General features: G+C 41.4%; 2 protein-coding genes across 2 annotated transcripts; both read left to right on the top strand.

The window, feature by feature from the left end:
* The first annotated feature begins 5,264 nt into the window (after nucleotides 1-5,264).
* On the top strand, nucleotides 5,265-60,072 carry LOC136362621 (deubiquitinase DESI2-like). Its single transcript, XM_066321328.1, has 5 exons — nucleotides 5,265-5,870; nucleotides 38,211-38,283; nucleotides 39,602-39,695; nucleotides 40,687-40,828; nucleotides 57,034-60,072. Exons 1-5 carry the CDS (start codon nucleotides 5,832-5,834, stop codon nucleotides 57,274-57,276), a joined length of 591 nt encoding a protein of 196 aa, XP_066177425.1. The 5' UTR covers nucleotides 5,265-5,831; the 3' UTR covers nucleotides 57,277-60,072.
* Nucleotides 60,073-61,883: 1,811 nt separating this feature from the next.
* COX16 (cytochrome c oxidase assembly factor COX16) lies at nucleotides 61,884-106,900 on the top strand. The gene is made up of 4 exons (XM_066321331.1): nucleotides 61,884-61,969; nucleotides 74,366-74,443; nucleotides 92,268-92,330; nucleotides 106,536-106,900. The coding sequence occupies exons 1-4, from the start codon at nucleotides 61,910-61,912 to the stop codon at nucleotides 106,650-106,652; spliced, it is 318 nt and encodes a 105-aa protein (XP_066177428.1). The 5' UTR covers nucleotides 61,884-61,909; the 3' UTR covers nucleotides 106,653-106,900.
* Nucleotides 106,901-131,822: the final 24,922 nt, after the last annotated feature.

Raw genomic sequence — 131,822 nt, forward strand, 5'->3', positions numbered from 1 at the left:
CAAGAGGGAGGCAGCTTAGATATATTCAGGGTTAAGCAGACTCTGGGTTTTTGGATGGCATCTTATGATACTGGTTCCTATCCGCTTTACAAGTGTGGCATTGCACCTCATTTCAATTCTCTTTGGCCCTGACTTTACAGCAGATTATGCTGTTTGGCTGAAGTCTGCTCACTTTGCTTTCCCATACCTTTGTGATGTGGGGTTAATGATGTAGCTTTTCTTTTGCCATTCACCTGTCACATCTCTTTAATTACCACTTTTCATTGAGTAGGTGCACTCTTCTCCTCTGTGTTTATGCAGTGTCCAGTGCATGGGTCCCTGCCCCCTGCCACAGCTTCTAAACATATTGTAATGTATTGCAAATAAATAATATGAAGATGTTGTTGTGAAAAAACCCTCTGAAACTAAGCCTGCTTTACTTCCCAGAAATAGAGCACAAATTACTGTGTTCTGTCCCTTTTAACTGCATCCATTGGCTCCTTTTGACCAATGATAGTTTGTGCTGTGAGTTTTTAATACCAGTAATAACAACTACTTCCCTAATCCTTAGCACAAGAATGAATGGGAATATTCAGCATTTTCATCCCATTTCCAGGTTGAAAGTCTCTGTGTACATTGCTTGGCTCCCAGTTGACAGAGTTGCTTTATGCAAGCAGTCCTGTGCTCCCCTGGCGCCTCTCCATGGCCCAGTAGCACCATTTCAGCCCAGCCTGGGGCCCTAAGTCCCTGCCCGTGTGGCATAGAGAGGATGCAGGTCTCCAGCTCTGCTCTGCTGCTCCAACCCATGGGCTGATGTCCTGGCTTAACCTTAGACGTGTCTTATTCTTATAAACTTGCCTGATGATCTGGACTCATGGCTGAATGTGGTGGCCATCTGCAGACCTGCTCTGCACACCTTTCTCATGGCCTGTGGGACAGAGACCTGGCAGAGACCCTGCCCTGTCAGTCATGTTAGGAGCTGACAGCCTTCATTGCTTCTGACAAAGAGCTTTATATTAAAAAGTTGTGAAGTGTAGCTGCAATGAGAAGGGAGGTGAAATGTATAATCAGTATTGACTTAATGAGGAATTCAATGCAAGTATTAACTTTGTTTCCCCTTTCTACTAACACACACCTAGCTTTGAGGTACATACCCCACAGTCTTGGATGAAATCTTTTAAATTATTGAAGTAATCCAGTTTGAGTGTTGTTCTTTCCCTTTGTGGTGCAATAAGAAGTTATCTATTTCACATGCTGCCTTACACAAGGAAAAAGCACATTGCTGGCATCCTGTGCTGATTTTCTCTCACTGTTTTTTCCCATAACCTGTACTCAGGTCTGACCACAATCAGTCAGTTCCTTGGTATATGCAAGTGCCTCAATTAGAAGTGAGATTAAAATCCTTAATCAAAATACCTCCTCTCATACTCCCAGAATAAAGTTACAGCTGCAGCACCTGTCCAGGTGATGATTTATTCCTGTAGATGGAAGGCAGGAATTGCAACCCCCTTTTCATTCTCCCATACCTTCCACCATTCTCAAGGATCTGAAAAATTACTATCTATAGTTTTTCAACAGCCATTTAATATTTTCTTTAAAAAGGATACTCTTGACTAATGTACTCAGAATGGGATAATAATGACGACTTGACATGCGTAGAAGCACTTTATACCATTCAAAATGACAACTTGTCAAAAAATATAATGGACAGCCAAGGGTGGTATGCCTGATGTGGAGAGAAGATCATTAAGTGTCTTGAAGTTGAAACTGGACAGCCCTGCTGTGGAACATGCTTGAAACCCCCATTGTCTGCTGGGTTGCTTCTGAGCCTTTGAAAGTGCGTGAGGATAGATTAAGGAAAGGTGTTAATTTAAGCTACAATTCCTGAATAGCAACACAAGTAGACAAACTAGAAGATAGACCATCACCTCTAATGCAGCCATTATTTCTCTGTTTCACTGCTGTTCTTTTGTTCTTGCCCCCAATGGAATGTTTCAGCTCTGTTTATTGTGCCCAGCAATGCCACTTTTGTGATTGGGACCTGGAGGAGGTGGCTGAAGTGCTTAGCTACTAACTGCTTTGCTTAATGTACCAGGTAATTCCTTAAGGTTGTACCTGATTCTTGTTTTTTAGTCCATATTGGTTAACAACCCTCATTTATTTTTAACCCTTCCCACCTCTTTCTTAATCAAAAAACAGACATATGGCCACACTGTCTCCTCTAGACACCAAGCCTTGAGGATGTACACGTATTCATACCATAATCGCAAGTAGGGAGGACCACAGATAATCTCAAATAAGTGAATCTCTTTAAAGGGAGTGCTAGGAATGTGGAGAGTCTGAGAAAGTTTGGGCTTGCAACAGGCTGCTTAAATATGAATTGAAGCTGCTGTCTAGCTTTAGGTGTATGTATGGGAAAAATGTGTGTTCTTTGTCCTAAATGCAGCATAAGTGCTTAAAAGAAGAATTCAAAACACAACCCAAAGCTCTAGTTCCAGCTGCTCTAACAAGTAGTAAGAAGAATCTCCCTTTCCTCTGTATTTGCAATTCATTTGCACTGTAATGTTTTCACAATGCAAGACACGGGCTCTGGTGCCTGTAGGCAGCGAGGCTATCTGTGGGATTGCAGTCATGCTCCTGAAATAGAGCAGTTCACTTTCTCAATTGGTATCAGCCTGAGCTGTTGATGAAACTCTTCAACACAGCCCAAAGCAAATCAAGCCTTGTGAAGAGTTTATGGGACTGTAAAACAACTCATATTAATGAGCTCTTTGAATTTGGACTGGTCCCTGCTATCTGGAGCTAGAATAGGTTCTCTAGAATAGAATGGGATAAGAAAAGGAATTTTCAAAGGCTCACTGAAGCACTGATGAGGCTAAGTCACAATGTGGAACAACTTCTTTCTGTGAAGGGGCAGAAAAGGGAGCCTGAAGCAATGACATTTGTAATGTAGCTCTCATAGTTTTTTCAAGATAGAGGGAGGGAATCCAGGTCTTAATGTGCAAGTGACATTTACTGTCTCTCCTACAGCAAAAGTCCTTTAAATAACAATTTGATCTCTTGAAGCAATATCATTAGTTTAAATACATGTTTTGGTTTTAATTGCCCCCCTCTTCTGTCTCTAAAGTTTAGAAGTGGAATTCTGGTCATCTTATTTTTTTCCCTAGGTGATTAATTTTGAAATGTTTACAGGACAAAACATCAAAGCTTGTGGCTGCCTATCACCTTTCCCAAATCCTAAGTATTATAGATGTCTGTCATTGGAATGTGTATCTGATTTAAGTCTCTAATTCATTTTAGTGAACTCTGAGCACAGCAGTCATTGGAATTAATTTAGCAAATAAGCATGTGGGTAAGTTGGGAAGACCTTGTAGTGCTGCTTTTCTTTTCCAGTTACATCAGTCTAATATCAGCTATTCCCTCTCCTTTCAAGTCTCCTTAAAACATCACTATCTCTGGAGCAGGACACATATCCAAAAGTGACACTCTCAGGGTATCTGTGACAGTTTAGCAGGAGCCTCTGGGTTTCAGTAGGCGGTTTGTCTCACAAGTTGGGGCATGAATGATGCAGCTTTAGCCTCTTGCAGAGGAAGATTTCCGTTGCTCCATAGCCTTTAAAATGACAGTGAGGCTCAGTCTCTCCTCTGAGGAGTATCTGGATTCTGAGATAGTAAGGAGGAGGAAGCACCTTTGCTCACCTGCACAAACTGCTCCTTTAGACCCAGACTGTTGAGATGGATGGTTAATGACACACTTTGAGTTGGTGGGTTGGAGAGCTAGGGATGGGGGTGCTGGTGAACTCCCTGTACCATGTGTGTGAAATATTCTGGTCCACCCATGGAATGACTAGTCCAGATGAAATTACTGCACTGGGATCCCTGCCACATTGAGTGGCATCACGCCCAAGCCTGAGCTGTGGCTTTGCACTTGCAAAATGCATACTAAGGCAAAGCAGTTGTGGATGTCCTTTGGCAATGTCTGGAGAAAAAAATTTTGTCTGACTTTGTTGGGCTGGCACTTAGGTATGCAGGACATGGACTCACTTCCTTTTCTTACTGCCTACCTTCACTAGAAATTCTCCTGCACACTGTTTAACAAGTCTTTTACAAGGCTGCAGCTCTATGATCTTGTCCTTGCATACCTGACAAAGGGAGGTGAGCCCTTCTCCGGACGGGATGGCTCCCGTGTGGCTGAAGACAGGGCTGAGGCATGCTGGGCTTTGCTGATGTAACGGGCTCCCTGCAATTTTCATTCAGATCTGGTTGGCTGTGAGCTGGCAGAGAGCCTCATCCCCAGATACGCCTCCAACTCAGATGAGGTCATCCCTGCCTTTTTTTTTTTTTTCCCCCTCCTGCTTCAGGAGTCTGTTGTGTATGAATGTTTAAGGTCTGAGTGCTAATTTCCACACCACTGCAAATCTCTGGGAGCAGGAACTCCCTTGTCGCTCTCCCAGCTGTGCTCTTTCCCAGCATCATCACAGACTGCTCTCCCTTTAAATAGAGAGGAGGAGCAAAAGGACCATGAATTTACCGCAGTGCATTTTATAATTGATTCTCACATCCAGGATAGAGAGGAGTGTTTGCTGGCAACACATCACAGAGCGTCACGGTCCTAACACGAGTGTAAAGTAGCTCCAGGAACAAACTCCAGACCCTGCTGCTGCCAGAAGTGAAACTACTCGCCCTGCCCAGTCGCTTGGTCTCTTCCCCGCCCTCCCACCGCGTACCATGCAGCGATGCATCCAGCCAGCAGAGGACGGGGTAGGTTCCCTAGGCTGTCAGTCAGTAGGAGCTGCCCGGTTCGGGACGAGCTGATCGCGAGAGAGCAGAGCACAGAGAGCCGAGGTGTCCAGCCCTGGCCCCCTACCCTGCCTGGAAGCATCTCGGGCTCGGCATCTTCCTCCCTCCAGCCCCAGCTCGGTTAATCCCGCGTCATCTCTCACGAAGAACTGCCTTCTAACTTCGGCGCCGACGCCAGGTCTGCCTGCACGCCGTGGGCAGGATGGGGGTTGCGGCATCCCCTCTCTGCCCCGGGGGCAGCCAGCCCCCTCCTCCTCTTCCTCCCACCGCCGAGCCCCGCGCTGGAATCCCTTTGGCACAGCGTCTTCACCATGTCCTGCCAGGGGCGGAGAACCCTCAACCGAGTGCCTAAGCGGGACCGAGCCCAGCACCGCGGACAGATCCCGGCTCCAGCACCGCGGATAGATCCCGGCTCCAGCACCGCGGACAGATCCCGGCTCCGGGTGGAACAACCCCAGCTCCGCGGACAGATCTCGGGGTGCCTCCGGGCCCCGCCGGCGGGAGGGAGGGAGCTCGGCGCCCACTCCAGCCCCGCTCCGTGCCTTGGTGCCCCGGGTTCCTGCGTACTGCTGGCAGCCCGCTGCGGTAGCGGCACTCAGCTCTGCCGAGAAATCTCCTCGCACGCGCTGCCACCCACCTTGCTGACGGTGCCAGAAGAGGGCTTGTGTTTGGGCTCAGAATCTGTCTTCTGTGGATCAGGATTTAAAAGCTTGGAAGGTGCCTGTTTACAGTGGTGTATGAGTCTACAGACCTCGAGGTGCACTACAGAGTTAGAAAGAAACCTTTGATCTGTCACGGCGTGGAGGGCTAAAATAAACTCTATACAACCAGCAAACCCAACCCAGGCCTTCCTGCCTCCCTGCAACAACTTTACACACACACACAACCGTGAGAATTCCCTCCTTTCCTCCTCCCTCCATGCTCCCTCCTTCAGCTACTGTAGGATGAGGCATTTTCTTCTATCTGGATCAGGGTAAAAGCCTACCCTGGGGGCATCAACATACATCTGGCAGGGACTGAAAGGTTTTAATCCAGCCTCTACTGCAATCAACAATGGCAAATGAACCAGTGATTCTGAATGTTTATGACATGGTGAGTATGAAATACTACTGACTGGGGGGCAGTGGGGCTGGGTGGGAGTTCATGCTTGGAGGGCAGGCACTGTACAAAGAGGAGCCAAGCACAGATCTCCAGAGAGGCTGATTCTCTCCCCCTCCCTCTCTTGCCTGGCCCAAACTCCTCATCCAAGCCTATAATTCTCTAATTCTGTCATGTCAGAGATGATGCTGGCCCAGCTTTTTTTTTTTTTTTTTAAATATTTAGCATATTGGGCCAGATTACAGGTATTGGATCAGATTTTCTGCAGGAGTTTTCAGGAGCAGCAATGGGTGAAGGCTTTTTAATTTCCGGTGCCCCACTTAAGGAAGAAAATGTGATCACCTCTGTCTGTGTTAGACATAATTGTCCTTTAATTTTGAGCAAACAAGCGTTATTAGGCTGCGGGCTGGGGATCAGGATTTCATCTAAGGAGGAGAAACATCTGTAGAGTTGCAGTAAGGACATAGTTTCTAATAATCTGGATCAATTCCTCATATGTGTAAGATCATAGTTAATAATTTTCTCTGAAGGTTAATTGCAACAATAAGAGTAAAAATTGTCTGGTGAAGTTTCAGTATGGAAAGAGGCATGGACACATGCTGCTCAGTAATATTTCCTGAAAGTCTACAGGGTAGCAAGTGGTTTTCCTTGACCTCTTCTTGCAAGGAGGGATGTGAGAGGGTGTCTTCTGTGCTAGCAAATCAAAAGGTCCAAATCTTGGCACAAACCCTCAAAGAGAAGGCGGCTTGGCACAGCCTATTTGCTTGCTGGTCTGACAGAAGCTTAGGAGAGACATGTTCACATGAGGAATGTTTTGATGATTATGTATTTCACCTTTGTTTTTTTATTGCCAACTAATGATTAAAAAAAAGTAATTTTCAGATCTTCCACAAATTTATTGAATGTTTCTGGGGAAAATACAACCTTACAAGGCCCAGGTGCAGACTGAGCTCTAAATATCCAGCTCCAGAACTTTTGGATTACACCATACATTTGCTTTTTATCCTCAGGCAGTGACAACTTTTATGAGGAAGCCCACAGAATAGTGTGGGTTTCCCTGTTGGGGAAATCCAGAGAACAGACACCAAAGAGATTAGAAGTGGGTTGCTGTAAAAGTCAAATGTCTTTTTATCACAAGATCAAGGAATCTTTTGTGAACTAAAACAGGTGGGTTGTTTTCTGAGGGAAGAGTGAGTGGTAAGGATTATTTAGGTAGGACTGTATCTGCATTGGGGAACAGTCCAAAAAGCACAAGGACTGAAGTTGCCTCTTCCAGAGGTAATATTGGTAAAATTGAGCAAGTTTGTGTAAGATCCTTCCAAAGACTTTGGTCTTGAGTGTTTATTGGTCAGTTGCTTATCAGCCTAAACTGTAAACTCTCCCAGGATGTTCTTTAACCAACAAATTTGGTAACCCAAATAGTTGTAGCTACCCTGATAACAAGAGACTCACATTGCAAATGCACATGCAAGAGTTTATCATTAATCTTTTGAGGAAAATAAAGGAGTTGTGTTGTCCTTTTATTATATCCACTGACTTCCTTGCATTTTTTTTTAGTTTGTTCTGCAGCAGACTATGGCCTATGCTTTCCTCTCTCAGCCACTGCTGATCCATCCCAAATAGTCAGTGTTTCACCACTGAGCTGAAGAGATCTAAATACTGGATAGATATGGTCTTTACCTTTTTATGTTTGCTTGATTGACATGAAAGATGAAGCTTTAAACAATTAAGACAGAAGGAGCTTGCTGTTCATGGTTGTTGTGTTCTCAGATGGATGCCTAGACATAGTGAACAGAGTTGAGGTCATCATATTACTTCAGACTGAGTAGTTTTTGCTGCTTAGCAAATCATGGAAGTGTTCCTGTGTAAGTACTAACTCCATGGGTTAATCAGTCTGTACATAGAAACCATTCTATTTTCATACAGCATCTGTTTGACTACCACTGAGTCACCTGTAGCTCAAGTCCTACATTATGACTATTGAGGCTACATACTTTTTCATTGCTGCTATGATTTTAACACCACGAAGCCTGGAATGTAGCCATGCAAAATCTGCACTTTGTTACACTGTGGTGGGGAATTGCGGGGGAACTGGAAAATGAGCACATTTGCTTGAATGACTGTTGGAAAACTAGCCTCAGTGGAAAAAAACCACCACCAACAAAAAAAGACAGCTGGGAACAACAATTAACTGGATGTAAAGCTCTGCTTTCCTGACAAAGAACATGACCCCCATATGGCAACTGGAAGCACTTACACTGCAGGAAAACTTATCCCTAGGGCAGAAGTTCAATTATGGGCTTTGTGCAGCTATGAAATACTCACTCTGTGTAGTCTTGTGTATTCGAAGATTATAGCCATTTATCCTTTTACCCATTGAATATGTAGCAAGCTTCTTTAGGAAAAAAAAAAGTGCTTCTATTTAATGAGGTGTTTTGCACAAATTGCTTAAGCAGGTAGATCTATTTGTAGGCTTGTTTTCTTCAGCATAAAATACTGGAGCAAAAATTACTGCGTATTCCAAGTATTTTGAATATTGTCTTCAAAAGCAACCTTTCTTCACCCCCAGCACACAGGGTGGTTATGTCATATCTCTTGCCAAAGAGCTTGCACACACCTGGACACTTGCAAAACAGAAAGGGCAGGTGGACTTTGCTGCTCAATTAGGACAGAGCAGATATTCAGGATATTGAACTCTGATTTAATGTGTAAATATGAACACAGAATAACAACATGGTTCATGGGTTTGATCATGATGAATCTCTTTCCCAGTCTGAATTCAACTCTTGCATGGACTTAATCTAAACCAGCTGCTGGTTGGAGACCTGCAGGAAATAACTAGATTTATAAAATCTATGACAGAATTTTTCTCATATTAGTCAGTTACGACTTTGCCTTCAGAGGGACAAATCAAATTCCCTTTCATAACTTGCAGCTCTCTTCCCTCCAGTCTACCTCAATAAGCTGTTTATCATGGAACAGCTCTTACTTAGATCGCAGGCACAGGGTTGAATTTATTTAGTCAGGATATTATCCTGTTGCCTCATCATTTTAAGTCTTTGTGGCTTACCTTGGAATAGTTTATTTCATCACTGTACATTAATAAATGTTGCCTACTCCAATCAGGCAGAAGAGTAACTGCAATTATTTCCTGGGTTTAAATCTTTAACAAGCTAAACATATTCCATTAAAAATAGTTTGCTTGGCAGAGATTCAGGTTTAGGGGCTCTCATATTTTCAGCTTATTCCATAGCACATTCATGCTATCATATTAGAGGCAAAAATATTCATTTTTTTGTCCTCCTTTTATTACAGCTGAGGTTGTCCTGAATTTCCCCTGTCTTTGCAGTTGATAACATACAAAACTGTTGTTTTGATCTACTGGCATTTTTGCTTACTCCTTCTTCTGGGGAAAATGAGCCCCTAAGATGTGCTGCAGAAGAGAATGAGAGCCCTGGTCAGCAGGGAGCCAGGGAGCAGTGATGTAGGGTCTGTTTGAATGAGAGGGGGGCTCTCTTACTCAGCCTTGTCCCACAGTTATTCCATTGATTCCACTGACATTACTTGTCATTCACTCTGGAGAGGGAAATAATGTTCAGGTCACTGTAGATGGACTGAAGTAAGAGAGATGCTTTGTGCCTCTGTCTTCAGTACATAAGGAGCCTTTGAATCTATTGTAGAAACAGCAACAGGATTGCAAGCAAAGCACTTCATTCTGTGAAGTGATTGTTTTAAAGCATTGACTAGATCATGGAGATAGATAGATAATGACCATGTCATTATCTCTGGAGGAAAGAATAAGATTAGTTACTCAGAAAAATGTGAACATGTTTGTGCCTATTGTAGGTGAAAGTCTCAGATGCTCTTAGCTCACTGAGTCAGAAGAGCGAAAAATCCTGGTGCAGGTGGTGGCCCCATCTCTCTGCTGCTTGTTAGCTGTTTGTGAGCTGCTGTGTGTGGAGAAGCACAGCATCAAATGAGTCTATTTGGTATTCCAGGAAGCCGCGTGGAGAGAAATGGGAATTTTTTGTCAAGTAAGTTGATAGCTGTGAAATATCTTGATGTGATGAGCTGAACAGTTGCTCTAAGTCAATAGTAGAACTTGTGGTCTTGAAAGATTAAGTAATGGACAGTCACTAGGATTTTTTCTTTTTTTTCCTCTTCCATATGTTGACCACACTGAATGTATTTAACAAATAGAGAGCAGAAAGCAAAATATAGCCTTTGGGAGATTTTAATTAAATTCTGTCAACTCCTTGGCATCTCCTAATATATATATATATATATATATATATATATATATATGAAATTAAATGCTTTGATTTGCCTTCAAATACTTGCAAGCTATTTCTGGCCAAAATTGTCAGTAAAATCTGAATCATTTCAGTTCTCCAAAACACACTGTTCATTCAAAAGTTTGCCATGTCCTTGGAAAGGGCATGGTAGGTGTAGCATATTCTTATTTGTTCTGTGATCAGTCATAAAACTCATAAGAATTCCCTCTTCTATGAATAAGAACTAGCTATAGAAAATCTGGGGTGTTTTAATCTTCTTCACAGGCTTGTTGTGGAGGTAAGCTCAAAGATAAATCCTAGAATTCCTGAAGGAAAAGGGAAAGATTTTGAGTTTAGCATGTTACTTTATCACTGGTGCTTTGTTTATCCATATTATTATTCATTCTTCTGTCTTCAAACCGTATCAAGCACAGAGTACAGGATAACAAAGCAAAATGGTGAGCTGACAGGGGCCTGGTGTCTGGAAATGGGTTCCCCACAGTGCTATAACCTATGCCACAGGAGTGCTAAATGCTCTTTTTTTCTAGGAGTAGTCAGACATAAAGCTGCTCAAAGGTGGTAATGTGAGGGATCAGGCAGCTCTCAGTTGCTTGTTTTATGTATCTTCCTGGAGCTTTGAGTTGGCTTTTTGTGCTGGTTTTTGGGTTGGTTTGGTTGGGTTTGTTTGTTTAGTAGGACTGTGTTTAGATTATTCAACTATGCATATGCTGCATAATAGGTTCAGCATTTATAGTCACTCTTGTGTCATACTATGATACTTTCTGTTATGGGCCCAAAAACTCTCTGGGAAGACTCTTGGTTAAAGATCCGAGAGCCTAAATAGACCAGTGCTGAGAATGAGAGAGGAGAGCAGAAAAGGCTGCTCTCACTGGATAACAGCAGAGTCCTGAGCCCAAGATATGAGAGGTGTGTCCAGACTGCTTTAGTTTTCTTGAATACAACAGTTGCCAGTGCAAATGCTCTTGGCATTTGCAATATTTTTTTTAAAAGGTGTTATGGCAAATTTGATGGCAGTACATTAGAGGTTTCAAATAAATCAGGCTGAGCAGCCTGGCAGTGTGTGCAGGTGAGGAAAACTAGGCTTTGTTTCTGCTTCTCTTTTCCTCCTAGACTGCATCAATTTCATTTGAGTGACAAGAGGCTGACCTCAGGTAGGGCAGTAGAGTGGGATTGCTCCCTTGCCCTGCTTGAATGCAGGAGCAGAGGGGCAAGAAAAGCAGTTTGGTTTGATGCTGAGCACTGTGTTGTAGTCAGTGCCTGCTTCAAGCCTGTAAGATGACGAAATGCAACCAGACATCCCTCCTCTCTTGTGTCTTTGGAGAGAGGAAATCAATTGGAGGAAGAAAAGATTTAAAAAACTATTACACTGAGCTGCAGCTGAGTCCTTTCCTTCAAGAAGAAGGAATCCAAACATGTCATCTGATTTGAATCAATTAAGAAGATAAAAAGTAAGTGGCATGGCCCAAGTTAATAAGTCCAGCAATGAAGTATGCCCATTTAGGCCTAAGTGAATTTTTGTTGTCTTAGCAACAGCCTGGAGATGTGTTATCCATCAGGAGAACAGTCTGTTTGGATGTTGTCAGGGTGACAAGCCTGCTACCTGTCCATGTTACTGCAGATCTTCTCCAGCACTGCAGCCCTGTCACTGGCTACTGTATGCTTATGCATGAGGTATCTAAGGAGCTGTCTCTTGACTGTACACAGGGCATTGCTCTCTCCAGCCACGGCGTTTATCCCATCAGCAAGCTCGCTGAACCAGTGCTCAGTTGCCCAGTGGACTGACTTGAACTGACTCATCCAAGGCAACATGGGAGTTGTCACTTCTGCTAGTCCTGCTTGCCTCAGGAAAACTGCTCCACAACATGCTTTCCTTTACATCAGCAAATGTAAGAAACCTAAGGAGAACCTAGGAAAGCTAAAAACAGTGTTAAAAAATGTGTGAACTCTGCTTCTGGAGCAAAGCCTCACAGATCCTATCATTAGCCCACAGTTCCCACATGAGTGCTCTTGAGTTGGTTCCTGCAGGTGACAGTTTGACCCTGTGTAGGGTTTCAGGTGTAAGCCCAGGAGCTCAGAGTAAGGTGAACTCTAACCCAGAGATAAGGAAGATCCAGAGTTACTTTTGCTGTTACTGGAAGCTGTTCTTTAACCCCGTCTATAGGCAAAGTTACAATCCCCTGGCCTGGCTCTGAGCAGCTCTGAGAGAAATGATTGTTTCCTCTTGAAACCATATGGAAGTTGGTTTCCAATGATTTTTCTCTGGTGCTTTTTGGGCTTTTCCCTTACAGAAAGGCAGACTCCTTTTAGAACATGACACTTCTGTCAGCAGGATTTAGCTTCTGGCTCACTAGCCTGTCAAAGTTCCTAATTTTACTTGGCTATTCCTTAAAACAAACAAATAAGCCCCCAAACCAAACAAACCCTTTTTACTATTGATGAAAGCTGATGTGTTGACAGTACTGGAGACTGTCATTCTCCTAAGAAATAAATTTATGCTAGCAGTAGCAAAGCAGACCCTTCTGGCTTTTGTACCTCATCCCTAGTGTATAGGTTGAGCTGCTCTGGTGTCATGGCTCAGCTGCTCGTCCAGCTCCCTACTCAGGCAGCCCACAGGGACTAAGTTATACATGCAGTGGGAGCTTCTGTAGGGAAGAGCTGAGCATTAGTGAGCTACTAAGTTGGAACAGCTGTCAGATCCATTTCTAAGCGTGGTGATCGGCAGGTATATAGTTGTGCATTAGTGCAATGAACTGAATTTAAATGGGTGTATAAGGGCTGAAAGCTATGTTAGTGACCTGAGTTGCCCTTATTTCTAATTCTCTGTTTCAGTCCCTCTTGTTCCTGTCATTATGCCAAGATGATGTAGCTGAAGCTGGGGAGGGAGGCAGAGAGCAATCAATACAAAAAAAAAATCTATATTTCCGCTGGGGAAGAAAAAAAACAAAATTCACAAGCTTAATGATTCTTTCTCTAACAAGTGGACTCAAACTGTTAGGAAAGAAAAAAAATAAAGTATTTGCTACCATTCTCAGTAAACACTGTATGTTTTTGAGAGTGAAAAATCCAGAGCAGAGAAAGCAGGTATCTCCTCACTTCAGAGCTTTATCAGCATGTGAATCTGTGAGACTTCTCATCTTAGAGGAAAATATGAAGCTGCATCCTAAGATTGGAAAATTGTTTTAATTGGCAACTTAATTTTTAAACTATTAATCTTAAGGTGTCTGGAAAAGCAATGATAAGCGAAGAAGAAAATCTGGGAGAAATAAATTATCTCTGATAGGTAGGAATGCTGATCTATGTAAGCAAGTGTCTGATGCTGGAAATGCTGAAAGCATTTCAGCCTGTTTAGTGCCTCCACTGTGTGTGTCAACACATGAGTTGAATGCCATGTGACTCCTGATAGATCCGCATCTCTGGGAAAGGGAGGACCTGGCACAGTGTAAGCTCTGTTGATTACATGGTTTGCTGAACCTTCAACCATGGATCTGTTACTTTGCTTTCCACATGTTCATACTTAAACACACAAGGAAGTATCAACGTATTAGCTGTTCTCTTCAATATCTGCTAGTGAGTGACTTATACTGGATCCTGATGCAAGAAAATAAGCTTCCTAGATGCTGATTGCTGCCTTGGGGTTTAGAGTGTATGAGGAGCCAAATGTAGCCTTCCAGAGTAAATTACAGGCTTTGCCATAGGTTAGCTTTCCCTAGGTAAACAGTGTTCTCCTAGACATCTGTTCTTGGCTCATCTGTGTGTCTTGTTCTGTTTGGGATTACTTGGAGCTGATGATTTTACAATTGCCCTGTATTTGTCATCTCCCCCAACTCTGGACTAGTCTGGTGAATGTGAGAACTGACAAAAAGAGAGAGCAAGAGGTTAACCATGGGATTAATCTGATAAATCATTACCTCTGTCATTAACCTCTATTCTTGGGCAGCACCTGGGGCAAGAGCCTCAGCTATCTGCTCTAGTTGTATAAGAAGAAGCCTAGGTTGTGGGTATTTTCAGGCAGGGCTTGGGTGCTTACTCAGCAAATCACTTATGTAGAAAACGAAAGGCTCTACTAGCCAACCATTGATATAAAAGGACATTTTAGGGTATTTGGCTGACCTCTGGATTTTTCTCAGGAAAGGTTGAGGTATTTTCCCTCATTGATCCTCCTTCATAGCTATCAACTTCGAAGAGATGTCTTGACTATTTTAGGGATTTGAGATGGCATGACATACCCAGATGTTCCATCATGTGTGTTGCTTATGTGTTGGGGCAGTAACAGTGCTAGTTCTGCATTTGGCTTTCTACCATTTAGTGTGCTGATGCATCTGGGGTGACAGAGACCAGATTAAAATCCCTGGGAGACTCACAATTGCCCCTTCACACAGCTCTGCCAGAGAAGCAGACAGCAGGAAACTCTGGATTTGCTTGTTCTTGGTCTGTTGTGTGAAAATATTTCTGTATTGTTTGAAATGCTCACTTAGCAGAAGAGTGAATACTTCAATGAATCCTAGCTGTTCCAGGAGGTTGTCCAGGCTGGAGCCAAGATATAATGCTAATCACACTTGTTTCTATGGCCCACTGAGCATGTATTTTATATGAAAGGAATCTATTCTCTGCTTTATTCAATTCTAAAACTGCTTCATCATAAAGGAATGAGAAAGCTGGACTCCAGATAGACTATGATAGGGTGACTGGGCTGCTTCTCTCTGAGGCATGTGGAGAGTCAAATCCCAAATTCTGGCAGGCTGAGGGTGTTAGAAAGTTGGTTTGTACCCTCCTGGACAAGTGTCTGGGCTCCTGGTTATTAGGTACAAGCAGAAAGCACTTGCTCCTCCTGGGAATTAAGAGGTCAGCCTTGCTCTTCCCTCCTCCGACTGGTTTGTTTTCAATCAGGGCATTTTTAGACAGATGTCAGGCTTTGTTGCACTGAGAGGATATTTTTTGCCGTTTCTTCCTTACCTATCTAGCTAGCCTGCAGATTCGGTTACTTGTGGAGCTTTTTTCCTGAGTCTATCTCAGCACCAAGAATTCAAGGGCTGTTATATCTTTAGAGCAGCCCTGTGCTGGAGACACTGTGGAAAGAGGGGAAGGCAGTGCTGAAGATTTCCAAATCGGTGGAGGCCAGAGCTAAAAATGCATGTCCCAAGCTGAAATCCACCCACCATCTGTCTCCAGCTCTAACATTCATTGTTCTTGATTGCAGTGCCATTTGCTGTACTTTAATTCACTCTAATTTTTATGGTTGCTCGTTATCCAAGACAGCTGGCTATCTTCTCTTTGGCAGTTCTTTGGGATGTGGAATAGACCTATTTTCTACTGCTGGAGCACTGTGCCTTTTGTGCTGGCTACTGCAAGAATACTGGGGGACAGGGTACTGAGAAATAGGTTGTACTGAATTGAAACAGAACAGATGAATTCTAGTGTAAGCCAAGAAGAAACAGGGGCAAATGAAATGGGTCCAGTTCAAGCTCAGGTGTTCTTGGGACCAGAAGAAAGGAAATACTATAAATCCTTTTTCTTCCCTTATGTGTCTCATAATATAAACAAGAGCTGTGACTTCTGAGGAAAAGCCTTTGAAAGGATGAAAAAAATGCAAACCACACGGATCCACAAAAATTTCAGTTGTTTTTTTATTGTCTGGGTCAAATTCTGCCTCCTTGCCTGGGCAGAATGCTGCTGGCAAGAGATGCTCTGCATCATGGTAGCCAGAGGCCTTGGCAAACAGGCAGGACACCCCTGGGAGGGCAAGGGAGGACAGACAGGAGTTCATCCCAGCACCGTGTTAATTGGATTGGTTATACTTCCCCCTGACTGCTGAGCGTGTGCTCTTCTGTCCCTTTTATTCAGGCAGAGCTAATAGGAAGGAACATGTCACCAGAGAGCTGAATTGGGAGGCAAAAGAGAATGGGCATGGGGAGATGGAGATTCCTTATACATCTCTTTTTCAGTTTTTAAATGCGCAGGATCAACTAAAACTTTTTTAACTTTTTCAACACTCCTTGAAGTACCCTCTCCACTCTTGAGAGAAAAGCAAGGAAGCGGGAAGCAAGCTGGAGTGAAAGTGACATCCTACCATCCAAGTCCATCTCTGCACTAAAGTGATGCTAGGAGGCTCTCACGTCCATCTGTGCCTTTTCAAGTGCTGTTTGTAATATTGCATGTTATTGAAATGCTTCAAGGATTCCTTTTGTAATATGTAATTACTCTGAGCTATGCAGTTCGGTGCCTACTGCAGCTGCTGTTCTGACTAATTTTAATGCAGTTAAAACCATTTGTGGATCAAAGAAATTTATGCAGATGAAATTTTAAAGCTAGTGTAAAGAACAATTTAATAGTCTCTAACACATCAGGTACTTAAAAATCCTGTACTTGGTACCTCTGAACTTGGATTTTACTTCTCGTACCCAGAGGACTTTGAAGCATATTTCAAACTGTCTGTTACCCCTCCTGAGATTTCAGAGGTGTCTCATTAAAGCTGATGTTCAAGCCTATTAAATACATGAACACAGCTTCTAATGATGCATCTCATTTAGGTGAGCTGACACCAGGAACTGGCAGGGATCATTGCTGCCCTGCTCTCCCAGTGCCTGGAATAGTGAAAGCCACCTGGAGAAGTGCAGGATATTACCTTCTGTGTTGGGAGATACAAGCAAAGTATCTTGAAAAGGCTGCTGACTTCCAGGGCACACTAACCTTGTCACCTTCTCACCCTACCTGTTCCCCTCCCTCCCTCCTGAAAAGTGCAGCCTCAGCTCCAGGAGATTGCAGATGGGAAGCATCTGTCCTTGAGCTCTCAGTCTCTCCAGCAGTTAATTATTAATCATCACAATATCCCTCGTATCAACCATCTGAGCTGCCCATGAAGCATGGAGAACTGTTTTATCAGTCAAGTCAGAAAGTTTTAGTGTTCTGCCACTCATTTTTGTAAAGCTGCTATTCTGTCCAAGAACTTCAGCACCAGAATTGATAGTTACCTCATCTGAGCCCACACCAGATGACCTGGTACTAGCAGGTGCAATAAATGTGAAAACTGGGAAATCTGAGAGAAAGTTAAGCTTCTTTCATGGGTCTGGCAACAGAACTGGTGCTGTACCATTGCATGTGATGGGAACTGTAATGCTGCTGCAGTTACAGGTATAGTGCCCATTATGGCACTGGGAACATACCTCAATATTTAGCTCCCTAAAAGATACCTGCTGGGCTATTCAATCCTGGGTGGCACAACTAATTTTCTGTGACTGCTGGTTGGCTGTTGTGCCTCTCTGGTATGCTGCTGCTTGCCATTGCTTAGAATTAGAGAGACACTTGAGGTTGTATGGAGTTCTAGGACTTAGCTTTGCTCTGATTCAGCTTCTGTGCTATTCTAAAAGAGAGACTGAGAAGAGACAGACCAAAGAGTAGGCATGAAAGAAGAAAATCACTGAACTTGTCTCAAGGCACTCCTTACTATTGGGAATATTCAGACATGAGAACGTGACACCCAGCTCCTTCTAGCTGGGACAATTCTGGTGGAAATGGAATGGCACTGGCACTTTATTTCTGGTTGAGGCAATATTACACTTTCCTGCCTCCATTTAAAATCCTACTGTGGGAAGCCTTGGGTATTGCAGGTAAGTGAACCCATTAAGACAGGATTATACATACGACTTAAATTGTGCTCTTTAGGATCCTTAGGACATGATTAGGTCCTCAAGCACCTCTGTGTTCCCCTCTGCCCTTCTTTCTATCCCAAAATGTCTTCATGCAGAGTGAAAGAAATTATAGTGGATCTGATGGGATACTTTTTTGTCTGAGTAAATTGATGGTAGACTATAAATAATTAGCACAGCAAGGATCAAACTCACTCTTCCTTCATTCTTTTCTAAAATACTATGTAGAATACCAATTCTTACTTACATGTAGTAATAGATAGAGATTTTTTTTTCCTTCTTTCAGTTCAAACATAACATTGTGTTCAACGACACCACAATGTTTTGTGGAAAGTACAAGTGCTTTGAACACGTGGAGATCACAAAGCTCTAAACAGATTGTGTCATGCTGCCAACAAAGCATGTTCTTGGTCTCTGGCCGAGAACAATCAAACCTTCATTTTGAGTAAAGCACTGGATGTTGAGAAAGGGAAATACCCAAGCTTTAGTCCTAGTTGCCATCTCAATCGCATTTCTGGCAAGCCATTTCAATCTCTTTGCCTTGAGTCATCTCACCTGCAAGATGCTTTATTTATGGGATGCTTGGATGTTTAAAACTCTGACTGCTTTTTGGCACCTGGGATGTAGCTGCCTGGGTGGACATGATTCCCATAGGAATGGGAGGCAGCAGCAGGGTTTCTGGGTGGTGGGCTGAGGGACAGCAGCCCTGCATCCTGTTCGCTGCCTCACTGTGTCTGGTGAGTAGATGTCCTCTTGCTGCATCCCTCCTGCTTGCCCTGGCAACTGTTCCTGGCCTTCCTGTCAATCAGGGGGTGGTGGTCCCAATCCCTTCTCACCGGAGCCTGCCTGGTGAGGGTGGGGATTTTCTGAGGCAGTCACCCACCACACCTGCTCCTGGCCTTGGCCTTTACTGCCCTTTGACCACAGACAGCAGATGAAGTATTTAGAGACAGCTGCTATTTCTGTCATTAGCATCCAGACTTCCTAGCAGAAAACTGCTGAAATCTGTGACAGCTGAAATCTGAGTCAGAGGAAGCTTTTTACTTCAGCATGTACAAAAGCACGGGGAGAGTGAAGTAAGGGGGAGGGAAAGACAGAGCTCAATTTGCTATTCATTTAGTTCTGTCAGGAGAGCCCAGGCAACTCAAGATGATGGCGTGCGAATTTCGAACACACAAGTTGCCGCGCGGTGGATGTTGTTCAGGGGATGGAAGACACAGAAGTGGGTAAGAAAACAATGCAGCATGAGAGGGCTGTGCTTCGTGACAGGAGACATGAGCTCTCCCTGAGCAGTTCTGTGCTCTGGACCTTGCTGATGGTACTTGACAATTTAAAGCAAATGTATCTCCATGCTGTGTTGCTGTTGCAGGGGCTGGAACAAGATACCCAAGGGATCTTCTTAGCCTTTTCTACTCCAGGGCATGAGCCTTTCTCAGCCTTCTCTAGTGTACTTGCCATTATTTCCCTGGAGAAGGAAAAGGCTGTTATTCCCAATCTGCAGCTGAGGCACTGGCTTGCAGAGAGGCTGACTTGTCTGATGGTAGGACATGAGGAATGGAATGAAGCTCATGAAGTGTCAAGGGAAGTTCAGAATGGACATTAGGAAAAAGGTTTTCACTGGGAGGGTGATCAGCCACTGGAGCAGGCTCCTCAGGGAAATGGTTACAGCACCAGCCTCACGTGGTTCAAGGAGCATCTGGACAATATTTTTAGTTGCTATAGTTTAGTTTTAGATAGTCCTGGGGGAAGCAAGGAGTTGGACTTAATGATCCTTATGGGTTTCCTCCAATCTGATTAGGTAATTTGTTGTGCAGTCCCTTGGGTTTTGATGTTGAGTTAGGATTCTGAGACTATTCTTACTCTTCTCCAGCTGTGGCTTTTTCTTTTTAAGGACTGTGATAGATATTTCAAAATGAAGCATTTTATTGAGGCTTCCCAGTTTACCTGTGCTCTCCTCTGATGGAGTTCAGATAGCTTCCAGCACTGAAGGGAACTGTAGGTCAGAAGCACTCTTCCAGCACTCAGTCTTTTCAAAACGAAAGTGCAGGCCCTCTGTTGTTATCTGATTTCCTGTTTGAAAGAAAACTGGGGTTTCATGTCATGCTGTGACAACAACAGAATCAGAGATGGTTCTTTCCAAACCAATTGATTTACAGAGCATCTCTGGTAATACAATTCAAGAGGCTTTCTGAAAAGGTGTCATAGAAAACAGGGGTAAATGAGCCAGGGCATGGACAATTAATGCCCCCCCCCCCTTTTCCCCATGACTCTGTATAAGCTTTGGACTGAGATAGGAGGAGGTAACGGAGAAACAGTCAGTCCCAGTTCTGCCCAGTGATTTGACAACAGGATTACATTCATGTTAATCCACCAAAATTTATCCCATGCTTTAGAAATAAAAACAATTGCTCTAGACAAGCCTGAAATCTTTATGCTGACCTGTTTATACAGGACATAAATTTATTTGATGGCAAATAAATTTGAAAATATTCTTGTTTAACTTGATACTTGACAAAATAAAATGCTACCTAGGATTTTGGGGGGGATAAGAACACTGGGGTTACAGGAGGTGATGTGGTTAAACACTGCATGCACATATGTGCTCTGGGGACAGCTTGACAGACTGCAGGCTTTTGGAAAGAACTAGTCTAGCAAAGGACCAAGGGGGGAGAAAGCATCTGCCAGTAAATAGATGGATAAAGATGTTCTGTGCTGCTCTTAAGGAGCACCAATCATCTTTATAACTTTGACAGGTGGCAGTGGGGCAGGAGGGGAGGAAGAGATTCAGAGAATTGTGTGGGTGGTGAAGAAATTAATCCTAATGAATTGGAAGAGCAAATCCACAGTGGGCAGAAAGCTTTGGATTTCTGCCCTGCTGGATATGAATAAATAGAAGAGAATCCCTTTTGCACGCAAGAGCTAATTGGGCAATTACAACGTAATTTCAAAACCTTTGTTTAAATTGTATTCTGACAATCAAAGTGTGAGGCAGTTTCTCTTCTACAGGTTCATAAGGCTTGCTCAGTCTTTCAGACAGGTGAAAGCTCATCTTTGAAACCCCTACCCTCCTTGTATTTCCAAGGTTTCCTTTCCATGTTTTTATTCTTATTCACAGAAACAACACACAAACATAAGAAAGGCCATACTGTTTCAGACCAAGGATCCATCTAATCCAATTTCATTATTCTTCCCTCAATGCCTGCTTGTGGCCACAGTTGGGAGAGGGAGCAGCACAAGCATATGACACTTCCTTCTAACACATTCATATGAATTTAGCCGTGGGGCTTCTCTGAGCTTGACCCCTGCTTCTTTGCTAGGCCTCTAAGGCTCTTTCTTCCATTCAGTTTTCCTGAGCAAATGTAACTTTCTGTATTAACAGCCCTTGCTGGTAGCTTGTAGATGTCTTATCTACTGGTGAAAAGCTAAATCCTTTTCTGATTTCCTCACTCTTCCTACTTCTACAAAAATAAAAGTGAGAGGTTCCAGCATGGGAATCTCACTAGTTTTATTTTGGTGGAAACAAGAAAACTCTGATGGAAAGATTGAATTTATTTTTTCCGCAAGAGTGGGTGTCAGGTTTGAGTTCTCCTTTTACAGCTTTGCTATCACTTGGCCCTAAAGACTTCTCTTCTGACCTGTTGGAGGAAGAATTGAAGAAATAAACGAAGAGGTTATTCTTCTGGTTTTTTTAGGTCTGTCTAGAAGTTAAAAGTGAAAATGTCTTCATCTGCTCTTGAAAGCAGAGGGTCCTGAGACAATTTGAGTGAGGAATGATCAGTAAGAGTGCTGTCTGCAGTGCTCTCTGCTGGACACTTGGGTTCTCCCACCCCTAATTTGCGTGTTCATGATGTCTAAATCTTTATTGTGACTCTGCACTTGAACTAAGATTTGAGTGCCACAATGCCAAGCAGTTCCACATGCTGAAGAAACAGAGCATCCGAATGCTTCCAAAATCTTGGCAATTCTTAAGGCTTTCAAACTCAAGACTGATTCCTGTTTACTTCAACTGTCTTCCAAAGGCTCACTTGTGAACATGAATCATGTTATTCTCCATCCCATCTCTCTTCTGAACCTAGCTGGCATTCTTTCTCTCATGAGTGTTTTTCTTTAGGACTGGCAGCAGCACAGCAATTCAGCACCAGGCTGGTCTTGCTCACATCCATTCTGTAGTGCCATCTGATCAAACAGATGAGGAGTATGTGCCTTGCTAGGACTGAGTTGGAAGGGAAAGCAAAGAAGGTATTTGCAAACACGGGTGCGCAAACTCCATGATATTAGTGTTCAAATGAGGTCGAAACCATGGCTACACAATTACACAAATTAGAAACTAAGCTCATGTCACAGTAGGTGGTCTTTTTTTACAAAGAGAGAGGAAAAAGGTGCATTGCTTGTTAGATTTTCTCTATCCAGTGCTGTTTTCACACTTGGTTACCTGGACATTGCTGCTGCAAGGTAGCAAACCAAGCTGTGTGTTTACTCTAGTTGTTCACCACATACAAATGTACTTTGTAGCATAAAGTAAGCTGAGAGTTAAAAAATTTGCATCTTCTGTAGTTTACTTGCTGAAGAACGCTGTCTTCTTAGCAAGCTAATTGTTGCCACAGAAAGCAAAGGGATTCCTAGGGATTCAGCAGCATGCTTGTGTAAGTCACCATGTTCTGGAAGAGGATGATTAGGAGAAAATTGTTCCTACAAGGGGTTTTGCCAAGGACCAGTCTGCCATCCTGCACCTTTGCAGGATACTGGGCTTGTTTCTAGGCTGGATTACTAAAATAGCATGTGTGAAAGGAGACTGATTGTTGGTATTGTACACAGTCTTGGGCATGTTTGCTTATTGCCAGCTGGCCACCTGATGGAAAGCAGAGGGTTAAAACACTGCTGTTCTCTAAGGCTTTGTTGTACACACACAGACTGTATTTACATTTGTATGTGTGGTGCAGGAGGAAATATGTCCTGTTTGCTTGTGAAGTTTTCTCAGTGTTCTCCTGTGGAAGGAGGTAATAGTCTCCTGCCTACAGTATGCTGGTGTTTGCCTTATCCTGCTGTTAATGATTCATTTGTGATATCAGCTATGAGCCTCAGCCATGAACTGGGATTCCATCATATTTCACAAAGACATTTTGTAAATAGGAGCCAGAAAAGAGTTCTGGCTCCAAAGAGATTACAAGCTACTTCTCATCTATCTCTGATAGGAAGCATGCAAAGAGAGATTGGTTTATGAACTCCATCTGGTGACACTTACCCCTCCTGAGATCTCCCAGTCATGCAAGCAGTCCTTTGGTCATGATGTCCAGTTTTATATTATTTTGGGGATTTTATCCCTTTGTGGTCTCTTCCAGTAAGAGAGGCTAAACAAGATTATTGTTGTGTTAAAGGGAAGCACAGTAAAATGAATTATATAAATGCTACTGAACTCGTACTTCATAGAGCAAATGGAACTTTCACATAAGATGAAATATATCAGACTGGGCTGCTGATCTTATTTGTTTGATGAATCTGTTTACCTCTTGCATGCATCTATCTAACTCAGGAGAAGGCAGATATATGGAGTGGGAACTGAATGGTCTCAGACCTATCCATTCATCACTTGCATGACTTTCATTGCTAGAGTGTCCTGATTACTTCCCTGCTATATAGGAATAGAAATCCTTATTTTCTCTTGGTTTACTGGATAATTAGCTTAATTTATGGCTTTATGAACATTTGTATTCCTTAGCTTGCATGAGTGAACTTACAGGAAAGCAACTCAAGGGAACAGAAATCTACATGTGCTGTACAACACCCTTAATCACTTATGCAAGTCACGTCTGTATGGAAGCTGAGACCAACTGAATGGGATTTTGCCCTTGTAGTGCACTATGGATCACTCTGGAAAGAGAGTGATGAATTTTTTAGGTTTCTGGTTCTCTGAGAAGAATTTCTGGGTCAGTATGGAAAATAAGTTGTGTATAGTGTCCTATTAAGGGCATGTGCTCTCATTTTAGATAGTAATCAAAATGGGAGTGTGCTTGGACTGTGCTTCTTCACTTCCAGAAATGAGTTGCAATCTGCTTTTGAGAAAGCTGACAATGGCCCACCTCCTAAGGCCAAATAAGGCTTTGTTTTTCTACAATAGATATCTGGGCATCTAGAAGCTTCTTAGAAGGGCCAGTCTAGGGAGACAGCTTAATCTGAGAGCAGAGGTGTTTGATATTAGAGGATGTTGTGAGCCAGGTGAGGCATCACAGTGCTTACCCCTGCTTCCTATATCAGCCTGGCCATAATTCAGGTTAAATGTCCACTCTGCATGCAGGTGAAATATTTGGCAGCTCTCTGAGGGATCTGGCAGACAAAACCATTTGCACTCCATAGTACAAATATACAACCCTTTCTTTTTTCACTGAAGCAAATAGGAACCAAGATGTAGTTGCAGTATCTAATGGATTTTTATAGAAATAAATACTAATGGGGGTGGTGAGGAGGAGACAGAGGGAGGAATATTCTCAGGGAAACTTGTTACATCAGGCAAATTCTCCTCTTTGGTCTTACTGAAGCATTTCCTTATCTTCCTTTTTCTCCTTCGATTCCTATCTTACTGGGTACATTTCAGAGGTGGACATACTGTAAGATGCAGGTCTGTGAATGAAGGTGTTGTCTGAATCTCTTGGGTCATTTCAGGTCTGTTTTTATATGTATGCAACATCCAGGAGACTAGCACAGAAGATTTGCTTTAATACAAATGTAGAATTACTATTGTGCCCAGAAGAAAGGAAATATTCAGGGCAGCTTGAATGCTAGTCCAACATGTGCTGTGCTGTTCATGAGGTGGGACTAAGGAGAAGAAAGAGAGGACAACTAGTGTTTTCTAAAGAAGCTTCACTGTCAGGTCTGTGCCTCTCCCTGTGCAATGGTGTGTGTGTGACCCTTGGGAGAAGCGAGCACAGAGGCTGTTCCTTTGAAGGGGCAAACACCTGCATTTTAATTTGAAGTGGTTTGCACACAAAACAGCATCTTCACTGTACCAAACGCTGATGACTCATTGCCAGGCATTGCTCCTAACAGCTACTTCTGTCTTTCAGCAAGGGATGCCTATTAAATGCTTTTGGAGCTGCACATCCAGTGCTGCTCATTAAATAGAGACAGAGGGAATTCTTGCTGGAAAAAAAAAATCACCAAAAAACAAACCTCCTGTAGCCCTCAGCCAAACCAAAGCAGAGCATGTTACATCAGAGTTATTAAGACACTCCCACAGCTTTTTAATTGGTTCCCAGCCACAGTGGCGTGCTGCACATATTAATCATTCTGTTGCATCTTCATATGGGGGGAGAAAAAGTATCCTTAAAATACTTTGTCAGCATCCAATAGGTAAATGCCAACAATAAGAAATGATTACTCATTTCCTAAGCTATTCATGTTTACTGTCTTTGGTCATTTGAAATAGTGCTACAATCACTCAGCATAGAAGCCCTTGGGTCATGTGTTATAAACAATTTTCTGTCTGAACTTCCCTGCTTGGTGTTTTTGTATCAGCTTTGTGCCTTGTAGACAACAACTATTCCAATAGCCCATTTTGGCATTGAGCTAGATTATACAGTTACCCCTCCTTGAGACAATTCCTTCTTAATGAAATGTTCCTTCTTTTGCTGTTTTATTTTTTTCCTTCTTCAGACCAGCAGAAGTGGGGTTTGAGGGAAGATGTTTTTGAATCTCCATGGCGCAGCAGCATTTCATCATTTCTATATTCAGGTTCCTTGCTTTCTGTTTTATCCCTTAAATTCTAATCTGCAGATATCACTGCAATGCGATTCTTCAGTAGTTGTGCTGGAAGAGCACAGCATACAATTATGGCAAAAATGCACACATATCCATTTACTGGTATGAAGTGCAGAGAGATGAGACACTGTATGACATTGGCACTGTATTTGAACAGTTTTATCCAAGACAGAACAAACACTGTAGGGTAAAAGGACAGGTTGCTAGCTGCAGGAATCTGTATTTCCCAGTATTTTTCTAAGCTAAGCTGGTTAGGCACCCTGCCAGCCAGGGAAGGGCCCTGGAACCTCTCCAGGAAAAAAAAATCTCAGCTCATACTGTGAAAGGGTTTCCCCCATCTATGCTGCAGAATAGATTCTCTTCTCAGAAGCTTGAAGACAAATATTGATTTTTTTTTTTTTTTTTTTTCTGTAAATAGCAAACTGATGTTAGTGGCACGCAGTCAATTTCTCTCATGGACACTATGAAGTATTTTGAATATGTGCCACCAAAGGCAGCATGGAGTATAGATTCCTTAGTGCAGAGAGGCCCTACCCTGCTCTTTTCTGATCTGCTGTTGGCTCACAAGACAGGCACAACTGGTTTTGGCAAGTGAATGGGAATGGGACAGAGTGAGAATTTACATGCCTATACAACATGTAATTTTGACTCTACACAGGCCTTGCACAGAGAGAAAATCTGGGGAATCTTATATTATTTTTTTGACTTTTTTGTAAGGATCCAGATTGATCTCTGGGTAGGTTTAACTCCTGGCTATGAAGTGCTAATGCTGCCCTTAGGAACTCCAGGGTGAGTCCTGCTTTGTGGACTTCCAGCAGCAAATAATCAGTGTTTGAAAGGAGAGCTGGGATCTTCATTTCTATTGGGAACCCTCTTTATCTGAGTGTGGAGCTCACACTGTGGTGGAATGGGAAGATCTCCCATTCAGATTGCTGATAAGGATGGTGTTAAATACTTTGGGGTTAATGGGAATTTGAAGAAGAATTTGGAGGATCACAGTTTTGAACGTGAATGTGGTATCATGCTGATGAAATCTCAGTTGTGACTGGTCTGTAGTAAATCTGTGGTGTGTCCATAGCAGAGAAGGGAATACCTCTCAAGTTCTTGTTTGGTATCCTGGAACTATCCTTCATCAGTTTGTCTGTGGATGTTCAAACATGCTTCCACCTCCTGTTTGAACCCAAGATTTTTTTCTCTCCCCTTTTTTTGGGCAATATTTCTTTTTTTTTTTTTTTTTTTTTTTTTTTCCTACCGAAGGTGTCAGCTTTGGTCTAGCAAATGTACTCTTGCCAGCCTACAGATTTCTTTGAAGTTTTTTCCTGTGTACCTAAGGTCTCTACACAACAGTTTGAAAACACTATGTTACTCTACTCTGCATTAATGGGATGGAACAAAAAGAACTTTATTCTATTGCCTGTGGTGCTCGTGGTCCTTTTGTGATATCATAAATGGACTTTTTATGCCTTTCTGACAGCTGTAGTTGCAATTACTTTGTTGTTACCTCAGTCTTCTCCAAGTAGTTATCTATGTAGAGACTTGGCAGGAGTCAGAAATTAGCCAGATTCTTATACTTTCTTGGTGTATTGAGAGTAGATGTGCCTGCCTTGTGCATCTAGGAGGCTGTTGCCCTTGGTCAAAGCATTAATAAATTAAATTTGATTTCAATGCAGATGTGGGTATTCCTTCCACTTGGTAATCATCTCTGACAAAAGAAAGTTGTAAGTGGCCTGCACGCAGCTGATCAAAATTTCCAAGGTCATATGTGTTACATGAGGGGCTTTATTGTTTGTCCATTGCATCCCATTCCTTCAGGCTGGTCACAGCCTAGAAATTTTGGAGATGACCCTTCCTTCCTCTGCCACCGACTAGATCTGGTTAGGAGAAAAGGCAGAATGATCTTGATAGGTAATCAAGGCTTATGATGTGAAATGAAGATTGAATATGTTTGTCTGGATCACCTGATAGGCGTGAGCCATTGTCAGAGGATAGTAGAAAACAAAACACCATTCAGGAAAAAGAGTGAGCTCCCCAGCCCACCAAGCCATGAAGCCTTGTCAACAGGATGAGCAGACAGACTTTTTTGTCATAGGTATTAATTTTCTCCCTCAAAGGCTCTGAAGGCTGTGAATTGGATCCTAATGAGTAATACTTCATTCCTGAAGTACTTATGAATGGCAACAGCATGGTGAAGGGTGTTCCAAACTATACTGTAGCTTGAAAGAGATTAGTGTTTTGGATGTTCTCATTAGAAACCCAAGAAGAGATCATAAGAAATCTGCCTCAGGTGGTCAGGCATGGACCTGGCATGGACCAGGTGTGCCTGGGTCAACCAAAAAGTAAATATTTGTGTTGACTCAGGCAGGAACATTCCAAAGGAGGGAAAGTTAACAAGGAAGAATCAGTGTCACATTGGCCTTTTGCTATCATGTGAAAGAAATTCAGGAACCTGAGCAGGGATCTAGACAAGCCTTTGGTAGAAAAGTCTTACCTGCTGGTTTATTTGGTGGCATCAATCTCCCACTCACTTCTCCTGGGCTGTTTACATGTGCATGCATCACTTTGATGGAGAAGGTATGGCTGGTGATTAGAGTGTTCATCTTGGATTTGAAAAACTGAAGTTCAAATTTCTGCTAATAGTCTGCCAAAGCAAAGACGAACTGTGCTTTTCAGCACTTCAGGGACATGCTACAGCTGCTTGTCAATCAGCTGTTCAGTGGGTGACTCAGGGTGCATGTTTCCTGCAGCCCAAGACTGTGAACAAAGCAGATGCTTTGGCCTAGGCAGGACTGATGCATCAACAGGAGTGCATTTGCAAAGGATGCACTAAATGTCTGTTTTCTCTCTGTAATGCTGGACATCAGGATGGGGTTAGCCTCTTCTTTGGACAGAAACACTGCCACAGGTCTACAGAAGACATCAAAAGATCCTTACTAAGGAGGACAAGGAGATACTAATGTTTCTTGGTCTGAGCAAGGCCACAGTATTCCTCCAGATCTGAAAAATCATTTAATAGCCTTATTTGTTATTACACTTCTCAGTTACATTCCTTCTGCAAGATGAAGAGTAGCAAGCCCTAAGGCCATATTGCTGACCCCACCAGATATGTTGGAGTCAATCTAGCTCCAGAGCCAAAGCATCTGCACCGTGCTTCAGACAGCTCCCGATGAATTCCTGTCCAAGCTGTTGGGTATTTATCTCCCTTGCATTATTTTTCAACTCATCTGAATCCTCTCTGATGGGGAGTCTACTTATTGACAGTTTGGACTGAGGGCTCACAATGCAGATAGGTGTGCAGCGTCTGAAATATGCTCAGCTGAGAATGTTAACAGCCTCCTTGACAAGCAGAGCAAAATATTTCAGACCATTCAATTCAATTCTTAGTGTGTCTTGGACAGGCACACTAAGGCTTTCTCAATATCTCACTTTGAGTCATACAAATGTTTTCTTGTTCTTTTTTTTGCAGCCAGGAAACTTCTAAGCACTTAGTCAAAGTCTCTCTTTTTAAACTGAGTATGTTGCTCCTACTTGAATCTTTTGTATCATTCTTAAGAAGCATTCTCCCATAATTCATGTCAGCCCTTCAAATGTTTGCAGATTTGTCATTTGCAGTCATTGCTTTGCCAAGCTATTAGCTCTCCTGAATTAATTCTTATATGTCAGTCTTGCCACTTCCCTGATTATTTTGTTGCTGTTCTTTTTCATTACCTCTCAATTTGTCATTGTGAATGCATCTAAGGCAAAGGTATTATCACTTCCTTAAGTTTCTAACACATGTGAGTTTCTCAGGCACATTCCATGAGTGAATATATTTCAGTGTAATCCTGCAAATGGATGTGCTTTTTTTTTGGCTTTATATGCTTGAGAAAAAGATTTTCATAAAAGTTGTCCCATTTTCATAAAAGTTGTCCCCCAAACTAAGGAGAAACAGCATGTAAAGGGGTGTGCAATAGCATGGATAATCCTTGTTCAGGGCTGCTTTTAGGATTACTGTGTGCGACAGGCTCTTGGCACTGGCACATGCTCCAGCAACTCCCCCTCAGTGACTTCTGTTTGATGTCCCCAGTCCCACCCTGGCTCACTGAGCTGACTCCTTCAGGCACAGTCAGTAATGAAGTTTAGGGAAACAGGCGGAGCTTGGAAAAGTGGCATATTGCTTCTTGTATGCTGTAAACAGTCTGATATAAATACCATGTTCTGTACACAGACAGCCGAGATGGGCCATTAGTGTCATGACTGGTGTGACAAACCCTTGGCCTGGTGGGCTGGCTTTGTGTGAATCTACAAACAAAAGAGACAGGGATGGTCATTCTGCAGAGACAGAAAATATTTATTTTAGCCAGCAAGTTTCCCTGTGTCTCCATTGGTAAGGCAGGTTCTCACTCAAGCGCTGAAACATGAGCTGGATGAGTGTTGGCTCTCCTCAACAAGAGAACTGTATTTAATGCAGAGCACACCAGGTCAGCTGCCTTCTGAATAGCAGCTTCGGATGTACATGCCTTGAGGCCAAGGATACACAGCAGTAAACCTGGAAACACTTCACAGATGTAGCTGCAGGAAGAAAGCTCTGCTCAAGACAACACCTGCCAGCAGTGTAACAGGGTAGAAAGTATAAACAGTAATGGAGAAAGCAGAAAATTGTAAGAAACTTCAAGTAATGCCAGTTTACTGAGCTAGAACTGTGCCTATCACTCATAGGATGAGTCTGTAAGTGGAAATGCTGGAGGTGCCCCATTATCACAGCTAAATCTTGTTTGTGACTTTCAATTAAAAATATTCTGAATACACACAAAAGTTAACTTCTGAAATGCTTACTGTTTCCTTTCCACAGCATGATTAATATTTTCTTCTGTCCTCGTATTCTTCCAGTAAAATTGCATTGTGTCACAACATTCAAGCATAAGTAGATTTCCAATCTCCCTGCAGCAGCATCAGTTTTTAATCCACACACAGTGTTTTGGAAGCCTCTTCATGCTTCTTGATTGTGAAGGTTTTATAGTTGGCTCATGCATCAGGCAATTCAGATGCATATTATAATAATGTCTGAAAAGCCACAGTAAACTATGAAGAAATTCTTTGTGAGAAGACAGCCAAGAAACGTATTTAGCCCAACCTGAGAGGAAAAGATCCTTTGCAGAGCAGAACTTGGCTGAAATAGAAGACCTGCTGGGACAGAGTTGGCTGCTGCAGTCCCACAGAGGCTTGGCCTCTAATTCCTCTCAAGGCTGCAACTGAGCATTTTGCCTTGGGTCTCCTCTCCTGGTATCTGTGGGTTTGCACAAGGGAATATGTTTAGCAGTATCAGTTTTAAGTATCAGGCTGTGGTTTCCCTGGAAATTCCTGTTCTATTAGAGTATAGTAACCTGAAGAGTGAAGAAGTATCTTTATCAGATGCTCCTTTCATTCAAAATGCAGCAGAGCAGAGGCAGTTGCATGCCAAAAGATGCTTGTTTTTTTTATTCTTTCTGTGACTCTGCTCCTCAGATGGCTGTTCTTCAGCCAGTTCTTCTGTTCTAATCTGAGTATGAAGTGGGATCCTTGTGTTACCCTGTATCCCTTCCTCACTGGAGCTACATAAAACTCTCTTGCTGCACTGAAGTGCAGATTCCTCAGTATTTGAGAATGCTCTCCTGAAAGAAAACCTGTATTTTCCTGAGCTTTAATCAGTTCTGCCAGTCTGGTTATTTGCAAACAGGCCAATGCCTACACTGTGGGAACAGTTTTTCTTGATACTTGAAAGTTATTGCCTCCTGCAACTGGAGGTTGTACCTATTTGCAGTAAGGTCTCCTTACTGCAGTATTTTGTTTCTTTAACACTGTCTGGAATTGTAGTTGAAAGTTAACATACCTGACTAAAGCAGGTGCTTTTGCCTGATTGGATTTGGAGTGGCCTGATGGGCTTTCCCACCCATGTCCATGACATGCAGATGGATAACTTTTGCCAACAGTGAAGAGGACCTGACATAGGAGATGATCCTCGAGCTGGGAATAACCATGTTCTGTGTGTGCTAGAGTGAGGATCCACCCAGGTAGTTTTTCCCAGGTGTGAAGTACCAAAGACAGGTCTGTGTCATCACCCCTCAATACTCTGTTAAGCTTTATTTAGCTGCTGTTCTGTCCACATGTATTTAAACCCTTTCCCACTTAATTTGTATTCAGAGTGTTATTAGGAAAATAGCATTTTAGACTTGATGAATATATGAGCTGTGGACCCCTGGAGAATGGAGTGTAATGGACATGGGTCACACTGAAATGAGCTTGGGTCTCACCCAATTGCAAAAGAAAGCTTGCTAATAGTAGTCATGCTGTACGATTTGACGTCATCCCACGTGATAGTGAGTTTTTATCACTAGAGCTCCAGGGCAGAAGGGGTGAACAGCAGAAGGACTGGGACATATTGCAGGACTGTGTGCATGCCTGGGGCCGTGGAACAGAAGTGAGCACTGCTGCAGTATGTCTGAAGAGCCCTGGGTCTTCAGGAAGCCCCCTGTCCTGCATGTCTGTAGTTGAAGTAAAGCTTCCTTCACCCCTGCAAGCATTACTTGGGGAATAATCTCTGATCTTTTATGTGCCCTTTCCTTCCGCCTCTGTGCACCTGGATCTTGATTTAGAAAGCTGTATTGAGAAAACAAACCCCTCTGAAGCTGCTGGCTGTATGCTGTAAACAGCTGGGATTTTACCCACTGGTTTCCTGAAATGCTGTTCTCTAGCTTTCCCTTCCAGTTTTATCTTCTGTGCTCTCAATTTCTGGACCAATGCATCTCAGGATATAATGCTGAGGTATTACTTTGATGTTCCCTAGCTGGTCTCCTGCATCAATCTGATGTTGCCTTTTAAAGACTGCCTTTTGTGTTGAGATTTAACATTGCAAAGCATTCTCTTGGAGTTTGAGATAGGACCAAGACGTGTATTTGTTAGTGCACACAGTCCTTTGTATGTGCACTGGCATACATGAGGCTGCTTAGGTAACTTGGCTTCAGGGGCAAGCAGTGCCCTGGGTGTCCTCCACTTGGATTTGTTGAGCCAAGGGTCTCTTCAGCAAGCCAGATCCCCAATCCTATAAAGAGGAGACATCACCCTAAAGGGCCAAGTACTGTGTGTGTCTTGGCCCTCAGAAGAAAAGGATTAAAATTAAGCTCAGGTGGGAGGGCTGACAGTCTCTAATGGGACCTGTGTTGACAGGAGTCCCTTAACTTGCTCCTTGATGCCTAGTAATGTTTAAATATCATTCTTTACTGTTTTTTCCCTTTCTCCTAGAAGCAAAACTCTGCCAGTGAACTCACAGGGAAAAGGAAGTAATCCTTCTGAATTACATGCAGATGGTGCTTTGAGAAGAGATATAGACAAGTTAGTTACTGTTTTATCATCTGCACCCATCCTTGGTAAAGGTGTGTCGTTCAAAGCAGTGTGTGGTCACACCTGGACATCAGAGCACCAGACGAGGGCAGAGCCAAGCTCTCTCCAGCCTGGTACCCTGGAGCAGACATTGCTCGTGTGTGATGCCTGGTGAAGAGTAGAGCTCTTGGCAAGGATCTATGATGCTGAGTACTCTGAGTTTGCAGCTATTTATTGAAATCAGATCTAATTAACAACTGGTGGATTTCTTTTCTGTATGTTTATACAGACATAAGGAAGGAAGGCTTAGCATCTGTTCAGTAGTGGATAGATCTGGTGGAGTGGAATATCCAGTCAATATTGGGGTGATAAATGGAATATTGCTCAGTGTGTTGGCTGCTCAGAGAAAGTATCAAGTGCTCAGAACATCTGAGATACTCATAGAAGAGGTCTTGTCTTCAGCATCTGGGGAGCTGTTTAGTTAAACTGCTCAGCACATTGATGCAGGGAAGATTTTGGTGACACATTATGGAAAGTAATGAAGTAGGTCTGAAGTAGGGAAGAGAGAGTTAGTGACAGACACTTCAATGTTAAAATAAAGTATTAGTTGATGGTGGAAGTTAGTGGTTACATGGATGGGCCTCTTCTATCTGGAAACTCATGTTTCTGGCATGAGTTCCTGGGAACTCCTGCTCTGAGAACTTCCAGGATGATAAAATCTGCCAGTACCACATCATCTGCTTCATTATAGACCTGAAAGATGCATATCAGTATAATGAAGCTTTTTAGTTTCTTTCTTTTCTGGAAAGTTAGGGCATGGTTCACTGTTTTGATAAGACTTCTACCTCTGTGTGAGGGGTAAATGAAGTGAATAACAGAAGAACTGACTCAAAGTGTCTCCCAGAATCTAAACTATCTCACTGGTTATTCTGATCTCTGAACCAAACAAACAGAAAATCAGGGAAAAGCTAAATAAAACGTGAAAATTTTCAAATTCTACTTCATCAGGGACCTTCATTAAAAGCTATTAACTGACACACACAAACTAAATGCAGAGGTTCCTCTCTGGGTTTGAATTTTGAGTTCTGGGCTATCTGCTGCTGTTATGAAGTGATTATAGCCTGGTTAGCCTTGCTCCCTGGTCTGTTATCATCTGAGCTGTTCTTGGTCTCTGTTGAAATTGGAAATGAGACAGACTGCTCCAAGTCCCTCTGTGTATGGTTTAGGGCACAATTTTCCAGGCAGCATGCAATGCAAGCATGAATCACAACTCCCTTTAAGATACAGCTGTATTCAGTTCTCTGGCTCTTTGCATCTGACTGAACAGGCTGCAGATTTTTGTTTTTAATCTAAGCAATAACTGATTTACTCCAGAGATGAGTATTTGCTGACTGTTGCTGTTGTTCTTAGGCTCAGAATTGCAAACGCTTGCAAAACAAGGCCAGCTTGTGCATGTGTGTACAAACCTGGTTTCAAATCTGGCTTGGATTCTCTTTTCCAGCTCAGCAAGTGACTGACATGTTCACTTCAGCATAGCTTCCTCCCGAGACAAGCTGAGGGCTGTGCCAAAGTGCTCTGAGGCGTTCACTGTGAGTTCAGTCACACACTGGAGGCAGATTCTACAGCACCCTGGAGACAGGGGTGACATGAGGACAGTACTGCCATGATTCAGAGCTGCCTGGCACTTTGGTCTTGCTAGTAGGTCATATCAATATTGTATCAATAGAACCAAGATACAAATCAGACTCTGCTTCAATAACACCCTTGTGTGATTGAAATTATTTGAAAGAAAGTACTAAATCAGGATAGCTTCTGTTCAGTTCAAATTCTGCACTCCAATCTATAGTAGCTCATTTAAAGGAATTAATACTGAAAAATACACCATTTAAATACAGAAATGTCTGTGTCATGGTCATAATCTTGCAACACCTGGCATCAGCCAGAGAAACACTTTTGCTCCTCTTTTCTATATATCTGGAGGAGCCGCCTCATCATTTGTGCTTTCAGAGCTGTCCTGAAGCCTGTCTCTGTGCTCCTGGAGTTGGGCAGGATGGGTTGAAGGGGCTGAAATTCTGTGCTGTGAGCAAGAGTGCTGGGGGACAGGGCAGGCTTGTGATCTGAGAGTGTTCTGCATATGGGAGGGTGCTCTGCATGTATGAGGTGGTCAAGTGTCAGAACATTAACTAGTCAATCAAGGAGAGGGTTTTTTCTTGCTTGTTTGCTTATTTGTTTTTTGGATCCAACATAACCTTTAACATGAAAGAAGAAAAAGCTATAGCTGCAAGTGGCTTTTGGTGTATCTTCCTTGTTTGAAACACAAAGCCTGATGCAGAGGAGGCTCTGAAGATAGCCCTGATTTTGATAACTGGCAAGATTATTTCTAATATAAAAAGTCTCCTTTCTCTTCCCATTAGTTACTTCTCTAAGCAAAGCAGCTGGCGTGACCTGGGCATGTTTTGGTTGTATTGTTGCTGTGAGACAATAGCTCAGCCTGAGGGAAGAAGACAACCTACTTACCATATCATCTGGGAGTTGTTTCAGTAGGACTTGAGAAACAAGTGCTTCTCTGAAGCTCACTGAGACTACCTGAGACTATCTGAGCAGTTAACCCGTGAGCGCCCCTTCAGTCAGTTTGCAGACAACACCAAGTTGGACAGGAATGTTGATCTGCGTGAGGGTAGGAAGGCTCTGCAGAGAGATCTGGACAGGCTGGATCAATGGGCTGTGGCAAACCATATGAGGTGCTGTAAGGTGAAATGCCAGGTCCTGCACATGGGTCACAGCAATCCCAGGCAGTGCTTTAAGCTGTGGGATGAGTAGCTGGAAAGCTGCCCAGCAGGAAAGGATCTGGGAGTGCAGCAGCTGAACATGATCCGGTGTGTGCCCAGGTGGCCAAGAAGGCCAGTGGCATCCTGGCCTGTGTCAGCAATGGTGTGGCCAGCAGGACCAGAGCAGTGATTGTCCCCCTGTACTGTACACTGGTGAGGTCCTTCAAATCTTTTATCCCATTTTGGGCCCCTCACTACAAGAAAGACATTGAGGGGCTGGAGTGGGTCCAGAGAAAGGCAAGAGAGCTGGTGAAGGGTCTGGAGCACAAGCCTGAGGAGCAGCTGAGGGAGCTGGGGAGTGTTTAGCCTGGAGAAAATGAGGCTCAGGGGAGACCTGATTGCTCTTTACAACCAGAGAACAGGAGGCTGTCGTGAGGGGAGGGTTGGTCTCTTCTCCCAGGCAACAAGTGACAGGATGGAAATTACCTCAAGTTGTGTAAAGGGAGGTTCAGAATAGGTATTAGGAAAAATATCCTCACAGAAAGGGTTGTTAAGCATTGGAACAGACTGTATAAGGAAGTGGTGGAATTACCATCCTTGGAAGCATTTTAAAAAACAAGGGGATATGACACTGAAGACATGGTTTGGTGGTGAACATGGTAATGGTGCTAGGTTGATGGCTGGATTTGATGATCTTAGAGGTCTTTCCAACCTTAAAGATTCTATGATTCTATAAAGTGTGGGAGATACAGGAACTGAACGGAGGGTTTTCTGTCCAGGGGAGACAGGCTTTTTTCCCATGGTGTCATGTGTGGCCTCCACCTCTATCTTCTCCCCAGTCAGAGTAGGAATATTCCTGCTGCAGATAACTAGGCAACAGAGAACTGTGGGGATGGGCAGCAGAAGGCAAGAGCACCTAAATACCAGGCATGGTGTTCAACCCGGGGTTCAATGCTAATGTGCTGTCCCAACTGGCAGAGGCTAAGAGCTACCTGGCCCTAAAACCAAGAGTTTGCATAATTCAAGTGAAGAAGTAAATGCAAGTTACACAAGGTCTGCAGAGAGTGGTGGGCAGAGGTGCAGCTGGGGTCAGGCAGTTTACTGCCCTCCTGCAACAACACATCATTTGTGATACAAAAAAATTCACAAAGAACAAGAAGCATTACAACCTTTTCTGTAGGGAAATGGAGCTGCTGTACTGCCAGAGGCAAGCATTTTTGGGGACATGGTTTGAGATACCAAGATTAGCCATATCTTATGTCAGGCTTGGGACTGTGGCTTTCATGTCAAAGCTACTGTGTTTTTTCACAGTAGCAGTGGTTCTGCAGAAAACATTTTCAGGTGATTTACAGAGCTACTGCAGTCATCATAAATACATAAGCAAGTAGTGCAAGCACAGTAGGTGGAGAATGCCAGACCTCTGGTTGCCTGACAGCAGAGGGGCTCTTACTCATACCATGGCAGCTCAGTGACACCAGACACAGGGAAGGTGCAGCTTATTCTGGTTCCACAAGAAGCTGCTACCAGACCCAGAAGAGAATTTTAGTTAAATGAACCTGTCATGTCCTTGCACAGGAACAAGTGAACAACACTCATTTTACTCACGGTGGTAGATTAAAAGCAGAATTTAGTTGCTCTGAGTTACTAGAAGATGTATCTTCATCGCACAGCAGCTGTAAGTGAACTGTAAATATACCAGGCATGGGCAGTTTCCTCAGTGCCTGAAAACATCGTTTCTGTAGCAGTGCAGCTCTGCAGCTGACCTAATAATGCCGAGCAGGGCTAATTATCTCCAATGCAGCATTGCCCTGGCATGGCTGTACAGCTTCCTGCTCCGGAATTAGCTTATCTGGGCCTTGTTTGGGTGTCTGCACTGTCCTTCACGGTGTGGTGGAAACAGGCCCTGCGCAGTGCTTGGCAGAGGACCATCACACGCATGCACTGGACTGCAGTGTTTCTCTGCTCTAAATGTAACAGGGGGATGCTGGCCTCCAGAGCAGTGGAGTTACTTAACAGCTCCTCTTGAAAGTTTCTCTGACCTATTGGGGCAACAAACATCCATCTCTATGATCTCTTTGCCTAAAACCAAACTCGTAATAAGTAGAGGTGCTGGGAGGCGATGTTACAAGGTATGTGGAAAATAATTGGGGATTCTCTTATGGAAGATTTTGAAGATCAAATAAGCAAGTGAATTGGTAAAACTGACTCAGTGTCAGGAATTAGGTGAGAAGACAGATAAATAACCACACATCCTGTAGCAGCTGGGTTTATGCAGTTTCAGGTCCAGTTGTATCTTAATACAGGTTAGCACCTTAGGCGAAAAGGGTTAGATGAGCATTTCTTGGAGAGCTAATCCAATCCATATGAATAAACACAGTGTCCACTTCTGTTGGTCTGTAAAGTCCCAGTTTGTCTGTCTCAAGATAATTTCAAAATCATTCGTCTCCTTAAGAGGAACTGGGGAGATAGGGGATATACCCTAGACCAAGATCATGTGTTTCTCTTCCACTAATGCTTCCCAATGTGGCATTTCTCTTACTGTAGTACTGGATAAACGAATACACCTCCACCTTGGGGATTGGGGTCTTCCACTCCGGCATCGAGATCTACGGCAGAGGTATGAAGCATTTCCCTTTTATTACCTGCAGAACATGGCGACCACTGTATGGCAAACCTGATAGAGAAAAGCACCCCAAACCTACAGCTTTTGACAAGGAATGTTTTGAGGAATAAAAACTGAAAAATGTAGCCTATTCTCTTTTCAGAGTCCACTGTGGAGTCCAGGAGGGACTTGTGCAGTTCTGTTATGAACCATGTAGTCCTTCGTATTCAGCCTGTTAATGCAGCCTGTATAGCTTGTGCAGGTGTGAGGCAGGATGGCAGATAGGAGGAGCAATGCTGGAAAGCCATTCTGTAGTGAAGGAGGGGGATAGAAAATGAGAGAAATGAGGGAGGGGGAAGAGAGGTGGATCAGAGGTTAAGGCCTGCAGATGTGTTTGTGCTAATTCCCTGTCAGGAAAAATTATTTTTCCAGTAATTCTTTATGAATGTATATGGTCTAGAAATCTTGGAATCTGGATCTCCAGATTTTGGAAACCGTTGATTTGAAACAGTAAAGTTGCAAAAAAAAGGCAAATGTCGTGTAACATTTCTGAAATTGTCTGGATGGGGTACAAGCTGATTAGACCAACCCATTTCAAAAGTCAAGGGATCTGGAAAACATCTGTAACGTGGGGAAGATGAACTAGCATCACAGACTTTGTTTCCTTTTTCAGCATTACATGGGAATGAATTGGCTACTCACTCATGGTATTTTTAGGCAGTGCCATGCAGTAGCCAGACCTCCTGTGGCGCTATTTCCATCTTGAGCACAGAGGCTTGTCACGGGCCCTTTGATACCATGGGGACCACAGGCTGTGTCTCACAGGCCATGCAAGGTGGCCTGTGTGACATGGAGAGACTCCCTAGCCTGACCTGTGTGCTGAGGCAGCAGAGTACAATCAGCCTGGCTTTCTGCGATGACTTCCCACTCACTGCCTGTAAATCCCTCTGGTAGATTTGATTTCTCCCTGCTCTAGAAACGGCTTCTTCCAGCTCAGTAGAACCACTGGCAGCCTCTCATAGTTTATCCAGATGCCTTCCATGCAGAATTTTCCACTGAAAGAAAGCCACCTTGATGGGGACAAAGACAGGCTCGGAGAGTGTTCCTGGTGCTGTGGGAAAGCAGTAGTGCTAGCATGGATGGAGGTTGTGAGGGCATCCTCAGTCCAAAAGGTAACAAGGCAGCGCAAACAGCTTTCAGAGTCTGGCTGAAAGAGATTTTGGCAATAGCCCAGCCTCTGGTGCTGATGTTGAGCCATGCAGACAGCTGCCATAGACTTTTTCCTGACATGGCGTTCATTCAATTACTCACAGTCTGTTTCTTTCCTTGTCAGAGTTTGCCTATGGAGGGCATCCCTACCCTTTCAGTGGGATTTTCGAGATCACACCTGGCAGTGCGGTAGAACTTGGCGAGACCTTTAAATTCAAGTAAGGGCCCTTTTCTACATCTTCCCCTCTGCCCTTGGTAGCCATTGGTATAGGGGGAGCAGAGAAGTCCTGACCTGTGGCTCCTCCTTTCACTCCCCTCATAAGTGCCCTCACTGCCATCCTTTACATGATGCTGATACAAAGGCAGCCCTGCAAGGGATTTTGGAGGTGGATAAAAGAGTGTGTACAGCAAACAGGGAACAGTGATGCACTGTGTTTGTCAGAGATTAAGAGCACACTTACAAATGAGTGTTTTGTTCTCTTTTCCCATTTTATTCATCTTCAGTGCCCCCAGCTTTTCCTGTTACACAGAAGAAATTCACAGGGGAAAAAAAATAAGCCTTCTCCTTTTATGAGTAGCCCCCATCTGTGGGTATTGCACAGAGTACCTGATATTGCTGCTCTGTTACAAGGCACAGACTGGCTGCTAGAGGAGTCTGAGAGGATGCTGCATTCTTGTGTTGTTCAAGATGCTCAGACTGTGGGACTGTGGGTCAAGGAAATGTCAGTGGGGGGGGGGCTTGACCTTGCCAGACCACCAGTTTATGTTGAGGGCTATTTTAGAGCAAGTGCTACTGAGTGAATATTGGGAGAAGCAGTAGGTGTCTGCATAAAGTTTTCAGTCTGCTCCTTCCTGGCCCAGGGGACCCTCCTGATTGTGGAAAAAACATCTCCTCTCTTGTAATAGAAATTTCTCTTCTGAGATGATGGGCAGAGTAGGAGCAGATGCCCAGAGCTGAGACTTCCATGGTGGTGAGCAAGAAGATCTCAGGGCTGTTGCCTGTGTGATAACTGGCTTTGTGGAAAAGCTGTGGATATTACTGTGCCATTCTGTTAGTGATAGTCTCTGACAGCCTCAGATATGCACGTCTATAACATTTTAAGCCTGTCTTTCTTGCCAATATCTGATAATTTCCTTCTCCCTTGGTTTGTATCACACTCTTCACTGTATCTTTCTGTTTTTCCTGTTGGATGTTTTGTTTTTAACTAGAGAATCCATTGCCTTGGGCACTACAGACTTCACAGAAGAGGACGTGGATAAGATTATGGAAGAGCTGGGCAAGGAATACAAAGGAAATGCGTACCACTTGATGCACAAGAACTGTAATCACTTTTCTTCTGCTCTGGCTGAGGTGGGCACAAATGAGGTTTATTTATTCTTTTTTTACTGCTTCAGTCCTGTAGTAATGTTCACAGAAAGGGACCTGGGGTCAGCACATCCTGCCAGGTCAGAGCCCATAGCCAAATACTCTCTCTTTGCCCTTAATATTTTTGGAAGCCCTTTGCTGTTGAAAGGGATGGGATCAGGAGGTAGAGATACGGCAGGTTTATCACATGTTTGGTCTAAACTGTGTGGGAAAATAGGAGTGCTTTAATTTGGTTCACTGAACAGGCACTGAGCAGGAATTGAAAGACAGACCTGGTTTGCATGCAAATGAGCATCATTTTTATAACAAACATAAATAACAGTGTATGATCTGCAAAGACATAAATGGTTTATTAGTGTTCTGGAAACAAATTTGTTCTATTCAGAGAGTGGGCATTCTTTTTCTTTATTTAATCTGCACTATCCAAACCTATTAAAAAAAGAATTGATTTTCTTATAGACATCTTCGATGCTTATTCACTTCCATGTTCTCAAAACCACTGTGAGTTTTGAGAATTATAAGAGAGCTGTTATTTCTGCTCAAAGACAACTGAAGCACAGAGAAACATGAATTTTATTCTATCTATCTGCTGATTTGGGGCATCATCCAAAGATGTAATTATTTTGGGGGGAAGTTGCCTTCCTCCTCAACTCCCAGATGAACTGGTTAAAGTGTGTTTCAATTAAGGTGCGAATATTCAGCATTTGTGTAAATCTGATTTCCAGATCTTAACGCAGTGTCCAAAAAAGATGGGAAAAGCACAAAATGGAAGTGATCTTCTATAAAAACTCTTTCTGTAATTCCCATACTTGCTTTATGGCAAACTCAAGGAGAGAATATAATTTGTTATGGTAGGGTAGGACTGCTGTAACAGTGAAACTTTAATTTCTCCCTCTGGAATCCTTATCCTAATTAATTATACATCTCTTGCCTTTCCTCATCATATGGGGCAAAGGTCCTATGCCAATAACCTCATTTGTCACAAGTGTTCATTCATCCCCAAACAAGCCCTTCATGGATCCCAAGTGAGATGTGTGGAAAAAGTACTGTATGATTTTGTAAGAAAATACCAAGTGAATCTGAGAACAAGCAGTTGATTTACAAGGGACCTGCTTAGGCTCTTAGGAACATCAATACTCTTTTGGTTCCATCCTTATTAGTTATATAAAGAGTCCTTTCTGCAAATGTTAGCAAATTAAAACCAACAGGAAGGAATTGAATTTGTACAAACAGAGAATGAAGTTCCAAGCAATACAGTGAGCAAACCAATGTCAGCCACACTACTAATTTGGAATCAAATATCAAATTACTAAAAGAGAAAATAGGAACTTTAAAATTTTTGAAGGAAACTCAGGAGAAAGTTGTGGAATTATTAGGAAAACATAAACAAAATCCTTTACCTGCAGCAGTGAAATAGTCACTGCTTACTATGTACTTTGAAAAGCAAAATGCCTGTCTTGTCTCTAAGCTCTAAAGTCAAAGCCATTCTTCCTTGATTCTACTGCTACACATCAGTGTATCCCTCACTGCCCCTTCCTTGTCCAGCTTTCCTCACACAAGTCAACTAAGAGATCTTACAGAAGAACTAGTAATGTATTTTAAATTTTGTTTTCAATATGCTTTCACTGAGCATCTTTTTAGGAGTGGAGTTTAGGGTTAAGCTTCCCTGCAAGAGCTTTCTTGGTGGATTCAGAGCACTCATTCATCACCCTGTAACCTGTCTGGATTGTAAAGCAAAAGCCTGAATGGCTGGTTCTGACACTTCTGCTCCCAGGAGCAGAATTTTCTCAAGATTTATGTCAGTTTAAATAAGCCCTTCATGGGCAAGCAGGATCTTTTGTTGCTGTTGCTCTTCACATATGCCTGTGTTTATCAACCCTCTCTAATGCATTACAAATGCAAACCTGGAGGAGCTGGACAGCCAGCCCAGGAGCAGAATGTCCTGGATGATCTCTAGCATGGGGATACAGAAAATGGGAGCTGAAATTCTTATAAACATAGCTGGTGGTATGACACTAGGCAAAAGTCCTAGCCATTCAATAAGCCTCAGTCAGCAACATGAGGAATACATGTGGCTGCCTTACAATAGGTAGCCCCATCCATTCTGGTAAGAACAGTGATTTTGGCAATTTGGAGCTGGGTGAGAAGTAGCGTAGCTTACCTTGGGATACTTCTGATCTTTTGGAGGAAGTCTGCTTGAAATCTATTGAGACAGAACTGAAAGTTTCTGTTCTCAACATCTGAATGCTTTCTTTACTTCCCAGCCTAAGTGATTTTTTTTCTCTTGCTCTTCTTGTAGTTCCCATTGAAACTAAACAAACTAAAAATCATTGCAATGGGAGGCTCCAATCCCTTCCATGTAGAGCTGCAAGATGCATCCTCATAGTGCACAGAACATGCTGGCTACATGACGACTGGCTCACAAGCCTGTGTAGTTATGTGTCACCATATAGCCATAAAACAGAAATTATATTTGTGCCCAAATCTCTTTAGTATTTGTATTGCTCTTTTCTTCAGACTCGTCATCTGCGAGGGAGTAATAGCAACAACAACAACAACAAGAGAAATATTTAGCACCTATTATAGCATACTCATGTTATGTGACAGTTAAAGACAGTAAACTCTGACAGTTAAAGACAGTAAACTTTATTTCTTTGGATAATTTTTCTTTGGAAAAACAAAGAACAAAGCACTGGAACTGGGGTTTCATTCCAGCCACAAAAAAACCCCACAAACAACAAACCAACAAACAAACCAGCAGCCAAGGATTTTGTGTGCAAATTCTTGATCTCACTGTTGCTGTAGCCCATCTGAAATGTGATGCTGTAGGTATCACAATGCTCTTTTACCCCAGAGAGGGCTTGGGATGGACCATCCTTTTTAGCATGGAAGAGGGAATGCCCAGCTCTGCTCCCAGCAGCCCTTAATGCTTCTCTGCATAAAGGCATAAACCATTCTCCATGTTAGGAAGATGGTTTTTCTGAGCCTCCTGGGTAATTCCAAGCAGGTCACATCCTGTGCTGTGCCAAAGTATCCACCTCCTTGCATACTGAGTTATTTGCTTCCTTCAAAAAGGGCTCTGAAATCTTTTGATGACAGCTCTCTCATCTGGTTTTTGGCTTGTCTTGCTCTGTTTCAGCATGCAAAACCAGAACTTTCTAGCCAAGTCGTGGTGTCTGAGTTAATGTGTGTTTACACAGACCTTCTGGCAGGCCTTGAGGTTTGGTTGTAGGCCCTGTGCTAGGGAGCTGTATTCAGGCACCCCAATTTCCTCAGCTGGATGTGGCCTTGCTAATTAGTATCCATACAGATGTTGTCCCTGTGGCAGGCCATGGGCGGGGGGATAATGCCATCTGGTCATATAGACTGAGGGTAAACGTAGCCATGTGTGCCGCTGGCTGGGGTCACAAATCTGCAGAGGGAAGGGGAAGGAGGTGTAAGATTGGCTCTCCCTCCTGGATCAGCTTCCTCAGGATCATGCTGTGAGACAACAGTCACATATCCAGTTGCCAGGAGTTGTAGAACAGGTTCCTCTTCCTCAAAAGGACTGCTGAAATCCCTTTATTTTCAGATTTTTTTTTTGTTTTATTTTCCTTTATCTGTGTGTTCTCAACAAATAGAACATCCATCCAGAAATCCTCTATCTACATCTGTTTAGGAAACGTTTTTTCTGTCAAATTCCCATTTAATATGACAATGTCTTGGGTCCTACCATGATAATTGGTAACAGTCTTGAAGAGTTACATGCAGGCTGACTGCTGATGGTTAGGGGTGTGTCTGGACCTGTGACACTGCCATTTGGCCATGCACCTTGAAAAGTCCCTGGACTACAGAAGTCCAGCACGGGCAGCTAAACTGTACTTAACCACTGGGCATGCCTTTGATCTACTATCTACCTCTGAAAAAACTCACGTTTCAGTACAATTGCAGCCTCATTGTCTGCTGCTGTGGTATTGAGCCTCTCCCTGAATCCACGCATGTCTTCTGAGTCTTCTGAACTTCCTGCCCACAGTGCTTGTAAGCTGCAAGGGGCTTTCTTTGTTACCCTTTCATTGCCACTTAGCTCTGAAGTTTCTTTATTCTCTACTGCACACTGTCAAGCATATTTAACTTGCTCAAGACTCAGTTCTCTCCCTGCTTTGCCAGTTCCCTATAGACTTTTAACAAGCAGCTATTGGAACAAAGAGGCATGGCTTGGTCTACTCACAAAGCAGCTTCTCTGGAAGGAAAACAAAGGATGCTGCAGTTTCGACTGCAGCAGTTCAGACTTCATCTCTAATGCCATTTTATGGCAGCTTTCTCAGTAAATGAACATGCTGCATGATGAGGAGTCTCTTCCTGTGGATTCTTCTTCACCAGGAACTTTGGGTTATTGAAGAAGTGAAGAACTACCAGAAAGCATAAGTGTCTTCACAGCATTTTAATTAGTTTTGAAGGAAGTTCTGATGTAAAGCAGGACAGAATTTCCTGATGGATAATCATAAGAAAGAAATCTGATGCACTCCTTGTGCATTTGCCCAGGAGTCAAAGTCCCTTTATACCCACCATTTTATACCCCTTTGCAGCCTTCTTTACCCTCACCATCTGTGTCAGTGTAGAAATGTGAGAGAACCTTGACTCTAGCAGTCAAAATCTAGTAATGGTTGTCTCAGCCACTTGATTCCTGCAAGATGATGTCATGATACCTGTATTTATAAACCTCTTAAGCAAATTGTTTGTGGGTTAAAATGAAGAGGTCCATCAACTGAGATTAGCAACTCTCCTGCAAGAAGCTTACTCCTTTCATGTTGCTTATGCTGCCAGCCCCCAAAATCAAGTAGTACCATACTCTCTGAAGAAACTGTCCAAGAGGAAGTGCAATCCTTTTGGAGGACTTATGCTTACAATTCATGCAAAGAAAAATCAATGAAGTCATCATCATCATATCCCAAACTTCCTGTCCTGTTCTGAGTTTATTTACCATTCTGTGCTTTAGTATTACAGTGGGGTTTCATTCTAATGAAGTTATGCACATGTGGGGAATTCAGTTAGGGCTATGTCAAGACTGGAAAAAGCCCTTCTGTTTGATCATCTGTTTTAAGTTACTTTGTTCCTAACAATCCTCTGCAATCCTCCCCAACGTATACTTACAGCAATACGTTCAAAGGGCCCTTCAAGTAATTGCAAAATATTTATGTTCTTTATGAGTTGTCCTGGCTGATGAAAAAGGCTACTTAAACTCTGTCAGATGGTAAAAAATACTGGCTTTTGAACATTAATAAAACATTTTAAAACAAACAAATAAAAAAGGCTAAAATAATTGTTTTTTTCCACAATGTGAACTGTTGAATTTCCTGATTTTTTTAGAACACAGAGATGTGAGATAGAAAAAGGACAGAAGTTACAAATTGCTCTAAAGAAGACGTAAAATCAGGGAAAAACAAACTCAAAGAAATTCCTATACTACAAGTCACCTGAGAGGACCTGAAGGTCTTAGGTCCTATCCTTGCTACTGGTCACAGCAGAAGCAGTGGTCACTGCAGCAGTGGGCCACAAGAAACTATGATGTGAGGTGTCAAGAATGACTGTCAGTTACACGCTTTGTCACCAAGTCTGTTCTTTGGGTATAAGGGTAGGAGCATGCAGACACAGGGAATTATGAAATTGCTGTCAGAAGGCTCTTTTCAGTGCAAGAGCATGGCTCATGATTTCCCTGCAAGCCTACAATAGAATTTGGACTTGTGGAAGGCAAATCTTGGGTGAGGCAAAAGCATACTTGGCACAGCTTGTACTTCCAAACATATGTAAAGGTGGAAGGTTGACTGACATGGATTGAGTTTGGGCATATAAGAATAGGAGCCCTTTGTATGGGTGTGCTGAGTGTATGATGTGCTGATGGATGGATATGCTGAGTATACAGTGCCTGAAGACAGCTTCTGCACAGGAGATAGCAGCAACTAGAGGATGAGGGGGAGGATGAAGGTTTACTGCTTTAAGGTTCTTCTCCAGTCTGGTGATATTCTTCAGTGTCGAATGTAAGGATCACACATGTCACTGGATCTCAAGGACTCTGAAAAAGCTCTTGCTTCTTAGCCCATTCACAAACAGAAGACAACTCATTTGACTTCTCACCAGCAATTTTCTATGCTTCTGAAGCTTTCTAAATAAGCTATGGAGCTGTGTTCTTACCAGAGTGACGACAGTTGCTACAACACGTCTCAGAAAAGGACAAACCGCCATGGGAAGGGAGAAAAACACCTCTGAATTAGCACCATAACTGGAAGATTAGTGAAATGACTCAAGGAAACCACTTCTTCTCCTTTCATTAATGTGATTACTGCCAAGCAACTCTCCCTGTTTAAGGAAACCCTCTAGCACCTTGTTATAGGACATACAGCACATCATTATCAAAGAAATGTGGCTTCTGAGCACCAGGGAAGGCAGCCCCTTTTAATCCCCAAGAGCTTTACCTAGTGGTGGGAAAGCAATGAAGTCAGTGGGTCTTATGGGGCCTTTTGATAACACATGAAGTTGATGCTCATTAAAATCAGAAAATGAATTGAGAGGCAGTGGTTTGATTTGCCTTAGAAACTGTTGATGCTAGAGCTTTACTTGAGGGTGGCAGTGGCAAAAGATTTTATTCTTGTATCACATCTTTCCTTCATCTTCTTGAAAAAGGAATGATCTCTTTTTGATTTGTACGAGTAATTTAGCTTAAGTCTGGAAAAAATCAAAACCCCCTGTATACCCTGAGAAACACCTGAATGGTCTGGTATGAATTCCCTCAGAGTTTATGAAAGCATAATCTCACTACATCACTGAGGGGTGATGGAGCACAGTAAAAAATCCCTATTTGCTTCCTAAATTGTCTTGTCTCTCTTATACCCAGAGAAATGTATTAAAAAAGATCAGGCCTAACTGCGACATTAGTGCCACATTTCATTGTTCTACAGAAGGCCTTCTAAGGTCATTTGGATTTCAGGAACTAACTTTTTGGGAAAACAGATTGGTATCCCATTATGCAGCTTCCTTTTGTAGCTACTGATCCTTTTCGCCATTTTACTGCTTTAAATAGTAAATATTTCCTTATTGCTCAGCATTTCTTGATCCAAATGATTAGATCTAAAGGACAGGGCTCATCTAGACAAAGGGTTAAAATTTGAACTAATTATTAGAGTTGAATCAGGATTTTTTGAGTAAACCAGGTATTCAAAAGCAGGGCCTTTTAGAAGGATCTGATCATTTTAATAAAACTATTGCTAAGACGTTTTGTGGGTTCAAACAGAACTTCAAGCTGATGAGACATTACTGATTCACAAGTAACTGAAAGGGAAGACTGCTGAGGTGCAGGAGAGCAAGTAGGACTAAGGCTTTATTTACCTTTTTGTCCTACATTTCAGGAAAAGTTCTCCTGAGTATCAGCCACAAGATGTTCTGAAGAAAGAAATCTCTCAGCCTCTCCTGTGAGAACTGTCCTACCTTAATTATTTACATAAACAGGGTAGATAATACATTTCAGCAGGAGAAGAGAGAGGCCTAAATTGGAATTTTTATCCTTGTTATTTTAGAAGCTCATTTTGAAGTTGTAGAATTTTCAGAAGTTTCTAGAAAGATAAAATTATTTTGGAGAGCTGGTGATCTTGTCCTTGCGCTGAAGTGGCCTTGGAAAATACATCTGGAGGTTAATAAAGTGAGCTCTTTGTTGACAAAGGAGGGAAAGAGAGTCTTCTAAGCATTTGAGGTGGCTGAGATCAGCCTTGGAAAATGTTTTAGCATCCTAGATAAAGCTGGATCCTAGAAGGCAGGGATTATGAACCCTGTCCCAGGTTCAGATAGTTTGCAGCTAGTCTTAGAGCTGCAGCACTACAATGCTCAGCTTGGGAAGTAAATAGCTTCCAGTCTCCTGAAGTCACCAGGACTCTCTCAAATCAGCCTAAAAGGATGGTCTCCAACAGGAAATACCCTGAAGATTAACAGATGGAGTTGCACAGCGGATCCTGATGGTTACTGAGGACTGCAGCAGGCATCTAATCTAGCCTACCCATAACTGATGTTGACACCATAGGGATGTTATTAAACCTGTGTGCCAGGTGGAAATGCTTGGTAAAGCCACACACCTGAATCTCCATGAGAGGAAGGGGATGATCCTGGTGCAATCAAGTTTGCTGGCAGGCAGATCACTAGGTCTAGGATGGTTGCTAGGGCTTCTTTACACCTCCTCTGTATTATTGGTAGAGATCTGTCCTATTGATAATAGCAGAGAGTGACATTGTCATTGCATATCAGTGTGATAGCAGGAAATATGAATCTCTTGTGACTGCAGTGCAGCAGAAGGTATCTCTGTGATTGGCTGTACAGCTTGGCCCGGTGTATACTTCCCTGATGATGTGGCTGTCCCAGTTGTCAATGTGGCTAGAGTTTTGGTGGAACAGAGGGATTGTATTTTACTTGTGGGGTGTGTGGAGATGGTAGTCAGTACATATTATTTTCTCTCTGAATATTCACCCATCGTTTTTCAGCCTCAGCAAAACTGACAGCACATAACAAACCTACATCAGAATCCTGCTTTCTTCAGAGAAGCTTGACTTTCAGCAAATTCTCTGAAATAAGGCAGGTTTGCTGAATCAAGGATCAAATGAGGGCACTTTTTTAATCATCAGTGAATAACAAGACTATTCAGGTCCATCCCCAGGGACATGTGACTTCTTATCCATCAAGTTATTAAAATCTAGGAAGCTCTCCTTAGCCTGAAAGCTATCACATGGAAAGGATTAAACACCAGAGAAAGAAGGTTCAGGTGGCATTTGAGTCACAGTCAAAACCAGCAAAAGCTTTTATAAACCAATCTTTAGCAAATCCTAAGTAGACAAATAATGCTGATGTCTTCCTTAGTCAACAATTGCTTTTCAGTTGCCTCTGTTGCAGAGGAGGTAGGTGTTTTGTTGAGTGAAAACCTATGTGCAATTCTGTTAATGGCAGGAGAGACAATGCTCCCAACAGACATAAAAGACAGAAGAAAATGAAGAAACAAACAAATAAGCCACAGGACATGAAAGAACATTAGGGAAGCTTTATTTCCTGGTGCCTGAGCCATCCTCAGTGAAGCTGATGGGAAGACTTGCCTCATTGCAGCAGCCTTTGAATGTTGTTAGCTCCATGGAGAACAGGCTGTGTTTGTTTTCTGTTTTTTAGCTGCCACATATGTTTAAAAGAAGCTTATTTATAAAGATGCCCTGCACCCATAAATTTGTTCTCATGGTTTCAGATGTAATTTTTTCATCTTGCTTCTGCCTGTATGCATGCATGCAGTTAATAAATTGCTGTATTGCATTCCTGATGTAGTGTCTCTGCAGCAGTAAAATAACATTTCTAGGTGTATGTTGTGTATAAGTTAAATTTATGAAGTCTTTGGGAATTCCTTAGAATGAAGGCTTCTATAAAAAATTTATTTTCCCCCCACTGTTAACCTCTCTAGCCTTGCCATCCTGAATAACCCAACAAAAGTTATTACTGGGATAACTTTTTATATGCACTTTTCAACTCTCAGTCCATCTTCTTTCCTCATTTATCTATTTGTGCAGGAGAATAATATGCATTGGCAGGTAATTTGAAACAGAAATCAACCCCCCTAAATGGCAAGATTTTAGCACATAATTTCAAATTTTTGAAAAAGGTCTGATTTCGTCACAATATATGTCTCTGCAGCTATTTTAGGTTTTCCCTATAATGTGAGCCATACAGAAAAAAAAGATTAAAAATGAAGATATTTTAAGAGGAAATTTAACATGAGAAAAATATCTCAAGCTCTCTGGGGCTGGTGTAAATGTGGTGATTTTATCCACCTATTTTATTTTATCTGCTTTTTGCATCTGTCTTACCAAACTGAAACCGCTGCTTCCTTATCTGTTATAAGTGAGCATGATACCTTGGAGCTAAGTTAGTTCACACTGTCTGGGGAGTTCATTCCTAGTCACACCCTCACAGAGCCTTTGGGTCTGTGTGTGCATTGCCTGAGAACAGTGCCTTCTTTCCATGATTGAAGATGGCAAAAAATACCCCTGTCCTTTTCACCACTGCCTGATGATAAATGAAAAGTGTGAGGAGTGTAATGAACTGTTTGAATATATTGAAAGGCTTTTAACACTGGAACCTTTTGCTTAGGCTCCTGCCAACGCTGTCATACAGAAGATCTTTCTCCATATTTCTGAGTTCCTCTATTCTCCCTCCTCATTGTATCTCCACCTGCAGCAACCTGCTTCTCACTAATGTTAAGAAACAAGGCTTGACACTGAAACACAAGATTTTTCTGGTTAGCTATGCAGGAAAAATAGACACTCTTAATGGTTTTCCCTCTATGCATATGGGTTGGCCTGGTCATGCTTAGCATGTCCACAACACTTGAAAGGATGACATGGTTAAGCAACAGCTGCTCTCAGCCACTGGTCTTGAAACAGCATCTGCTAGGAGAAAGCAATTCCTCTTCATGCCATCATGATAACAGGAATGAATTGGAGTTGTTAATTCATTTGGTGGGAAATTCTTTATTTTAAAGGCTGTTAACAAGCCCAGACTCAATTATACTCAGTTTTCCCCAAATGGTCATTCATTATGAGGCCACTTGTTACCTACCCTATCACCCTGCAGCTGTTGGCTGTACTTACAAGTGCTCATTACAAAGACCTTCATGCTCAAGAGGGCACTGTCATGCTCCAGTGTTGGTACATGACTAATCAGTATTGCCACTCAGAATTCAACTCTGAATGTGGTTCAACAGGATGTCACAATTGCAGCCACTGTGTCTCTCCACTGGTGGCCTGGCCAGTGAAGCTGACACAGTGCTATGAGTGCTGAGGTGCTATGAGCCAGCTGTTTCATTTGACCCAGAGCTACCTACCCCATCATCTGTGCACAGACTGCTGCAGAAAGGCAACTCTGCCCTTCTACCACACATCCACAGAGGTGACTAACATGCTTCCAACCAGCTTCACAAGGGGAGCAAGACAGTGGGTATTAGTCCCGTTCAATGCTTTCCTTTTTTCCTCACTCCTGGCTTGTCTCAGATAGAGGGTGCAGATGCTACCTCTACTTTACAACACCCATGGTCCTGGAGAAGACCTGTAGGAGCTGCAGTGCCCTGCCCATCGCAGAACAAAAAAGGATTGCATAGGGGAATGGGGGCATTTCAGGCAGTTCCTTAAAACAATTTAAAATTCCTTTGACTTGGCTGCTACCTTCCTGCCTTTGACTCAGGTTGCTACATCCCAGAACACAGCTTCATTACTGAGCTCATTTATTCTCATCTACAGTTTCTCAGCTATACCCTTTCCTCTGTAAGTCACAGCCCAATCCTGGCTCTGCTGAATGTGTGCTGCAGGCAGCTTCACAGCCCAGTGGCACTTCATCTAGTCTGTTGATTGCCATAGGCTACTTAAATTCCCCAGAGTAGAAACTGTAATTTTTACACAGTAAGTATACTATAAATCTGTTTCAAGCAATTGATCCTAGCATTCCAACTCCACCAAGGTGAGACTGTACCTTCAGATGTGCTGTGGAGGTGGTTATGTCCATTCTCTCTCAGAAATGCTATTTCCAGTGTACACCCTATGTGCAGCAGCTGATTGGGGTGCAGAGCTATAGATGTGTTCTTTATTGATGCACTCAAACTTCCTTAGCTCTGCCAGCACTGAGCAGTTATGCTGCCAGGTTAGTTTTTGTGAGGTGGTAAAAAGATGTCCCTGTGCATTGGGTTACTGGTTAATTCTGGATGTGACAAAGAACTACACAGATTGAATTGCTCTTTTCTCTTTCTACATACGTGTTTTGGCTGCTCTAGGATAGCCTGCAGGCCTTGCCTAGGCACATGTGCTGGTCTGTATCTAATGTCCTTATTCTGTAATTCTGATGAGGATAATTTATGCTGTATTGTGTAGGCCTTGTAGGAGCCATTCTATGCAAATACAGTAATGATTCCCCTGGAGTTCTAAAGCCTTTGCTCTTAAATTGCTCTGAGGTGTGTGTTAGACTTCTCAGGTGGCAATAAAACCCCTCTGCATTCTCTAAGAGACAGGGAGGGGAATTCTGTACAGTAGCTCCAATGGATACATATCCCATGTGGATGCCACCTCATCTTTAGCAAGTCTGCTAAGTGGAAGAAGCAGTGGGTGGTACAGCAGATCTTCAGTGCTGAACTCTCCAAGCCTCAGTTTGAAGACAAGAATTGAAATAATTGGCTTGTATTGTTTGAGCAAAGTTACGTTGCCTCTGTTCATCTTGATTTTCATGGATTGGAGCACCATATGGTGCCACTGAGAGGGCACACTTACAAAAAATATCCTCAGTGCCTTGAGTTATACGTCTATGCATGGCTTGAATTGCCCCAGTTGCATCATCCAGCGCAGCACAGAACCTATTACGTTTGAGAGCTTTCTCTTAGGATCTACAACTGATCAGCTCTTCTCTATATATTGAAAGGGGCTCGTCCTGTTAGATTATCTCAGATAATGTCTAGCATATGCCCATAGAACCAAAGCCTTCTCAAAAGGCAGCACATTGATAACATTGTCTTCTAGAAGGCAGGAGACTCAGCACCTTCCATTGTTGGATGGCATTTCAGCCCACATTGCTCAGCTGCTAGGCTGTTCCCCTGCCCACTGCAAAGCTTTGCAGGGAAGTGTTAAAGCCTTGCCCAGCCAGGACAGGAAGCTCCTGGAACACTAAGGGGAGAGGAGAAGGTGCAGGGAAGCGTGTACGTTTTAACTGGTGATGGTTTAGGGCAAAATTATACAGCTTAAGATGCTTGGAGGATATTTTCATATCCTGAATTAGTTGTTTCTTGATGAGTTGAAATCCTGGTGTGGATTTGACAGTTGCCTAGAAAAAGCACCCAAACCATCTGGTCCCATTTCTCCTGCCCATTTGGCTTCAGCCATGGATGGCTGAATGGCTCTTTCCACTTGACTCTGCAAGTGCCAGCTGGGTCACTCACAGTTCTTACACAGAGTCCCCAGAAGAAGCTGCAGCTATGTGAGACTTGGCTTTCTGTCAGCAGGTGCTGCTCAGTGGAAGCTGCAAGTATGTGCAGCTTTTGCCTAAGTGCCTGAAGGAAGACCTGGTCTCAGGCAATCAGAAGTTGTGCTTGCTGCAATTTCTGACCTGTAACAGTTCAGTATTTATTTACATGCCCTGTCAGAGTTAGTACATGACCTAGCTCAGAGAAATTCATCTCTTTCAACAGAGAAAACCCCACTTTTTGACAAGGAAGAAAAAAACCCATGTGGAATCTTGAACTCTAAAAACATCTGAAAAAAGGGTTCTGCTGATGGAAACAATGGGTGGTAACAGCATTCAGTGAATTTATTGTTCCAGTGAGTGATTTTCAGTGGAGAATGTCTCAGAAGAGCTGCAGTAGGTAGATTTTTTTCTGAGACTTCATATGAAGCTAGAAAACACCCACTTAATCTTACTTGTGCTGTTTTATTTAAACTCAATTGGCTTAATCCCATGGCAGCCAGGTTTATTTGATGTTTCCCCATCAGCTAAGCACTGCTGGATGCTCCAGCACAATATGCTTTATGGCAAGGAGTGAAAAACATAGAAGCAGACTGTAGTGTTGGTAGCATTCTCTGCCATTGCCCTTTTGCTCCTATTGAACATTGTGTTCTGCTGTGGAATAGTAATGAGGCTACACTGACAAGAGGTGATGTGACAAGCAAGACTGAGGTAAGGGAAATCACTCTGACTTCATCATTATCCTTGGGCTCCACAAACTGCCCTTTGTTGCTTGGTGGCCCAATGCCCACACACCTTCATCCTTTTTCTGGCTCTTCCTTGCCTTATTGATTCATTCTGGGTGAAGAAGCTCCTATAAAAAAAAGGCAAACATCTCAGCACTGCTTCCACATTGGGAAATGCTATTTCAGTTGCTAGGGAATCTGCTTAGAAAATAAACCCAACTCTTAAAAACAGTATTTCCATTTCAGGCCATCTTACCTTATGCTGTTCTGTTGTTTCAGCTAATTTTCCAAAGAACCATACCCTGGTTTAGTCGTTCTATCTATTAATATCTGGAAGGAAGTCTTTAATAAAACTTTAAACAGCTTGAGAACTAAACTCAAATGCATGCATACATCACAAGGAGCCTAAACTGAGTCATTTTCTATGGCAATATGTTGCCTAAGTTCCAGAAGAGGGAGAAAGAGGAATGCTACAAAATCTGAGGGAAATCATAGTGCAATTTGTGATTTTGGCTCAGGTCAAAGTAGCGTAGTGTAGGTCAAAATGTTTGAGTAGAACACATCAAATACAGTCTTAAACTTCAACAGTATTCTTGTGAAAATTGTCTAATATGTCTGGTGAGAAAATCAAATGGATCAGCAAATTTTCTATGAATGAGTCTCAAGCATATTTGGAGAAGTTATCCACTTATAGGCTCAGGCAATACCTTTAGCAATGGAAATCAGGGAATCCGGATGGAGATGAAAAATGGTTAATACAGTAATTGTCCCCAGATTAAAAGTTTCAAAAATACAGATTCATTTAGCTGTACCTAAGGTTAAGTGGAATGCAGCATTGGTAAGAACTGAAATAGAAGTCCTTGGAGTGTATTAGGTAAAGAACAGTCTATGCTTGCAAGTAATTTTAGCAGCTAAATGGCTCTGCTCATTCTCTGATACCTAATGATAATGTCTCCAATTTCACACATTGATTTTTAAACAATGCGTGTCAAAATAAAGTGAGTTCTGTAGTCAAATTAGCACAGTCACAGGTCTGTTGCCTTCTCCACACCTCATTGGACAGGCCACACTGTTGGAGCAAGCTAATTCCCTTATGCTCAAGGTGACTGTTGGAGTGGGGCTTGGAGCATTCTGCCCAGGCCATATGCAGGAGGGACCAGCTGCTCGTCAAACAGCTGTAACACAGCACAGCCCATCCTGCAGAAAAGGTTCCATTCTCCCCGGAAACATTACCTTGCCAATAAGAGACTTCTCACCAAATCATCTTCTTAGTGGACTCCAGACAAACACCCTTTGAGTTTTTGCAGTACTTAGTATTAAATTAAGTGTGGTTTTAGTCAGAAAGGGGGCGGAAGGAAGAGCAGAGGAATTTAGCATTGGCAAAATGGACAGTATGGACAACCCTGGAACCACTAATTCATGTAAGTTGTGGGACAAGGTCTGTGGGGTGGAGCTTCCTCTCTGTCTCTCCTGCTCCATGGGAAACAACACAGGGAGGGAAGGAGAATTCAGGTGTTATGACTCCTGAACCTGCTATGGACTTTAGGCTCTAGTATACTGGTGTAGGGCCCTGTACACAGGCAGTAAATTTACTAAAGACGGGCTCTTGGGGCATGCCTGCTGATCAGTTCCCCATGTCTCTTCTGTGCCTGGTAAGGGATATAGTAAAATGTAAAGGGAAAAGTACTTTATGTGGTCTAAGCCAGGTACAGCTATTAAAATCTGGCACCTGTATGTCTGTGTGGTTAAATGCTACAGGAGAAAGGGTCTGCAGTATAAATCAAGTTGTTTAATCATGCTGAATTTGATATGACCTTGGAAAACAGTATCTGTGCTAGCATAGTGTAATCCAAATCAGTGCCAGGAACATCAGGAACAGAGATACTTAAAACCTAGATTGGAGTGGTTTTTTTGTTGCTTTTCCCCCCATATTAGGAAATATTATGTGAGGAGAAATTAGGAAAAGGACCCCCAGATAGTGTAATTTGACTGAACCACTGTGTCAGCCCAAGGAAGAAAAGGAAGCAACAAGAACAGCTTCTCAGGCATTCCATCTACCTAGTCATACTCAGTTTCTGGGCTCTTCAAGGTCTGGCCAGCAACATCTTAAATATTTTTCCAGACTTTTTGAGCTACTTGCTAAAGGAATGTCATTGTCTTGGTTGACAAGCCCCAGCAGGCCTGTTCTTTTAACCATGGAGAACAGTCATCAAAGCCATTGAGGGGCATGAAATGTTTTTCCTGGTCTCTGTTATGATGCTGAGAAGGCCGACAGCTGGCGAGGGTCCATGTGCATGTTGGGCAGTGTGTGGATGTTGGCAGTTACAGCTGTTTCTGACTGCAGGAGATGCTCCTTTCTGTTCTGAGCAACAGGGAATTGGCCCTGTTGAGGTGGTGGTGTGGCTGGAGATGACATTGCCTCTACACTTTGTTTTGGCTTGTACTATTAACCATGCTCCTTTTTGCTTTACTCCACAGATATTATGTGGGAAAGAGATCCCCCGCTGGGTGAACCGCCTGGCCTACTTCAGCTCGTGCATCCCCTTCCTTCAGAGCTGCCTCCCCAAGGAATGGCTGACCCCAGCAGCCCTGCAGAGCCACATCAGCCTTGGCCTCCACAAGGAGGAACAAGGGGACACAACGGATGAGGAGTCCCCCTCCACCTCTGCAGCCCCCTCAGCCTCAGGCACATCACGAACCTGTAGACACACACGGGTCTAAAGTGCCCAGTTTGCCCCCAAATAACATCCCTGCTCTCTTGTTCTATTTACTTCTCATGCCCTTTCGCACACGTTGGTTTCTCTTTTCAACAGACAACACAGGGGAGGGAAGACCCTTTCTGCTTCAATCCCTTTTCCAAGGACTGCCACTACATGGCTTGGCAAAATGACTGTGAACCCCAACACAGAACTGAGGATTGTGGTGACTAAACTGTATTTTACTCCAGGAGCCTCCATGATCCTTGAGAACTGCTGACTCTCTCAGGCATGAGAGCATGTGTATGGGCAGAGTGCACATACTGTGATGTTCCTTCTCTGGAACTGTTTTATCTTTTTATCTCTCCCTCTACCCATTTAATCCCAGCAGTCTCTTCTCTATTTTGGCTGGGTTTTCCCTTCTCCAATGATAAATCACCTGCCTACAACCAGTGAAGGAACCAGAGCCAGAACTCAACCTTCTCATCTCTTAGACCAGCAACAAACTCCACCCTGATCCATCCCTTTTGTAATGATCAGGTTTCTAACTCATGTGAAGGACAAATGAAAGGTGCTCCTGTGTCTACAACCACCTGTTTTCAATACTCAGATTTAAGAGCTTGAATGACTGTCCTGCTCTTGACAATAATAACAACCTAGAAAATGAATGTGTTACTGTGGCTTTTCTTTGGGGTCAAAAAGAGCATGGGGCTGTGGTGATTAGCGGCAGCTACTAAGTAGATGCAGAGATGACTTGACCATATTGGTGCTTTTTTGGCACAGACCCCTCTCAGTTTTCCTAATCCTAGGCAGTGTTCCTGGTTTCCTTTTTTTCCCCAGATTTCCTGGGGAATCTCTCTCCTAGCTGACATTTGCTGGCTGTATTTGGGGAAATGACCTTCCTGAACACAAGGAAGAGGAGAGTGAATCTGTTTGGAAGGTCAGTATTTCCTTCAGATTTTCCTCCTGCATTCACAGACATAAAACATGGCTTCAGAGCCATCCTTCCCTGGCCTATTTTCGAGCCAACCCAAGAAGGTAAAAAACAAATGGTGAACCCAAAGAATGTCAACCTGTTTCTTTCTCCTCCCTTTTTGGAGGTGGAGGGGGAAACTTAGGGCCACATCTGGAAAGCACAGATGACCCTTCCAATGCATGGGCCACCATGGTGCCTTCTGCTGTGTGCATTGTTTCACTGGAATGAAAAATGGGCAAAGCTGGCTCACTGGCCTCTCCAAGCTGGGTCCCAACAAGAATCTGGTCCTTGGATATATTTATGCTAATTCTGACAGCTGATGAGAAAGCACAGAATGAGGAAAGGATAAGTACACTAACTCTTCCACTCAATTACCTCACTAGGAATTCTAGTCAGAAGGTGTAGGAAAGAATCAAAGGAGAAATCCAGGCTCCCTCTGTCCCTTGCAACTTCTCTTGGCTACACAAAGGAGGATGAAAAAGGAACAGGCAGTGTCTTGAGAGGGCGTTTCCATTTTAGAAATGGTGCTCTCAACAGCTACTGCCAAGTCAGGACTTCCACCCTGCACCCAGAGAGCGCTACAATCTCTTAAGATGGTAGTAGTTTTCTTTTTTTGGTCACAAACACATGCTAAGTCCAACCAGCTGTTTCTTTAGCTCAGGTATACAGGAGTGTGTGCTTTCAGGGCTGAAGGTCTCAGCTATGATGTACATCATGTCTGCACAGACAACATTTAAAGGTTTGTAATATGTGCATGCCCTTAGTGAAGCAGGAGGCTCTGGACAGACCCGCTGGGTGGAAATGTAACTCACAGGATGGCCTCACTCCACTGCCTCCTGAAGTGATGTGTGTTTAGGCAACAAAACCTGTTCAACATGCCTCTCATTTTCATCCTCTGTACAAACTGCTGCAAGTTCTGTACTGAATTAAAGTCATGTTCCTTATTAACCTTGGCTACCTATAGCCAGTACTGCATTGTGAACGATTCTGCAGTTCCTGGTAACCTGTCCAATACCAATCTTGATTAGCATGGCTTGTCCAGGGATGTTTAATAAGATTTCCATCATGATCTCCATGCCGCTGCCCAGAAACCATACTGCACAATGTACTGTTTCACTCTGTATTCCCCTGCAGTCGTGGACATTGCAGCCTAAACCATTGCAGCATTGCAAGCTTCATTTGTCTGAAGTTCCCAGGGTTTCTGCCAACAGCCAGCAGCACATTATGTGCAATGAATTTTAAAGGTCCTTCTCAGGGGGAAGTGAAAAGAGGCTTTCCCAGAGCATTTGCCTAGGCCAGGGAAACTGGAGTCAGAAACACCTCATTCCCTTTGTTGTGACAAAAGGCTGCCAGCCATCACCTTGTGTTTCTGCTCTGCACCTGACCTTCAGGTGAAGCATCGTGTATACGTCTAGGATATGGGTTCCAGAGGCACATTTCACACAGAATACACTCTCACAGTACTTCACAAAGTAAAAAATGCTTACTGGCTGTATGGTAACCTGGACAAGAAAACCACATTTAGCCTACTAGGGAACATAAATATGTGCTTGAAGTATTGGGAACAACATTTGGGGCAAACTGTGAATGTCATAAAATCCCCAGATGTTTGTTTACCCACTTTTATGTTTGTCTATCTGTTTATGACAGTAGGGGTCACATCAAGGAGGCATCAAATCTCTGCTGTAAATCAAACCCAGAATATATTCCTATCTTCCAAACTGTTTCTCCCTACCCCTCTCTGTTCAAGGTTACTGATCAACCAATAATGAAAAGAACAAAGTGACACTGTGGAAATAAAATATTTATTGATGATGGCTTTACCTCTGTAATTCAACAGGATTTTAGATTATTAAACATTAAGACATTTTAAGATCCTAATTTACTGTTCATCTCTGGCACAGCGTGTTTGTCTTAGGCATTTTTATGATCCTTCCAATTATTACAAAAATGTTATTATTATATAATTATATAATATTTGTATTTAGTTACACATTTACTTTCTCTTGCTGCTTTCTCTGCATAACGCTATGTGGAAAATTTTAAATACCAACAGCAGTTATCACTGAAAACAAAAGAACACCATGTGAATCTTAACAAGAGCACCCCATCGCAGTGGAACAAACTCCTAACCCTCCTTCTCCCAGCCAAGACTTTGGGTGTCCTTTTAAAAGCTGGGATGTGAGGCAACAATTCTACATGGGGGCATCAGCAGCTGTGGGTTATATCTCTAGAAGTGACCTAATAGTATTCAGGTGGGACAGTAAGATTGGAGGTGAGGTTAGCCTAACACTAGAATATTAGAGGTACAAAGCAAGCTCTTTCTAGGGAAGACATAAGAGGAGGGAAGTAATTTATAACCTCTTTTCTCAGCATGTCTTTATCTATAGTAGCAACTTCCTTAATTTCATTACATTATTCTTTCAGATTTCTTTTTCATCAGTTGCCTTCCTCTTCAGAAGTCTGTGATTTTGAGGCCTATTTTTCTCAAACTCTTTAGAAGGGACAGTTGTGCTTTCAGAGGCCCAGGGTGTCCTGGTTTCCCAGCACTGAGCCTGTGCTCTGTGAATTCATGCCAGGCTCAGCGCAGCATGGGGATGGACACAGACAGACCTGTTCTCTTGCTCTCACTGCTCCCAGCTGAGGGTTTGCATTTCTGGAATTCAGACCCATGTTGTCTTTGTGTTACTGAGGTACTCCAAAATAGTAATTTCCTGCTATGTTATTTTTTTATTCTTCAGTGCTCTTTCTTTCTCTCTAGACTGGTAACTCTCAGAACAAGTTAGCGGACATTGGATTGCAATAATATTGGCTTATCTTACTACATGTGTTTGATTTTATTCTCATTTTAGTTTGTATATATGTACTATCTTATTAAGATGATCAGAAAACTTTATTAAGTACCTCTACCACTTCCTTGATTAATGGAAAAGACCAAAGAAAGGGATCATAAATGTTCCATTTTCAAATGTTTTTAAATTACTCTTTGAGTTGAGGCAGCATGTGCCTCGTTCCACCTTGTCCCTGCCCTGCACGCCACCAGCGATGACTCGAATGAGAAAAGGCTGTGTAGCGACATACAAGTATGTGAAAGGGGACCTGACATTCTCCTGTCTCCACTCTGCGATTGCCACAGGCTACCAGGACAGGGCAGAGCCTCTGGTTACAATGCTATATAAAAACATTTCAGCCTGTGCCTGGAGAACGGGCGCTCTCGTCTGTAAGAGGTCAGCGCTCCCACACCGTGCGTGCGGCTGTAGCTGGGATGGCACAGCACGCTTGATTCCTAGCAGGTATGAAGAACTATTTGCTCTAAATATCAGCGTAAGGCTGTTCACTAGCACTGCTGAAGCCAACTTTGTTTTGAAGAGGGTTTTTTTTAGTTCATCTTGGTGAAAAGACACGGCTGGTGGCTGGGCCTGCTCACCCGTGCCCGCCAACGAGCTGTGAAGGAAAGCCGAGCGGGCCGTGTGCGCCCGTGTGTGGGGAACGCGAGTGTCGGGGCGATGTCAGGAGGGAAGGGCTGAGCCGGGGCCGGTGCCCAGCGCCGCCGCGGCTTCCCGGCCCCCAGCGGAACGCGGTGTCGGGGCGCGGTGCCCCGGAGGGCCGCGTCCCGCCGGAAACGCCGCGGCCGAGCCGGAGGCGGGAGGGCGGCGCCGGGCCCGTGTGGCGGGAGCGGGGCATGGAGAAGCTGCGGAGGCTGTGGAGGAGCCGCACGGTGGCCTTCGGGGTGCCCCTGCTGGTGAGCGGCGCCGGGAGGCCGCCGGCGGGGTCGGGGAGGGCGGGGACGGGGCGGAGGCGCGCTGGGTGGGCGCTCGGCTGTCCCCGCCTCGGCTGGGGCTGCGCCGGGGTGCCCGGGCTGTCCGGGGCCTTCCGCGGCGGGGACACGCTTATAGAGACACTGCTGGAGAGATTACTGACTGGCAGCGCAGGGAAATGGAGTTTGCTTGTTGTTTGTTTTTTTTTGTTTTGTTTTTTTGTGGTTTTTTTGTGGGTTTTTTTTCTTTTTCTTTTTTTTTTTTTCCCTGTGAAACACCACTTGTGTTTCTTGTCTTAATTTCTTCAGCTTTTCATTGGATTTTAAACTGCAAGTGGCGGTTTATCAGAATGTTGGTCTGATAATTTGTGCGTCTCAATAAGCGGAAAGATTTTGACTGAAGTGAGTTGATGGGTTATAGGTAGCGGCTGTGCTCAGAGCGGTGAGTGAGGCATGACTTTTTAGAATAGTTGAGCTTAGGAAAGATAAATAATGCCGAAGGATTGAAACAAAATTATAAGACCCTCTTTCACACATTACCTCTGTAGATAGTGCACATTAGGTTGCACTTCTCTGTCCTAAGTACCTGCATTCATTGGGGGAAATGAAAAAACTCAGATGCACTTAGGGATAAAAACTCAGGAAGGAAGACAAAAGCAGCACCAAGGCCAGCGTGGTTTCTGTTTGTGCAATTCATGTCTCCTTGTCCACCAATACAGTTGGTTTGCCGAAAGTAAACAAATTTCAAAGTGCCTAAAGAATAGGGCGAAGGATAATTCCAACACTATTAAAGCTGCTGGAGAAATCGGTGTCATCTTCTTCAAATATTCAGCAGCATGCCTTGGAAAAATGCAGTGGACCAAAGAAGGACATTGACACTTGTTAGAGTTAAAAAAAGTTTAATGCCGTTATTTTAAAGGGATATTACAGTTGTTCTAGAGTAAGGACTTTCATGGAAGTTATTAATGAAGTATCTTTTCTCGAAATATTGATGAAGGCTTTTGTAAGAAATGAAAACAGTTAAACCAAACAAGCCAACTAAACATTGTGATAATACCACAACTACATGAAATTACTTGCATCGGCAGCTCCACTCCCTGCTGTTGCACACCAACTCTGCCTACAACAGCTTTCTTGAGGTGATCAAGCACGGTGTTACTGCTCGTTAGGTATCCTGTTTGCATGTACATGCACCTGAGAGGCTGTCCAGAACTGTGCTGCTTTCATGCTTAGACCAAATTTATTTCATTTTCAGATTTTTGTGTATGAGTGCATATGACAATATTCTTCAGTTTAATAACACCTTGCTTAGATGTTAAAGGTTGGATGTAGTTTTAGTTTATGGTGCTTTTGTTTGTGTAATTTTTTGAAGCTTGCTGCTTTTCTTCCAGAATCAGGGAAGATCAGGCAGTTTAGTATTCTTCCGCTTAATTTTAATTCTGTGGAAGGCCTGGGGTAAATGCTATGTGAATAAATAATAGATACTTACAGGTTGTGACCTAGTGGAGGAAAAAAATCACCACTGCTTTTTAATAATAAGTAAATCAGATTAACTGGTGTAGTAGGTGAGGAGATTCAACTAATACATAAGATTCTGATCTTGATAAAACTTTCTGCATTATCTTCCTTGTGCGATTGCATTTCAGGGAAGTAGGGCAAAGATATGTTTCTTATCTTTTTAGTTCTCAAAAAGATTAAAAAGATACTATAAAATGTAGTTACCACATGCTTGCCAAATTAAAAGGTGTCTTTGGAGGTAAGGTAGGGGCTGTAGAAATAATGTGGGCTGTAATATTGTGAAAAAACAGAAATGTCATTACAAGATGGAGGAACTTGTCAAAAGTAGAGTAAAACATGAAACAGGATTCTTCCTGTGTGCTCAGTCCTCAGCTGGAGTAACTTTTTGGTTCTGTGCTGCCATTCTGGAGATGATGAAGATGGACTGTAGAGTCTAGAGGAAAGCAACATAAAAGGTAAAGCAAACATTCCTCTTTAAGGAATGCTTGAGGGAATTGACTTAGTTTATTTTAGAAAAGTTTGCAAAGGTCCGCACCTTGTACACTGAGAATGGGGATTGCCTTTCATCATTTGGGAAAGTATCCCCAAAATAAATGATCGAGTGTTAGGAAAATACTGCTCTTTTTTAGGAAAGAGCACTCTGATGCCTTACTAGGGTTTTTAAGATGAGCTTTAACAACCATCTGGCAGCACTGGCATAGATTGTCTCAGTTCTGCTTCAGTGCTGGAGCCAGGACTTCAGCATCCCAGGCCAGGCCTGTGGTTGTCCTTTTGGCTATCCCCAATGTTTTTGCAAGAGTTTTCCATAGGTCATAGAAGGAATTTTTAAGACTGGTTTCTTTGACTTTGTATTGCCTAATTTCATTCTGTTCCAATTACAACAGAGCTCTTTCCTCCAGACACAATATTATATAGAGAAATATTCTATTATATTTCTTTCCAGGGTTTCATGTCTCCCTGCCTTAAAATTATTCTCCCTTGTGAATACTTCAGAATGTTTCTGACTTGCTGCCCAAAGGCTTCCCAAGAAGTAAAAAAAAAAGGAAAACTCATGCAATTGTCAGTTACGCAGCTGTCTGTGGAGCTCTGAAGGCATCTCTGAAGCTGGATAGAATTGTGCTAAAAGATCAATTACAGCCAAAATGACAGTGAATCCAGGCAAAGAATCAGAAGCAGCTTGCCTTTGTAATTCTTTAAATTCTGATGAGTTTGTTGATAATACTGAAACCAAAGGTTTCTCTTAGATTATTATTACGTTCTGTACATGATTTTTTTTCTCTCTAGACTGATGCAGGACTATTCTTCAGTACTGGTTGACTTTTCATCAGTACCGTATTTCTTTTCCTGGTTAAAAAAAAAAAAATAAAAAAATCAAGTGGCTTTCATATCTTGCCTTTTTATACTGCATATTTGAATGAAAAATTCCTGTGCCCAAATTGCTAAGACTCCAAGAGTAAAGAGATCCTAATTCAAAGAAAGATGGATGTCTCATTACACTTCCCCCTAGATATATCTTCAAAGTATTTCTAACTTTTAGTGTAAACTATCTTGATAGTTTTTAATTTGTTCATTTGGTCTTGGGGCTGTTAGACTATTTCAGTGAAGAAGGAATTTTCTTGGTTGATCTTTAAACCTCATACTGACAACAGCTTTCAGAGTAAGATGTGTGAATCACAGTTTTCAGTCATACTTTCTCAGTAGCTGAAAGTGTTTCTTCCTGAGCACCAACGAAATTGTACCGGGTAGAACTTAAACCTGCAGGAGACCATGATTTGTGATTTTTGTCTGTAACTTTGTAAAACTTTGCAGATACAGTATCTCTGTGTGGATTTGGAATGGAATGTCTCAACAGCTTGAATGCAATCAAGTGAGTAGTCCCAAAGCATTTTTGGAGGTGGTAACATCTGTGTAGATGTTGGGATTGACTCCAGCAGCCTTACAGGTGTATGTAAAATTTGCTGTTGCAGTAGACAGCTGTGCCACCTCTGTGGTAACTTAAACATCTTCATCACCTGTATTGACATCTCTGTCTGCTATTTTGAGTGCCGGAATTCTTTCCTTATCACGTGAAGCTTAATTTACAAGTCTTCAGCATTCGTGGCTCTATTTTAAAAGGAGACCTTCTGCTGCTTTATATTCCACAACCAACTCTGCCTGACCAAAAGGGATGTGTCTGACAATATCATGTTGCTGCGTGGTGCTTCTGTAAGATCCTGATAGAGCAAGGCTCCTTGGTCTTGCAGCTGGTGCATCCAGCATCAAACCTTCCTTACGGGACACTGAACATAAAAGGTCACCTCTCTGCTACGCTTGGAATATTTGAAGTCTGCTGGAAGTTATTTTTTTTCTAACAGGTTTAAATGATGGCTCTATATCGTTAAGGAAACAGGTTTGGATTTCAAAATTTCAAAGTAGTTACAAATGTAAAACATGTTAGAAAGCCCCCTATTGTTTCATATGCTCACAGCACTTCCCAAGAATTGCCTTTGTGGTTGTGTCTCCATCTGATTCTAGGCAAGGATTTTTTAAACTCTGTAAGCTGCAAAATGAATGTATAGATGCAGTTCCAGTTCTGTCAGTATGTTACAAAGAAAATATTATGTTCTGAATATCTGAAGTGACATCCTAGCAGAAAGAAAATATAGTCTATGGTTCATTTGATGATTTTTATTGCACACCTAAAATAAGTATATCGCACTGTGTGTATGGTAATGCTGATTTTCAGATTTGCATTATGTTGCAACATTCGCCATATCTGTTCCTGTAGATTTTGACTTCCTTTCATTTTTCTGGGGTTTTGTGGGTTTTTCTCCTTCATCCTGCAATGACTGCTTTTACAAGTACTTTGATTCTCCTTCTGGATCTTGTCTTTGGTCTTTTATATGGTGTGCCTAGTCTTGCCAAAGGAGAAGGTACAGGTAACTTGGAGCAGTGAAAGAAAAATTTTTATTTATTCATTACTATGAAAAAATATGTTTCTAAAATTTATTTCCACTAGTGGCTGTTAGCACAGATTGTACTACAATGCCATCTACGCTGCTGCCCAGAACAGTGCAAGTTTTCTTGGATAAACACTTTGTCAAGGGATGCCAAGAGTGCATGTCATGTGCAGGACTAGAAAAAAGGTCAGATTAGAACAAATCGCTAACAATGCTGCAGCAATGTGGTCAGTGCTTCTAGGCACCATTAGAGAAGGTCATTGGCATCTCAGGCTCTCATTAATGAGCCAATTGTTTTGACAAACAGACCCCAAACAACTTTTTCAGACATCAGGACATGAAATTACATGTCCGTGGATTGGTTTTGTTCACTGGTGTGAAATCAGGGTCATCTGGGAGCAAGGAACTGATGCCCAGAAATGTTTTGCAGATATACAAAATGATATTTTGTTGTCCTGTGAGTTACTTAAAGTTAAAATTTACGGGGTTAACCCGTTAAATTTTCATAGATTCCTTTAAATTCAACATTTCTTGTTCATTTCTTAAAAAACCTGCTCAGTTTGGAGTCTTGGGGCATGCTAAATTCAAGGCATGGTTTTCCCCACAGATTCTGGAGGATCTGCTTGTAAAGGGATGATATGAACACTGGAAATATGGACAATTTTTCTTGGGAGTAATCACATTTCTGAGATCTTATTGTTGCTATCAGTGTCTATGAGTAGAATCTGTTAATACATTATCTTCTGATATTGTTTAAAAGAGGATTACTGCAATCAGCATTTTTCACTTTTAGATATGTCAGTGTTATTGCTAACATCTTTCACATAATTACCTTGAACAATTCATAATACTAGATTGCAGGACTTTTATTAATATCTATTACTTAATGTAACTTTACAATAAATTTGACATAAGCAGAATAATTGATTTAAATGTTAATACATTTTTGAGAGATGAATAGAAGTTAACATTCATCCATGAGAAGATAATTCTGACTTCTAGTACTTGTAGCTAAATTGTGATAAATTGCAAAAGTCACAGGTATTACATTTGTTGCCTAGAGGAGCAATAAATACAACACTGGTTTTAAAATTTAAGAGTTATTGCTCCCAATCAGTGAATACCAGAGTGTTGTTTTTATGCTTCAGACTCATATTATACATGTTCGGTCTCTAGGCCTGTGGTGAGATAGGTCTTCAATTTCTGCTTTGGATCTCCTGTTCATGTGTGTGTTTGAATCCACAGTGTGGAGCTGTTCCAGACAAAACCAGCCCTGGAGCTGTTGGAGCTCCTGGGGAAGCCAGAGTGCTCAGGCTGAATGGGCTTCTGTGGAGTCCAGTTGGTGCAGTCCGAATTAGCTGACTCCCATCATTCAGTTGATTGTTAGATCTTTTGAGTTTTCCTTTTGAATCATCACCTTAAATTTTTCATTTTCAGTCTTTGAGAACAGTTTTGCAGATATATGTGACAAGTAAATAGGCACTCTTTGGTGCTTCAGATTTTCCCTCTGTTTCATTTCAAAGCATAAAGGGTGCATTTGCATGGTTTCATGCTGTCAGAATGGACTAGTCTGCCACCCGGGGGGTCTGAGCTTGTCTGTTGAGCCTCAGAGCAGAAAGAGAAGTCCAGACTTGCCAGACTTGACTGTTTTCACTGTGTGTTTAGTCCTGCCCTAGGTCTTCCACTTCTTTAAGGGGTTCTGATGGTAAAAGTGTAAGATTAATGTTTATTTTACAGAACGTTTAAACTTCATTTCTTGTCCAGGATTAGCAATAGGGAAATAACACTTCTTGTGGTTTCTTTTTATATTCTTTCATGCAGGTTTCAGTTTATTGCAGTTTTGAGCAGGGCCTAACACATCACAAGAACACCAGCTTGCCACAAGATGTAAACATTTTCTCATTGTAGTTTACCTTGGTGAGATTTGAACCTGTGAGTTGTGGAAATGATCATTTCAGTAAGGAATTGAAATTTTGTTTTTTAGAAGCTTATGGAGAAAATGAAGATGGTGTTCAGTAACTGCATCTTGACCACCAGGGCGGACTTGAATTTTAAACAACTGCAGCGGCAGAGTGAAATTCCTTTGCTATCTGACCAGCCCAAGCAAAGTGTGTAATCTACAATGACAGTGTTGTGGCTGAAAATGCCCTTTTTTGCTCATGCTCACATTGAGGAACATACGGGTTTCTATCTCTTCTGCATTATTCTTAGGTTGGTTTCTATTATATGCCTTTTCTTTGATTTAAAACCTATTACGAATTGGACATTTTAACAAACAAAAATTTTGTTTTCTCTTTAGACATCGAATAGAGAGATCGAGATATTATGGACAGGGTTGTTTTTTTGATTTTTTTTTTTGTCCTCTGGCCTTTAGCCATTCATATTTGCAATCTTTAAAATCATTGCTTTGAACATTCTCTTATTGAGCCAATTAACCTGATACCTTGGGCCAAGTTTAATATTCTGCACATGTTCTACATGCTGTGCAAACTACACTCTGCTTTATCAGTCAGTAACAATTGGCTCCAGTTTATACCAGCTGCTGTTCCTGAATGCCAGCATGGTATCCATGTGGTCATCCACTGCTATATTTCATCCCTTTTTGAGTGTAATGCAGTTCAGCCTTTCTACAATGTGTGATTCTAGCATATGCAGTAAGTCAGAGCATTTGCTTACTTGATGTGCCTTTGAATGAAATAACTCCTGATGGATACATGTGGGTTTGGTTTCTGTTTTCCTTCAAAGGAGACCTCTGGTGTGAACTAAAAGTTATTTGCTTTTTTTGTTTTTAGGCAAGAAGTAAAGGTAGACCCTTTTTTGCTTCTGTTGAGGGTGAGGAGAGGATTTATTAAGTCTCTGAGAAGACTTTGCACTATTTTTCTCTCTTCTCTGCAGTTTCAGAGTTACAGCCAAGTGCAGGAATGGCAGTGGGGAATAAACTTTTGAGAGTCAGAGCTGGCAGAGGGGGGCGCTTCAGGTTAAGATGACTTGCCTGGTCTCTTCTGGGACTGGCAATTTGCCCTGCTACTTTATTTAGGGAAAAGAGACTTCAGTCTTCTGGACTGCCAAATTGCCATCTTTCACCAGTCTTGCACTGCACATCTGACAGTTCTTTAAAAAGGAACCCCCAAAACTGTCTTTGCTGTGATCACTGCAAACTAAACTAAAGTAATTCACTACTGCTCTGGTTTTGAAGCTCCTGATGAATAGCTGGAGAGTTCTGTAGCAGCAGTCTTGAAGAAAAGGTTAGAAAATTACCATGTTCTTTCTTTGTATACCTATCATAACATTTTCTACCACCACATGATCTGCATTGCCAGCACTAAACATTGTGATTTGGTTAATTTCGGGTTTTACGACTTGGTAATAATCTCTTTCACAACTGGTACTGTAGTAGGAATGGCGTTCTCTAACAACAGGGATGCCTATAACATGGCAAATTGCTGGTGCTGTCAGAGAAGCATTTTCTTATTTTTTTGTTAACCCAATCAAGTGAAGTTGGTTGCTTTAGATTATGCAGGAAGCTAAAAAAAGGGATCTGGTGTAAGTCCTAAATTCTGCTTTTATGAGCCCTCAGTGACCAGCCGCTGTAGCTGGTGACAAATACAAGTGTTTCCCATGCTAAGATGCAGTTCAGGGGATCAGTCTGGTGCCATCTATAACTGATTGCATAACATACTTCACAACGGAGACGTGAACAAATAGAATTTTTAAAAGAATGTTATTAAAGAGAATTTTATGTCATTTTTTTACATAAAATGTTTATTGAGGTTGCTGAGTGTATGTGACAGATGGTGCTCTTATGTCACATCCTATCTTTCATTTTGTTTTGGAACATGCAAGTCTTCCATGCATGCATAATTGCATTACAACATTGTAGGGGTTTTTTTGTGTACTCACTGAAACATAAAGGAATAATCCAACGTGGGATCTTTAATGGGGGTTGTGCTAGCAGTGCTGTTAAGCTGTTTGCTTTGGTGTTAAGTGCTGGCTAACTAGTGTGGTTAATGATCTTTGCCTCCCTGAGTTAAACTTCAGTTGTAAATGAAAAATTGAGAAGTTACTATTATCTCATCAATCTGCTGAGAGCACTCAAGTAAAGATGATGTTCACTACGTGATGTTTTTTTCTCTGTATTGTGAACCAAATAAAATGAATAGTTCCCTCACAAAGAATGCAGGTGTATATATAAACTTTCCAGCTGGAGTATCCTTCAGATGCCAGTGCCTTAATATTTTATCTTGTACATTAAGTATCTATATGATTCTAAAAGTGTAATGAAAAAATTATTATTTTTTATTATATGTGACATTACTTTTCCCCCTTCAGTTAACAGGAGAGTGAACTTGATCCTGACTTCATTAGAATGTTGCCAACCTGACTTATATTTATATGGTATCCTGAATAGCTTCTATTTTTGTTTTGTGCCTCGACTAGTGGATAGAACATACTGGACTTCACTGTTGCTTTTGAGTTACATTGGGCAAATTTGTCCATTGTAGTGCTTTTTTAAATGAAGAGTGTTTTGCAAAGAATGTAGAGATTATCTGTTTTACAGCTTGGGGAACTAGAAAAGTATGCGGGACATACAGAATATGCAAAGCCAACAAGCCAGTAATGGTGCTGAAAATTTTGAGTCTTATCCTGCATCTAATTATTTTGACTGGTGATTCTTGCTGGTTTACTTTGTCTGTAAATACAGCTAACTGAAATTAAGGTAGAAAGAGCATCTTCCCTCACAATGCAACAGAAGAGTTAAAGCCAAGACTAGTATTCCTACTCCATGCATTGTCAGTCACTGAGTCCCTTGCTACCTTTAATGGTATTACAGTGGCATAAATTCATTTATATGTTATTTTATTGGCTTTTGAGCACAGTTTTCAGGAAGGTAATTGACTGAATAGGTGTCCACTGCTGCTCTGGCCTGTGTAGATGAGTGCAATTCATGCTCAGGGCTGTCAGCTGACTGTGTTGACATGCTCTTGCTTGATTAAGTAAGTGCTGAATATGACTGATTCTGGTCTGGTTTTCCAGTGAAGTCAGACATCATCTTTGGTTCTTTAGAACATTGGTCAAGGGGTCTTGTGAATATATTATTTATATTCTTTGTGTGTACCCTGTACTTTGCAAAACTATTTAATCTTAGTCCTAACCTTCCAGCATTACACTGTGTAATATTTCAGCAGCATTTGCACTTTCTTACAGCATCAATGTGCTTTGTCTCTGATGGAGCTTAACTGATGTTTCATGGTAAGATAAATCAGCCATTGCAGGGTTGGAAATGTAAAGGCAACTGTACTGGTTGTGCCTGATAAGTTAAATGTGCCAACTTGCCAGGCCTGTTATGCTGCTTCTGCTGTATGAAGAGCACAAGTACATCACAATCAAGTGGGGTTTTCTCTCTTAATAGTACCAAGGTGTTGTGAGTAAAACTGCGGTGTCAGGCCAAAACCCGAATTCCAAAACAGGAAATGAGAGGGGTATGTGTGCATCAACTTCTTTACTGTGTGTAGCTGCAAATGTAAAATGCACTGTGTCATGGATGATTGCTGTCAAACAAGTGATAGGATGTGATGAGACAAAGTGAGTAGCACGTGACTTACTTCATGCAACAACTTCAGCTTGATTTTTCATAGTTGCGGTGTACATTACAGAGTTTTAAAGCTAAAGAATGTAATATTTCCTTTTTAGCTTGCAGCGTGGGTTTGTAAGCCAAAGTCTTCCAATTGTTCATATTGCATCTCATAACAGGATATACTCCATGCAAGTTTATTGTTGGGCAAATTAATTTTTAATTGATGTCACAAGTAATTGCTGCTTTCTGCCTGGTTTAATAACTGAACCATTTCTAGTGCAGTTGCTTTTGCCTTGCTGTAGACATTCTTTGGCAACATACTAATATGAAAAAAAGGCAATAAGCTCTGGTTTGTAACAGCCGTAAACTTCTCTATAGCATTTCAGATTTCTGTTTATTAGGACTTAAAGTTTATTAACACAGTGGCTGTAAATTAACATAATACTTGTTAGGAATTAAAGATCAGCTAATGAAAATTTATGCTGAGGCATCAACCATGTTAAAATTCAATTATAGTCTGATCCTTGAGATTCTCAGCGTTATGTGCTGCCATATCTTCATCTGACAAATCTTCTGATTTGATTGAATAAATCTTGAACAATGTTCAAGTTCTTTTTAACCATTTTGAACACTTTATTTTCTGCTTTCTGTTATTTTTTCTTACCAAAATACTGACACTGAGGAAAACTTGTCTTTAATTTATTTTTTTTTTTCTACTGAGTATCTTGATGATTCAATAGCTGCAAGATCGTCATTAATCCCTCGAAACCGTTATGGCACAAGTGTGATGCCACCTAGTTTTTGGTCAATCGTATTTCTTGTCACTGGACTTGGTACTGTATGATGATTTTCTGACTGGCTTTCTGAAACCAGTGGTCTGTGGCCTAGCAACTGGGTGTTCATATTGCAAAATTTGTGTCTATTTGTTTTTTATTATCAGCTAGATTTTAAGGCTTATTGAAAGGGCCAGAAAGAGGCTCTGGAGCCTTTAACTCCTGGCTAATGAAGTACTCTGTCCAAAGTAGAAGAAACCCATCAGTTCTGGGGTACCACTCTGTACCTTACCAGCATCTAAGTGTGTGTCTGGAGGTAGTGTTCGGGTGGTTGTGAGTAATTTTACCTGCTTGGTGGGAAATAATGCAGTCCTGCAACTTTGAGAATGAATAAGTGTAGAAGGCAGGTTTTTGTTTCTAATTTCTAATTCTTTGTAGCCACAGTGACATGAACTTTCACTTTCTGGAAAGAACATACACTTGACATCCTGCACAGCATAATTATAACAATTCTTGGTAGCAGGCCATTGCTCAAACCTAATATGTAGTAAGAAATCAGCCAGCAGTGTGTGGAAAACAGCAGTTCAGCAACAGCCTGTAATGAGGGAGTGTAACAGCAAAGTTGCATGAGGAAAGAGGGTGATGGTGGTGGGTTTTGTTAGGATTTTTTTTCTACCTTCACTCAGGTCTATAGAGCTTCCTCATGCTTTCACCTTCCTTAGATGTGCATCTCTAGATGTGAAGCCTTTTGGTCTCTTATGCATCTGCATTAACAGAGAACAGCAGACACTTTGAGATCAGAGCAGTAACTAGGGACCTGACTCTTACACAAAGTAGCTAGATTTCCAAGCTAATTTTCATGTCTCTTCTTTTTTCAAACAATACTTGATCTTTGGAGGGTCTATCCATTTTCTGATGGTAAAAATACATGGACGGTTTTGTGATATCACTCTGTCATAGGAAAGAATAATATAATGATTTCTTATGTAGATATGAAGCCCCCTCCATTTCTCCCTTTATTATTCTTAAGCTTCACAGGTGTGGAGGAAATTGCAGGATAACTAAGGAGTAATAAAAGGATAGGTGTGCTGGATATGATTTCTTAGCCTGGGTGATAATATGTTATTGAACTATAGCTACAGTCATGGTCTGTTCAGAAGCTTAATTAGATGTTACCCAGAGACATCAGAGTAAGTCAGTGTGGCATTGTTACTTCCCCATAGAGTTTGAAATTTATGAAAATAAAACCTGTGTCAGTGAGGTAAAGGTTCCTTTGCTGCCATTATGTCAGGAAACCACATGGGGATGGAAAAGAAGGGGTAAGAGGAGAGAAAGTCCCTGGAAAGTCTGAGTCATGTAGCAACTGTCTTTGTATGAAGGAGGAAATGTGTGAAATCCAGGCTTAGAGAGTGGAAGAAGGCACCTGTACCTATTTTCTTCAGCTCCTGGTGTTCCTGTTGGAAAAACAGAGTCCCTTGGTAATGAATTGGGTCAGTATGCACAGTATTTTTTGTAGGTGTGCAAAGTGTTCTTTTCCAGAACAGTCCTAACACATCTGTTTTCATTCTCTTTTCAGCTCTACCTCATTGGAGGATCTTTTGGACTCCGTGAATTTGCTCAGATAAGATATGATGCTCACAAACTACATGGCAAGGTGATTTAAACAGTTTGCTTTGTTTTTCATTTCCTTATGCCTACATGATGCTTTCTAAAGAATTGATAGGACAAACCAACTTTTTAGGGGATTTGCCTTTCACTGCTTGGCCCTGAGCTACAGCTGAATCTCATAGGCAGTAGGCAGAGTAGGTAGCAATAAAAAGGGCTGACATGATGATGAATCCTTTGCCATCCGTGAAAAAATCAACATAAATAATAGAAACATTTTGTTCCTTTGGTTGATTGTAAGTGGCAATTCTGAATCCTGAGAGAGAAGTGCAGCATGTCTAGAAGGAGGTTATTACAAGGGTACTGTTTCCAATTTAGACTAAGAAAACTGATATTTTAAAAGGTTCGGCTTTCAAACAATACTTGGCAGTGAGCATATAATGTTAGATGGATTCTGGGGCTTGGCTTTGCATTGACTGAGACAAGCAGGTACCTTTGACACTGTGCTTCATCCTGTTCTTTAAGCCTTGTGAAGGAAACAGGAGCTAGTCTCTACCAATTGTGTCAGAATATCCCGTATATAAGAAGCCTTTTTTAAGATGAACCTGAAACCTTCTGTCTGAGGAGGATAGCATGTTTGCTAGTGCTACTTATACCTCCAAGTGTAACACAACAAATTGCATATGAAATCATCTGAAAGTTCAGCAGAAAGTAATATTGGCTTGCTTTCTCTGGTTTAGTAACATGCAGGTCTGCTATTGCAATGCAGAGAGACTTTCTGGTCTCAGAGCTGCTGACTTGCAGGTTGCATAAAGCTGTTTTAAAGACTCTATGCCACTTTATAGAAAAAGTGCAGGACTCTGGATGCTGTGGCTTTCTACTGTGGTGAAATCTTTCAGATTCTGAGCTGTTGAGAGTTTTGAGACCCCTTTCTTTGTCTTAGGCACTTATGGACCATGTGAATTACTTTAATCATTCCTCATTGCTCTCTGTGTTGGATACCTGGCTGTGGCCTTCTATGCACCGTGTGGCCCACTGCTGCTCAGAACTGTATACAACAGAACCTGTAGACCAGGGAGGGTAATCTTGCAAACCTTTTCTCTAGTGCTGTCCTCTGGGGAGCTTTTTTTGTGTAATTTCTAGCCTTTTAGGACAAGTTGGAGCCTTTTAAGTTTTTCTCCAACCAGATGGAGGTAACAATGGGGCAAGAATTTGCCTGTTGTGTTTCTTTTAATTTTTGGGTCAGATTCCTACTCAGTGTATTGTATTTGACCCCCACAATCTGCACTGTAACAGCAACTCAGGGAAAAACACTGTTAATAGTTGTGCTAATTCAGATGTAGGAGACTCTTTGTCCCAGCATTTAGAATCAAGGGAAGCATTACTGAGTTAGTCAGTAGTACATGAAAGCTCTGAGTGGAAGCTACTTCACCCTGGAGTTCTTAAATTCCAAAAAGCTAAAAGAGGACTTCTGAGTTTTGCTCTAACCACTATTACTTAAGTCTGCAGCATCTCTTGTGTGTTTTATTTTCCTTCCAGTTTTATTCAAGTTTAGAGGACATTGAAGTAAAGAACAGTGCAGTATTGACTCAGAACTAGCAACACCAACTTTGGGCTTGTTTGTAGATGGAAAAATCAAAGCAATGTGTTCTGTTCATTTCTGTTTCTGTGTCCATAAAAATAGCGTTGAAAGCCATTCTCTAAATAAGACAGCAAAGGAGACCAGAATGTATTTTAATGGATAAAAAAAATTAGTTTAAAATGTACATGGAACTCAAGAAAAGAACATTAATATGAGTAATTTAAAAGTACTGTTAAAATCCTGATGCTTTTCTCTTATAATAAAGTTGGACTACTGTACTGTAAATCCTTATCAGAACTGGGACAGATGGACTTGTGCCCTTATTGGGGGGGTTGGACAGTTACATGCAAAATGCAATAAGCAATAAAAAAAATAAGATTTTTTTTGTTTGGCTTTTTTTTTGGTCTCTCCTTCAGAATAATAAAAATATTTAATTAAATAACTATTTCAATACAAGGAACTCAAAAGACTTTCAGAGCATTTAAGTGAATTAAGCTTCATAATCCTATTATCAAAAAAGGTAGGATTGTTATTTACATGTTATTGCTGAAAAATGGAGGTTGCACAAATCCTGAAGCAGGCTAGGATTCATAGCACCCAAGTGCCTGTCTGTTTTGATTATGTCTTAAGGATGTGCAAACTCCAGTGTGTCACCTTTTGTAAGCGTGATTCCTGAATTTGTTTTCTTGCTAATTCAGCTGCTAAAAAGACAAAACTTAAACAGTCCTTTTGTGGTAAATCTCTAATACATTTCAGATGCCAAACTATGATCCTTTGCCTTCAAAAGTACCTATTCTTTTCCTTTTTTACTCTTAACTTCACACTGTGCTTAGAGGCAAACCACACTAGTAAGCAACTTCTCAGTCAACAGTGATATTCAAAGGCAGTGCTGCAGTAGAACTGCTGCTGTGTAGTCTGTGTTTCCCTGACTGGGGGGCTAGCTGCTACTTTGGGTTCTTGTGACTTAATGAAAAAAGCTGCATTAGTAATAATGACGATGTTATTTATGTCAAACTGACTTTGGAAGACCATTCTCTGATAAAGGTAGTAAAATTCAAGAGAAAATGGTGGTTTGGACCTTTTAGGGAGTATGATTTGGTTGTGATGCATTGGGCTGGGGCTGGCATTAGGGCTGGGTGAGAGACAGAGCCTAGAGCTGAAGAGGGGCTATTAGTATCTAAAGAGCAGATAGTTCATCCATTTAGTTCATCTTTGAATATCAGGACCTCAGATATGCCCATCTCTTTCAAAAGAAGAAAAAAAAAAAACCAACTTTGGCTACACTTTTATCTTCTCAGGATACCTAAATCAGTCATATTGCCTCAGCACAATGAATGTCCTGCATTTAAAGGAAGCTTGCTGGAGCTCTTACTGATCTAATGCCTGTTTATGTTAGTCAGAATTCTCCTGATACTAATCAAGGATTTCTCCATTATCTATTGTTGCAGAAATGTCCATTAATGGAGAAATAATTAGGTTATGCAATTGTTCACTTTCTGGGAAGAATTTATGCAAATCAAAATTGGTTACAGAAAACCAGGTATGCTTATGGGAAAACCATGTGGAATTAACAGAGAAGAAATTAGTAGGTTTGTAGGCATTGTTCCAGATGCCTTTATTCATAAATGGAAGACTAGACCCTTTGTCTTTCTTCTTGTGTATGTACTGGAGACGTTTATTTATTTATATATTTTTTTACTGAAAATGTAATTCCTATTCTGTACTGCTGGCTAGTATCTACTGGAGAGAATTGCAGGGACGTGATGTATTAACTACCTGGAAAAGTTTGATTTCCCCCCATCAGCAAACCTTTTAGTATAAGAGAGGTTTTAAGCTCGAAATTGACTCTGTTGAAGAAGTGTCATTGCAAGGCAGGTTCTCAGACATTTTTGGGATGGGATAGGACTGAATGAGTTCCTCCAGAGTAAAGTGCAGCAGAAGCACTTCTAAAAAAGCTGGAATCTCTGTCCTATTTTGTTAGGAAACGAAATATAATCAGCCTTTGAAGTCTGCAGATATTTCCTGCTGTGAGTTATGTACAATAGTTTTACATACTTACCTATTTACAAACTGTAAAAATCCTGTTCACTTTTTCTTTGTCCTGTGCAAAGTGAGTGCACCTCAAAGTAGAATATGAAATAATACTAATGTTTTTTGTCTTAATGAGGTAGAAAATAGAGGCAGTAAAGAGTCCAGATGATAGAATTTCAATTTCTCCTCTATGAGTTTTACCCTTAAATCAGTTGTTGTGCGTTTAAATATGTATGGCTGTTGCATTGCATTCCAGGAGTTAAAACTCAGATAAAAATGAAAGTTCCTGACCTGTTCTTTCACCATTCTCTATGAGCAATAAACCTGTAAACCCAGAAAGAGTATTAAAGGAGTGGTAATGGTGGTGGGAAACATACTCAGTAAGTGCACTAGGAGTGCATAAAGCCTGCATTATGCAGACTGGAGATTGCCTTTAAAATTTCTTAGATAGTGTTTTTGACCAACTGACTGGCATGTAGTTATCAATGAGGCATTGCTTATTGACACCTGTAGAGTGTTAGTGTTGCCATTATGAATCTTCATTTATTGTGTATTTGCTTTATTTTAAGGTATTAGTTTGAGAAATTATGTAGCTGTGAGGATCCCAGCTTTCATTTTACAATCCTGGAACTTGAATTGAGAAAAAGAGCACATGTGGTGTGTAGAAGATTATTCTGGAAACCTTACTGTCCTTTGACAAGTGAAAGAGAAAAGAAAGTTCATATGATCACTTATGGCACTCTCCCTTTTCTGGTTTACAGCAATTCTCACAGTGGGGCTTGATAGTGACCTAAGTGTGTTGACTGTCTGGTTGGTTACACTCAGTATTACGGTTTAGAATATTGCTACTTGGACCCTAGTGCTGTTCTTTAACATGGTGTCTTTAATCTCATGAGTGGGTGTCAGGAGACCCACAGCAGCATGTAATTTAAATAACACCCACTGATCTCACTGGAAATTTTATATCCATCTTGTTCAGGTTCTCTCTTCAGTTACCTCCTGCACCACAGAATTCCTCTCTGCCTATCTCACTTCCTTAGTCTGTAGAATATAGGTAATTAATGCTGCTCTACTTTACACAGGAAATAGAAAAGTTAATTAATTCAAATAAAAGGAATTATTTAAATTCATATGAGTATTTAAGTATTTCCTCAGGTGAGATCTGTTACTTCGAGTGTTCTGGGTCAGGATGAAATAGCTAGGAAGAGATAGGAGCAGAGAACTGACTGGTTTCCATGAGACCTTTATGTCAAGCAAGAACACATCTGACATCTGCCTCAGAATGGGTGTAGGAAGTCAGTCCAGCATTTTCTCATTGTTTTAAGTGTATAGCCAAGAGGTGGTATCTGCCTATTAGAATGCTTTTGTGTTGCTGTCAAAACCTTGCTCTGTTCACACACGTACTGCAAAGAGTTTCACGCTGCTGAGTCGAGATGGTTGCAGCTCCAGCAGCAGAGTGTTTAAATGAGGTTCAGTGTCCACCCAAAAAGGGAATACATCTGCAAGTGACTGGACAAGGCCATGCCTTGTTGCTGGCTGGCACATTCATATTGCTGTCCTTATGTAAACTGCCTCAGGTATGTCTGTGGGGGTTGCACACATGGACATATTCTGGAGTAGTGCAGTAGAAATTCTCTGTTGGTTATTTTTAACCTTCCTTTTACCTGCCCATCTTTTTTATAAAGCCCATCTGGACAAGATTTCTGTGCTCCAGCTGAAGTTTGGATTGTTTCTTTAGTTTGTTTGTTTCAGAAAAAAAGCATTACAGAATAAAACATAATTTCAATGTTTAGTGTAATGTTAGTATGGTTTATGAATAATGTCATGTTTCTATATGTCACATCATTTTTTACTTTAAATGATATATTTCTTACGAGATGAAAATTTTAAAACAAAATCACTTAAAGCTTTGAATATATCTATAATGTTTAAAATTACACGAATTATATGATTTTTTTTTAAACTAAGATTTGTGGAATGTCAGCAGATTGTCCCCATCACTATACATACTGTGAGCTACTAGATGAAGCTGGTTTACTGCAAGCTGACTTGTTTATCTTCTGTGAGGACCTGCTTCTCTGTTAAAAAAACAGCATTTGAAAGGCTATCAAAGATATGAAGAATTTAACTGAAATAGCTTAGCAAGGTGAAAAGGCATGTTTTTAATTTTCTTCCACAAACTTTTCTATTGACTGAAAACTGCAAGACATACTTATTACAGTTCTTAGTGGATAAGCATCTGTGTTTGAAATCCTGTTACACCTTGGTGCTCCTCAAGATCTTCAGTCTGACCAAATCATCATGGACTTCACCATTTCAAGGAATAATGTGGATAGGCCAAATCATTGTGATTGGACTGGACTGACAAAGTCCCACGGTGTTCTAATGACAATTAATGGATTTAATGCTACTGCTGGCAGCCCTAGATTGTCCCCTGCACTCAATTACCTTGTGTGTTCTGCAGGCTTTCTGCTTTATTTTATTCCAAATGGATTTAGATGGATTAAGACTCATCCTCTAGGCTTCCTGGTGTGCAAATACCCCCTACCAATGTTGAGGTCAATTTAAATTACTGCTGTTAATACTCAAAAGACTTTCAATGGATTCTTTATATTATTAAAGATAGGGAAGTGAAATTTCAGTATCTGCTCAGCTAAATCTAAATGTATGTTTGTGGTGCTGTGCACTATGTCAGGGTTTCATCTTGTTCATTTTTTCCATTGTTTTAAATGATATGTTTGGTTTCAGAAAGGTATCCGGGTAGTCGATAAAGGAGGTTTGAGAGGAAATACCCCAACACGGGTTTCATTCAGTTTTAAAGAAGATCCTTGAGAAATATGTTGTCCTCTTTTGATGGATTGAAAAATAGAGGAATTGAGCTTGAGATTTTATTATTACCCCATTGCAGTGAGACAGTTACCTTCCTTAGTGTATGAATATGGTTATATTTTATTTGACCAGTGAATAACAGGTGAGAAAAACCTCTACCTGACTGCAAGGTGCAGACAATTTATGCTTTTGGATATATATACATATCTTTAAGTGGGATTTACTTTCTAAAAGAATGCCCATCTACAGCTGACTGGAGGAAGAGCCTCAACAGAGATTTTATTTTCAAGTCAAAAGTTTAGATTAATAAAATTAGGTGAGATGAAGCCCACCCTAGATTCTCCTTTGCTAGAGCTTCACTGGCAAATTAGCAGATAGATCGCTTGAAGGTAGAGGAACTCTTATTTAATCTGTTGTTTGTGCCTGAGGTATTCTTGTTTTCTGGTAGGTCTGATTCCATAGGAGTCTGTATTAAAATATCCTGCTTGATTTGAGTGTTAACAGAATCAGACTATCTTCAGCTGGTGTCTGCTTGAATATTTTGAATGGGAAAGGTATCCTTTCTAAACCCATCAGCCAAGGAATGTGGAATTATTTTCGTGTCTGTCACTGAACATGGCAGAATAATCAAGTCTACTCATCTAGCATTTATTTATTTATAGCTGCATCTTCCTGTGTTTAATTGGTTTCAGTGAGTTAATTACACAAGCACAGCATGGCAAGGAATTGATGTTGGTGATTATTGTTTCCTTCATTTTCTTTTCCTTAAGCAGGTCAGGTTGGCCTGGGTCTCAGGTCTAATGATGAACTGGCTAATTTCCTTGTGTAAGTAGATTTAGTTGATTTTTCAAAGGCTAAATGCATTACTGAGCTTGGCCCTAGGTCCTCCAAAAATTAAGAAAATAATACACTGAAATGTTGTTTGGTGCTGTAGAGAATGTGAGAGGCATACATTTAGGATTGCTTATAGGTGGGAAAAAAAAGTCTTTTTCAGTCAGTTACCTTTATATCATGGAGCATATTTTACTAAATTAAGCAGACCTTGCTTTCAGGCATGGCCTGCATAGTGGGAGGGAGGGGTTTGGAATTGTATATTCAGTCAGGCAGATTGGCTCCTTGTTGATGGCTAAGCAGGTACCCTTACAGTGACTTTGTTTCTCTTTGCAGGTGGAATTTGGAACTTGGTCAGTTTTTTTGACCATGGTTCAGAACTATCCAAGGCAGTAATTTCAGTCCTGCCATGTGGCACAAAAATGAAAGGGTAGCAAGAGCTTTTCATGTCCAGTATTGTGGTGGTACCAGATGTTCAGATGTTTTCTCTCTCATTTCATTTCAGTCCAGAAGGATTGTATGGAAATGAGCTCTCTATCCATGTTATTCTTGAAGATTTTGAGGTTCAGCTGCTAGTGTTTGGTTCATGTTTTTTGCACTGATTTCAGCAAAAGCTAATCCATTTTACTTGAGCTCAGATGACTTCTCTACATTGTCTGTGAAGAGCTGTCTCCTGAATTTGCTATGATACCAGACAGAGATGTATGTTTCCTTTTTTTCAGACATCCTTTCAGTTTGGCATATAAACCACCATTTTTCTGTAAAAGGCAAAAACAGTCAACTCTAGGATTCTGTAAGATTTTTCTTGCCACATTCTGAGGCTGACACTGTGTGTATACTTTTGAATGGTTTCCAGTGACTGGATCTGCCTAGACCCAGTGCTTATTGTCACCACAGACAGCTTACAGCACTGTAGGGACTTCAAGTTAGGATATTGCTTCACATTATTGAGCCTTTTGGTGCTGAAATACAATATACAGTGAAAGTATTAAGAGTTCTTTGTTTTAAACAGAAGCAATTTTTCCATTTTTTTACTTGATAGTCGTTCTGTTGTCAAGATTAGATTCGGATGAAGATAAGGTTATTAACTGGAGAAACTCATTCCAATGCTATTGCAAGTGGAACTAATTTTAAGACATAAAATGTTGATAGCTTTCAGATATTTACATTTTATATACTACCAAGAATTCTGTTTGGTTTATTTAAATCCTGTCACATTGCCAAAATTAATTGCTGGTATTTTTGCCTTGCAATTGAAGTGATTACAATTGTGTAACTTAGCTTCAGGCAGCTTTTAGCCAAAACATAATTTAATATCCAGCTGCTTTTCCCAACACCTCCTGCAAGCACCAGAAAACTTCTAGTGTTCCAGACCCATCTTGAGAAGCCAATAGCCATGAAGCCTTATTTGAAGCCAAATGGTGCTGTTGCAAACTTCAGCTGTATAGCCATCTAAACAAGCAGAGCCTAAACTTGTATCTAGAGTAAAACCAGGTAATGAAAGGGTGAGAATGCATTATCTGTCTCTTTTCAAGTACTTGTCACTGCGGAAAGCATTTATTGGTTTGCTTGTCATTCAATAGATGCTGCATTTCCCCAGAGTCAGCACTGAACCTCCTGTATGTTATGTCAGGCAGTGCTTAACTGCCTTTGTTTTTTTTTTTTTTTTGATGAGGCATAAAAATGGAACTTGGCCTTTAGAACCCTAGTGAGTTCTGAAATTAATGCTGTCGCTGGTAGAGCATCATGTCTTGCCTCTCTGGAGCACAGCTCTAGGAGGGTAGAAGTTGTCTGAGGTTGTATCTTGTCCCTATTCGAGTAGATGGGCAGCTCTGGGCATTCACACACTGTCCCTACAGTTCCCTCCATTCCTGCACCCTCAAAGGCTCTGTGTGCTGTCTGTACAGCCTACCGAGCCTGAGCGCTGGGATGATTCAGGGCAGGAGGCTAATTAGGTATTCCCAGAGGAACCTTTCTTTCTTCATTGATTACAGCGAGGCCGTAGGAATACAGGCTTTTTGGATACTGCTTAGAGAAGAGACAAGATTTGTCTTATTAATATCTAAAATGTATAAATTAAAATATTTTGCATTCAAAATTCCAGCTGATTTTAGCAGAATTGCTTTGTTAATGTTGGATGTTAAGCCCTTAAAAGGAAAACACTTTGCTGTTCATGTTTTAAACTTAATTACACCAGATTTTACCATTGTAACTTTCTCTAATATACTCATCAGAATGTCTGATCCTTTGACAGGTAAACATGTTATTTATTAAAAATAGTGGCAAAATATATTTCAAAAGAAAATAGTGTGTGATGTACAAGTGTGTTGTAAATTCTAGTAATTTCAAGTGTAAGCAATTTGGGAAATTAAAAGCTTTTTGTAAGTAGAAAGTATTAGAATATGATTGTGCCTCTTACTATAAAACTTCACTAGATGTCAGTGTGCAAAGTATTTTCCCTTAAATGCAATGCAAACTGTAGAATAAGAAGTGTTAGTTCCTTCAATACATGCAGATTTTAAGATGGCAGTTATTAAAATTTGGTGGTAATTTATTTGTAAAAATACATTTTCAGAGCACTGAAAATAATTTTGATATGTTCATACTGGATTCTAAAAGTTGTTTCTGTTCAAAAAGACATTAAGAAGTCAAATTTTGTTTCATTACTCAATAAATTTCTGTAAAAAACAGATATGTACTGTAAATCAAAATGATATTTTAGATAATAATTCAAACCATTTTAAAGGTTAAAAACTGCAGACTATTTTGTTTAGTTGTATATTCCTGATTATTTTCAGTGAGAAAAAATGTTAATGTGTATTTTCTTACTGTGGATTTCTGGAAACTGGAGTTGTTTGTATGCGGGTAGCAAGCATATTTTCACATGGCTCGAGATGGGGCTTGGGCATTAACTTACACACTTAGAGGAGGAGAAAAACCTCTGATTTTAACTCTGATTAGGGAAAGCATTCCTAATTTATTAGTGTGCTTGTGCATTGTTTTAACTGTGTTATGTTTTTATATTATGTTTGAAGGAGCAGACTCTCTCTGTTCCTACATGAGAAGGTTGATTGTTTGGAGTTTTTTGGGAGCTGGGTTTTTTTAAGCATTTCTGGTGTTATTTTATTGAAGCTTCAGTGCTTTTATTGAAGGCTTAGTCTCCTATGGGATAGACTTTTCCCTTTGAATGACTTCTTTTCTGTTTCTGAACTGACACACCAAGGAAAAAAATAGTGGTTTGGATATTGTACAGTGCCTTTGGTTTCACTTTGGTTCAAGTGAGCTGCTGCCAGGAACAGTTTACAGCTGAGCCTAGCGGAACAGCCAGTGAGCACCTGGACACAGGTATTCCTGCTGATGTACAGAACTAACAAGGACACCCTCTCCAATCCTCTTCTGTCTCATAGTACAGCACTGAAAAGATTCAGAGGAGATGAACACAGACTGCTTCCAAGCTGCCTTCAGCTGCCAATTCATGATTTCTCTCTTGAAGTTACTTGCTTTGAGCAGAAATTTAAGTGACCTTCATGTTTTTCAGAGCTACCACAAAGAAGTTGATTCTGGTCAAAGTTAGGATATGACTAAGGAAGCCATAAGGAAAAAAAAAAAAAGCCCTATAAACTATATTTACACTAGTTTTCCAGCTTGAACTTGCATGGTAGGTATGTAACCATTAAAAAGAATCTTCAAAAAAAATGACAAAAAAAATTGACTGCTGGAGTTGCATCCAAATTTGCATTTTGGATTGTTTCTAGGTGTTACATATATTCTATTTAGAGGCAAAAAGGGTGTTTTTTTTTTTTCCTAAATACTGGCATCACAAATTTACACCTTTTTTTTATACCAAAAGGAACATTCTTTGTACTGAATTTTACTGTGAAATTAAATTTATGCTAGCATACTCAGAGCCAAGGTTTACAAGGTTTAGTAATTTGGTATAAATCATATAAATAAATGTGCAACTGAAAATCAAACTGGATGTGAAAGCATACGAAAATTAATTAAATGATGAGTGCTTTCTTTTCAGAACTGAAAATTCTAGAATCTTTGTTAGTTTTGTTGACCTTATATGTGAGAAATCTAGATGTGCTTGAATGTTTGCTGAAGAATGAGATAGTTTGGCCATCATACTAGCCTTTAATTGCATTTTCCATGACATCATATGAAAAAGTCTGGTCCAGAGTTGGGGATTGTCTGTCTTTTTTGATCAATCTGGAAGCAAGAACAAGGTTTGGATTTTGAGAGATCACTGGTGCACTGTGTACTGTAACTCTGGGAAGTGCTGCTGTAACATTTTATATTGCTCCTTTGGAAATGTCTGCATTGTTTTTTGTCAGAGGCTGGATGAAATTGTTTGTTTGTTTGTTTAACTGTCTGTGTTCTATGCAGATCATAGGAGAAAATGAAAGGACGCAAAGCTAGGGTTTACATCTAACCTCAGCCGTCTCCCCACTGTTCATAAGTATTCCCATCCAGTCAATATCCTTGGATTGTATCCTATGCAGCGTAGGATCACAGAGTCATGGAGGAGTTTGGGTTGGGAGGGACCTTAAAGATCACCTAGTTTCAGCCCCCTTCCATGGGCAGGAGTGCCTTCCACTACACCAGGTTGCTCAAAGCTCCATCCAACCTGGCTTCAAGCAATTACAGGGATGTGGCATCCACAGCTTCTCTGGGAACCCCTTCCAGTGCCTCACCATCCACAGAGGGAAGAAAGTAGCCTTATGTAAGTGGGATTTTTTGATGTATTAAATATTTAGGTAATATAGTTGAAGGATTGTTGTGAATGAAGTTGCACAAAAGTGGTATGTTTTGCCTTGCCCTTTTCTGTTACCTAAGACTGTATGCCAAAGAGCTTGGCATGAGTACAACCCTTGTTGTACCTTACAACCTCTACAAGCTTTGTTCTTTTAATTTCTTAAGTAGAACAGCACTCAGCTTGGCTGTAGATTACACTGCATTTCCTGAGTCCTGGGATTTATCCTCTCCTGTCTACAGCTTCTCACTCTGCTCATAAACCACAACTTAGAATATTTATGACACAGACTTCTGTAGCAATTTATGGGAGACTTCTCAAGGAAGATTAAAGTTGACTGATCCACTCAAGATTGCTGATTTTCCATTTAGAGGAGTTAAGCATATGATAAATGTTTTCAAAGAAGATACACTATGGGAGAGCTAGAATTGGTGATTCTGGTTTACTCTTAAGTTTAAAAAATGGGTGGGGAGAACAAATTGAAAAATTTCATATGAACAGTCATTTTGTGGACTCTGTGTTGTGGATACTGCAGGAAAATTGTCCCCCATCTATTTATGCTGGGAGGGGCAGATGGAAAAATAAAAATCTGAATCCTAATTCATGTTCATTAAATTTAGGCCACTGTCTTCTCCCATTTCCAAAGCTGAAATCTTTTTCAGTGGGATATTATTTTGTGGAAGACAGGGTAGGAACAGAAACTCATGTTTAAGTAAAAATAGCAAACTAGTTTTAGAGTAGAAATATCTTCTACTGTTTTCTGGAAATGCTTGCGAGAGGGAAAGTTCTGTAAAACTTTGGCATACAAATATTTCGTCAGTACATGCCAGGACACAAGTATCCAATGTGCTGCACTGACTTATGTGAGAGGAGGCTGTTAAAAGCACAATCCTCTTTTCAGGACGTGGCTGCCTCCTGACAGTTTCCTTGTGTAGTAACTGAACCCATCATTTCAGAAGAGATAATATATTCAAGTCTTGGTTTGCTCTGAAGCCCATGGCCACAAACACTACATGCTCAAATAAATAGTAATGTTTATAGCATAGAAAGACTGCTTGTGAAGATGGGCTATTTGAGTTACAGATCCAGGCATACGTGTTCTGTGGACAATAGGGATGTTACCCTGAAAATGGGAATGTGAATCAACTTGGTGATCCTCTCTGAATGCTGAAGAGGAGCAACACTGCTATTCTGCTTTGTATTCCTGTGTGTCACAGAATCATAGAATTTGGTTGGAAGAGACTTTCAAAGATCTTTTAGTCCAGCAGTCCTGCAAGGAGCAGGGACATCTTCAAGTAGAAAATATTGCTTAGAGCCCCATCCAGCCTGACCTTAAATGTTCCCGGGGATGGGGCATTCACCATGGCTCTGGGCAACCTGGGCCAGTGTCTCATCATGCTCATTATAAAAAACCTCTTTCTTATACCTGGTCTAAATCTACCCTCTTTTATCTTAAAACCGTCAGCCCTTTTCCTGTTGCTACCCACTGCTAAAAAGTTAGTCTTTCTTGTAAGCCCCCCCTTACTGAAAGGCCACAATCAAGTTTCCTCAAAACTTTCTCTTCTCCAGAGTGAACAAACCTAGTGCTCTTAGCCTGTCCATATGTGGAGAGGTGTTCCATGCCTCTAAAGGGGTTAGTGATGGTGTTCTCTGACCTTCAAAAGGGGTGCGTGATGGTGTTCTTTGAGTTCCCTTGTGAAAGATCTATCCTTTCCTTATCCTGGAGCTGAAGTTAGTGATATTGACAAATTTCTCAGTCACTCTCTACCTGTATTATTTGTTTCTGAACCAAAATGAACTGTAGTCAATGAGTATCAATACAAAATTGCTATCTGGAGAATTTTCTAAGTAGCAGTACTTATAGGTTTATAAACTGTAAGAGAAATACTTGTGTCACAAACAGAAAATCCACTTTACTGAGATGAGTGTACGTTTTTCACAGGGCACTGCAGGAGTCCCTGGTTTGGCAGGGGCTGCAAGCACCAGTTATTCCTGCTTTGCTATGTAATCATGCCTCTTGTCTGCACCCCAAGATGCACCATCTTTAACTCCTAGAAATGCTGTCCAGGTTCTAATTGAAAAACTGAAATGCCAGCCTTAAAATGAGAAGTGTCAGCCTAATTTTAAAAAGGTTTTTAGTTACTTACAGCCTCAAGTAGCTGCCTACTAAGATTTCTAAGAATGTTTCTGTGCTTAACCTCTATTACTTTTAGCTGTTAGGAATCTTTTTAAAGTCTGTTTCTTTGGGAATCTTTTGAAGTTAAGTAAGGGTAAATCTGAAGGATTGGTGGGAGTGTGAAATGGGACAAAATTCTAATTTGAAACCTGGATTCTTAAACCTTTTCTGAGATTTTTCTGTGTTGCACTTGCCCTTGCCCTTTCAGTTGATGTAATATGAGATAAGCCTGTATAATGTAAAATAAAGAGAATGTTTTATTCATTTTTGCTGCAAGTGCTAAAAAGGGAAAAAAAGCCCACCCCAAAAAAGGAAAAGAAGCAAAGCCTTTAAAAATTGTATTTATAGTATTGGTTTCAAAGCCTTGCAGACAGCATCTCAGGAAGGTTGTCTAAATACTTGCATCGAGTATTTCAGTAGTCTTTCAGTAAAAATTTAATGTGAAGTTATGTTGTAATTATACATGCACACATCTTTGAATTCTACATTTAGAGACAAAGTTTGAATTTAAATGGATCTTAAAGGAGCAGCTGAGATTTTTGCTGGAAAAGAAGAGTCCTTTAGGGTAAAGGAATATCTTTTCTGTCCCTTCCTGCCTCCTAAATAGTGATGGAGAGGGCACTGTCAGGCTGTTAGGGCATTTGGGCTGCTTCTGCTGCCATCATCGTATTTACTAATACAGATTTGTATCCATAATTTAGCTGAAGATCTGTTTGCCAGTGCATAGCTGAATACTTCTAGCTCATTTGGCAGTATGTGTTGGCATAGCAGTCATCATGGAAGCAAAATGTATGTTTGTATTTGGATCCTGTGGCAGATGTGTAACACAGCAGAGCTACTGCTTTGGCATGGGCACTTTCCTGGCTCTGCCCCCATTTGAAGTGTTTCCTGGTTATGATCTGTGATTGTGGCTCATATTGATGTTTATCTGCCTTTTCAGAATGAAGATAACATCATTCTGTTTTCGGTTTTTTTGGTTGTTCTTGTGATGTTTCAAGATAGCACGGCACTGTACAAACACAGTGGAAACAAAACTTTATAATACACTTTTTCTCAACTTCCATATAGGTTCTTAAAACAATTTGGAACCCATCCATCTCATTTGGTAGCTGAAAAGCTGGTGTTTGCAGTCAAGGCATTAGACAGTCACCTGCACTGAGCTGCTGTGCAGCCTCAAGTATGTTTAAATTACTCTGTGTGAGTAAGTATGTATGTAGGGAACAAAAAAGATAAAGAGAAGAGGAAATACTTTGTTGCTCTTTTTCTTTTACTTTTTTTTTTTGGTGGAACTTGGGGCAAAAGAATGGGTTTTGCAGAGTGAGCTAAAGATTTGTAGTTTGCCCAAAAAACAAGGTTTAAGTAGTCTTTTTGGGTAGGTTAATTTGCCAAATAAAATTTCTGCTTCCTAAGAAGCAGCACTCGCTGTTCATTTAGCATTTACAGGGTATTTTTAAAAAGAAATTTCAACTAAGCTGCTTAATTTCTGTGTTTTTTGTTAATATTAAAGCTACAGCTTCAAACTGGAATGCTGTGTCTCAGTTTTAGCTGTCTTTGTGCAGGCAGAGGAGAGTGAAGGTAGGAGAAAGTCTGAAGGCAGAAAGGGCTGGAAAGAAGAAGCAGCAGTAGCTTAGCTGATTATTTGCCTTTGCCTTATACAAATGTGGCCATGCAAACACCACACATTAAACAAACACACTAAAAATTGATAATATAAAGCTTGATAATGGGTATATTGAATTGTTTTTGTAAGTTAAATTCTGGCTGTAGTTAATTAGGTAAAAATGACGTTTCAACAATAGTACTTTGCCTTATTATTAAATGAAGGGAAAACGTAGGGTGAAATAAAACTGTTGCTGTCTTACTTACTGGAGCTTTTATTTCCCCTTGTCTGTATGTGTATTGTGAGAACACAAAGCATAACAAATAGTGTTTGCATTTAGTTCTGAATACAGTGAGGTCCATGATCACTCTTCTCTCTGTGAAAGCAATCTTCAAAGCCTGTCTGGCTGCCCAAAGACTTTGCATTTCTGCGCATGTGATGGATGGGTTCGTTGTTCTAATGAAGAATGGCTGTTGTTGGAGGTCGTGGTCACAGGAGAGACACAATCCATCTTTAATGAGGGGCAGTTCTACAGAGCCCTTGAATGCCAAGACAGAGATAGAGCATTTCATTTTTTATTTGATGTAGAGGGCCAGTGCAGAGACACTATCTTGTTTAACAATTTTTTTTAATTACCAAGAAGGTGGGAGCTGTATCCAGTACAGACATTAACCATTTTAGATATTTTGGCTTAGGTCCCAAGTGCAAATATGTGGTTACAAATATGTGTATTTCTATAGCCAGATCACTGATGGGATGGGGAAGTCAAACCTCTGGCCATGCACAGGTGGTGTTAGACTTGCCTGTCTGAGCATCCATCCTTAGAAACTGAGGTCTCACAGGCTGCATGCTAACTAGCAGACAGTGTCTGTAATCAAGGGGAACATTATGGCTTAGGGAAATTCTCCAGAGCAATTCCCATCAATACACGTAGTAGATATGTGTTTTAAGTACCTCTGATGAGTAGGAACTCATGTCAGGGGAGAATCTGAAGGTGGATCTTCTCTTTGGCCAGGCAAATTCCGTTACGTGTATGTCCTCCTTTTTGTTTTCTAGACTACTTGTAGATGGTTGATGTTGGTTGTGATGAGGGTTACTGAGCCCTTTTCATTCAGACCAAGAAGAAGCAAGTTAGGAGTAACAACTTTTCTTCACTGAATTAGTTGTAGTTGTACTAGTATATGAGGGATGTAGAACTACACAAGAATTACCAGTCTCCTTACACATCTATTTTTAAGCTCTAAAAATGAGATTGTTCTCTCATGGTGGATTTGTTTGATATTTTAATCAGGTTGCCTAAAGACTGTGTCTGAATACTGTGTATGTGGCTGTTTGAGAAGAAGGTAAAATGCTTTCTTTAAGCGTGAAGAGTGCTAATTATTTTTTTCCTCTTAGCTTCTGCTCTTAGACCTGTGGGAGACAGATGTTATTTAGCAAAGGGAGGGATGAACATCGCTTTTTCTGGGCTCAGAAGTTATAATGTGAAATTGTCTGCTGTGGTTCATTGACGTGTCTGTTCTTAGATTTGTTCTTTCAGTAAGCATCTCTGAAAGGTGGCAGGAAACACCAGCACTGTCAGTACAGAATCAAAACTAGGAAAGTGCTGTGTGCTCACCAGAAAATTGGAAATTCAGCTCATGCTTAGACTTTGAAAACCAGGATATATTGTATACTTGCTCACTGAACTCAACATTCAGGAGTATAATATCATACACAGTCCCAGTTTTATCTTTCTTGTGCTAATTTTATTTATTTAAGCTTTGTTTAGTTTAACAGTTTTAAACGAAACAAGTACAGATTTAGGTATCTAAAGTAATGCAAGTGCAGGGCTGTAGTTAAAAATGTGTTTTCCTCTGGAGTTCAGTAATTTGGCAGATGACCTGTTTCTTTTCAGCCCAATTCTTGTGCTGTGTTCATCATCCTGGTATTGGAACAAATGGCACACAAACTCTTTTAGAGGAGTGGAGGTTTTGTATGTACCAATATTCAGCTTATTTGAGGTTAAGATTTCTTTTAGAAAATATTCTTTAAAGCAAACATTTTTGCTGTATTTTTGTTTGTTTTTCAGGTTGATCCAGCTTTGAAAGAAAAATTAAAAAAGAGCACTGTGACACTGGAATCTGAATATGAGGTAAAATAAATTTGTTGCCTGGGGCCCATAACCTTGACTGCCCTTGATTACCCTGGCTGCTGGTGGGTCGTATCTGTCCCTAACTAAAATTAGATCAACCATCTGCCTTTGACTCACTGATGTCCAATAAAAACAAGGTTTTATGTAAAGAAAGGTTTTTGAACACATAGTGCTTCTTTCTGAACACAGCTTTACTTTGATTTCCAGGCGTCAAGTACAGTGGTACAAATAAATCCAGTATTTCTGTGGTTAACCTAGTTTATAAATGTAGAGCTGATGTTGGCCTTAGAGGAAGTGTATGTGAATGTGAGTGAGCACTTCTACTGCATGAGTTTAGATCTTTAGACCAAATTACAGAACAATGTGCAGGATGTACTTTGTTATTTCCTGCTTCTGTAATTTATGTGTATCTTTGAAGCAACTGCCATTCCTTTTACATGGTTTCAGAAAATTTTGTGGAAAATAGTTCACTCTTCCATCAACATTGCATTTTCTTCAAATATTACTGAGCTCTAAAATGTCTGTTTTAACCACTTCAGTATCCAGAGTCTCATAAATTTTCAGGCCTTCAAAAAGCCATGTTAGAAAAACTGGAAAAAGCCTCCTTGTGACCAAGAACAAAGGATAAAGCCGTTTTAGATTATTCCTAACGTTTTAAAATTATTTGAATCAAATGTCCAACTAACACTTCATCTATCTCTGTGGCCTGTATACTGAGAAGAGATTTTTGTTTTCTTCCCATACCACATTTCTGTCACAAGCCTTTGAGGATCTTGATTGCACTCACTGCTCTCACACTTAGGTGTCCAAATGGCCGTACATGATCTTGATAATAAAATTTTACTATTCTATTACTCTTTTGTGATTTGTCTGAAATAAAAATAAAATCTACCTTTTGTATTTTCACAGGCCTAATTTCACAAAATATTTTCTAGTTTTTACCATTATTGCAAATAGTTTTGGGCTCTTCCCCACTATAAAGGATTGTGATTTCTGGTGCAGGGAATTACAAGATAGAAAGTTCCAATGGAGACTCAAAACTTACAAATCCATTAAGTTCTGATTGCCTCTGGGATTACTGTCTCTCAGTTTCCATTCAATATACTGTAAGACTGCTCTGATTTATTTATGTTGAAGAGAAAGTAAAAAGAACCACAAGCAGTAAAAAGAACCACATCTCAAACTCAATGCCTAACCTCAAAAGCAACAGATCTGTATTCAGATATACCTTACTTTTTCTTCAGAAGATGAGTAAATCGGTTAAGAATAACATTTAAATAACCATAATTCCATTATATTTATGGATAAATCAATGCTAATAAAATACATCTGGCATAATAATATATTACAAGCCATCTTGGGTAATTAGACTCTTTTCTGATGGACAGGAATGACAGAAGCAATCTTATTTTTTTCTTAATCTAAACTGTAGAGAGTTCCCAGACTGAAATTCTTCCAGAGTAGTTGCTTGGGTGTGATAGAGGGCAGATCAGTTCAATGAAACAAATGGATTTGCATAATGAAAATATATTTGGATTATTGTTTTGAAATGTAATATCAATATATACTTTACTATGGGCACCAACTTGCAAGCACATATTAATTTCTTGCTTCAGTGAAACTCATGAAACTACCAGCAGTCATGCACATACTCTGCAGGCTCCACACTAAGTGTGTTACAATTTTAAGTCACTGTTAACCTCTGTATTCTAATGACAAAATCTAACCAATCATCCAGTTACAGATGACATTTAAGAGTGTAGTTATCTGTGGACCCCATCTTTTCCAGACTGGAGGGGTTTGGGTGGATGTTTTTCTCCTTTATTTTTTTTTTTTGACTTGTCCAAGATACAGCTCTTAGGAACGCCTTCTAATTCAATATATAGGTCACATTGAAGGATTACTGGTAGCTGTTACTAAGTATGGTGTGATAAGAGATCAAGGGCAGTTAAAAAAGTTGCCATTTTGATATGTAAAGCCTTATTTTACAATATTATTAGCTTTATATCTGCAGCTGCTACTGGGGATACCAAGCCAGCTCTTTGGAAGCGTGGTTGCCTGATATATGCAAATGTCCTTTGGCCTTCCCCAAGAGTTTTAAAAATATCTTACTCTCCTTACAGAAATGTACATATTGAATACATACTGAATTCTTCTAGAATGTTGTAATTGCTTCTATAAGCATGCATATATGCCATTATGGGCATATTGCAAAAAATACAGACGTTTCCAAAATTTCAAACATGTTGAGGTCTGCCTTTTGGCTCTGATGTGGTGATGTAAAAAGTTATAATCACAGATCTAATTTATTTTGAGGAAATTACCATAAAGACATTTCTTACCTTCTATTTTACTTAATTATATTTTCTCAAACTATAAAAAGTTTACTTCGTACAGGAATGTTTCTGGTCAGGATACTATTTTGAGGAAGGAAGAATTTACATGTGTAATTCGTACTGCATTTCTTGTATCTCAGACCTGTTAATAATGGCATTTATCTTGTGCCTTGGGACATGCCAGAGGAGCAAGCCACCTTTGCGTGCACTCTCCATTGTTTATGCATTCCTCTCACACATTTTTGTGTCCTCATATGACCAATTAGGCCCTGCTGCTCCCCTTTGCCTAATAAATCACAGCTCTGTCCACTAGTGATGCTGGTGCTAATTGAATGTAGTTCTGCTGCTGAGCTGGGCCTTGTAGAACACACTGGAAAAAATGTCAAGTGTTTGACCTGTGACAAAAGCCTAGAGTATTTTATTTGAAGGGACAAAATACTGTTTGAAAAAGGAAGAAAAAAACTGATTAATATGATGAATGAAAACCATTCTTGTGGTTGTTTAACAGTCACAGTACATTCCTCTTCATGTGTTTAATGCAGTCTCAAAATAGTATTCCTTATTCAAGCACTTGGTTTCTGTACTTCTGCGAAATTATTGGTGTAATAAACACTAAAAAATCTGGCCTCAGTTACATCAGACCCTAAAATATAGAATTGTTGTCAAGGGTTTTTATAGCAAATAAAGCTTCCTTTAGAATTTACTAACATTTTGCCATGGAAAAAATAATTTAAGTTTGAATTAAATATGTGATATTCAGTGAGAATCAATAGCAATTGAAAGGAGAGGAAAAAATATCCCAACAAAAAAAGTGAAGGATTGCTATGGAAACAGTAAATGACTTAGTTATAAAGCAGGGAAGACTGATAAAAGATGCTAAGGGCATCAGAGCTGTCTGATAAGTAATCTGACAAGGAGAGGGGTAAAAGGATGGTGTTGCAGTAAACCAAGAATAAAATAATGAGGATGTAAAATAATAAGTAACCATGTTGGCAAAGTAGCAACATTCAAAAACATATCTGTATTTTTTTAGAGAAAAAAGTCCTTTGTATTTGAATCAGATGTGCTTCCAAACCAATTATTAATCAAAAGAGATGTTATTTAATACCTACTAGACTCTGATGGTTTATAGCCACTCAAAGAATGGGCTTGGAAGAAGTGGCTGCTTAAAATTTCAGTCTGGGAATGATGGTTCTCTGGGAGTCATCACTGGGCAGGAAGGTGATAGTATTAAAAGAGTCCTGTAAGATTTGGGACATATAGGCAATACTGGGTACTTTTTTCTGTGATATGAAAGAAATGTGAAATCATTACTAATGTGCAAGTGATACAAAAATATTGCAATGGTAAAATATGGCAAGGCAAGGGCAGAGAGGTGTTCATGTTACTTGCTAAGATGGGCCTATTAAAAGTATCTTTTATAGTAGCCAAAGTTATTTATTTAAAAACCTGAAAATGCAGGCCAGAGTGGACTGCATTCTGAAAAGCAGCAACTCTGCAAAAGGTTTAGGAGGCAGTGAATAAATAATTCAGCTTGATCATCTCGTGTGATCTTGTGGCACAAAAGGTAATTCAGTGTATGAATATAACCAGGAATGGTAGATGTAGGAACAGGTGATTTTACTTCTGAGTGTGGCACTGATGAAGCTGGGACTGAAATTCTGGTTCTCCTTTTGGTGTCTGGGTTCTGAACAGGATTTTAAGAACATATTAGGTTGCAGAATAGGCTGGTTGTACTAACCTAGGGCTCTAAAAAATTCCTTAAAAGAAACTTAAAGATTTAAATAATATTAAAGGTACTGAGAAGAATGATGCTTTCATAAAAATACTTTCATAGGAAGAAAATGATTGCGATTGAACGATTTTTATTGCAGAAAATATAGTAAAATTAGAAGTAAGATCTGTTCTTAGTAGCTGGGAACATCATTTGAACACAACAGCAAGAAAAATGGGTCTTTTGTGTTTCAGAATATCAAAACTGTAAAATTTTACAAAATTTTCCTTCAGCTGGTTGCAGGGATGTCTAATTGATGTAATAGGCTGGTCTGCAAATGGTCAGACTAGAGAATGCTGCATCCTTGACTTAAAGAGTATTGAGCAGGTTTTGTTCCTTATAATTTGATAAATCTCAAAAAGTCAACATTAGCTCTGTACAGAAGTTTTTTAATTTTTCGTCCTGATAATTACAGCAAAAGACTCATAATTGTAGTATTAAAATGTATATTGAGGACAGTTCAAAAATTAAAAGTAGATACATGGAGAGGTGTTTTAGGAATACAACCTATATATTTACTGTCTTAAAAGAAGAATTTGAAGAAGCTCTTCTGAATAAGACTCAGGCCGCTTATTTGATGTAACTTCAGAGATTGTGGCGCCAGCAGAATGGATAAAACTTTTTTTTCAGGGAGTGTCAGTGTAGTAAACCACAGTAATTGCATTCAAGTGTGTGTACATCAAGAATGCTCTAGAAAGAAATTCCTGGATGCCATTCCTGGAAGTCATTGAAATCTGCAAGTATCTTGTGCTGTCATTATCAGTACTAGAGGATTACTGATTTTGTTGCTGTTTAAGAATTAACTGATTACTGTACTGAATTGATTTGATTCAATGTCTGTGAAGATACTGGTGGCTAAATGCCTTGTGCTGTTCGAGAGCTGACACAGATGTTGGGAAAATATCCCTCCTTAGTGCCTGTTATTACAATAAATAGGTTGAGATAAATAAAGAGGTTGAGATACTTTTCTCCTCCCTTTAATCACTCTGTTACTTTCATGTGCTCTTCTTTCTTGGTGCATTGTCCAGCCTAGTCATTAGATTCCAACTGCCCTCCAGGTTGTGTCTGCGACAAACTCAGTTTCTTGCATTTCAGTTTATTCACATGTGAAATGTTCTTTTAAGTTTTTATTTCATTCTGAGTCTTCAACACAGTGTTTTGTAGAGAAGTACAAAGTCACGTTATTTTATCATCAATAGAAACTGCCGTGGGAAAGGATTTTAGTTCAAATGGTTTGTGTTAGGGCATTTTATTCTGAATGGATGTACAGTCCATAGCCAACCTATACTTTTGACCTTTTCTTGACATATCAGTTGTTTCCTGTACTGTAGTTCAATGTGTTCAAACTATAAACTGTGTTCATAGTTTTTCATAGAGAAACACAAGAAGGTGGATTTTGGTGATGGGTATGGCACAGGAAGAACTGTGGTGGAAAGGCCTCTTGCAGGAAGAAAGACAGCCTCCAGAGTAAAGTTCATAGGGTATCACTTTTTACTGATGTTATTTCTGGAATGCATCTCTGTTTAATTGTACTGTAAATTCTTTCCTGGTCATCTCTTAGCACAGGATTTTTCCTTAACTGAGAGCTGTTTCTTTCATACATGTTGCATTTGCACTTTCCTTATCCAATAAGAAAACACTGGTGTCTCATAGATGAAAACAAGGTGAGTGATTACCAGTCAGACAGCAAAACATGGTTGGGACTGTTAGAAATAATCTCTTCTCATCACCCTTTCTCCTCTCTCCAAATTCATGGCCACATGAATTGACTCTTACTATGCTAGAGCCAACACTGAGTGTTGACTCAGTCACAAAAAAACCCCAAAAGTTTGAATAGGGCAAGTTGTATGCACACATCATGGCTGAATTCTTTCATTTATTATGTTAAGGAATGCTGCTAGTTTCTGCCAGGCAGCCAGTGTGGGGAACTTGTGCACCTGGCTAGGTGAAAGTGTTAAGCACTTCTGCCTTGCTAATGGGCCCCCAGTGAGGAATTCTTGGATCTTTGGTAGAAAATATCTCTGTAGTAACTTCAGTGTAGTGTGTGGGTATTTAGCTGCACAGCTGAAGCTGTGTATGTTTCTCTCATTGTCTCCTTCTGAAGATGATAGAGCAAAACAGGTAATTTTGAAGGAATTCTTGTTTCAGCAACCAGGCAAAGAGGCGTTTTGCAAGCAAATCTCCCTTTTTGTTTTTCTTAGACTTTCTTCTCTGGTTTTGGCCAATTTCAAAAACACTATCTGGAATATTTTGTGATCACCGTTGTACTTCCAGATGATGTCCACATGACAATTAAGTCTAAATGTGAAATGCTTAAAAAAATTAATTTGCAATTCTTGCATGTTCTCTGCTTCTCAAATTGTTGTTACCCATCATTATTTAATGTTCAAACTATATTATAAAAATATACTCTGCTTTAGCAAGTTACTGTTAGAGAATGGGTTACTGCTTGTCCTAACATGCTTACTGATCAAATAGAAAAATTATATGCAAGATTCTGGTGGAGGCAGATCATGGAGTTTGCACACTTCTTAGCTAAATAGTCAAATTTCTAAAAATTGAATGGAGAGGTTCCCAAGTGTAACCCCTGACTTCATTGTGTGTCTGGTAAAACTTGATATTTGCCCTGGAATAGCTGGGAGGCATGACTGAAGTTCAAAGGCCTGAGGGAAATGGTGTTCATATTTCAGTACGTAATAATCCATCTTGTTTGTAGCATCTTTTCCTCAAGTCATTGGAGAGCCAGTGTCCCCCTGTGCTGTCTGACATAACTATTCTTTAAGCACAATGCAGTTCAAAACCAGAATACCTTCAAGCTATAGAAAGACCCCGGACCTTGCCTTCAAAACTTCATGCTTGTAAAAATTTAAAAAGATGCCTTGATCCTTCTAAGACAGAAATCTTTCTGATTTGAGGACCTGTTGGTTCTGATAGAATAGAGTCATTCACATATGATTTGCGAACTGTACACTCAGCAGTATTGCTGAGAAGTAGCTTTACCGTTACTGGCAGTACAGTGTGGGAATAACACTCCTATTACTGTCCTCATCAAGTGGAAAGGGGATGTTAGCCACAGAGAAGAAACAGGAGGATCTTTTTCCCTATGAGAAATTGCCCAACAGCACAAATCAAACAACAGGTATTGATGTTACTGAAAAACTATTTATGGCTGAAAGGTTTGAAATTGCCCTGCTAATACTTAGCCCAAATCATAGTTTCTCAACAGAGAAAAGCATTCTATTTCAGCATATAAATTGATAGGCAAGTTCTGGAAGAGAGATGAGTGGAAAATCAGCAGGGAAGAGGAAAAGCAGGAGTCTTAATCTACACTAACTGTGTGAATGTTGCCTGAACCAACTGAGACCAGGGTAGAGGGGGAGCATGTGAGAGGCAGGAGATTGAGCCCACCAATTCAAAAGGGTCAACGGTCTTGGTAAGGACTGCTGATTTGAAGGAGTGCAGTTACTTTAAAGTAGTTACTTAATGGCCTGGATTTAAGTTTAATTTGACACTGTTGTTGTAAACCACCTCTAGTTGTTTCTTATGCCCACAAACTTCTGTTAGTAGTTTCATGGTGGTAACTGATCATTTCTTGTTTAGTCCTTTGCTGTGGCATTCAATGCAGCTTTTCCCTCTCACATAAGAAACTTTGTTTTTCATATCTTTTCAGAAGGAAAAACATCGTGTGTGACTCATGGGTCTCGTATTTTTTTATCCTGGTACACCTCATCCTTTTTTTATTAAGAGTATCTTTTAATCTTTATTAGAAGGACAGATTGTGACAGATATTATATACAGAAGGTAAAAAAATTGTCCACACTTCCAAGTATTTGTAATCTTAGGAAGTTATTTGAAATAAACCATTTCTGTGGTGTCAGGAGGGCTTCCTGGGCTCCAGATAGGGATGTGCTGTAGAAATCTGTATGCTCTTCTTAGCAGCAAGAAAACTGTCAGTTTTTACTCTTACTGGTCTCCTGCACTGTTGAAGATCACACATCCCCTTCAGTCAAGTTCACCTTAATTTAGTTGAAAAAGACGCTGCAAACATCGCAAAAGTCTGCCCCTGGCTGCTCCTATTTTAAAGACTTGTGCTGCAGTAACTAGGACATCCCTTTACAAAATTTAGTATGATACAAACTTAGCAAGACCAAGCAGTCAGATTTGGAAAATTCCTCAGTCCTGTTGACTTGGCTAAGTCTCCCAAGTAGTGAATTTAGGGATAAATCTTAGTAAGCAGCACCTCTCTTTCTGGGGCAGAATAACCATAGCTTTGATAAAACTTTTCTATAAGAGGCAAATTAAAACCATCCTAAATGTACTTAATTGCTTAATTATAAGTGGAATTTGCTGAATTTGGGATGTTTGTTCAGTAGCAGTTGTATTACTGCACTTATGTTATTATTTATGTTGGGCATTTCTGAGTTTCATTTTGCTTAGGAAAAGAAGATACACTGAAAGTAAATTACTCTTGCACACATTCTCTTGACTTTATCATAAAGCTTGTGAATCTTTTGGACTGAGAAGTCCGTCTTGGGTGATCTGCAGGTGTAATGTATAAATGCTAATGGATTCTCCTCTGAGATTTATTGTGGTTTTTAAGAGATTCTGAATTTTAAGAAGGAAAACTGCTTGTAAATTAGGAGGAAATCGTGGCAAGGCCTAATTCCTGATGGAAGTCTGTCTCATGTTCTTTTCTCTTATGTTAAAACATCAAGGTTGTTTAATCTTGTAGTTTAAACTTAGTGATGTAATTGTTTAGTTTACTGAGCGCTTTGCATCACTATAACACCTTCACTATGGCAGTACTCTGTGAACATTAATTAAACTCTGTGACACCTCTGAGGTGGAGGCAAGTTCTCTTTGCATGGGGAAAAGGTTGCACAGAGAAACTGGTGGTGCAGTTTCTCAATACACATCTTCTGTGACATAGTCACTCAAAGATGTTTCTCTTCTCTCTCCACCCAATGTTTCCTTCAGCTAGTTCAAGTGTTTGCATAGTCCTTTGCTTATATAGGATTTGTTCATAAGCAGTATGAATTTATTTTTCTAAACCATTTTTTTTTTGCTGGTGGGAGCACAGCCCTATATTGTTGAATTGGCGTAATTAAAAGAAAATAACACATGGGGAAAGAGTCTCTTAAACCAGTTCACTGTAGGTTAACTAATTGTGCCATAGATGAATGCTATTGGATACCACTGAATTAAGCAATAAAGCCTTTATTGGTTTTTGCCAGTCTTCAGCAAAGCCAAAAGGAGAAGCACTTCTCTGGATGCTTACATGCCAGTCTCTCTTCTCCTCTCCCATAATTCTTCCCTTAATGAACAAAAAACAATCTTATTCTGGCCATAGTTTGCTGCTTGCAAACTTGCTTGTTTACTAATATTATAAAAAACAAACATTCTTTAATTGGAAAAAAAATACTTCTTTCTAAACTGAGGATTCAATCACTAATCATGGGCTATTAAATCCCAGATTATTAAATCACTAATTGCAGATATTAAATTATGTCACTTCCTAGGCAAAGTAACACTCAGTTATATTAAGAAAATGAGATGTCAAAAAGATGGCTCTGGGAAAGAGTTATTAAAAAACCATATCAGTGCTATGATGAAGTTAAGATTTTCAGTCATGCACAAGACAGCAGATTCCGTCCTAGCTGTAATTCTGTACCTCTTTGTCTATATATCATCATAGAGCTCCTCAATATACCTTTTGTCTCTTCAAGCTTTTTTAACACCTTTAAAAAAACAGACTGTTCAATTGGTTTAATCATTTCACTGCCTTTTACAGCCATGAGGATATTTTTCCCTGGCTCATCTTTTGTCTGCAAATGGGTTTGCGTGCTATAATGATGGGAAGTAATTGTCTCTCTGTATCAGAGCTATTTCTTTCTGTGCTGTTCAGCACAGAATTTATTTCATCAGGATGTAAAGTAAACAGTATTCTCTTATCCCTCCTTTCACACGTGAGAAACAGAGACTAAAGCCAAACATTTTTTGCAAGTGGCCACCTTGAATTCACTCAGCCTGAACACTAATAGCTCTAAATGAGTTTCTGCAGACTTCAGTTTGTGTGTCGTGGCATGAAGACTATCCTGCAAGAGTAGAAGTCAAACTCTTTTTTAGAATTTTATTTTACTTTAATGCTGACAGAATCTTATAACTTCTAGCTGAGCCAGGCATTTGAAGCAGCAATTAAGAAGTGAAGATCTTTTAATGTCCTTTTTGGTAATTTTGCACAAGTCAAGCTGTTTAACAAGTCTTAAAAGTCCAGTGTGGAAAACCGTTGAACATATTTTTCTTTTTCACTGTGCCTGTCTGAATAACTGCATTTTTTCCTTGAATTTACAGCTTCTGTCAGTCCTGTACTCTTAAGAGGCAGTTTAGCTGATTTAGGGAGTGAATCAGTAGATTTAATGGACTATACTGATCTTACTTTAAACAGCTAATTTTCAATATCCTTTGGGCTATTTGAGACAAGCAGGAAAAGTGCTGCTGATCTGATCTGATTACATTTTATTGTAGTCTCCAGTGACTGAGTGTTTAGTACATTTGAATTGGGGAAAAGAAGTCTTGGTTTTTAGCCTTCCAGTTCATATGAATTTCAGTTTAGTAAAAGCTGGAAATAGTTTAACATGTGATGTGATATCTTCATAAAGTTAGGTAGGCAGAGTCCAAGGGGCTAAAATGAAATGAAAAAAAGAAAAAAAAAAGAAAAAAATAAAAAAAAGAAGTAAAAAAGAAAAAAAAAAAAAAAGAAATTAAGAAGACCTAGCCAGACAGAATGAAAGACATTGAGTTCAGCTTCATCTGAGAGCAGAACTAGCTGCTTGTCAGAATTCTCACTGCACAGCTCAGGCAGTCTGAAGGAGCTGTGTAACTTTGTAGCTTGTGCTGCACCTAATTAAGAGTACTGTCAATCTGGTCTTATTCTTTTCACTAAGATGAATTTAAAATGTAGCTACGTGAATGTCTTTAGCCTTCATCTAATGTAGCTATTTATTCTGCTATGATGCTGTTGTAAGAATTTTCGTGTCAGTGACCAAGCAAAAAGGGTAGGGGTATACTCAGTTGTGTGAGAGGTGCTGTCCTGGTTTAACCCCCGCAGCTGAGCCCCACCCAGCCACTCACTCACTCCTCCATGATGGGACAGGGGAGAGATTCAGAAGGGTAAAAGTGAGGAAACTCATAGGTTGAGATAAAGACAGTTTAACAGCTAAAGCATAAGGTGCTGGTGTAAGCAAAACAAAACAAGGAATTCATTTACCAATTCCCATGGGCAGCAGGTGGTCAGCCATTCCCAGGAGAGCAGGGCTCCATCACATCTAAAGGTTGCTCTGAAACACAAACACCATCTTTCTGAATCTCTCCATTCCTTCTTCTCTCCCCAGCTTTCCATGCTGAGCATGGAGCCAAATGGTGTGGGATATCCGTGTGGTCAGCTGGGGTCACCTGCCCCAGCTGTGTCCCCTCCTGTGCACCCTCAGCTCGCTGGCAGGTGGGGTGGAGTGAGAAGCAGAGAATTAGAAGCAGAGACAGCCTTGATACTGTGTGAACTGCTCAGCAGTAATGAAAACGTCCCTGTTACTAACACTGTTTTCTATGCAAATCCAAAACATATCCCTGTACTTGCTACTATAAAAACATTTAACTCTACCCCATCCAGAACCAGCACAGATATACATGAACAGAACTATTCAGTAGGGATGCATTGCAGAACAGATTTTCACATCCCCTTTCTGTGGCAATACTCCTTCTTAATTTTATCCACATTCAACAGGAGTGCTCTTTTATTCCAAAATTGGATAGCATCTGTTCAGAAAGTTGGAATGTTGAATCATTCTGCCTTCTGATGACAGATAACTGTCCCATACACTAAATTTTTGCAGATGCTGTCCCATGGTGGTAAGGAAGGTGCTTTCTTCTTATATTGTAGTAAGATACTACAAAGTGTTTATACATGACACAAAATGTTGGTGATCTCTAAAAATATAAAGATAATAAAAATACAGTGTTCCTATGTATGCATTAGAACCTTTATTTCTTTATATTTTAATTGATCAATAGATCTTATTTGTCATCTCAGGCAATGCCATTCACTGCACATAACCCTTGGTTGTTTTATTCTGTCAGTGCATCCCAGTGTGTTTTCTAGATACCTTTATGATTTCTCGTGGAAACTGCCAAGATACTTTCTAGTACTGGTTTGTTTGGATACTATAGTTTTGAAATGCTTCCTGTTTTTGACAAAGCTTCTCTCTGTAAAGCCTGTCTGAAGTTTCAGGGACAAAGTAATATGAACTTTTGGTAAAGATCGTCGGTACGCATGTGTCCTTTAATAGACTTCTTTATATAGCCTATCTTTAGATACCACAAGTTTTGTTGTACTTATTTTAGAAGTTGATTAATGTTCAGGCTTCGGGAGACAAACACCTTTGGAATAATTGAGATCCTCACAGGTGTGTGATACCTTTGTGTTGAATTAAATCAGCATGCATCCCTTCTATTAAAGCACAAGGTTATTTTAAGTGTAGTTTCCTTGATGCTTCCATTAGAATCAGATGTTAAATTCTGAATTTGCAATCAGAGGGGATAGTTACTGTTGTGTGGGATGATGAGTACCTTTCCTCCTCTCTCCTTCCATGTCAGCTCAGATCCCTTCTGGTTGAAATGAAGTACCAGCTAAGCATAAGATGTATAAAGTAGTAAAGACAATTCTTCAGAAAGACTTATGCCAACTCTACTGTACAAAAAGTTCAGTTGCCCCTGCCTTGTGAAAGTCTGCTGTGTTTGTGCATGTGCTCTCATATATCTTCTGTAGAGTGTTGCCTAATTTCTTTTGATATCTGACTAAACTCATTGCAATTTCCTAAATTGTAGAAGTGTCAGGAAACTTTTATATAACATGAACTAATATCAGCAGGTCTATTCTGTAATAGTTCTTGGATTTTTCTGCAACTATTATTCAAGTCCCTGGGTGTTTGCCATTTATTTGAGTGATTGATAGTAGACAATTTAGGCCACAGGCTCAGGGCAGGATTGAGTATTTTCTGGTGTATTTTTTACAGCATTTGCTGAGATGAGGCCTTGATCATAGACCAGGTTTAAGTTCCACTGCAGTACATATCATTCATTACTGGAATGCAGTTTCTCCCTGTTTAGTAGCGTCTAGGACAGTGCTGATTCTGGCAGTGGTGCAGGCCCTCTCCTCAGTCTCCCCATCATGCCAAATGTGCTGTTCCACAGCGGGCATGTGAGACTCGAGGTCTGTGTCCTGGGAAGGGACAGCTATGCCTCTACCAATAGGACTGTGAAGATGCAATACGTGTTTGTGTTCTTTGGCTGCAGCACATGGAAGGTGAGGTAATAAGGGCACCTGTTCTTCATTTTTGTTGCCTCTAAGTCATTGGTAGTTCTGAGGGGGGATGGTAGGAATAGGCAAGAAGGTAATTAAATCTAGTTTTTCAATACCTGACAGTTCACTCAGTTAGCATATCTCATGTATGACTTAGGAAGAGGCCCGTCTGTGGTGGCTGGGAGCCATGGGAAACTAGTTAGCAGAAAGCATACCTCTCTCAAGTTAAAACCGCATGGGTTAGAGGGGTTTGCACCGTTGCTGTCTCTCTTTGTGCTCGATGATTGATCTTTTCCATCATGCTTTGTATTTTTTGCTAACAGGATACTTCAGCTCACTAATTACTAATCCTTCTGTTTGAGCTATACCAATGCTTATCACTCCTGCTACTTAAGTGCTTGGCAGACTTGCAGATCTGGAAAACAAGGTGAGAGGAGAAAAAGTGAACAAAAGGTATCTTCACTCTTGCTCAGATACTGCAGTGCTCCCTGTCCTTAAATGTTACTTACCTGCTGACAAGCAGATGCAGTAATGCATATCTTAGTCATTTATGTAGCTATTTGGATAACTACTAGGGTTTTTTCCTTCTTGTTGAACTTCCCATGCAGGATAGATGAAAGTTCATCAACCCAACGGTGGTACTCAGTTTCTTGTGAAAAAAGAAATCAAATTGGAATCATATGTACTTTAAATCATGGATCCATCAAGGTGACCCTGTTATTTTTGCTGTTTGTCTGCAGAAGCTGGAAAAATCTAACTTGGATAACTGGGAGAACATCAGAGGACCCAGTCCATGGGAAGATTCCAGGACGATTCAGAAACAACGGCGGGAGGCTCTCCGTCTCAAGACAGAGTGACTGAGCAAGCCCCCTCTGGTGCCTGTGAAAAAAAAAGTCTCAGGCTGGACTGTCTTATTTTTTAATCTAGTGTCAGGAACAGACATGGGAGCATTTACAGTGAACAATTCAGCTGGTGTATATATAAGTAACAGTGAGAGCAGTCCAAAAGGCACTGAATTATATGAAGCTCTTTGTTTGCATCCATTTGTGTACAGTACCACAGGCTGTATATGTGAATTTTCAATTAAAAAAAGCTGATTATCCTACTGAGAATATCCCATTGTTTTTCAGTCTCTAACATTCAAAACTCCTTCAGCAAGGAATAACATTTCAGGAGTCGCTTGTCAGTACCAGAAGTTGTCATCCTAATGAGAACAACAGTGCTGTCATCTAGATGTGTGTGACCAGATAAGTGCTGCTTCAGGGAGCCCCTGCATGACTTCAGGCTCTTTAGCTTGGAAGGGACTCCACAGGCATATGAGCTGTTCAGAACAATGAGTCCAATTTTGGCTAAATAATACTCTAGTGTTTCATTTCCAGGGACTGCATAAAGGCATGTACTGAGTGTCAGCTGATAATTGGTCAATAGCATTTGTTCAGCTGTGGTTAAATTTCTGTGATTAGTTTATCAATACTTTCATGCAGGCTGGACCTCTGCACTGGAACCTCTCAGTTTAAATTGGAAGAACTCTTCCACACAAAGAGCTGTGCTGCTTCTCTGTGAGTAAATACTGTAGCAGAATCTTCTTGAACCACTACAAAGTGGTAAAGCTCATCTTGCATGTATTATTACATGTATATTTGTGCATGTGCGTACAAATGTTTTATGTTCCAATCAATTCTTTTGAAATGCTTGTCTTTTTAGATTTGTCTTTGTGTGCTAAATATTTGTTGTTCGAGGACATTGTGTTAACATTCAGGACCCTACTGCCGAGAGAATTCAATGCAGAAGCATCTACTCAGTTTTTCAAATGAAATTACACTTTTCATAAGGTGTTGCAACAGACTTGTGAAACTCCTCATCAGAGGAATGGAGCAGTAGAGCGCACATTAACTGCAGATTCTTGTTTCAAAACTCTTGGTGACACTTATATGTAAATCCTCTTGGAACTGTCTTTGGAAAAGGTGTGGCCTTACTCCCCACTGCAGGATGTGTCAAATGTAATCTGAATGTCTTTTTGGACACTTTTTTTTGGAGTAGCCCCCTTGCCCTGATGTAAAATCCTCTCTCAGCACTTAATTTTCTTTAGACTGTCAGTGGTGAGGCCCAGTCTTTCGCTCAGGAGGAAGAATTAACACTGTTTTTTAGGGAGTTATAAAGGAATTCATAAAGCATCCGTGAAATATCTTAAGCATGTTTTGTGCATGTTTTCTTCTGATAAAGTTGTGAAAACCATCAGAAATTGGTGGATGAAATCTGGAACAAAGTTAGAGCTGTGTATTTGTGTATATCCCTGTTCAATATCATTGATATCTCTGCTTCTAAATCAAAGTATGAACAAATTAAACCACCCAGGAGAGGAATAAGAGGAACAGTGCAAGAGTAGGTAATAATAAAGGCTATAGGGAAACCAGTGAAAAACTAGAATACAGAGGCATTAAGTTGTGCTAGACCTAGATAAGGAGGAAATTGGTTTGTTTTGTCATTAGGCAAATAAAAAAAATACAAATAAGGAGTAATTAATACTGCATAACTTGTTAAGCACTTTTTCAACTCTTAAGTTGAAGTCCAGGTGCAGTTCCACTGACTGCAAGATTGATCATTCAAAGGACATCAGAGCTTTGGCTACACTGACAGTGTTCTCTTAGTTAGGACTCTTGCTGCATCACTGCTAATGTTACAGTGAGAGCCGGACTATTGGAAATCTTTGCATTCCCCACTGGTGTGGACTCTGCAAATTCACTGCCTTTTTGAGAGGATGCACATCTTCCTTTTCCCTGCTTTGATTGAAGGAGATGGGAAGCTGCCTTGCTTTGCATACGGAGAGGCGTGCTCAGCTCCTAGGTTGGCGCGATGGCTCTCAATATGGACCAGCGCTGCTCCTGAAATAAACACTTGGCTTTCTAAGAACAGCATGTGTAGGAGAAGCAGCCCCTTCCCCCAGGGGAAGAAGCAAAGATATTTCTCTTGCATGAAGCCCTTAAGCTTATCAGTTTTCTTATGAACGAAACACTCACTGAAATATCCTGTGTATTTTTAGTAATTTGATATTCTGCAAAGATTTTTTTGGGAACGGTCATCTTATTTCAGCAGGTTTGGAATGTAGTTGTAAATAATTACTTATTTGGAGCAATTTCTTATGTCCTAACTTAGGACCCAATCTCAGTTGATCGTTTGCTGTTGTGGGGTCCCCCTGCCTTTCCCTTTTTCTTAGGCACTAAATCCTGTCATTTCTGAGGGCATATTTGTAACTGCCTTTGAAGTCACCTCTCTGGAAAGTAATGGATTTATCTTAGCATCTCTGAGAAAAAATGATATGCAGTTGGAAAACTTTCCAACTTGCCCTTCTCTTCACCTTCCATTTTAGAAGACAGCCTATATCTATTGATTGTCCACTAAAATAAAAACCCACCATGTTTTTTAATGCTGACTTATTTTAATTATTTTTTTAATGTTGACTCATTTATGAATTATGAAAAAGCCCCGAACCAACACAAGCTGGTACAGAAGCTGTACTTTTCCATGTTATATACTTCCATAAAATGGGAATAGCCATTTCAGCAATTCATCTTTATTGCCATGCACTTGAACAATGGCTTATATTTTATGCTGTGCTTTTCTTACCCATTGATATGGAAGTAATACTTTTGAAAGGCGTGTTGAGAGCCAATTAAGTCTCTTAAGTTGTCATGCAACCTAGAGTAGAAGGCACTCCAGAAATGCGGAGAATTATATTTCATAACAATAGCAGAAGAGGCAAACTTCAATTAGTTCAGAATTTATGCTCAGTTTGCCTGCTTATTTGAACTATCCATTTGAAAGCCAGTTAGTGCACTTCTAGTTATCTCTAAGGCTCCTGAAGACAACTTGGTTCAGCTCCCAAAACAAAATTTTAAACATCTGTGAGTGGAGGGGGTCAGAAATAATTAAGTACAGTTGTCAGCCTGAGAGACTGATTGACATTTTTGCATCTTCTCTGGTAACTGGCATACACAGATCAGAGGAGAATGAAAACAAGGCTTTAGTGAGAAGTGTTCAGTATTACAAGGGTAAACAAGAGGACTGAAGAAGCCAGATCTTCTAATCAGTGTTGCTGAAATTAGAAATAAAAGAAGCAAGCCTGGCTAGATGTCTGTGTGTATGTGGGCTGAAAAATCAGTTTCAAAATCCCTGTTCTGACAGTAAAGGAGATGTTTGGCTCTCAAAGAAACTGTAGCAAGGTTGGTCTTTGGGATCTTCCATAACAAGAAAAGCAGCAGGACATAGAATTGGAAGAAATCTGGGGCACCTGTCTCCAGGGACAGGGAGAGGTCAGCATAGCACCACAGATATGTGGGTATCTGCCTGGATGGTTCCCATTGGCAGCTGTCTGCAGCTCAAAATGCTGCCCAGACCTCTGTGTGAGATCTGCCCTGTGGATCCTGCTTATTGAGAGTTATTTTCCCACAGCACCTTGAATGTGCAGATGCATGGGTGACCCAAAATGCCCAATATCTCAGTTCAGCTGTAACAGATGAAGGAGAGCCTTAGTAAAAGCTGTAGCTGCTGTGGTGCAAAAAAAGCTTTCAAAATTACTGAATAGCGCAGCAGTTGAATTTCGAAGTTGCTAAATACATCTGGAGGAGCAGTTGGGTGTTACAAACTTACATAATCAAATGCAGAGAGCAATATTGCTCATAATGATCTTCCAAGGTGTTGAAAAGGGTCCAGTACCCAATAAGATAGGTCATGGTGTAATAAGACATGAGTGATGGGAGTTGTAGATCAGAATATAGAATGCAGAAACTTCTGAAAAGCAACTTAAGTCTATCCCCATCATTAGCTGGTGACCAGTCCCAAAAAGCAGAGGAGGAAATCCATTTCTTCACAAAGAAGCAGCAATTTGGAGAAATTTGAAGGTCCGTGTTCATTGGATGTTGTACATGGACACCTTGTGTTTCGCTGTGCTTGCCTGTGTATAGGTGAAACTCAAAGCAGTGGTTTTCACCGTGTGAAATAACTACACAGACCCTTGTACTTCTTGATGATCTTGCATTTGCTCTGATTTGCTATGTTTGCATTTCCAGCTTGAATCCAGGGCAGTTTCATTTTATATTCTGTATTTTCCAGAGGCACTTATTTCTGCAAGAAATGGGAAAGCCTAATATTATCCTTTGCTACTAACTATGTCCACTTGAAAAAAAGATTTTAAAATAAATAAAGAAAGAAGGGCATGATTTAAAGCCTTAGGAAAGCAGAATAACTATTTTTACATGAAGATGGTCAAAGAATTTTCCTTAAAGCTTTTATGGTTAGAAGGGCTGCTTACTGCCAGTGTTTTCAGTGGAAAACCACCTTTCATCCTTCAGTGGATAAGGTTCATGAAGAAATTTCCACTCTTATTTTAGACTAGCTAAGTAGAAGCCTTTAATTGAAGGAAGGTAATTGCTTAGTGTTAAGCCTTCATTTCTTACCAGGGCTTGCAACCAGACTCAGCCAACACACAAATAGTCTTTGGACTTAGAAACAAAAGCTCCATACAGATATTTTTCTTAAAACTTGTACTCTCCTCAGGAACCAAAAGCAGTCTTTCATACCACGGGAATCAGAGTGACCACATTTTCTTGTTAAACACGTGTTTTAACTGCATGTGTAACTGTCTTGCTTAACACAGGCAAACAAAGTTTCACCCTCAATGTTTCAATGCTGCTTGGGACACGTTACAATCAAATGCAGCCAAAGCAGCAGGTGGTAGTGCTGCAGAAAGAACATGTGAAATATGCTTATACATGGTAAATGTGAATAGTAAATGTGTCATAGTCACAGATTCCTTGAGAAAGGAAAAAAAAACCCAACACATAAAAAAAAGTCCCCCAGAAATAAGGCCATGTTATACATTGCCTGTGCCTCTGTAGAAGAAATTCATGCCCTTTCACCTGGCATATTTGGAGCCTAGACTGATGGGCCTCAGCTGGTGGAAAAAATGACAATAGCTTTTTAGCATGTCTGTTTCAAGGTAGTTGATGAGATCCTTGATGTTCAGTACCAACTCCATTGTGTGTGTTCAGTATCACATCCATTATGGTATCACCCTCAAGGAGGCCTGGTGGCTCCCAGGATGATCCCTTGAGGACCAGGGGCAACCCATCTCTCTGCCTGACAGATCCATCCTCTCTCCTCTTTCTGTCCTGTCTTCCAGTGTTCCTCCCAAAAGGTAACAAGTCATTCTCTAAGCGGCTCTTTTCTAATGGAACTGGCTGTAAAATGTCACCCTCTTTTTTTAGAGTTCACTGTCTACCATGAACTGAAGAATAGTTGTTTCTAAATGAATTTGAATTTAAAGCTCAATGCAAGCTCAGAACACAGACAAGTATTATATCTCTGTAAGGATGGCACCCAGCATACACTGAGATCTCTTTTTATCTTCAGATACACAATGCTGTGCTCTCTATTTTATGTACAAAGGAAATTAAATGTACTTTTTTTCTTTAAAAGATGAGATCTTCATCTATCTCCAGCTGTCAATTCCTAATAATGTTGCCCGGAGAAGTGTTATCTGTGATTTAGTGGCTTTAGTGGACTATCTTTTGTTCAACAGAGAGCAGCAGAATAAAATTTCAGCTTAATATAGCTCTTTTCTTACTCCTTTGGAATAAACACAGGAAAAGAGGAGAGCAAGAGCAAAGAATCTTGGGTCTCAGACTCAATTTTCTTCTGCTTTTTAGTAGATAGGGCATTTTAAGAAAGGAAAGGAAGGAAAGTAGAAAAAAAAAGGCAGAAAGCAAAAATGCTTAGGGACAAAAATAGTAATAGAAAACAATATTTTTTTCTGACTGGTCCCTCTGGATAGAATAGAAAGGAAAATTATTTTTGTCTCAGGAAAAACATCTGAGCTCAAAAAATACTCAGGTCCAAATGAAAAGTCAGGTATAGTATTTTGCAAGTTGGTAGTTCTAGAAATACTTTTATTTGGGTGAAGTACAATTTGTTTTATTATTTTGTTTTTCATGTTTTTCCATTCTTGATTTTTCTTTATCAGGTACCTTAACTCTGGAAATGAGAAACCAGATTGATTTTAAAATTATAGTTTTTCCTTAAAAGATTGGCAGCACAAAATGCTTCAACAGTTTTCAAAACTTTTCACAGAAAGTGTTCTCAATAAGAGTAAATCCATCAAAAATAGGTCTTGCTCAATGAACAGATTGCAAAATGTCAGTCAACCAGATTAAAAAAAAAATTGTAAAATATCTTCTTTTAGGGTTCACCAGTCAGTTCCTCTTTTAGTTGGTGAGTGTTGATGCTCTTTACTGATGAGGATGTCACTACAAACCTCTGGCTGGGCATGCCAGCCTTCTCCCCGGACCAGATGTGCACACCCGCCTTCAGAAAGTGGCACTCTTGCAATTTAACAGAGCACTTCACTGCTCAGTAACTCATAAGAAAAGACCTACTCCAAATTGCATTCAATATCCTGCTATGGCAGGTTACGACAATGTAAGTTTTACACCAACTGATGAAGTTTCCTCAAAGACTAGTTCTTTTTCACCCCTGCTTTTGTTAATTCCACAGCCTAAATTTATTTGTTTTGTTCCTGTTAAATTATGTCACTTTTAGATACTCAAACAGCATGTTCATATCTCATGATATATTAAGAAGAAAGCCAAGTTTTTTCCCATTGTAAAAAAAAAAAAAAAGACATCACTGCTGCTTACATGTTTGGTTCAGGTTTTCCATAATTCTAACTTACATGTCTAGGAACAAATTGGCACTCAAAGATGGAAATACTTCAGTCCTACTCATGTTCATGTGTATTTGAAGTGTCTACAGTCCATACAGTTGAGGACACAGGTGAGACACTCATGTCTCACCATTACTTGGTTATCCACCCTGCCACCACGATGCTCTTTTGCCTTGCAAACATCCCAACTCAGATGCAACTAAAGATGTGATTAAAGATAAACACGTATTTTCAGCACAAAAATCTGAGATTCCACATTCCCTATAACAGGCCTTTTGGGCTGAGTGCTCCCTGTGAAATACAAACATCCAAATTGTCAGTACTGGAATCATAGCAAAAATTGTAGGCTTTGTTTTTATTAGTCCTTAAACCAAGATGAACTTGAATACAGTTCGATCAAAATTTTAAGTCTACCCTAGCCCTGATACAGGTTTTTTTGGGAAGATTTAAAAAGAGTTATGATAGACAATGTTTTGCAACTTGGCTTAGAGAAGTCATTGCAGAGAAACAGCTAGGAATATTCACAATATGTTTCTGTTAATGTAAAACTTCCTATATTTTAAATAATCAGAAATTGAAATGTCTTAAATATTTCTTTGAATGTTTGAATTGTAGTGTGTCTTCCAGGACCAGTGTAGAACATGTCCATTTTTAAGTGGGCTAAAGTTTCTGACTTTGCAAGAAAAAGCTGGATATGGAAACTTGTACTTTGTATGGACAGACCCAGTTGGCTGGGCAGTGATTTGGAATATGAATAGGAGAAGGAGACCTTTATTTCCTATCTTTCATCTATTCAAGAAGATTTCTTACCCCTGTAATGAATTATTCACAACAGAAATTAAAAATTGAGCAGTCTTTGTCCCTTGAAGCTACACAGGGTTGTGCAGTGTTACCTGACAGGTCCATTTTTCTCACACATACTGCTCATGATCTTAAAAGTTCTGTCACTGGTGTGCACTCTCCACTCCATAAGCCACATACTCCATACAGTCTTTATTTCCCTTTCTGTGTGTTCAGGTAGGTAACAAGAAACTAGGAGGAGAACAGGTGTTAGATCTGTGCTCTCTGCCTGGAGATGCTGTGATCTAGGAACTGCTGCAGCAGCCAAAGAAGGTGTCTCTGTGCCTTGTACTTTTGCCCTTGAACAAGTTTCTTTTGCCCTTGGAGGATTCATGACTCTGCTTTTTTGCATAAGGGATATAGAAGAAGATCTGAAATTTGGAAAATACATAATACCTTAAAGTCTCTTATGGGTTGTCGTATGATTGTAAAGCTGTTTGTAGAGGGCCTGCACTATGTATCAAATATATGTGTAGATAGAAACACACATATTTAGGCCTTCCCAAAGAATGTATTTTCCTCTCTGTACACATACAGTGCAGAGCTGGAGAATACAATGCCCTGCCAAGCTGGGGGCTACCACTGACTTGTGGTAGCTTCATAGAGAAGTCAAGTGTCTATGCAAACATTTACATTGTCACATGCAGTGATCATCTCATTCATGGGTAGATGTCTGCCAGGGTGGGTGTTGAACGGTGCTCTGCTGCTTCCCCCCTTCCACTGATCTTGGAAAGCACTTGAGTGATGAGTTTTGATCACTTTGCCTTTATAAGTCTTGTTTTGGGTGAGATGGATCGCAAGAAGTCTCCTTGTTTGGCTTTCATGGATGTTAAGACCAAATTTTGGGATGAGTGCTTGCAAAACCAGCAAAGGCCTGTGTACCTCTGCAAGTGCTTTTGGCCTGTCTCCCTTGACCCTCTGGTAACAGGATTACTAGCTCTGAAAGAGTTTGAAAACTTGGGCAGCTCTGACATGGCCATTTAAAAAAAAAAAATTCTTATTTCTCTTGGAAATTTTATATGTTTCTTGATAGCTTTAAAAAAAAGATTCTCTCAGTAAATTCTTATTACAATGATCAATAAATATCTTAGTGTGTCACACTGGTGTTTAGATAGAAAATGCAATCCCAGCATTGCCTAGTACAGGGGCAAGGTATGTAAGGTACCTTTCTGATAAAATCTAGAAAATCATGGCATGGACAAGGGTAAGTCATATTATAGGCTGGACTGAATGCAATCCTATCTGCTGGATGAAATAAGATAAGGAAATATATCTTTCCTACTTCAAAAGTAAAGTTTTTCTTATACCATCCTTCAGCCAAAGCTCATGTTGTATGGGCAGTAAGGTCAGAGGATCCACAGCCTCATCTAAGTCATCAGGGAGCAATAAAAAAACCAAAACGTTTTGCTATTAAAGATAACCTAGTGTACAGCAGAGGCACAGAGTGTCAGCAAACTGGCCCAGTGAGACTACTTTATTGATGCTGCTTCAGGTTTCCTGTAACATGCAAACCAGCATTATTATTACAGTAGATAACTGCAACAGACCTTTCAGGATTATGTGTTAAGAGGAGCAAGTCAAATACCATCTGCTTAACATGATAAATTCTAAGTATTATTCCAGAGAGGTTTGCCTGTATCTCTTCTGCAGGGGACAAAGAGGCAGCTGTAAGCCACTTTTGTCCTCAGCCCCCTCCCCATCATAATTTCTTAACCTTTTGGCTAAGATCAGTTGTGGTATCACTTGGAGTCTTGGCTTGTACTGTCTTTGGGGACTCCACCTGGCCTGGCAGCAAGCTGGGCTCAGTAACCTCCTAACTTTTACCCATCTGTAACTGCTATCATTCCTGCTCTTTAAGAGACCTGGCAGCTTTTAGAAGTCAAGTCCCATTTAACATGCCTTGCAACTACAGCTGAAATGCATTGCCCTGAATTACTTCTGTTTCAAAAGGCAGGTGGGTCTCCATATTCTGGAGTGCGAGAAATTGTAGTGTAGCTTGATTCCCTCTGTTGAAAGCCACTAAAAACATTTATCTTTAACAGCAGGTTCTTTACTTTTTAAAGATTGCTTTAATGCTTTAAGGATATATAACCCCAACATTTTTGGAAGATAACCACAGGTAAGTCCTTTGAGAGCTTTTCACCCTTGCATGAATGGGGTTCTGGGGCCAGGCCAAAAAAACATCTCTGATGTAGGAAGACCTTAAAATACTGTGATAATATGTTTGTATCTGTCTAGGTTTATAAACTTGCTAAATCCAGAACTAAGTATCCACAAGGAGCACAGTAATTGCTAGGCAGGCTTAGTGCCTGAAAACCTTATCTAATCCTGGCTTTTATACCCAGTTCTATTAACTTGATCTGGGTGGTTTGTTTTGTTTTGTGTTTTTCCCCAACTCACTTGTGGGACCAGAAATAATATATTTTATCTCTAGAAGAGACCATAAAATGATATAGTGGAACCTTGTGTGTAACTCAATTAAAGGCATTTCACTCCAGCGTTCCTACATCAAACACACTGACTACAGGATATCTTCCAGTCTTTGTGTCAGCAGAGATCACTTAAAAACTCCACCTTTGTCTCTGCAGCTGTCCTTTGTAGAGAAGGTACATGTAGGATGCTGTGAATTTGCCTTTCACCTAGGGAGGGGTGGCCACGTGCCCTCCAAAGCCACTTTCTGGGGCAGCACCAGCCATCTCTTTGCTAGAGAGGGATGTAGGGGATTTCTGCTGCAAAGACCTCTGCTGCAGCCCCTCTGACTATTTTTTTTAGGAAGGCTGCAATATCTTCCAGAGTGTTAGTCTCTCAGCTGATTTTGTCTCAAAGATCTGTCTGGTCTAATGACACAAATTGTGGGAGGCCAGGTTTTGTTCACTGTCTCTTGCTGCTATTTTTGGGATGTGATTTTTCTATTTTGGTTGGCTGGGTGTGGAGGGAGTGTTGCTATGCTTTAGGGAACACTGCAATTAGATTCACTCAAAACAGTCATGATTAATAATTGCGACTGGTTTGTTACTAAAAAAGGAAAAGGTAGAAACAAATAACAAGCCACGGTTAATTTGAAGGCAATCTCTGTCTCTTTGAAGAGCTTTGAGCAGACCTAGGAGCACTTGGGCTCTCCTTAGGGGATAGGAAGCCCTCATTCCTGTACGTGAGCCTTGCTTCAGTGTAAGTAATTCAACGAGCTCTATAATGGAAGAGCCTCATTTACCAGTCGGTGAGTCCCAGATAACTGCAGCATCTGGGCAAATCTTAGCTGTGCTCCGAATAATTAGCGGAAGTATTTGAATCAATAATGGCAGGCAAGCCAATGAAACAGCTTTCCCAAAACAAATCGGCTGACAAATAAACACTGAAGATTTTCAGTCCAAGTGAAATCTGTTTACCGGGATAACTTCTTTCTTCTGCGAGTACATGGCCTCAGGCCTGCGATGTGGAGTAGGAGCTGTTACTACCTGAAATCGCACTTCATTATCCCATAGAAGCTGAACAGAGAAGTGTCACTGGCCTGCGGTCCGCTTGCCCTTCCTGATGTCGAGGCCGGGGGCAATCTCCTGTCAGGAGCTAGGGCTGGGCTGGGCAAGCTGCTGCCTTGCACTGCTGGCTTGGTGCAGAGCCTTGGCAGGATGGGGTAAGCGATGGAGGCAGAACAGTGACCCTGTGCGCTGGGAGGGCACTGCCGGCCGCTCGGTGGTGGGGGAACACGGCATTTCTGTAGAAATGGAATATACCATGCAGGAAGGGCCTGGCAGCATTGCTGTCAGCCTCACAGATGCTACAGCTCGCTGCCTGGGTCCTGGCAGCACGCAGACAGGCAGGCTGTTCAGGGGGCGGCGGTGCAGGCTGTGCTGTTCTCGTGGCAGCAGCCCCGCAGAACGTCTTTGGAGCTTTTTGAAACTCTCTTAGTTTTTATTTATATACGTACACACACGTATTATATAGTCAGTTCACTTTTGACTTTGTTTCATAGGAGCTGAAAAACTGTTTCAATTGGTTTAGGCATATGTGATAATTCTTTAAATAAAGTCATCTCTTAAAGTAATGAATTCTTATATCGTGTAGTAGAAGCAAAAGGTAATCTCTCTGCTTCATGTTTCTGTAGAGAGAATTTTAGTTTCTGATTTTACTAAGGAACTTGCTTCTGTGTTCCCAAAGGAGTGATTCTTTAACCCTTAATACAAATTCTATACTTAAATGATCTCTTGATCAATAACTACAACCTAAAGTGCTTGTGCTGAATTTGTACATATAGATAACTTCACTATGAAGTTGCTATACGAGGCCTATGTGCTGCTACAAAATGTCCACCTCAAAAAAGCTTTTCTTATGTGCAAGAGTAAATGTCTGATTTTAAGACAACCAGAAATTTGGGGACAACAAAAAATACTTTCAGTCGTCCTTTTCTTCTGTGACATTTTGAAAATTTTGGAGTGTGTATTTAAACAAGTACCTTTGAATATTCCTGTGCTTTTGTCTGTACAAACCAGAGACATAAAGACATTTTCTTTTGAAATGACAAAATAAAGCCAATCTCAGTCTCTGGGTTGTTGGATACTGATAGTGATCCTGAGTAGAAATGTTTGTATTTTCTTAATACAGAAGTATTTAATAAAATCTGTCACTTGAGGGGAAAATTTTCCCTTTAACAACTGAGGTCTTGTACCAGACTAATGTGTCCCGCTTTTAGATAAAAACAACCGTGTTACTGGGTATTCTTTCTTTTTGATCTTCTGTTGTTGAGATTTATCACCTGCCATTTATAGCATTTGCAGCTTGCAATTAAAGCTTCTATTTTAAATACCTAATGCATAAGCAGGAATTACCATAACTTAGTATTTTGATATTCTTTGAAACCACAGGAGGAGGAAAAAAAAACAACCAAAAAAACCCACACACCCCAAAAAAACCCCAAACCCCACATGTTTCTGATGCCACATATGTCACATAAAAGCATTTAAAGCTAGATGAAGTTTATAGTGACCTAATGTTATATGAATAAACTGTAATTTTATTCAATTCTTTCCCATCCTTTAGAAGATTCCCCCTACAAAAAGTCTGTCTGATATCATCCATAGGCTGATTTTTAATTTTTTTCCCCCAAAGAATTGCAAGTGAGTGCATTGAACATTTGAGCAAGGGAAGTTTAATGTTTGTATAGTTAACTCTGTTTTCTTAAACCCTCTTGGTTTTAAATGCTCAGCTGGCTTTGTGACAGACTGGGCATTCATCTCTAGTCTGGAATGAATCTTGGAGCACCTGATCTATGCATCCATGTGCCCTATTCCCTCAGGAAGAACAACTTACCCAGCCTGTGAACTAGCCCTCAGGGCTTCCTAGGGGTGTCAGGCAGCTGCCAAGACTTCTGTGGTGCCCAGATACAGGGAGTAGCTGTGTTCTGGGGGAGTATCTGGCTGCTGCACCTGTGATGAGCCTGGGCTCTGTGTGTCTGCTGTATCCTCAGCCTTATGGCAAGGAAGGGGCTGTGAGGACCTCAGAGAGTAGCAGAAGTGGACAACAGCGAGGGCAGTTTGGATACTACTGGGCTAGAGTACCCTTTATTCATGCTGAAGGGCTGGAAGATTGAAGGTTGGGCAGGAGAAAGGTTTTCTCCCCTTTAGAGGGAAAGTGCTAACTAATGGTCATCCAAACAACTTGACTGGACTCCTAAGCCTTGGTTGATAATGTTGCGTAAAAGAAGGAGATAATGAAAATAAAGCAAAGGTCTTGTTCCCCCACGTGCCTTTCAGATTAAATCACTGTTTGTGGCTAACAGGAAAGCTGGAAATTTTGTTCCACCAGTGGACGGGGGTGTAGAATGAAAGCCCATATATATTTTTAGCATTCCTTCTAATCATGTCACCTTTTGAAATGAAAGCATCAGTGCATTAGAGTGGAGAAAGTGGGGAGAGGACATCTCCTACTAAGGGAAATGTCAAGCTCAGAGTGGATTGACTGAGTCACACATTGACTGAGTGATATTTGTGCAGGCCAGGACAGACCCATCTCCTCCCTGCTGCACGCTTCCTCCCCCTTTCAGCTCCTCAGATTTACGTGGCTTCCTCCTTCGTGCATCTCTGCTGGTTATCTCCTCACGCATATCTTTCTAGGTGATTCTGCCCTCCAAACTGTATCCAGCTGGAATAAAACCCAGGATATGGAACATGCTTTGGGATGTTCACCCAGTTTCCTGCCCAAAGGTCAGCAGTCCTGGCAAGGTGATGTTACATGCCTTAATGGAGGCCTCTTAGCAATGCCTTTTTCTTTTATTTTTCTCTTTTGCCTATGAAAAAATAATATCTAACACAAGGAAGAGAAGAGGGTATCTGCTCAGCTATGAATGTTTACTTGCTGTTCACCTCTGAAATGCCAATGAGCATTTGTGCTGTCTAGTTTGAACAGACTATTGGCCTTGGAGAAATTACCGATGTTGCCCTTGAATGAAATTGTTCCTTACTTTTTAAGGAGGTAGAAAAAGTCTGTCAGTGTCTCCATTTGTAATTAGACACATGATGTCTTTGCTCTGCCACATCCAGGAAAAGGAAGTAATTCCTTCTTATTCCTAACCTTTGCCTAGCCTTCATACACTGGTAAGAAGACAAAAGCTAATTCACACTACCCAGAACAACAATCCTCTGCAGTGGATAAATTCCTTGGTGCTGTTAGCAGGCAGCTCAAGTGGTTAGAGGTCTCTTGTAGCTGTTCACTCTCTGCCCCCTGACTCAGCTTTGGCAGGCAAACGGGGACACCAGCTGTGAGAATTAGAGGAGTGGTTGACACTAGCTTTTAGTACATTATTCAGTGCTGGGTATTCATCTCTGCAAGATAAAGAAGCATGAGGGATACAAGTGCTTGAGGAGGACAGCTGTCACATGCCCAGGCCATTCACTGCACTTCTCTGTGCTTTGGTGAAGGTGTCATCTGTGGCTCAGGTGACCTTCCTTACTGAACAATGTGGATGTGCAATTAGTGCTGTTATCCCTTAAGCAGGCCCTGTTGTCACAGAGCTTCGTCCTGTAGGTGCCCAAAAGTGCCAGGAAATCCTCATCTCTTCTCCCTTTCTCCTTCCTCTTCCCTTGTGTACTGTATTAAATCCCTTCTCCACTGTACTAGCAACAGAAATGTGTTGTTTCTGCAGTGTGCCAAGTCTTTGGTCTCATGTCTACACTTTCTCCTGCTGCATGGCAGCCACCCATAAGATTAATTAAGCCACAGTGCTGGCATTCTCCTCCTTGTATATTTTCACTTGATATCAGGCTTCATGACTTGACTGAAGGTAGAAATGTAACTTCATACTAAGTGTATGGAGATGCCACGAGTCCAGCAAGCAGGCACTGGTGAAGGGAGCCAGGCTGGGCTGGGAGGCAGCATAGTCCCTCAGTCTCTGTGCTGCCCCTGGAGCTGCTGCTGGAGCCATGGTAGGAGGTGGGAAGGCTTTAGGACTACCCGCTACAGTGTATGAATGGGACTGGATAGCCTTTCTCAGCCTACATCTGTCTCCCCACCTCCCTTCTTCCAGTAAAAGTGGGTTATTTTCACCCAGAGTTGCTCTCTTGGTGACTTGGGTTCATGGTACAAATTTGGGACATGGCTTCGTCATCCACTTGTGTGCACATCGGTTTGGTACCTTGCTAAAGCACCCCCAGTGTCACCCAAGCAAGGCCTCTCTGGCTCCCCAGTGAGTTTTGGCTGAGTTAGGGAGGCAGCCCTGTGTACACATAAGCATTTGCTTTAGGGACTCACCCATCACTTAAAGTGGAATTACATGCCTAACCTTCTAAATTGCTCTAGCCTTTGCTGAAGTATATAATTAAGAATTATGCACTCGAAGATAACTATTTGTAGGGTTGGGGCTTGCTGTCCTGCCTCCATTTCCCTAAAAAGTTTCCCTAAAAACACAGGCATGTTACTTGTGTTCTTGTCGTCTTCTGCCTGGGCGATGTTTCCAGCTGCTGCTGTCAGAGTCTTACGGAGACAGGGCATACAGACCCACAGGAACACTTCATTGTTCTGGGAAGCCATCTCAGAATATGGAAGTATTTCAGACGTTAAAATATAGCTGAAGAAACTTGTTTAAATGATGTGCAGGACAAAATCCCAGCTGTCCTCCAACTCAAAGTCTTTATTCAAGGATTCTTTCCCTCTGTAGGTGGGTTGGGAGGGAACTGGCGTGCATGGTTGTCCTCAGCCAAGTTACTGGCAGGGCTGTGTTCCAGAACTGCCACCTGGCCAAGGACTCTGTGGTGTTTAGCAAGCTCAGCTTTGCAGACCAAAGCCCTCGTGCGCCTCCCCTGCCAGTGGTTTCTCCCAATTCTGTCAGTATCCCAGGGGACAGCACTGGGACAGGGCAAGCGCTCCTCCCTTGTGGTTAAACTAGCACTGAAGACTCTGAACAAAGACTGCTGACTGGGCACTGTGACCACAGCCTCCTCCTAGAGACACCCATCTACAGAATGAGCCCAGGAAGACCATTTTGCTTGGGTACCCAGACAGCAGGAAGCAAAGAGCTCCAGAGTAACAATGGGTCTGAACCAGTAACAGTCACAGGCAATGCCCTATATCCATCAGCTCCTACATGCTGCTGTCTCCCAACAGTGATTTTCAGATGGAGAGGTTCCCTAGTCCCTCTGTGATTTTGGTGAGCTTTGGGTATGGCAGGACAGCAGTCAGAGGAAAGCTGTATTGCCTCCTCAGGAAAGGAGTGTACTTTGGTGATGCCCACTGCTGTCCTTCTTTGTCACTCCTCTCACCTTTCTCATTGGATCTGCATGACCTGTATTGGTAAAGATGGAGAATGCAGATTAAGGAGCTAAAACCCATCTAGGGTTTATGTGATTTTTAAATACAAGAGGCAGTTTGGGGGGGGATAGTTTTTCCTTATCCTCTAATCATTTGCAGTGCTTTTCCAGGGCCGATTTGCCACAGCTCAGAAATGGTCTGCTTTTGTGTTGTTGTTTGTTTGTTTGTTGGTTGGTTTGGGTTTTAAAACCCTTTAATTATATTTGCTTGCTCTCTGCTTTTTTTCTCCCTCGCCCAGACTGGACCTGATGCTTCGTGGTGCCTCTTGCACCACTGTCTTCCCCTTTTGGGCTCCTCAAGGTCTTGTTGCAGGTGGGATGTGGTAGTAGGCAAGGACTACTGTGTGGTTCCTCTGGGCAGCTCTTCCTCTGCCCACATTGCAGGGGCAGAAAGATGTGCAACCACCTGAGCAGAGCTGAAAGAGATATCTTCCTGTGCATGTGCTGTGCAAACAAATAGCAGGGGTTGTCAGAAGTCCTCTCTTCTGATATTGGCATTGTAACAAAAGCTTGGAACAGTGCTACACCTCCTCCAGGCTGCCTTCTTACACGAGCCACACTATGTAAACACATTGAGTAATCCCTGCCTCAGGCTCAAAACTTTCTGCTTGAAAAAGTGTAGATCAGTTAAAAATATAATAATTTTAACATGTTAAGTTACCAAAAGCTAGGTGTGTTCCAGAATTCATTGTACTACAGGGGGTTGCTCCCATAACTCAACATTTGGGACCTGACTCCATCCAGTTCTTGCTTTCAAATGTCACTTGCAGATGCTTCCAAGTTTAAAATTCTGTAGTCCCCTAGGAGCTTTCCCCTAGACAACTCCAGTGATGGTGACTTCCCTTTATCTGCAGAAACATATTCCCCAGAGGTATTTGGATGCTGCCTTCTCCATGGTGGCATGGCCGTGGCTAATGAAATCTTTGCTGTGCTACTTGAGACATTTTCATTTCCATGGTGGAAGGATTGATTCTGGGTGGTTTGTGTGGTTTTATGAAGATTTTTCTTTTACTTTTGGACTGCATCATGGCTGGGATGTATCCTTGTTTCTGCAGCAACAAGCTGTTTACAGTTTATTTTCTCTGTACTAAAGTGCTAACCAGCTTGGACAATAATTAAATGGTGTAATCTACAGTATGTCTGGTATCTAAGGAGAACCAAACCATATATCTAAAAATATGTCTTTGGAGCAGGCACTCACTACAGCCTAAATTGGAAGGAAAAATCCTGGCCCACAAAATGAGCGCTGTGTTCAGTGCCATTGGACTAATCTGGTTCTCAAAGTAAATCTAGAAATGTGGTTTCTACTATTAAAAGAGGATTACCTGCCCACATGGAATAATTCCCACTTTTATTTTTTCAGTACAGAGATCCCAGTGACAAACTTTGTGTTGCTTCATTGTTATTTTCTGTCCTGTGCACTCAATTCAGTGTTCCACAGCTTTTAGCAGTACTGTTTGAACACTGCTTCATCCCACATCTCCTTCCTGCATAACTCCTCTGTGAAATAAGCCAGGGAAAGGCAGGTTTGTGTCTTTGAATGAGAAGCAGCTCTTTCCAAATTCCTGCCCATCACACAGCTGTTCAGCAGCCATTCAAGTGTTGTTTTTTTCCAGAGGCGCCTCCTTGTCTCTGATCTGATAGCAAATGTCTCCTTTCATGTCCTACATCAAGGCTGCTACTTTGGCCTCCTATTCCATTTGCTCCTCTTTTTTTAATGCCGTGCCAAACATATTAATGTCAGGCAGAGCTCTCCTGGATCCCTCGGCATAATTCCAAATGCGAAGCCCTCCCTTTGCCCCCGCAGCCAGGCGAAGGCCGGCTCCTCCAGGCCGCGCTGTGGGCTGTCGTGGCGGCCTGTTTATCGCTCCGGGCCATGGCAGGGCTGGGTGCCTTCGGGCCCCGCTGGCTCTGCAGCACCCATCTCTGGGTGCAGCCTGCTGCCCCGGGCCCGTGCCCGGCCGCAGAGGGGCCCGGCGGCAGGCCTGTGGTGGGGCAGGGCCGTGCTGCCGCCGCCGTGCCGTCACACGCCTCCTGCCGCCCAGCTCCTCTGGGGGCCGCGCTCCCGGCTTCGTGAGTGCCGCTGCCTCCGCTTCACCTGCTCAGCCTCATCCTCGGGCTCAACACACCGCAAACCCTCCGAAAATCAAGAGCACGCTGACAGATAGTGGGGGAAGGGGCAAGATATTTGACAAGTGATTATGGTTAAGGATTTTCTTCCTATTTATCCGGGTGTAGCTGCGTGCAAGCCAGCTGGAATGCACACTACGTGCCCTGGTGAAACTGAGTTTTGCTGCCTTGCTCCATTGCAGCGCAGAGGGGGCAGCTCCTCCTCACCCACACTTGTGGTGCACAGGAGGGTTGATCCAAGGCGGGTGATGCCCTGGCACACACGGGCGGTGCCCAGATTGTTCAGGCAGGGGAGGATCCGGTCACTGCTTTACTGACAGCCCCCCTGGGCAGCCAGAGCACTGCGCAGTGTGACAGCTCTTGCTGGCTCCGGCTTAGCTGCTGATGAGTCACCTTGAGTGCCTGACTTCTTGATAAATCCTGGGGAAAACAGGGCACTTAAATGTCAGCCAATGGGGAGAATGTTCAGCTGGGATAAGTTAAACCAGCTCTGCAGTTGACAGGGACGCTTGGCCACCAACCACCCACCTGCAGACATGGCTGGTTCTGTAGCACTCACCTGCCATCAATCTGCTGGGAGGAGGCTGGGCAGGTGGGCCACAAGTTTTAAGGAAAGCCTGAGATGCTGCTATGGTTTTCACTCTCTTGAGGCAACAGAGTTTGTCTTATTTTTGAGGCCAGGTAGGTAAAGAGGCTTTGTCTTACTCTCCTCAGGAATGCAGACAAAGGTAAAATGAGAAAATGCCTCTGTTTCTGCCTAATGTATGGTTCTTTCCAGGTTCTTAGTTGTCTTTTAGTCACTTTGAAAGCTGATAGGAATTATTGACTCATTTACCCTCCTTAGTGCTTGACTGTTTCTTTATTTGGAAACTGGAGTCTTGAGATACAAAGAAAAAGCAAAGCTCATCTAGTGGACTGGAACAAAAATGCACTTTAGAGTACCTAAAATCTGTCAGGTGGCTTTGTGTTTCCATGGGCTGTGTTGAAATACCAAGTCCTGAGAAGCAAGGGGAGGGACCGTGACCCGCTTCTGTGCTGTGGAGAAGACTCTGGCCTCCTGGTCTTCTAGAGGGAGGCTTTCTTGCTACTGCCCTTGTGTGCTTTTCCTCAGCTTCCCTGAACTTGCATCTCTGGGGAATGGCAGCTTCTGCTAGCAGAAAAGGAGGAAAGTTGCAGCAGCACTTCTGCCTCTGCCCAGGTAGCTCTTGCCCTTTAGCGTTGATGTCCTGTGGTGCAGGAGACAGACCTAACCCTTCATTCCCTTTCCTTCTGCAAAATTAGCTTTGCACAAGCTTCCCTCAGAGCTGTAGCTCTCATTTTAGGTCTTTAAAGTGGGCTTGATGGTCAGTCATAAGAGCACTGTGGGAAAGCTCAGTAAAGAATATGGTTGACTCTTTAATGCTAGGAGAAGTGAGAGCCACCTTTTCCAGAAGCTGTGCTCAACACTGAGAAGTTTCAGATGACTCACCTGCTGGAAAGAAAAAAAAAAAAAAAAAAAAAAAAAAAAAAAAAAAAAAAAAAAGTAAAGAAATTCCTAATTCTGGACACTTCTTGACCTACTTCCAAGCCATGTTCTTTCCCCACCACCACCCACTGTGAGAGCACAAGCTTTGCAAGGAATATTGTTGTGTGACTGTTAATGGTTAAATGCAATTTTGTTTATTGAATGTTTTGGAAAACATAAAACCGGCTAAGTGCACAGGCAGACTGTTGCATCCAAAATGATTTACTGCTATGCCTTTTATAGCTCTTGATTACATCAGGTTGCTGCATCAATATCTTGTCTGTACAGTCCAGCCTGGTGGGGCAGCAAGGCAAAGAATATTGTTGCTGGGTAGTTTTCCAGGTGGTATGGCAATTTCCTGGGGGATGTAGGGCAGATCACCCAAAGCTGGGAAGCAATTTAAGCTCATGCATGTTTAGATGCTTGTCCAGCCCATATACCTAAAATAAAAATGCAGTGTTTTAATGAAATATTTGGGCTGTTTTGCTTTGGATTGCTTGGCTGTACTTGAGCAAAAGCCTTGCCTGGGTATTTCACTACATCTCTCTTTGTCCAGGTTGCAGTCTAGAAGTACAAAAAGCTGTCCATAGCAAGGGAGGAGTGAAGGCTGTGAACCCAGGTTTGCACTTTGGATGCCTCTACAATGTGAAGCTGTTTGAATCTAGTTGAGAGCTAGGCACCAGTAGCAATGCCTTTCCCCAGTCTGGGATTCACAGGCTTTCTCTCCTTCAAAGTATCAGTAGGGTAGGATCCAGAACTTAGTGCCCAGTGCCATGTCATTGCTGTCTTTGCACCTGCAAGTCCCATGGTCCTTGTAGAAAACTGTCCTCCTCACTGCCCAACAACTGAGGAAGAAAGGGAGAGGATTTGACTTTGAGGATCCAGGAAGAGATTCCCAGTGTTTTGATATCTCTTGCAAGGCCAGATCTGAATCCAAAGGTGATTTTCCTTTTCTTGTATTAGAAAATATCCCCCTGCTCTGTTGTGGTCCACTCCCTTCAGCAAACAAGCCAGCTTTTCCTATAGGTTGCAGCAGGCAGCAGAGTAAAGGTGACTAAGGTGGTGTGCTCAGTGTATTACCTCCACAGTGCCCCAGAGCAGCTGGGCCAGGAGGGAAAAGGGAGAGAAAGGGTCTCAGTGCACTAAAAGAGCTTTCTTCACACTGGACAGAAAAAGTGGGGCTGAAAAAGCAAATACTACAGCAGTTCTCTTGGTGAAAGAGGCAGTAGTTGTGACCCTAAGCCCCAGACAATACAGAATGGGGAAGGCTTTGAGAGGACAAGGAGACTCCCTGGTGAAAACCATTTTCATCAAGAGTTCAATTTCCTACTGTAGCCAGAGCTTGTGCCTGATGAGTGTACATCTTAAAATCAGATACACTTCATACTCCTGTTCTTTGGCTGTGCACTAGACACAAGGAGTGATGGCAGGAAATTGAACACAGGACTGCATGTCTGCAGCTGTGGGGAATGTGATGGCATTAGCAACCCAACCAAAGTATCTTTCTGGTGGCTCCAGAACTCACAGAAATACAGTACAGAGCCTCAGATCCAATTTCCTGCTCCCCTTTATCCTGGGTGTACATGTAAGTCAGAGTGACCTCCTGTCATTATCAAGAGATTCATGATATTAAAACAAGAGGCAAGGAAAAACCACAGCAGAAAGTAAAATTAATGTGTTGCAGACTTTGAAGTACTTCCCCTTTCATCCTAGCCCATAAAACTTTGATTTAGTTTTGTATCCTGTCTCAAGGGTTTCTCTCTGTCCCAGTGCTCTGATCTGATCAGTCTGGTTTGGACACTGGTGAAAACCAAGCAGTACCTGTACTTGCATGTGCTAACCTGGCCCATGCCACCCTTCCCTTCTGGACTGGGTCAAGGCAAGTGCCCTGAGGGGCTGTCACTTCATTCATGCTGGCTAACACCACTGCATGCCAGGAAAGCAGGTTTATTATTGCTGCCCCAGGTTTGTGCCCCTTCCCTTCCAGATTTATTAAACAACAAACTGTCAGAGGGTAATGCCAGGGAGGATGGTGACTGTGTGCCAGGCTGGTGTGTCAAGGAGAAGGACCTGCAGCACACAAGGGCAATGTAGGCTGTGTCAGGAAGTCTTCATGCATGTTGCACTCTTCTTGTTGAGAGGATCAGGCAGTGCTAGTGGGACTGCAGTAATTTCCAGTCCAGTTCAAGGTCAGGAGCAAACTAACAACCTCTTTGTCCGTGATCTTGTCTTTTACTAGCAGGCATCAACTAAGCAGTTGTTATTAAAGGTCTGTTGTGTACCATGAGGAGATTGTTGGCTGTGACATTCTGATGCGAGTACAAATTTCAGTCTGCTTCTGTGAATTCCCCTTGGAAGGTGTTGGATGCAGTATGCTTTGCTTTCTGCCCTTCACCATTCTGCACTGCTTTTCCTGGCTCTTCAGCAGCTCTCACAGAGTGGTGTGGATTGTACTTCTCACAGTGAAAAAGTTCCAGCTGATTTCCATAGGATCAGGATTTGGCTTGATCTCATATGTACTCTACTCCAGGGACTGGAAGCTCCCTGCACCACCCTCCATGCACTGCAATAGCACCAAGATGGTTGGAACCTTGTTGCACTTTTCCCTGTAAACACAGAGGGTGACAGAGAGGTCTCGCATTGGCAGCTGTGGATGTGGCTGGATTATGTGCAGATCCTTCAGCTGTACAAAGTTCATGAGTTTGTGTTTCCTGAATTGGTCTTACCAGACATGGGGACCCTTGACCTAGCCAAGAGCAGTGAATGCTCAGACAATTCAGACAGTGCCTGGAGGCTGAGTCTGGATGTTTAATACTGCACAGCTGGAGCACCTGGGCTCAGAGCTCTGCCCTCACTGCTGCTGAGAGGTGCAAGAGCCAGAGGAAATGTGAATGTGTCTTATTTACTGTGTGCTGTTGAGAAATCTGTGAAGGAAACTTCCCCTGCTCAGTATCTCAAGCACCCCGAGACATTTCTGTAGCAAGGACTGGCACTCATCTGCCTGTTTCCATGAAAGGAAAACAGTGACCTGGTTTGGACAGCTTTGTCTCATCCTTCCCCAGTGGTACCCAGGGTAAGGGGGAAGACTTGGTAGCTGAGAATGAACCCACAGCTGCAATTGCATTCAGAAGGTGGTTTCACATCCCCACCTTCTGTGATGAAAACCTCTGCCATAAAATTAATCGGTGATTTCACACTTCCTGATATACTATGAAAATGATTAGACACAGTAGCAGCTGGGGAAGTGATGGGACTCATTGAGGCTTTGCTCCTTCTAATAACATCATCTTTTCTCTTATTTTTTCCCTTTTCTGAACACACATTCATTGTTCATGAAAACTGACAAAGGACTTAAAACTGCGATATACATACCAAACAAGTCCAACAAGGGAGCTGCTCTTGCAGCCTGCCCATACCACATGGCGACAGCTCTGGCTCAGCAAGGCAGTAAAGAACTGTAAAGCCACCAATAAAGAAATGAGGAGGAAGCTGTCCATGCAGGGGCTAGATAAAAAGTGTTTTCTGGTTTTTGCCTTTCTGAAGGCATGATGCAATAAGCGTTGTCTCATGGCTCCATTGCATGCTTTTGTCACTGCTTGCTGTAACAGGGATGGGGTTAAAATCCTTATAGCATGTGAACTGGAGGCTATGCTCTTAACCTCCCTTGGGAGCACAGTGGGTCTGTCACTGACCCAAGTCAGGGAGCTGCTGCCAGGCTTCTGAGGGTAGTAGGTGACAGGTGGCAGCCTGGATCCATGGGATAGTGTTGGGCAGAGGGGAGATGCCAAGGGGAAGATGCTCTCCCAGCCAGTGGAAAGGAGGGGAGTATTGGTCTTTTGCCCAGGGCTGGCTGTGGCAGCTGATGGCTTTTCTTTCCCTGGTTCCCCAGCAGCAGTCACACTGCTGTCTGTGCCCTGTAGGACATGGAGCCATCCCTACACTCTCCTTCTCAAGAAAGTACTTGAGGGGACCCTAGAAAGATGTTAAATAGAATACCATAGGAATATAGCCATATAGAGTGAGTGAGGGCTCAGTCCATTTCTAGATACAGCTGAAACCAGTGAGATGATGGCAGTAGGGTCAGCAGCTGAAAGGGGAGTGGGGAGTACGGTGGCTCATAGCAGAACCAAATGAAAGGGAATCTAAGCACTGCAGGGTTTACTGGTCTTGCAATGTAAGCAAAATCACATGATGCTGGGGAAGAAGCTTGGTAATACTGCCACTCCTGGGATGCCATTTCCCTTGCCCAGTAAATACTGCTTCTGGAATAAGCTGCATAATGAGCATGCTGAACCACACCTTCACCTCCTGGACAGCATCATAACGAGAGTCGAGTAATTAGCCCTTGTAGTGGCTTTCGGAGATCAGTAATGCCCCTCCTTGCACTTAAGGAGCTGCCTGGTGCTGCTGAAGCTCCTGGAGTAAGCCAGGGCAGGGCTGGGACCAGCAGGTCCCTCCATAGCTCTGGGACTTGCTAACATGCAGCAGGGAAATTTGGTAGCCAGGTAGCAGTTTCAAAATTCCTGATTTCCCAGTTGTGAGCAATTAAGCAGGTGGAAGAGAGGCTTGGAATTCCCAGTCTGTGGGAAGTACATGGTGTGTTAGGGCTCTACTGTAAGACAGTCAGTGCTGCCAGCTGGTTCTTGTCTGCTGTCAGCTTTGCTGAGTGATCCTGGGTCACTCCTGTCGTGTGTGGCTCAGGTGGCTGGTGCAGTGGTGAGCCCTGACAAATCTCTTAGTGGCATGTGGAGATGAGGTGGGTTTTTCTACCTCGTTTCTGCTCCTGGCCTTTGGGGTGAGGTTGGTGTATTTGGTAAACAATACTGTGAACAGCTTGTGTGAGTAGGATTTCTGGAAGCTGCTGCTCTGTAGCTGCTAGATGGTCAGCAGTGCAAAAAATGAGTGTGAGAAACCACACAGACCAGAGCCTGTGCAAAATGGCCACAGCAGAGATAGCCCAAAACTCTCCAGGCTGAAGTGCTTAAGCCTTTCCAAGTTATTCCCTGTTATCTCCAGAGCAAAGCTTGTTCGGCACATTCTG

The sequence above is a fragment of the Sylvia atricapilla genome, chromosome 6, assembly GCF_009819655.1.
Source record: "Sylvia atricapilla isolate bSylAtr1 chromosome 6, bSylAtr1.pri, whole genome shotgun sequence".
In the NCBI taxonomy this organism is placed as follows: domain Eukaryota; kingdom Metazoa; phylum Chordata; class Aves; order Passeriformes; family Sylviidae; genus Sylvia; species Sylvia atricapilla.

Excerpts from the sequence above, each read along its gene's own strand:
- LOC136362621 (XM_066321328.1), top strand. The coding sequence starts at position 5,832 with ATGGCAAATGAACCAGTGATTCTGAATGTTTATGACATG. Across the intron at positions 5,871-38,210 it reads TTCTGAATGTTTATGACATG|TACTGGATAAACGAATACAC; the intron begins GTGAGTATGAAA and ends CTCTTACTGTAG. Across the intron at positions 40,829-57,033 it reads TTTCTTCTGCTCTGGCTGAG|ATATTATGTGGGAAAGAGAT; the intron begins GTGGGCACAAAT and ends TTTACTCCACAG.
- COX16 (XM_066321331.1), top strand. The coding sequence starts at position 61,910 with ATGGAGAAGCTGCGGAGGCTGTGGAGGAGCCGCACGGTGGCCTTCGGG. Across the intron at positions 74,444-92,267 it reads CTCACAAACTACATGGCAAG|GTTGATCCAGCTTTGAAAGA; the intron begins GTGATTTAAACA and ends TTTGTTTTTCAG. Across the intron at positions 92,331-106,535 it reads CACTGGAATCTGAATATGAG|AAGCTGGAAAAATCTAACTT; the intron begins GTAAAATAAATT and ends GTTTGTCTGCAG.